Raw genomic sequence first — 109,446 nt, 5'->3', positions numbered from 1 at the left:
AAGTACTATAGAGAGCCGATGGGAGAGATCAAAACATTGGTGAGGGGCTAAACGAGAAGGGGCCATGATTATGCTGTGTAGCAAAATTATTCATTAATGCTTGATCGAAAATTGAAATGGATGTGATGCTGATTAGAAGAGAGTGTAAATTCAAACAAGAAACCACCATTATATTTGCGAGATACTCACATTGATCATTATCATCGCAACATGATACACGTCTATCTAGAGCAACCGCTATGACAATTATTATCGCCGCCCTTTCATAGGCGTTATTTTGGTATCTCATTTACTGGCGAACTTCCCTACCCCTTGTTGCACTATCAGACCTAATGCCCCCACCCCCTGTCCCATAATTGCTCATGCATTAATTTCCCTGAAATGTCATATGTTGTCTTTTTAGCATTTTCCAAGATTTTATTGACGGGTAGTTTATGTTACCCGAACAGTACTCTGCAATTAAGGGATTAACGTGCTCGCTTTCTTTTCTGTGACAATGGGTACGAGTTTGCTGGATGCCCTTCTGAAAGCATGTGGGGGGGGGGGGTAATATTGATGGCATCACTTCCGAAGCCGTAGTAGGGGGTCAGGAACTCTACCCATTCCCATCCTTTAAAAGGGGGTTTCGTTTAATAATCCGCATTATGTGTTGCTTTTTATTATCTCTCTATTCATTTTACCCATTTTTTTGTTACCTCTTGTGAATTTTTCTTCATTCCGTTTTGGCTTCCCTTCTCTTCCTCTCCCCCATTCCATACTTAGTCTCAAATTGCTAATTTACAAAGAAAACTATCTACGTGACATTTAAAATGATGACTTTCACTCCCATGCAGTATTAATAACGTGTGTCATTAAAAAAGTAATGAGTATTTATGCTGAAAATCTAATGATGTATATTATTTTTTTTCAAGGTCTTGATATATAGACCCCCATTCCATACTTTAGCTTGTTCTAAGGTCACCAGTCCTCCCCCTCTCCCTCTATCTTCCATGTCTACATCTCATATTCACGACTTTTTTTTTTCTTAACACCCTCTCTCTCATCATAAACGCCCCCCACACTACCCCTCCCCCTCTTTCTCTCTCACACACTCTCTCTTCCGTCCAGTCCCTGCCACTATATCGTCCTTTCCCCATATAAGAAATACACACTGGGTATATCATGTATGTATATACTTGGCCGTATATACATGATAGGCCCTAGCACTCGACCCCCCCCCCCCATCCCTAACCCCTCACAACACACATTCATGTACGTCACAGCCACACCTGCGAATTATAACATCAGGGCCTCGTAACACAAAGGTTAGCGATTAATCGCTATACTTGAAAGATCAATTCTGATTGGTTCACAGACAGTCTACTGAGCAAATTACACATGCAACAATATTGTCTTGATTGTCCATTTCATCTAGCGATTATTCGCTAACCTTTGTGTAACGGGGCCCAGATCTTACTCAGGGAAAAGTTTTTTTTTAAATGATAATAAATGAATTATTTGAAGAAACAAATGAGACGAAATATGGTTATTATTATTAGCTCAGTCATATTTTATTTTGCCATTTTTGCACTGCAAGCATTACACAATTCAGTCATCACTGGAAACAGGAGGAATCATAAGAAACAGAAGAATTGAGAAATATTACATCGAGCGTCAGGTTATGTTTCACATATAAAGAGAATTGCACTTCAAGTTTTCTTTTAGACCTTGTTATAAATAGCCAAACAAACGAAAAAAAATGTTATTATCATGTGATTACTTCAAGACATGCATACCACAAAATATTAATCTCGACAATACAAGAAAAAAGTGGAGGAAAAACTGAAGAAAAAAAAAACAATCTTCTTGACAATGTCACTGTTCTGACATCAGTGCAAATACTTTGACCCATTTGTCGTGACTTGACTTCTGGACAAGAGCTTCATCTCAATACTTGTTCACTGCAGCCAATTTCAATTTTTATCATGATTATAGCTTTTATTTTTAGATCATCAGTATACATCAAGTCTGATTAATGATCTTTGTTTATATTTTCATTTGTATCAATCCATGTTTGAAATTTTAAAAACACTTTTCCTGAATATATCAAGATTTAGATGATTGTATTTGTTATAAATAGTCGAGGTAATACACGAATGGACAGAATAATTGCATATCGCAAGATAAAAACTTTTTTTCACAAAAGTGGATGGAATAGTTGTGGCATAGAATATACAGTACTAAAACGCACTTCAAGGCATTGATTGCAAGGTGAGAAAACCACCCATTGAAAATCAAAGGTAACATGATGACAACTGTTTCAAATGCAAAATGTGTTTGTGAATAATTATGTCCACCTGCGGATTGCTGGGTAAAACATGGAATACAAGAACGACAGGTATATACTGTGTGGTGACACACAGCGTGAAATAGAATTTATGAATGCCTTTAAGCAAGTGAACTGTGAAATCATAGAGCGGTTTTAATCAAATTTTGATGTGGGTTGGTGGTGTGAGGGCGTCACTCGGTGATGGGGCCGGGGACGAGACGGGGGGGGGGGGGGGGGGCTGACATGGGAGAAAAGCTTTGCAGTGCAGCAAAATATATGTGAACTCGGTCTGTAATTGTGTCATTGCTGGAATACTGCAGTAATAATGAGTGTAGAGTGTCAATATCCAGAAGAAAAAAAAACACTACAACACAGCAAGCGGGAATAAGTTGGATGGAATTCACTGATAGGCGGTTTTGTAGATACAGTAGATAGTTATTACAAAAATAGTTGATGCGTGTGGTCACAGAGCCAGCCTTAGTCCATAACACGACATCCAGATTAATTGAGAAAAGCTGATCTCGCTGTACATGATTAGTTATAAACTTTATTATATAAGCTTTCTCACATCAATCTACTTATATAGTATATAGGGTGACTTCACTAGCCAGCGTGATAAAGTCTTTGATAGTTCTAACTTTCATGATTACTGTTTGACAATTGGTTAAGCTGAAAAAGTTTGTGTTCATGGAGATGGCATGGGGTTCTCTTGCCAAGGCATGGCGCCCTCTGCCAGCTGACCAAAGTCAAAGAGATCCCCGAAGGTACCGCTTTCGTCAAGGTTAATGTTCCTGGTTTCCGCCCAAGGATGGGCCTGTCTTTCGGTGAGGGATCCAGCCGGAGAGGGCGGCAGATCAAATGCAGCAAAGATATCCTCAAGCTGGACGTCAGCTGGGTGCAGATCAATCTCCTTGAGTTGCTCTTCGAACCAAACCGGACGAGGGATCCTCGTCCCGGTTATCGAAAGATCCAAGACACTGTCATTGATGTTGGTCTCGTGCTCGGACGGAGGCGGTGTGTCCATTTCAAAGGAATCAGACGTGTCCGACTCCTGGCCATCAAGAATATCCTCCGTCTTGATGCGTGTGCCTTCGATCTCAATCTCAGATTCAAAGATGGAGTTCCAGCTGAAGTCTTCCTTGAGGATGCTGCTTGGCATGCTATCATCCAGAAGTGACGGCGGTTTGTAGCTCTGCGATCGCACCACCTTCACCTTCTTCGACGACGAATGCGAGCCACCGTGTTCAGAGGCCGACCTCTTCTTTGGCATAGTCTGCTTCCGGCTGTGGTGTTTAGAGTCCTCAAATGGAGGGCACTCGTCCTCGCTCTCCGGCTCCGTCTTAATTTTGATGGGGAGCTCCCGGAAGGAGGCATGCCGTCTCTTTTTGAAGACGCCGTTCTCAAGTTCGTCGGCATGGGCGGGGTCGATGCGCCAGAAACCGCCTTTACCCGGCTCGTCCTTCTTGCGTGGTACCTTCTGGAAGCACTTGTTGAGCGAGAGATTGTGACGAATGGAATTCTGAAGAAAAGATCAAAAACAGAACGAGCACATGGTAAATATACTATTGAAAGATCACGTGCAACTGATATGACTGTGGCACATAACATGAACGATGAAGCTTCACTCATTAGCATTTTCAGAAACCTACGTCTGAAAGAACTGAACTTCTCCCATTGGAGCGCTGTGTTCTACATGTATACAACAAAATAAGTGATCCGATTCACAATGGCCACACATAATTATTGGCGGTCATTAGGGTCAAAATTGTATTTATATTTGAAAATCAATCATTCAATTCAATATCTTTGTTATGTAAATAAGACAACAATGCACATCTTTCTGATGATTTAATATCAGGTGATGATATTGATTTCATCGTGTTTTTTTTTGTGTTTTTTTTTTTCATCAAGTAATAAAACGTGGTTACCGTGCATGGTTAAATATTCATATTTTTTCAGGTTCATGTTTCACTTTATTATGAGAAGAGAGATCTCACATCAATTTATACACAAGAGCTTATCATGCATACATAATGATATGTTTGTTGACGAAAGCTACAAATATGCACGCCTCGAATCACAACGATTAAGAACGAACAACATGCTTCTTGGTCAATTCATACTCCATTATGCCCCCAGCACACGCCAATCTCCTCAGGCATATTGACATAGACCTCATAAAAGTATCGTAAAACGGGGGGCTATCAAGAACTGATATGACAAATGCCAAACAATAGTGAATGAAAAGAATCCTACGACCAAAGGAAATACATACAGGTGATAAACAGGCATTGGTTTGTTTACAGCGGTTGCTAGGGCAACCTGTGAATGACTTGATGACAGTGATGGGGCTATGTGGATCGACTACGTAGTGTGGGCACGCTTTGGTGGCGTACGTGACCCAAGCCCAAAATACGGGTCATGTGATATTGTCTGGGGAATGGGAGGGGTGTGGAGAGATGCTTGGGGTGGGGTAGCCAGTATAGGAGGTGGGACGTAATGAACGCACTCTGCATGGGGGCTGCGTCCTTTTCTCCAAAACCACCCAACTCTTGCCACAAAAGCGATATCCTGCCACAGGGGGGTAAATCTGCATTCAACCACACACATACCAGGACCCCCAAAGCCATTGTCATCCCAAGGCTGCTTCATCTCTCTTTCATCCTTGTGATGACGTTGAGTTTGATCGAAATAATGATCATAATGTAAACAAAAAAAATATGAATTGTTCAACATGTCGATATAGTGCAGAGGTCACGGTTTGAAAAATACTGATTGACCCCTTTAATATACGCAGGCCTAAGTCACACGTAACCATTACAGTCAGTGTTGGAGATTTACCCATTTTTACTAACGAAAACAGGAAATTAAACCTGACCCCGCCCCTCCTCCCCTCCCCACACGCGACCAATTATGAACACACATTATTTTGATCATCTTTGGATGAAAATAAAATTCCGCGAGCTTATTGAGGAAGCATAAGTATACTCCAATCAAGCGACCACTACCCCCTAGCCAAATAAAAAGGCCCTAGCCTGCATCTTAATGAGAACTTGTCAACACGGGACGATATGATTCTATTCAGGGTTTGTTTGCAAGGAACACAGCTGATTTTTGCCAATCATCCACCAAGTGGATGAATAAATATTAATTTAGGGAGCATGATTAAATTATGCCTCCCCAATTTAGTCAGCTGATATATATACTGTCCCCGGCATAGTTCGGGCATGGAGAGTTTTTAATGTGGTTGGATTACGAACAAGGCCACAAATTGCAACACGGGAGGGGATGCAATATTTGGAGTATTAGATGAAAGTGATATTGTCAGCATTCAATCAAACTTCATTTTACTCCAAATGCGGCGAGTGTCATGTACTATGTGACGTAGTGAAGAACAGGACAGTAACAGATCAAAGGTCCCATGTACTCCATCGTTCTTTTTCACTTGATTTGCGGATTTTTTATGATTGTAAAAATATGAAGGAATATTTCAGGATGACTGATATTTTTTGGGGGGTATGTATTCAAAAATTAATATGACACGTTTATCCTAATCCATGAAATCATGCATCTTTCATTTTCCTATACGATGCACTTTTATGCAGACGCGAAAATTGTTTCCATGACAACAATCATCTTTCAATTTAATAGAGACCATGTTTCCCTCAAATTTGTTATTTTTGCAATATATCTTTGCATTCGTACGTTACTGCTGTAGCATGTAAATAATATGTGTCATTTCTTTTCTTCAGTAGCGTACATGTATACTGTAGCTTACAGTCTCTCATAAATGTACATTAACTTTTTTTTATTAAATGCATATGTCTTCCATATTCTGCCCAACAGCACACGTAGTAACGTCGACTGATAGACAGGATGAAACCATAAGCCTACTGTCATTGGAAACGACCATTGGCAGGCAAGTCGGGGATTATGAAATAGAGTATATACTCATAAATCATCTCCGTTTAGCGACGCAGCAACATCACAAAAGAATCTCATCATCCAAGCAAAAAGAGATGCATGTGTCAGATAATGGCACAATCATTAAAATATGTACTACCACAGTAATCAAGTTAGCATTATATGGGAAAAAACGAAGGGAAGGAGGGGGGGCTAGAAAGGGAGAGGGGGAGCTAGGGAAAGAGGGGGAGGGCTAGGCAGAGAGAAGAAATATCTTAAATCGTAATAATTTTAAGAGCAAATATTCAAATCTAAATGAAAATTCCAAATAAAATGAATTGAATTAAAGGGAAGAGGGGGGGGGGCATTTTCCTGAATAATATTTTAATGAGTGAAGTATATTAAAGAACTGAATGAGAGTTCCAAGATAATTAAATAAATTGGATTACATGGAAAAGAGAAGGGTGGAACATTTTCCTACATGTACATAATCCTTTTTGAGTGAATTATTACATTAAAAATGAATAATAATGCTATATCGATTAAAAAGTAACTAGGTGAAACCCAACATCTCTCACTTCTTCTAGTGAATACATTTTCTTCTCGTTTACCAATGATGGCATTGCTGGAGAGACGAGTAAAAGTAAAACCATATGGATCCAGAAAAGTCATTACACGATCTACCTTGAAACCTCCAACCATTGTGTGAAAAGCAAATTTGTATCATATTAATTTCACACACATTACCTAAGCCATGTAAATAAGAATGCTATATATTGCATTAAAGGAATTCCATACAAGTTATTTGATTAATTGCCTCAGTTTCCAGTTATTTTTCAGAGCCCTTTTGCCTTCGTTGCAATATTCCAAATTGACAATTTGTTAAAAAATTCATCTAATTGAAGCACGTGAAGGTCATCGAGAGGCCTACAATGTATATTAAATGAGTGGTCCAAGGGCGACTGCGTGCTTAGATTGTAGTGGAATTTGGGACACTTTATTATGATAAAATGTTATCTTATTACATCGCTCAATACATATATATCATTCAGCCTTCTCCATTTCCTGCCCATTTACCCACCCCATCCCCCGCTCCGCTGGCGCACAGATTGGTGGCCTACCCGCTTGGGGCAATGGACCCCCCCCCCCAAAAAAAAAAAAAAAAAAAAAGAGGGGAGGGAAAGACAAGAGGTGAGATACGATAGTATTTTCTGAATATCATGTCAAAGCTATCACAAGATTAGATTATTTTAAAGTAAAAACTGATAGGTCCATAACCAAACTGAATAGCTTGGTCATACAATAACTAAATCTATTTAAAAAAAAATGATCATAAATAGAGCGCATGACATCCCATTTTTTGTTTTTCATTTTAGTTTTAAATTTAATTTCCATACCTTCGACCATGGACCCGGATATCATATGCCAAAAGCGATACACGCCATTTAGAGAGGCTACGCAATATGGCCTTCTGTTTGCCTTTAGGAAGCTTTTGAATAAATAATGATCGAAAATTATATTTGCTCGGGCTCGGGGCTAAATTATATCCTAAATAATATGATTGAAACAATTGGTTGCAAATGCAGGCTATGAGGGCAGACTAATCCAAGAAAGGCAAAACGAAAAGGAAAAAAAAAAGTTTGTCGTTGAGTGCACTCTATGAATAATACATAAAGTATAAGTATTAAATTGCATATCATTTTCACAGAAATATCGAGGATATAGGCTTCCACTGCCAACAATGAAAATGTATGAATGATCTTGACCCTCTGGTTGAGAAAAATCGTTTAAAAGTTTTTCTTTAGCAAACTTCAGATAAACATCTCATATGAAATGACAAATTGTCCAATTGACTTATCTTCTAGTGGCTTTACGAGTTCTTTATCACTTATAAAAATTACGTAATTATTTTGATATATTTTCCAAATCAAGCGAATGTTATATCTTTAGGACGGTAGCAGTCACAAATTTGTCAACAGCGTTTAAAAGGACTGCGTACACCTTAAGACATGTACACAGTAGCATTACAACAATCACAATATCATTGTACGGTATCAACCAATTTAACAAAAGGGCATCTTGGATCGATGGATGGAGTGGGTATTCCAATAGAGGTATGGCTCCTGATAACAATAGTCCTGGCCCTCCACGGACCATCAACCAATCAATAGGATCTACGCTAGTCCATTTAAACCCGACAAGACCAGGCCTTGGTCAAACAAAAGAGCTTTCCCATCGACGCATCTTCTGTTCATAACAATGAGCAGCCTTTATTCGACGCATCTTCATACATCGACAATCATGCAGAGTTTCTGTTTCAGCAATGTCTGCTTTTGTTATTTGCATTCGATGCAAAGCTTTTTCTTGTATTTCTGAAAGGCTCAATTGATGAAGTGAGTGTGGGGGGGGGGGTGGATGCTTCGTTATGGTTCCAATTCGTGTAAGAACATGCCCATGGTGTGTTCTTTCTATTGACCCATATTTCCAGCCATCTCAAAGGATATTTCATCATGCACCATTACTGCAATTGTAGTGTAAACACGGATTACCAAAAAGATTAAAGCCTTACAACTGTGCAAAACTCGTTATTTTCAGTAACAAGACCCTGTCTCTTTTCCTACACGCAATGACTGATGCGGGGATTGATGCACAAAAATAAATTTGATTGATTGATTTTATTTGTCAGGTAACTATGAACAAGTACAAGAAAATATGAACAGAAGTGTATACCTTGACAGGATAACCCATGAAAGCCGAGATGGCTTATTTCCAATGGGGTCCTTAAATTTATCTTTCCAAATGCACTGAAAAGGGCGAACAGTTATTTCATTCCAAGTTCTTCCATTTCATTAGAAATTGCCATCATAATATCGCATGGACTCCCCTAATCCATTAAACAATACCAATACACAACCTTTCCTTTTCAGGTATCCCTCTTTGTTGTTATTATGAGACATGTATTATATTGATAGAGCATTGGAAATAATCAAGATTCATAAATGCCGAGCATGCTCCTATTCACGGTATTTATTGCCCCTTTGTTTCCAGAATGTCAGGGACATCAATATTTCTGACACGACATACTTACGAGTCCTTTATAAATTATAATCATGCTCACTCTCTTGTGTATAATATACAAATTATTGAACATGCAATCAATAATTTTGTATTAATATAGACCCCCTTTCAGCCATTGGCAAGTCTGTTCGATTCATAATAAGAAATGAAATAGCGAATGATTCGCAATGAAAGTGGTTCGAATCGATACAGGTTCATATACAGAGCTAGTGAGCGAGATGACAAAAGATAACTGTGGCAGTCAATAATACATTGCTCATCAATTTCATCTCCGGTTACATCCTTCAGGTCAACGTCAAACGAAGCCAAGGGTTGCCTTTAACCTGATCGAAGCCCAACCATTTTTCATGCTTCATCGGTGATCGAAATTCATCGGGTAAGTGAATACATTCACTCTAATTATATTTGTAAAAAGACAATTTAAACCATATTAACAGTAATTGATATCGCACTAAATCATCAACATGCCAGCAAAAATTGCTCCAAAATAGAATATTCAAATGGCCTGCATGTGCCACGATAGAATGATTTCTTTTTCCAGGAAGGGTGATCATTTTGAATTTCTAGCGATTTGTACGCTGGAACCGATTTCAAACCCATTCTATCAAAGAAATACCAAGTCCTTGTTAATGTTAGCGCTCATATTCAACTATAAATTCCACAGATATACAACGATCTGTAATGGCCAAGCAAGTATCTAGGTCAGTCCACGTCGAAGGTCAGTTTTAACAAAAAATGACCCCGAGCGCCTTTTATGGAATATAACTTATATTTCCCTCGCCTGTTGCTTTCACCTGCCATCTCCAGTAATAGTGTTTGATAAATCATTTTAGACTCCCATTTCTGACGTCAACAGTCATATTTTATTCACTTTTATTTCAAAGCCAGCCACCCCTGTAGCTATTTGAACTGTAGATGTGTGAGTACACAATGAGAGTCGTCCATTCCAAAAGCTTTTTGCTTCCGCACGAGAGCTTGAATTATAGATATATATATTTCTGTTAAAATTCACCGTCAAAGTAGTGCATATAATCCAATATTCGTGTACATATGCAATTTCTTGTGACAACAAAAATTGTCCACTTATGAATAATTGTGATAAAATTCTCAAATTGAAACCAATATCAGATGAATATGGCCTGCATGTCCAAACTTATTCATTATTCATTAATGTAGGGCTACAAGTAAAACCTCTGATTATATATGGTCAAGTAGTTTTATAGTTTTACAATGGAAGATTCAGTTGTAGTTTTGGGAATACGCAAGGTTGACAGTAGGCCTACATCACACGACTAAACGGCACTCTCCAAGCAGAAATTCTCCCCGGTGACCTTAAAGTGACCTAAGACTGACCCACCATTGACCTTGAGCTACCAGACCTTGATGGAAGGATGGAGGTTGGTGTGGTATTACACCCTCGAGGCCCGAGACAGATAAACCCCCGATAAACCCGCCATCAAAAGTCTGCATTCCTTGGCTGTGACCCCAAGAGGTCAAACTTGCCAGGCTCACTGCAGGGGACTGACTAGCTTGGCGGTTTCAGGCTTTTTGGATTTGGCGGGTAAACATGGTAAAAACTACAAGTTTTGCCATTTCATGAATTGTAGGAAGGGGGTTGATGGGGGGGGGGCACGATGCACATTTTAGTACGTGTGTCATTAACTGCAGTGACGGAGGTTTTCACTTAAAAGAACTTTTGAAACTTCGTTCAGGATATATTGATATATTATTTCTCTCGTAGCTAATGCGCTACATCATGTTCATAACCAAAAATCTGAAATTGACCACTTTTCTTTCTAGGTACATGTACCCCATCCTTCAACTCTGCTATCTAGACACATCCTGTATGTCGCCTTGTCTATTATTCCCCTTCTTCTCCCGTATTCCTCCGTCCACAGCCCGAATTCCAAGAAGTTTTCAGGGTATTGACAGGATCAAGACGGTAATCGTGAACTCCAGGATGTGTTTTGTTAAGTGGTTGAGTGGTATTTAAAAAATGCTATTCACACATGCATCAATGCTGAATACGAGTCCCCAAAGAGGGCAGATTCTATCTAGGTATATTTACGCTTGAGATCTACGAGTTCAGATAACAAATGCGTTGTCTCAAGAGCTCAAAAGTCAAATGTTAAAGACTCATCTAAAGAAAAGACTTAATCTATTCAGTATTTGCCAAAGACTAAATATATTAAGTCCTTTATTTGACTCCTTGCAACCATATTTGAATACTATACCTCACAAATAGATCAAGCTTGTCCGGACGGGTTATGTGTATGGACAAGACGTCAATGTTTAGGAACTTTGCGATCAATATTCCATAACTCGATTGAAAGAAAATCGAATATTAATAAAAAGAGATGTTCACAATTATTCTTGCTACTGAATGTACTATGAAGTTAGAGAAAATCCAGAGCAAAAAATGATGTTTTTATCTGCCTAATTCGGGCATCGCCCTACCCATCCTATGAGAAAATAAAAGAAACACTCTTTTCCACAATATTTACCTGCCAACTGGGGTCTGCAACTTGGTAATACTTGAAGTTCTCCGTAATCCATTTGTAGATTGATGACAGAGTGATCTTATGTTTCTTGGACTCCTTCATGGCCATCCATATCATGGTGGAGTAGGAGTATGGTGGCTTAATGCTCGAGTTCGTCTTGTAGTCTGTATTTTGGTCCAATTGGAGGTGACTTTGATGGAGATGGTGGTGGTGGTGGTTGTGATGGAGGTGGTTGAGTGACGACGAAACCTTCGAGATCTTGATCTCGGAGTGCGAGTGCTTGTGAGAGTTCGAGCTCTTGACGACGCCATTGCCGCCCTTGTGGATCTGCAGGGCACTCTTGATGCTGTTCTGGATGGAGAGCGGGGTGGGGCTGCTTGGAGGGGTGGGGTGCTGGATGCGCATGATCCGGAGGTTCTGCAACCAGTTCAGACTCGTGAGACTGTCGTCGAGGTTGTCTTCTTTGGGTTCTGTCTTTGGGGGTTCGACGGGCTGGCTCTTGGTGATCCAGTTTTGTTTGAATTTCACAGCAGCCTCCTTGGAGCTGAGCAAGGGGATGGTGATGGTTGCAACTTTGGCAGCCGCCATCTTGGATTGGGGTTGTGACCTCTTGTTCAAGTGAGTCGACGTATTTTCAATTTAATTCCCACAAATTCCTGTAAAAAATGGACACCAAAGACACTTGATAACTTTATGGAAATACAAATCAAGAATAAAGCAAATGTTTTACGAGAGTAAATTAATAAAGTTAGATTTTCGAGTTATGTCTCGTCGGCCCCTGAATAGCATTAGCAACAATTAAGGCATTCGGATTTCTAAATTTTTTCAGACCCCAGCCTGTCTTACGTTAGAGTGGATAAATGTCAACATAATGAGCATTATTAATTATCATTTAATTTGGATTTGATTTAAGAATGTAAATTAAAATAAATTACCTAGATCAAAGAACGGAGTTAAGTCAGTCAGATAAGAAACCCATGCCATCATGCCCATCATTGCCAAATTACAGAATAAATTCATGCAAAACTTGATGCGCGCACGTGTAGTTTGTTTACATTTTGAGCGCGTACGATAAAGCGGAAGTTTTTGTGCGTAGATGCATTTTTTGCGCGAAGTACGCGCATGACAGGCCCCATATTAGGCCAGGCAATGACGTCACAATAAAGCCAATGGAAACGGGGGCTTCCCCTAAAAATATAAATCACGAAATCCAGCTATCTAGGAAACCTTTAACTTCTGCCATGGTTTAATGTGAAATTCAATATAAAATGTCGAACCCCATATATAAAGAAATAAAAGGGCAATATCAAATGTAGCTGAAAAACATCGATATCAATATAAAAATGGGTGGTATAATACTTAGAGAAACAATTGATTAAATAAGTAAACACATGTAAACAAAAATAAATAGAAAACATGTTAACGAATGTTAGGTGTCAATATAATAAATATTACATAAAAACACAGTCATACAAGAACTCACCGAAATGAAGTAGAGCCAAGTGAAGTAATGAAATGAAATAAAATAGCTTCCTTTTATTGCAATGATACAAAAATCCAGGCACATTGACAGATGAGGTACGATGTATATAGAAAACTGGGTATCAAAACAACAACTTGTTATGGTGGTTGCCCCGATGGTGCAACAGGTTGTGTGGAATACAGGCAAGGCTAGTCTGTTGCACGTCAAGCTATGCTGGCCAGAGAGAGAATTTACGAGAAGCGTCCTATTGCGAACGCGGACAGCTGATCGACTGAAGTCCGACGGATCAAAATACACATCAACATGTGAATGAGCATCGCGTCGCCACGTAGCAACAGAGTAAATCGTGATCAACAACCGAATGAGCGCTTCTGATTGGTCGACTCGCCGTGGTATAGCATAGAATATGGCTTCGCAGGGTGGATTGCCTAGTCTTGCATGGGCAACCTCTATTCCTGAAAACCAAGATAAACAAATCACTTTTCGCACTAATGATGGATATTGTCAAGAGAATGAGATATCTCATATTTTCAGTATGATGAAAAATTTATAATTTATTAAAATTTAAGGGGGAATTACAACTTGTGTTAAAAATCTGATCGCGGTCAACGATTTGATGGAATCAGAGGGGTCTTGAAAATAGAATATCGTTGACAGTGGTTCACCGCATCTCAACCTGTATTTTATAGCACCTGGAGAGATAATTTCACATATAAAATTACATTTTCGTCGAAAACTACATCTCATCATCATTGCATCCACCTCGCATTAAGGATATTGATATCTCATAAACGAAAAATTTATTACACAGGGGAAAAATTAAAATATTAATGCGATTTCTCGTAGGCTGTAGCCTTAAATGGTGAAAATGTTTCTCATTCTCGTATATTATCTACGACTAGAAACTTGCTGATTCCGTTTGACAGATTTCACGCGAAGAAGAAATCAAGGAAGTCTACAAATAATTAAAGATCTGTGTTTGGTATAGGGCTAATTTAATTCGTACATGTGGTGTAATAGCAGCATGTTGATTCAATTGGACCTTGCCTTTTGATGAAGAAGGCGAACAAATATAAGAAAATGCGGATCCTGAAGTTTATTTCAGTTTTAAGATCATATGGCAGATATTCAATTATTCCCTCTTGATATTAATGAGATTTATCGGCTCTTTATTTTCTGGTATTTTGTCTGCGTGGAAGTATATACCGGTTTGCCAGAATGCTGGAATGTGTAATAAAAAAATATTGCGTTGATTGCTAAGACAAATCGATCTATTTCGGAGGCCTATATTCTACACGGTAACTTGTTGAATATTATCACTATTTCAAATTCATGAACTGTGTTACTTCAATAGGCTCAACACTACCTAAATATTGCGTCTTTACAGAAACAGATCTGTGATATATTATCATTTTATTATAATGGTTGTATCATCTAGTATCATTATCATTATTATTATCATCATCATCATTATTATCATAATCATTATTATTATTAATATTATTATCATCATCATCATCATTACTATCAATACCATCATTACAAATTATCCTATGTGGTTACACCAACTGTTGTGGACCAAATTTTTCTTTGACAAAGTAAATGAAAATGTATGAGCGGATGAAATGGAAATTTGACCAATTGGGCATTAGACTAATTGAGAATTAGACCAAGTAGTATTAGACCAGATGTAGTGTAGACCAAAACGGCAATTAGAGCAAAATTGATAGTAGACCAAATGAAGGTTTTGTCATGTGGTATCTGACAAATTATACCAACTGGTAGTGTAGACCACGCGAATATAAACCAATATTAGCGGTGATACGTGTTTAATCCGTCATCTTATTCTTCACCCATATCATTTTCAGACCGAAAACTTTGACCTAATTAACAAACCAATATTACCTGTGTATACGTGTTTAATCCATCGTCTTCTTCCTCATCACCCAGGCTCCTTTTGAGACCGAATACTTTGACCTTAATTATCATCGGTTGACTGACCTCACAGTCCCGGGTCAATGCCGGGGCCATCAATGTCAATCGATGCGATTCCTCTTATCCTTTCTCATCAGTGAATTGGCATTGTTCGATACTTTCAGCCAGGAATCCATCGAGATTGATTGGGTGTCGAAAAGGCAACAAGAAGGTCAAGTTCGCGCAGGTATTAACTCGGGTGTAGAGTACCCAGATGTAATGGTGTGGCGTTGAGACTGGGCTTTCTTTCATTGATTTCAATGAAGCATTTGATTTTCAACCTTTTTTTTAAATCTGTTTTATTAAAAAAAAAATCATTCAAGGGACCACTTTCTACATCACCCCTCGGACCATCTGACTTCTCTTCGATTAGCCCTTTTTTCTTATAGATTTCTTTATCCCAAAGAGATGTGAGCCTCAAGGTAAATTCAACTCCTCCCATCGCACAATAATCACTGTATGGCGTATAGATGGGGGGGGGGGTTCTTGGGGGCATGGCCCCAAAAAAGTTTTACCCCAAGAAAATGAATAAGAAAATCAAAGAGAAGCAAACCGGTAAAAGATATAAAAATATGGTGTTATTTTCTAAATTTATTGTCTAAACCTATCAAACATTTTGCTCGTTCGCTTCGCTTGCCGTGACCTTTTAGAAATTTTGCTCCATACTCCATACACATTTTACTCATTACGCTACTGACATATTATTCGCGCACTCTGTCACCCCCCCCCCCCCCCCCCTTCCTCTCTCATTCCTTTTCACTTTCCCAATGCAGATACTCCTCCCAACATTAATGTGCAATTGATATTTAAATAAAAAAATACACTTTAGATTTCGGGAGATGAAACGTTTTATCATAGGAGGCTCTTTCTGTCCGCCTTTTCATATTCGGTGTTAGCCATGTTCACAACACTCTGACACACTGTCCTGGTAAAATAGAAATGTGGTTAGGAGTTACAGCGTTTTGCACTCTTTGAAGAAAAAAAACGGAGTCCCTTGTAAGGCGTACTCCCCGGGTGTACTCCTCGAGGACTAACGACTATACTTGAAAGACGTCAATCTTAATTGCATAGTCTTTGATCCATGCAGGTGAGAAAATAAAAGGATTAAAGAGCTTCTGGGGAAAATCAATGGCGTATTAATGAAAACTGACACCTTCTTCAAAATCAAAACATACTGTAACAATAACTGGGTCACTTAAAAGTTAAAACCTCTAAAATACAAAGGAGTCCCCAGCGTGTTAACTTTAAATCCCGCCATTATCTTCATTCTTTTTGAACGCATAAAAATTTAAGACAGGGCAGTGTCTCCATGTTTCCTTTTTAGCTCATATAAAAGGGCATTTTAATGGACACCCGTTTCTATAGGTTTGCTTCAACATAGCGGATCAAGTCAGCCTATTGATTATTGAATGATCTTGAACGTGTTGAAAATGCTTTTAAGTATGTCGTTTTAGAGGGATTGTGTTTCTCTCAATACGTTTCTCCTTACCCATCGACCTGTTGAGGTTTAAGAAGAGGGTGTTATGAAGAGGGAATTAGTGACGTCCAGATTATGTCGTTTCATTTCGATTCAGATCAGTGAATTTGAATGGAGCTCTTTATCCGTGATTCATGCATACCTCGATTTTTTTCCCACAAAGAAGAATGTTCTGAAATTCATGATAAAGTGAAATATACCAGATGGTGATGCTTGAGGCGGATCCGGATTGGGAGGGGGAACTTGCCGCGTTCCCCTTTTTTTACAGTTCCCTTTTTCTTGTTGCCTGTCGTTTCTTGGGGGCCAATCGGTTCTATTGACCTTTGAGCTCTTTTTCTTTTTTTTTCTCTCTCTCTTTTTTCTTTAGGGGGGGGGGGGGGAAGGGGCTCACCACTCGGCCTCCCCACTGGATCGATTGGCCACTTTGAGAAGCTTTGTCTTGGCCTGTTGAGATTCATCGTGTACTGACGGGATTCGGTTTGGTTTCTTTGTTTATTTGTTTCTATCTTTCTTTCTTAATTTGGAGCGTTGTCTTTACTCCATGTCAATAATAAATTGTTCAATGATCCAAATCCATGACAAACCAACTCAAAGTGCGCATCAACGTTTGGTGGACAGAAAGGTCAGACATGAGATGTCCAGATTAGACTTTGAAATGGATCTTTTAGAGGTATCAATGGACCATGGTCCACCCATGTATTAGGTCCATGGTCCATCTCACAGGGCAACAGGTCAGGTGAGCATAGGATTTATTTCTTGACCGTGCAGGTCTCAATCGAAGGTTCAAACTTGAAAATATCCAAAACGTCTAACATACTGCACGGTCTGCACTATCACCAGAACCAATTCGGACACCACATCTATTATAATTATTGTACCATCATCGCCATCAGGGGCGGCTTCACAGGTGGGGGCAGGGGGTGATCGCCCTGATTACTCGCACCCCCCCCCCTGTGATTTTCGAGTATTCAAGACATAAAGGAGGAAATTCAGAGAGCAAGATATGAACAGTGTGGGCCGTGTAACTATATTATGTATGACGTCTCACTGTGGAAGTCTAGCCCCATATTACAAACAATTCTTGCGCTGCCCCCAGGCGCGGATCAAGGGGGGCACAGGGGGAAATGTAATGTAAAAATGACATTGAAACCGAGATGTGCCCCCCTTTTGAAATTGAAGACATTTTTTTTTTTGGCTTGTCAAAATTTTCTCCGAAAAATTTGCCCCACCCTTTGGGAAATCCTGGATCCGCCCCTGGCTGCCCCCGATCACCATTATCACCTTTAACAATCCTCTTGCTCCATACACTCAAAGCTAAAGTTAAGGTCATATGCAAGGTAAACTTTCTGTGTCAAAATTGTGTTCTATTCCTTTTCCATCATCATAATTATTACCACCACCACCATCATCGTCGTCGTCGTCATCATCATCTTCTTCATCTTTATTTTCATTATAATTGTTTTTCCTCTTGATTATATATTATAGCAAGTGTTGGCTTGTTTGATTTTCTTTCTTCATACTTAGTTGATACTTTAGTAATTCGTATTAATCCATTGTGCTCATAAGACATGTAAGATGATTATATAATGAATTATGTTTCGGTTTGTCATATTTTCAACCGTTTTTTGGGGGTTGCAATGGCAATCCATAAACTGCTACTGATTTTATGTTCAGTGATTATATGCCTGATTTATTGTCAATATAAATTTATGTTATATTATATTGTTATGTCGAAGAAAAATAAGTCAAATAAAAAATCAAAATAAAAAACAAGTAGATCCACAGACTGTATACTACCAATACAAACATGTTTACGGATACTAGAACAGGTAAATTATCGATGGTTCCAAGAATACAATTATATAAAGAAAGATCGTCTGGTATCCTGTTTGTCACAGCTCTGACATCATAGATTGATAGTCGTAAAATGGTGCTAAACAATACTTTCGGAAAGTATAGGCGAAATGCATGAATAAGGATCAAGATAGCGCGGTTTGCTTAGGAGGCAATGACCTCTTAAATATTCTCGATCGGGGGGTGGGAAGGGGCGGTGGCACCCATGAAAATATGGGGGGGGGGCGAACATATCGATTTGTGACCGAAAATGGCCTAAATAACGAAAGGGCGGTCGATAATGTTGACAACTTGAAATACGTATGATATGCAATGTATTTAAGTTTTAAAAAACATTGGAAAGTATTTAAAACCATAAAACTGGCTCAGAGCTACTATATTGAACAAACAAAATTGACAATATTTCGGAGCGCAAAAATTTGTATTACGACCATGCGTTTTGTCCGACAAATCACTAATGTTCATGAAACACTCTTCTGTTATCCCGTCAATTTTTGGATACACTACGATTTTGTTAAATGTAATGAGCGATTGTTTTCGCAATTGTAACGGGGACGGATTCTACAGCATAGTAAATCTATTGAAATGCCTGTTAAATCACTATGAACAGCTGAGAGGTCTTTGTCGAAAATTGGTGAACCGGGACAGCTGATTGTCGTTAGTGACGAACAAAAAAAGCAAATATGTAGTTTGTCCAGAGTCAGGATGACACTGCTGTTTTGACTCACCGACTTTCGACAATGACTTCTTTGTCATCAGGGGCTTATGGCAATAGATTCTCTATGTTCCAGAACGCGTCTGCGTAGCATTCGCGAAAACTCCGAAAAATGGGTCGTTACGTGCGATTCCACTTCAAGCGTAAATCACAAATTAAGCGCAAGTCTTTTGATAAAATTGTAATTGGTTTGCGGTCATTTACAACTTAATTTTCTTGCAACGCTCCAGTAGTGCTCAAACGACCCAAAGGAGACCAGTGGCGGATCGAGGGGGGGGGGTTAGGGGTTAACCCCACCCCCCCCCCCCACCTCGGGCTTCCTAAGTCGCGCAAACAGAACAGTTACATAAACGGGGGGGGGGGGGTAGGACGCATTACATCACATCTCATCGATATTGGTCAAACCAACTTGTCAAATCTCCCTCTTAGCAAAAAGCTAGATCCGCCACTGGAGACATATTGCATTCCGCATGCATTGTTGTTTATATGATTTTCTGGTGATGGACCAAATGCATTGCATTTTATTCAAATGTAAATTCTTGATTTAACCTTTTCGTTGATGTCATTTAATTTAAAATTCATTCGATTAATTACGTACACAGATATGCGAGGCATATGACTTGGCTATTTGACTCCCTCTTTCTATTCATTACAGTTTCTTGTTAAATTTCACGTGAACATGAGATATAAATAATGTTTTATTGCATTGAAAATTTATAATAATTTACATTTTTCATATTCATTCTATAATATTATCTTGGATTTAAATTGAATTTTCTTTTGGCAGGGTAGGGTAAAGAAACACAACACAAGACAATTAATGAGTTCACAGGCAGGTATATATTAATACATTTTGTAGATTATTATATAGAGGTTGACCTCTCGATGAGCTAAATGGACTGTCTATTGTGACGTTTCATCTACTGCCACCCTACGTCACAATGCCCTCTGCAAACCAATCGATTTTAATCTCGATGGCCTTTTGATTAGGTAATTCCAGGCTCTTAATTACTGTCTTTCTCAGTTTCAATTTGTGTAGTAGAGCTACACGTTCTTTCCATTTATTGGCTCGAAACTACAGGCTTTCGCTTTTATTTTATTTTATTTTCAACTTCCATGATCACGTGAAGAAACAAACAGAGCCTATATATACCCATGATACATGCCTAGTCCTTTGTATGAAATTACCGCTCATTTTTCATATTGAATGGGAATTGAATAACAATGATTTCGTTAAAGTTCGGAGCGTACCAAAACCATGAAAAGTATGAATATAAAAATACAATTCCTTGATTATAAAATTTTAAAGATTCAAGGTTTATACCAATTTCAACTAGGACAAGCAGCTTATTATGTACATGTATAAGAACAGTATGGTTCCTTTTGCATTCCAACTTATGTTTTCTCAAAATAACATTTTTCATAGGTATCCTAGACAAGCCGATAACTTTTATCTACCTATATATCTATCCTAAGAACTCGTTTTGATCAAAATACTTTTATTTTCACCGGCCCAAAATTTTGGAATTCCCTCCATAAAGATATTCAACAGGCCCCCTCTATCCACTCCTTCAAGAGAAAACTAAAATACTGCTGTTACTGTCTTACCAAAGTAATTAATTAGTTTGTATATTTCTAAGAATTGTCTAAGCACGCTATTAAGTCACACTCTCCTTCATCCACGTTTGCACTCTCCTTGTTCTCACCCTCCCCCTCTCTCTCCACCCTCTCTCCATATCATGGTGTGTGTGTGTGTGTGTGTATCTCTCCCTCCCTCTCACCCTCTCTGTCTCTCTCCCTCTACTCATCTTTGCCCTCTCAGTCTCTTCCTCTGTCGCTCCCCCTTCAGTACTTTTTTCCTTCTCTCTCCCCTCTATTTTTCGTCATGTGTTTGTTTTCTTTTATGTTTTAGTATGGTCCCGTATTCCTCTGTCATCTTATTATTATTTCTCGCCTTTACTCATCATCTTATTATTATTCCCATTATTCTATTTTAATATATTATTATCTTAGGGATCCACGCTATACAAGCAATGCTTTTTAGTGGATCCCCTCATTTCAATGCAAGATTTTGTTAAACATATTTTAACAAATTGTTTTGGAATTTGTAGTTGATTTGTAATCATTGTAACCATATTTCATTTGTATTTGTTTATATATGTCTGATGTGTATTTGCTTGTAATGTTATTGATGGAAATGGAAATGAAACTAAAAATTGAACTTGAACAACTAAAGGTCAATCGTGATTTGACCGACGATAAATATATGAAAAGGAAACTCACATTTCAAATATTTATTGTAAATAGGAATTTAATCTCACTGAATGAAACTATTTTTCTTCAGATAAACAGATATGTTGAACTAAATATGGAAATAGCAAGATATATACAGATACCATCTATTTAGGCTTTTAAATATGCACTGTCATCAGAGTATTTAACCGAAGGATTCTGAAAGCATGACAAAACAAAGGAGAGGAATTTTTGGAAATACAATAAATCAATAACGAAGATTTTATCAACTGCTCCAACTTCTAATCATATTTTGATCAGTTCTCCTTTTGAAAAGGAAATATTTCAAATACATAACTGTAAAAAGGCACAATTGTGGTAATCGCACATTTTCCTGTTTGAAGACTATGGAAGACAAATAGAAAAGTATATCAACATACAACGTTGCCTCACTTGGAAACATAAACAATGATAATGAATCAAAACAAACTTTTATTCGTCTATTTTACTGATCCAACTTGACAGACAGTGGCGTAACTACGGGGGGGCATGGGGGGCACGTGCCCCCCCAATCGGCTGGCCAAAAAAAAAAAAAAAACGGGGAAGAGGATAAAAAGAGGGAGAAAGGAAGAGAAACGTAGTGGGAATGAAGAAATTATTGTTCATTATAATGTTATTTTATAATAATGTTATGTTATAATACATAAGAAACATTTTTTCATAACTTTATTTTGCTCAGGCCTAGATGTCTTCATTGTTCCCGGTACTCGCATTGTCTGTTTAACGTTTTTAAGTCAATATACACCAAATATATTTCCTCGCACTTCGACTTATTATTGTTTTATGTAGTGACATATGGTTCTTTTTCATGACTACTTAAAGTGATTGCCCCATTTTAAGGGGTTAATATAAAACATTTCCTGTCCGTGCTTACGTTCGCACTAGTAGATTGGTGAGATATGTCTGCTCTTCATGAATTCCTAAAAATCGGTCCTTAAAATGTCCCTTTTTCTGATCTGAATATCAAAAATTTTCAGCTCGCATCATTTGCTTAGTGAAATACGTATCGTATGGTCTTAGTGAATTCTTACAAACAGGCCTTAGAATGCCTCTCTTCAGGTCTGAATATCCTAAATTTTCAACTCGCGCTTCGCGCTCGCAATATTTCATGAGTGAGATGCGTATTATCATGATTACAATGACTACAAAAAGTGCTTCATGTGTTTAGATGTAGCAAAATCAGCAAGCGCTTTGCACTCGCATTAGATGACTATGGTGAGATATGTATACTCTTAATGGATTCCTAAAATATAGTCCTTAACATGTCCTTGTTTGGGGGTCAATATTAAAAAAAAAATTCAGCTCGCGCTTCGCGCTTGCATTGTTTGTTGAGCGAGACAGGTATGTATCATGATTACAAAAATTTGCATATAATGTCCTTTTTTGGTCTGCATATAAAAAATGTTCAGCTCGCGCTTCGCGCTCGCATTATTTGAGCAGTGAGATACATATCCGTTTAATGGCACTGTCCTTAAAATGTCCCTATTAGGTCAGTATACCTGGCAACTGAGCGCGCTTTGCGCGCTCACTAAGTGACTCAAAAATTTTGCTGGTGCCCCCCCCAATGCCGTGACTCACGGTACGCCACTGTTGACAGAGATACAAAATTTACACAATGCGAAAAACAATCTTTAAAAAACATTGAAAAATGTGATTTATCATGGTTTCACATTATATATTTTGGAAGAAAAGCATTTCAAATTGCGATCTGTACCCCGTCTCGGTTACGAAGAGTTTCGATTGACCAGAATATCCAAATTATGGAAAGCCAGCAACACCAACAACTTAAATGCATGTCTGTTCCAAATATTTTCTAGATATGATGTAATGTTCATACATTCAGTGATTTTGTTTTGACAATTCAGTGTTTGTTTACAAATTACATTGTGCAAATTTTATGTTGCAAAATTATGACAATGATGGATTTCCATAATAGTTGAGGTTGATCGGATCAATCATATCTCTTTGTAAGATGGGATCCCGTTCTAGGCATGGCAAGTATCACTTTGAGCAAGCTGAGACAGATCCTTTATTCATCTTGCGAAGCAATTTCGGTTCTAAAACTGCTCTGCCAGCATGACCAGTGGGCCCCAACCCCATTCTACCCCTGAAAAAAGATTGGCCCGAATAACCAACGTAACAAACGTGGTGAAAAAATGTATATTATATCCGACCGACAAAACAATCAATATCAACATTTTTTTATTATTATACCAGAATTTGATTAATATTGCCAATTTGTATCGGTCAGACGCATTTTCCCAAAATATTTGTTCCTTTTAATTAATTTTTTAATGTATACAGTATATATAAAGTGAACGGTCGTTTTATCTGAGTTTTTGGCTTGACAACATTCCATTCCTGGCACAAGAAGTCGGGCCATGTGGTCCAGTGGTTAGAGCATTTGGACTCATAATCGCAAGGTTTTGAGTTCGAATCCCCACTGCCGTTGTCTCCACTTTAATGAAAAGACCCGGGAGTAATATCTGTCCTTTCATAACGTCAGCCACTATGACTGATTAACCTAGACGTAAAATGTTTTGGTTATAGCACCAGCTTGGCGTTTACTCCTGTCGAGTTCCCACGGGAGTTACCATAAACAGAAACAAACAGAAACAGAAAGTCTAACCTCTGAGTTCTGTCCATGACAATAGCCGTGAATCTCGGAAGGGTGCTTTTCCAATGTAGAAAATGGAAAAAAATGGACACTTTGAATGTCGTTCCGCGCCCCCTGCGTACGGCGTGTATCCAAGTTTTGTATCTGATTCCCGTCTGCTTAGAACAATAGGCTAGCCTCATCATAATGTACCTAATATTCTAAATTGCCCATTCTGTTCGAAGCATATTTCAAAAGAGCGACATCTACGGTATGTCATGCCAAGTTCCAATGATTGCAAGGATTGGCATCCCCCCAAAAAAAACTTTAAAGCACGTCGGCCATGATACAATGCGAATGCAATTCAAATATACAGTATATATCGGTGTTTATAGAAGCTTGCAATAAAATACATTTAAAGTACTTTTATTTCAAGCTAAAAATCATGTGAAGAGTATGATAGCTATATAACCGCGCGCTGCGAATTTATACAGTATGTCCATTATCCAAATATATCCGGATCCGGGTGAAAATAGGAGTTGAATCCGGATGGTAGGAGAATAGATATGAGGAATGGCTGGAAATGCAAGGTTTTTTTTTTAAATAGTAAACTTGAAGACTCCTGCCCCTGCCATGACATTTCTTGAGCCTCTTTGTGAAAGCAACATAAGATAATAAGTTTTGTTCGGAGCTGACGAAATATTGCAAATTATGTTGTTTGTCCAGTCTCAAGGACCCCGTCTTACAAAGATAAATTTGAAAAATGTTCTTTGTAAACAAAAAGAAGCACAATGAATTTTCAAGAAAACCATGCATGTATGAATGTACATCATAGTTAGAAAATATTTTGAACAAACATGCATTTCAGATGTTGACGTTGCTTGCTTTCCATAGTTGTGGTTGACCGGATCAGTTGTAACTCTTTGTAAGACGGGGCCCAGGGGCCCGTATATCACAAAGCTTACCAATCACCGTCGAACATTCTTTTACGATTGATTGCATTGACTATATCAAGCGTACGATTAATCGCTAAACTTTGTGTTACGAGACGCAGAACAAAACTGCTGTTTTGATTCACCTATTTTCGATAAAGACTTCTTGGTTGTTCATTGTAACGAAGGGCATTTGACGATACATTTTCTATGTTCTTGAATCCGTCGTGGGGCGTTGGAGCAAAAGCTCCCTTATAAGATCCTTTCAAAAATCCTCTGATTGGCAACAGTTAAGAAATGAAACATTAATCTGTGGAAAAACTCTTGGATTGAAAGCTTCTTGATTGTCTTTTCATTGCTGCAGATGAATCGTACAGGGTCATCGTCTGACTGAATGCCATCATTGCTAGGGCATTTGCCCGACGTAGTTCCCCGGTACCATCGCCCGGTAGCCATTACACACACCCTCTAGCCATCCATCCTTGAAATCATGAGTCAAGTATATGACGTCACCCTCCTTGAATGTCATCTCGTCAACGTTCATCGCCTTGTAGTCAAAGAGCGCCACACCTGAATAAAAGGTAAAGACAATTTTAAAAAATCGTTAATCAGAATGTAAGATTATCTGAACACTGACTTTATTGTTCAGGAAAGGTATCCTTAATTTCCGAATTCGATCGTAGAAAAAATACAAGAAAATGTCAAACTCAACCGGATAGTTATTTTGCACATGATGCGCATGCAAAAATGCGATTGCACTCCGCCCCTCTTGGTTTTGATGACATGATTAAGACAGATATGTTTGTTCTGCGAAAAGAACCGGGTGGCAAGTCGTTGAGTCTTTTATATAAACACTTAAAAAGTAAGACAATGGAGAGAGAGGCTGGGGCAGAGGAGAAGGAGGAAAGCGGGAAGAAACGCTGACCCCCCCCCAAAAAAAAAAAATGATAATGAAAGAGGTAAAGAGGAAATATATTATTGTAGAGGAAGAAAGGAACGGAAATAAATAAGATGTTCCTAGTGTAGATTATTGGTTGAGGAAAAGTTAAGATGTCTAATAAAAAACAAAGAAATAATGAATAAATTTGAGAAAATAGACTACCACGGTAAAAGAGGGAGAAGAGTGAGTCAGACATATCAACGATACCTTTCCATAAGAACTCGGATGGCGCCCATTTCGGTGTTTCTTGGGAGATGAATTCAGTTCTGTCTGCATTCAGTACTTTACCATCTGCCGACCTGAAATCGGTAGCAGGGTTACGTTCTATAAGAGTACCATAAAAGAATAAAATATGAATTTTTTAAACAGTTGATATTTTTTCAGTACTCGTAAAGATTTTTTTTAGGAATAGGACAAGCAAAACAAAATCGAGGTCGATCACGTTGGGGGCCTCGAAGCCTTGCGGTTCTGACCTTTGTGGGCTCGAATCCTAGCCATGCTCTGGTTTCATTTAAGAGCAAGAACTTGACCCACATTGTGCTGCACTTAACCCAAGTGAGGACGGAGGTGAATATGTCCCCGGTAGAAATAATTGCTTGAATGCACTGAGTGCTGGAAGTGGCAGCTCGAGCTAAAACGACAGAGCGATAACAGGGTATTTTGAAAGGGGGATCCAAGACAACCTAAAGGTAACGTATTTTTCCAATTGAACAAGTGTAATATAAAGACACAACTCGTGTAATATAAAGTTACACAACTCAAGCCCCCGGGGGGGGGGGGGGCCACTTACATTGACGAGTGGATACCATGCGCGACCAAGAAAACACGTAAAAAGGATGTCTTTTTCAAGAGAGGGCACGTTACGTACGTAACGTGATAAGGGTGTCAAAAACACAAAAATAATGAAAAAAGGGTATCTATTTCGCTAGGAAAGCTATGTGTTTAGGGTCACATTTGCGGGGATGATAAAACAAAATTAAAATGTTGTATAAAGGATGTCCTCTTGCCCCAACACTACGTGTTTAGAGTCCCGAATTGCGCGAGGTGAGGAAGGTGGGACCTTACTAAACCAAATGGTGTGTAAATTAGGTAAAACCGACGACCGACGGACCCGTGACACAACATTAAAATATACTTGTTTAGGGGTTCATTTCAGGGAATACTTGCCAAGAGTATAGTTTTGTTTCCAATACTTGTTAAGGGTAGGGTTTCAGACGCCAATACTTGTTAAGGGGTGCATTTTCAGAACATGGAAAATACGCGTTTAGGGTGCTTTTCGAGACCCCGTGGTCGCGCATGGTATCCACTCGTCAATGGAAGTGCCCCCCCCCCCCGCCCCCCGGGCTCAAGCCTCTCATTTCTATGCTCTTTATTCTGTTTTCTTTACCCGTTCCCCATCTTTTTATAACTACAGCTGAGTAGAATTTTAAAACATATCATAGCATCGGTCACTCTTTGTAGCACCACCATGAACAAACTGAAAAAGTCAGTGCATGCTTTCTCAGACGAAAGTTTGTATTGGAGAATGGAAAAAATAAGATCGACTCTTACCAACTGCTGTCGTAGGTGGCGGTTGACTATAGACTGGACGATTGTTGTTTGGCTCATCTCGTTTCTTGCTTGTTTCAAGGGTTTGATCTCCTCCAGCCTCCTTGCCTGATTCAAGCTTCACCAACCGTTGCTTGAGTTGATCTGCAAAGTTCATGGTTGCCTGGGCTGGTGGTTTCTTTTCCGCCGACGGGATGGATTGCTGTTGGTGGTTGCTAATGGATGGTGACTTTACACCACCAATGGGTGGCGGTGGAGGAGGTGGTGGTGGCGGTCCACCAATTATTGGTGGAGACGTTGGGCCATCGCTTGGTGTAGGAGCCGGAGCAGGAGGTGGGTAACTGGCACCTGATTCCGAGAAGTAGAGAGGGTTCGATGCCTCTGATGACATGATATGACCCGACGCTGATGGTGATGCCGTTGGTGGTGCTTCCGATGGTGGCGGTGGTGGTCTACTGGTTGGTCGGGGTGATCGGCTAGCCTTCCGACTCACCGTGGCCTTCCGCGTTTTACCGGGGCTCCTCGAGGACCTTTCGTCACCAGGAATGTTCAGCATATGGCTCGAATTATTAGCAGAACCTGAACTTGGTGAACGGGGAGACGGGGATTGGGACAGCATCAGCGACGTTGGTCTCGGTGGCTGTTGTGACGCCAGCTTGATGCCTTGTTCTTCTTGATTCTTTACCGAATCTTGGCCATCGGATACTTGGTGGGGAGAGGGAGGGAAGGAAGATGGAGCCGGAGGTGGCGGTGGCGATGGCGGTGGCGATGGCGGCGGAGGTAAACGATCAGAGTTGTCAGAATGGAAGCTGTTGTCCAGATACATCTCATGGGTGAATACTGGCGGCTGCAGCGAGTTTGTGGAAGGTGTTGGCGATGGGATTGAGATTGGTGATCGTACGCTCTTTTTGGAACTCTGAAATGAAACCAAATATCAATCGTATGTATATTTAAGCATACACTCTTGATAGGAATTCCCTGCACATTCCAGTTGAAATTTCACCAATCCCCCCCCCCCCCCAAAAAAAAAAAAATGAAAAAAAATTATAATAATAATAAATAAAAATATTCTGATCAAAAAACAAAAAGGCTCAATCGAAAGAAAATTTATCAGCTCTTATCATCACCTCCCCTTTTTTTCTTCTTCAACTTCTTTTTCTTCCTTTTCCACTTTTCTTCTTCTTCTACTTCTTCTTCTACTTCTTCTTCATCTTCTTATTCATCTTGTTCTTCTATTTCCTCTGCTTCTTCTCCTCCACCTATTCTTCCCATCTCATCCGTCATGCCAGTTTTATCCGTCAAATTTGTCGTTCCTTCATTACCTTCTGTCTCAAGCTGTTCTTCCCCGATCCGATACTTGATTCACTCCTCAACGAGCCCGATCTCGACCCCCTGGGTGACGACGAAGGCTGCCCAAATTTCAAACCATGCCCGACGTCATCGAGGCTTCCGTAGTCGACGGGTGTGGACACGTACTTGATCACCTGTTTGAAAGACGGCGGGTTATCAGGTTTGGTGAGCTTCCGGGATCGGGTGTGGTCCTTTGGTGTCAACAGGGAGCTCCTGAAAGTCTGTCGGGCGATTCGGTCATTGTTTAAGTCTATGGCCTGAAAAGATGAATAGATAATTAGAAAAATAAATGTTCATGAAAATTATCAAGTAAGCAGTGTTGATTCACGTGGAGTCGTTTCATGAAGAGTTTTGTCAGCAATTTTCACGGACAGTTGTTGGTACTGGAAATCCTTTTATGACTGTGATTGGCTGAGGGCAGGTGAGTTCGTAAAAATCACTGTCGAAACTCTTCATGAAATGCGCCTGCTCCGAAGGAATCAATACTGCATACTAGGAATCATTTCATCAACTTTTTTTTCGTCTGACGACAAGTCACACTTGAAAACTTTTTTAGGTTTTGACTGACTGAAAAAGCGCAGGTGTCTGGCTGTTACTGTCGGATAAATCAGACCGACAAGTCCTTTCATAATGATGATAATCAATGATGCTCCCTGGAGTGCGTTTCGTCAGCCGCGTCTTTCGTCTGACAAGTTGTCAAATCTTTCAACTTTCCTAGGTTTTCATTGGCCGAATCTAAGAAACACGGGCTTAGGACTGTTGCCATAGTATCTGTCGGATAAAACATCAGACAAGACCTTTCAAAAGGGTTCCCGAGGAAATTGGCAATCTTTTCATCAAAATTTCTCGCCGGACAGAACTTTCAGATCCGACAAATTTCCTTGGTTATGATTGGCTGACAATCTGACTGTTATGGCAACTGTTGGATAATGACGACCGGTCAGATCTGACGGTTTTCATGAAAAGGTCCCCGGATATCCGGATCATTCCAGAGGCGTATCCGACAGTAAAATGCAGGACTCTCTAGGGTTGAATGATTGATTGATTTGATATGTCTATAGCCGTTTTGGGGTACTGTTATCTGTGTGATCATCGGTTGCCGAAATGACGACATCTTGGGCCGGTTTCATAAAACTTGCTATATAATAACATATTTGCAAGTACAGTTACAAGCTACTGAAACCCTTCATTCTAATTGGCTGAGAGTAATTTTGTTATGAAAATTGTGCATTTGTTATCGTAACAAGTCTTTATGAAACGGGGCCCTTGTCAAGTCGATGGTACTTGAAAGATTCTGTACCTACCAGATTGATTTGATTCATGTTCGAATCCATGTCGCCGAGCTTCGTTGCCGTGCAATCTAGCATCTGAAGCATACTCGTCGCAAGGGTGTTTATCTGGTAGGCCACACTGGCTAACGACTGAGTCGTAAAGTTCTTCGTCTCCTCCAGAGCCACCTTCTTGTCCTTTGCCTGAAAATTATATTTTAGAAGAAAGAGAATAACAGTGCAAAATGAGGTAGACAAGAATGATATGAATTATTTAGTGAGGTTTGTCTTCATCAAATTCTTAACGCTTGTAAAAAAAAGACAAGAGAGGCATTAGGGGTTTTGCGATTTATTCATTTTACATTTGTCGTTTGACAAGTTGTCAATAAACCCGAAAACTATATCCCTTAATTTTGTTTGGCTAAGAAGCACAGATGTCCCACTGTTACCATGGTAACTGTCGGATAATTAAAACTTGTCAATGCTGACAAATGTCTTGAAACGGTCCCCTTAGTCATGTACCATTCATGCACACAGCAAAAACTGTGGTGTTAACCGGTGTACATAGACAGTTATTTTACATCGGTGTTGAATTGGTGGTGTTAGTTTTACACCTATAGGTGTCATTACAACACCTTTGGTTGTTACATTTACACGCTTTGGTGTTATTTTTATTCTCTAGTGTGTAATTTTAACACATCATGGTGTGGTCCTCTATTAACACCAACTGGTGTCAGTTTTAACACCGCAGTTTTTACAGTGCACGAATCGTCATAAAGTCCCTGATTTGACAAGCTCAATTGCCAAACGATTTTGAAGAATGCTTTCAAAAATCTTAGTTTTTTTTTCTGCTGCTGCAGATAAATGTTGCAAATAAATGTTGATGGTGTGAGGTGTAAGGAAGTGTGTGTGATTGGGTTTTTACAGACCTACATCAATCGCATATGGTTATTTGCGTCTGTGTTCGACCTTTAACGTCACAATCGGAAAGACGTGACCAGGGCTCGAACCTCGAACCTCTTCATCAATGTTTAACTATAAGCTGGGATTGCATGCGTACTCCACAACTCCCAGGGCTGTTACACTCGGACATTTTAGCCAGCGTTCATGCACCCGAATTGCAATCACCCTTATTATATCAAACATTCCATTCTTGATCAAGAATTACACTTTTTAACAAGACAAAATGTCAAGGGTTCATATTCTTAATATGAAGAATCGTTTGTGTGATAACGGGAGAAAATTATTGAGATCGAGAAACTGGATTAAGGAAACAGTGTATAATTCATTAAGGACATTCAAATGTAAAATCTGAGCATTGGACCTTTAACGACAACGTCAAGAAAGTTCAAATCAAATATCAAAGTTCTAAATCACACCGAGTGTTAAAGTCACGACAGCAACTTATGTAAATATAGACCTATAATATTTATAGACTTAAGCAAAATTATATTTCTAATCAAACGCAAGATCACCTGACCTTATCTATCCAAAGCTCGTTCTTAGTAAACAAAAAATTGTTGATATTAGATCGCGATGAAAAGAACCGTTGTAGCAAAGGGGGACGAAGAATTGCTAATAAATATCTCCCTTATTTAACAGGTCATATGTATATACTTGTCGCAAGGAAGATTTTGATACTTCATGACCTTTCACAGTACTTTAGAAGTAGGCTTTTAGTGAAATACTATTCGATATATTCGACTTATTATTCATTATTTTGAAAAATAAATAAAAACACACCCTATTACCATGATTCTTCCTTTTTGTATTTTATTTGTTTGCTTGTTTCTTTCTTTCTGTATTTTATTTGTTTGTGTCTTTTTTTTTCATTCATGTCTTGCTATCATTATACCGGTGGAAAGCAAATTTCTTTGTGATTATGTTGCCGAGACGAATAAAATATCTTGTACCTAGAAATTTAACGAAGCCTCCGGAAAGTTTTACTTATAGAAATCAAAAGAATGTCTACCTCTCACTTACCCCCCCCCCCCAAAAAAAAAAAAATAATAATAATAATAATAATAAATAAATAATAATAATAAATAATAATAATAAAAAAAAATAATAATAAACATTTTTAAAAACAAAATAATAATAGTAAATCAAATTCAAAAAATCAATTAAAATAAAAAACAATAATAATAATGATAATAATAATGATAATAATGAAAATAAATATAGAAGACACCGAAATTCAAACTACTGCTTGAAAAGAGACAAATAAAGGCACTCATAAACCCGATGCCATGCAGGCTACTTTCCATTTGATTATACCACAGACATGACAGAGGCAACGCAAAGATATTTTGATATCTGAAAGAGACGGGGAGGGGAGGGGAGGGGGCAAGACGATTGATGACATATTTCTTCTTCAATTAAATAATAAGAGAAATATAGAGTTACGTGACCCCAGACCTTTCTTCCTTTTACTCTTCATTCTTCGTCTTGCATTTTCTTCCTTTTTTAGGCCACTCATAGCAAAATAACAACAACATCCCCCTATTATCACTCTTTTTAATCAGGAATTAGAAAGCGGTAGATATTTTCAGCAAGGCAATATAGATCTCATTGAGAAATCTGGGAATATTATACTGCATAGCCAAACATTTATTTTCGAAATTTCATCACGGTCATGAATTATTGTGTGTATACTTCCTTATTTTCTCTAATCACATTTTCCCTTACAGTTTACCCTTTAAATTATTCCCAATATGTATTTCCATCCTGCTGATCTTTATCAATAAAATCTGTAATAAAATTGAAGATAAGGAGGAAATGAAATCATTCAAGGTTCCATTTAGTATCACAAATACATTGTATATCCCTAAAAGTTCACAAAAAAATATGTTTGTTGTATATTCCTAATCTGATTCCGATTGTAGAACATACATGTAGCTAATCATTTCCTTGTCTGTGAGTTTATTACAGGGAGGGGCGAAGGAGGAGCAAAGGTCAAACGTCTCAAAATGGTCATCTCTGAAATTAAAAAGAATTCACAATAATGCACAATGACCTCTTATAAATGAGCCAGATAGATTTTGAGGGGACACAGCGCGGCGTATGGGGCACAATTTTAATCTAAAAAAGTCGGGCAAAGCGAGCGAATGTAAAGTTTGCCTTTTTAAAGCGAGAATCTAATCTTGTGACAGATTTTGACATAATATTTAAACCAATGGTATCATATTCCCTCCCCCTTCCTTTACTTTTCTCCTTCTTTTTTGTTTATTCTCGGGTCTGTGAACTTTTGGGTCCAGTGCCCCCCCCCCCCTCTCCAAGACCCACTCTCAGTTGCACGCAAGTGATCTCCAATGACAAAAAAACAAACTGAACCAATTAAAAAATTGTATCAAGAGTGTGTTCGGAGAAAGGCAATCTGTCAACCTTTGGAGTTTGGACTTATACATAAAAATGTATCACTTTAGAGATGGATTCGGCCAGTAGGGGCATATGATTCTTATCACAAGCCATCCATTCACTATACGTACATGTATATCGAATTTAATTTAATTGAATTTATTTTCAAATCTCACTGATACAATGATTTCTTATCATTGTGACAAACTAACATGATACATAGCATTTGAAAAAAAAATAGCAGCATGCTATATAGGCCCCAACATATAATTATTTTGTATTACTTCTTTATCGACAAGGCATATCTTGTCATGCGTGTAGTGCCATGTTTACCAATTCAAAATTTATTGATTTGAAAGTACAGTTGTATTATCTTCAGCAAACTGGAGAAAACCCGGCTTGTACAGTTGGCTCATGTTTGATTGGTTGCAGTAGCGTATCTGTTGGGTACAATGAGGCTTGTGCCCCTGGATCACTCTCAGGGGGCGTAAAATAGGCAAAATGTGAGCAAATTAGAAAAACAATAGAGGATGAAAATGAAATATGGAAGGCAACGTCCTTTAGCAATTTACTTTCACGAACAATCAAAGTAGCATTGGCGTATTAAAAAAAGGACCCAATAAAATAGTGGAAGGGTGTCATTTCAATGACAATTACCCCCCCCCCCCCCGACACCGGAGTGTCAAAGGGGCACAATTTCAGCACATGCCCTGGGCGCATACACTACGTACTGGTTGATGGCTATAGTTGACTTCATAATTTGTCCGCCATTTATCTCAAAGTCCTCAACATTCGTGACATTAATTTTAGGGCGGAGATCACCAACAAGCATGCTGCAGTGTTGTACAGGTTATAAAGTCTTGGTCTGATCAAAAGTCAAACATGGACCCAATTTTTCCCCCATTATTCATTAATATTGAAAGACGTTACAATAAATGATAAGAATCTAAATATCGGCATATTCGTATTCATTCCAAATTTTGAACAGCGGTTCCTGAAATATGCCTGTTTATCAAGTTTATATTAGGAAATTACAAAATGTTATACTCTGAATTCGTTCATTTTTCTTTTGCATTTTTATCTATACCCAAACACAACTGATTCCCTATATACGACACAAGGGTAAAATAACTCAAAACACACATACAGAGATGTGATTCATTGATTAATGTAAATAATTAACCCAGATTTAATAGATTGGTGTCACTCATGCGTGGTTGTTTAATTTGCTGTTTTATGTGCCAATCTAATGTAATTAAAATGTGTGAGTAAACATTAAAGGTAAATCAACTCCAGACAATTGTATGTAACTGGATAAAAATCGTATAAAATATATAGGTGTAGGCATATTAGTGATTAGAACACCGACATAAATCCAAGTCATTGGTGGTTTGTGCACCTCATTCCGCCTCTTTTCGTCAGGGTGGCCTGCCTGAAAAATGAAAAATCACATTTCGAGAAAGAAGTAATAACCTTTCATAAATATGATTGGTAGCTATTGCTATATGGGTCGTTTGGTGTGGATTTGAAAATTTCCCATTTAATCTCGATCGCCATGACGATTGAATTAGCTCAAGATCTCGCCTGCTCTTTCTGCTCCCTTGTTTTATGTTTACTTCAGTCTTCAATAGCAACATATAACACATTTCTCATGTTCACATTTCAATACTATATCTGCCGGTATATCTGATTCACCATGACATATCAAAACTGTTGTATCCAATGATGGTATTAATCAATCATTCTGAAGTTGTGCAATATTGCAAAGACATTTAAAGTATGCTTATGCTTTAACCTTAAAGGTGAAGTCCATCCCAGGAAAATGCTGACTTGAATAAATAGAGAAAAATCAAACTAGCATAGTGCTGAAAATTTGATCAAAATCGGATGTAAAATAAGAAGTTATGACATCTTATAATTTGAATTCGCTTATTTTTCACAAAACAGTTATATGCACAACTCAATGGCATGTAAATGGAAGAGTCGATGATGTCCATCACTCACTATTTCTTTTGTTTTTTATTGTTTGAACTATACAATATTTCAATTTTTACCTATTTGACATCAAGGACCAACTTAACTGAACCATAAAATGTTATAACAATGGTAATGCCACATGTTCAGGGAGGAATAAAACTTTGTTTGAGGAGAAAATTAGAATATTTAATATTTCATATAATAAAATACAAAAGAAATAGTGAGTGAGTGATGTCATCTGTCCCCTCATTTGCATACCGACCAGGATGTGCATATAAGTGTTTTGTGCAGCGGAACTTAAAAATGTCATACATCCGATTTTGATGAAATTTTCAGTGTTATGCTTGTTGGATTTTTCTCTTTTTATTCAAATCAATGTTTTTGTTGGGGTGGACCTGTCCTTTAAGAACTATCCATACTATTCAAACAACATGCCTTTTGACTTAAATCAGTGGAGCCGATTGGTGATGGGGAAATGGGGATATGGGTGACCTTTGATAACCCCTAGCCCTTTTGGATACTAGAATAACCATAAATTTTTAGGTGCTATTGCCTCCCTTTCATATCCTAAATTCGGACCACATACCAATTAGTTATAGCCATGATTTTATAGATGTTGCGAAATTGCTGTATAAATGTATAATCATTATAGCATTCCCGCCGTGGGTATTTGACGGTGGTTCATATACCAGCTAATGCACATGGTGCATTATGGTGCATATGATATGCCGATACAGGTTTAGATGTAGGCATATATCTCTGTTGCAATTATTTAATGTCATCAATTATCGGTAGACATCCGATGTATTGAATGAAGACATGGAAGAGAGAGGCCAGATGTAGATAAAGAGGGAGGGAGGGGAGGGAGAGAGTCGCGGGGGGTCACATAGGACATTACTTATCATATACTCATCATAGTGATACGACCCCAATACGACTGTCCAGGTTCTAGGATATTTAAGCAGATGCCGGTAGCTTCATGATACAGTCATACGTGCATGTAGATTAAGTAAATCATATCATAGGATAATCGTGTAATTATGTGTCTTATACATGAACGAGGCAACTATAATTATGTTAGTATATGCACAACATGATATGTACTCACCTTCACATAGTTGTCCTCGCAGTAGTTTGCTATCTGTTCCAAATTATCACAGTTCTCTAACAAAGTTTTCCTCCCGCTCTCAATCTCCTCTGCAAGTGTCACCTCCATTGTGTCTAGATCTATACTCAATCCAGTAGCAGAATTTCCGAACACTTTATACCCCCACGATGCCTTGCTGAAAATGGTGGAGATTCCAAAGTTTCCCAAAAATATATATAATGGTGTCAGGCGTCAGGCAGTGGTAGTCCCCGTAACTTGGCTCATCTGATAAATATTCAGTGTTCCAAATTTTAAATCGAATAGGAGTCCGCATACGGGGATGATTCGGTACTAGTACTTCACTCAATGCATGCAATGACCAAAGAGCACAATTCAAAAGATTTGTTACCAAAAAAAAATCAATTTCAAGAGTCTGGTGGTGGTGGTGATGACTTTCAGTTTCTAGAGTGCTCGCTCAATAAACTCTTCCTCTCTTTTTCTCTGCTTCTTTCATTTCGTATGCTCCCTTTGGTGGACCGAGGGTCGAATGAGCAATGGTGGTATTTGCTCGGGAAGAAAGGGCAATGTACACATTGGCACAAATACTTCAAATCCCATGACAAAGCACGGCAGGTGAACTGTACTCCTCGCGTTCTCACGTGTGTGATGGGCAGCACGATTAAAGTTCTCCACCTTGGAAGTTGGAGTTCGCTATAGTCTGGTTTTTTTTTTCAATGAAGTAGACAAAGAGAATTATACTGTATAGTCTTTTTGGTGGTTTGAGGGGGTTTGAGTTCCGTCCGAATGGATTGCCCGGGGGATTGCCATGGAAATCTTTTGGCAAAATTATTATACGACTTACCAATTTCTATGGGTGATAAGGTGAGACACGTACCCCTCCCCGCCCCCCCCCTCCCTGAATGTGATGTTTCGAAATATATAAGCTTACCTGCATGGGTAGAGAGATGGATTTACACCAAAACCTATTGAATCATCATCTTCATCTATCTATTGCCAGAAGTTTGACTGTAATCGTGTATTTTTTGTCTTCACCCTCTCCCTCGTACCCCACCTTCTCTACTTCTCTCCTTCGTTCTTTTTTTTTTTGCTGTCTATCAGTTAAAAACCATCAACCTTCGTCCCTCTTATCGTCTTCCTCAAATTCTATTTCGACCACTTCTTCGCTCAAACCTATCATTCTCCCAATGCACTCCCTCTCTCACTCTGCCCCCTCCCTCCCTTGCCTCGTGGGGGTTCATCTACATTTTTCGATCAACAAGGCCTGTCGGATCTAACAACTTTCCTTAAAATTTTGCAAGTTTCAGAATTTATCGATCAATGGTCATACAAAAAATTGATTTCAATAAAAAGAGAAGAATTAAACAAGCATCAGATGCTCGAGCATTCAATGAATTCCATCCTGTCGGGTACCCATTTACTATACACCTGGGTATATATATAGAGTGGGGCAAATGTAGATAAACGCCCTGCCAGAGGACGTGAGTGCTGCAGTGGGATTCGATTCCGGGACCTTCAAAGTCCAGAGGCGTACACTGCATAAGCCACAACACCTCTTCTTGAAACATAAAGGGCGACCCCCCCCCCCTCCCGTGGCGTCGTCCCTGCTTATGAGTGTTTTGTATTAAAGTTGATTTGTACTCCAAGTCTGCCTGACAGGCCGAATCATTATAGTTATTGATTATTAAACAGATGTTCAAAGCAAACATACTGGTATTTACTTTGCTGTATTTTCGACCCTGATTAGTCACCTGTCGACTTTGATATTGATCTTAATCCGCATAAAACAAAGTCCATTATTTGCTAAAAGTCGCTGGAGTGGTAATAAGCATATCAAATTGAAGACAAAATTATCCTCTTTTTTTTTTTTTTTGGGGGGGGCATTCTAGCTCCCTGTATCTAATTAAAATCACTACATCCTATAACACCGTGACATAATTATATGGGAACATTATTATTGATTATATTTTCCCTGGTAGTTTTGCGTGTTTAATTTCTGTCACTCTCCTGAACTTTTTGTTATATTATTCTCCTCAATGATTCTATATGTCGCGCCCCTGCTGCGAAATACATGACTATTCTCCAAAAGAATACATGATTACGCTGAGATTAATTACTCAGCTATTTTGCAACTACGTTCAATTATTGTGCTCTTCGTATGAATAGTCTATTGTTTGTGTAATGTAAATGTCACGTTTGTAATTTGTTCGATGATTTGTATTTCGTTTTTTAACATTATTGTGAACTTGTATTTATTATTCATCAATAAATGCAGAAACACCTACTTACAATTAAATATAAATAACAAAATAGCTCTTTCCGTTTATACATGTATATCATTTTGTGCATTGTAGAAGCATAGAGCTATTAATAGCTCCATGGTAGAAGCATTTACTGCTAACATTAATGGAAAATATATATTCTAACAGTGTGTAAATCGTTGTGTCTCCCAGTGGGCCATTTTCCATCAAGAAGTTTTAACATTGTGTTCAATGACCTTCATCACATTGTCGATTCTCTTTCATAGAAATCCTTTGTATGTAGGCATTGGGAAACCCCTCTCCCTATACCTACTTTCGTCATCCCTTCTACTTCCTTTTCTTTTCATCTCCAAATTCTCTCTTTTTTTCCCCTCCTCATTCCTCTTTCGTTCTCATTCCCTTCCTTGATCTATTTATTCTTCTTCTCCTTTTTCTTCTTCCTCTTTTCATTCCTTTTTTACACTTCTTCTCCTTCCTCTTCCCAGGCTCTCCACCCTTTTCTATTCTTCTTCTTCAAATCATTCTCTCTCACCAGGGCCCGCATCAGGGGCAGAAATCTCTCCCAAAAGGTAGGGGGGGACAAGGGGCTGGAAAATTTGACAAGCACAAAAAAAAAGAGGTTAGCATCCCAAAAGTAAGGTCATCTCGTCCTAAAATACATGTTTTGATGTTGAATGATGTATTTTTTACCATCATAAAAGACAAAAAAAGTCCCCCCTGGAATTTCCACCCATGTCTCTCACGCACACCCACCCTCTCCTATACTCCCCTTTCTCATTTGCTTCTCCTTAATTGGAAAAAGTTGTGATAGTTTTTGTCCTCTTCTCCTCCTTTCTTCTTCTTCTCTTCCTCCTTCTCCCCCTCCCCCTCCTTTCTCTTCTCCCCCTTCCTTCTTCTTCTCCCCCTTCCTTCTTCATCTTCATCAATCCTCTCTCTCACACACTCACTCCCTTTCTCCCCTCTCCACCCCCCCCCCCCCCTCTATCTCTCTCCTTATTTCACAAAAGATGTGAAAGGTTAAACAATTTAGACACTGTTCATCTTTGTGCATGATCTTAATACTACTCTTGATTAGTCAGTACTACTCAGTAGTATGACGTCATCCACAGAACATCATGCCACTTCAATTAAATTAACAAACAAGACGTGCAGACAGAAATTGTAAATAATATTTGTACTTTTATTCATATCATCATGGATGTTCATTCCTAAGCACAATACTCATTAGAAAATGCATATATCAATTATCTATGCATTTAATGCAAATTTTATCCTGCGCATTTCTGAACACTTTCATCCAAATATTTTGAAAAAAAAGTATATGTATAATATACAATGTAGTGAAAAAAATTGACATGATATATTAAAAAGACCAAGCACATTCAGTTATAATGGAAATTCAATATAGAAAGAAAGCATAGAACTAATATAACTTTGTCATTGGTATAATAAGGTCCATAGACATTTTAGTAGGTGGAGAAATAATGAGAAAGTAGTTCCCTCCACAAAATTTTTACAACTCATTGCCATGATAAGCAATTAATACAAGACAATACAGTAACTGACCCCGGTAACTGACACTTTCCGAACTGTGACAGTAGTTTGGTACACTAAATTTGCAACAGACCAAAAAGTCGTCAGCCAAACCACCCAACTCTACAAAATTTGTATACATGAATAAATGTTTTTTTTTTTAAAGAAGATAAGTCACACTGTCCAATCCAAAGCAATGATTTCAATATTTTGAACAATTTAACTTCTGGATTTGAACCTTTTTTATGTAGTTTTTAGCAGATATGATATAAACATTAACAGAACTTGAACCAGATACACTATGAAATTAGAACAATGCAATGGCGTATCCAGGGGGGCACATCTGACCCATGCAACCCCCCCCCCTCCCCTGCCCCCATTTGTATTTTTATAATTTTATTCCATTTTTATTTTTTGGCTTGTCAAATTTTTCATGACATAAATCTCCTTCAATCGGGAATGAAGACCTTTTCTTGGCTCGTCAGGATTTCTGAACAAAAAAAAAACCTTTCAGGAGATACTGGATCTGCCCCTGGAACCAGAAAATAGTGTTACACATCGATACAGTATAGATCAAACTGATAGTACTACCGGTACATGGATAGCAGGAGAACAAGCATAAATACATAAAAATTCAATGCAATAAATCAATCTCAATTTTGAGTTATCTCTTTCTCCGCGCAATGCTAGAGTCAGTCACACACAGAAAACCTGTTCCAACCCAAATGATCTGTCATTGGATAGGACATAATTAATAGATATGGCCGGCCTGGAGTAGGTTTCATCGGACTCGGTGTAACTGTCGAATAACTCTTCATCAGGAGTACTACACGGCCAAGTCGTATGTGAATTAAACTAGAAATCACTTGAAATTATGTTATTGTGGAGGTCTCATTTGTATTAATAGAAAAGGATCACGTGGCAAAAGACTGGTAGAAATAAAACCTGGTTTTATCAAATATTAAACAAATGCTGATTTTTTTTCCTCCAAACATTTCACATATAACAGGAGTTGAGACAACAGCCTCTCAGACAAAATTGCTTGAAATCTGAAACTAAAGGACTCAAATCCTACTACTATGGGGCTGCAATATCTATAGGGTGTTTGGCAATACCTTGCTATGGGCCTCATTTTACCCTGTGAAAGTCTCGGTTAAGATTTAAGACACTCAGTCACAAGACATTGGAATCACAACATATTGGGTCATAGGGTTTAGCATGAAAATATTTGCAATCAATCGCAAATTTCTGTTACAATTTTGAATGTACGATTCATAAACTTTTGGTGTAGCAAAGAGTTGCGATTGATCCAATCAACCACAACTATGGAAAGCAATCAACAACTATTGTGCATGTTTTTTTTTCAAAATATTCTCTGACTATGATGTACATTCATATATTCATTGTTTTCTTGAAAATTCAGTGTGCTTCTCTTTGTTTATAAAGGACATTGTGCAAATTTTCTGTGAGAAAAATTGTTGACAGCGATGGATTTCCATAGATTTGGGATTGATTGGATCAATTGTAACTCTTTGTAAGATGAGGCCCAGTTTACACTCTTCATTGCAAGAATCATATCAGCAATCAATTGTAAATTCATAATTGCAAGACAAGCAATTGATTTAGGGAACCCAAATACATTTGCAATGGTAAATTTGTCTACTGCCAAATCGTCCAATCGCCATATGGTCTCCTTTCATTTAATCTAATGCCATTCTGTCCATCAACATTTTGTCTAACAACCACTTGGTCCAATAATCATTTGGTCCAATCATCACTTTGTCTAATCACCATTTCATCTATGACAATTTTGTCTCATAACCAGTTGGTCTAATATCCATTTCATTTTCATTCATTTTGCACAATTAACACTTAGTCCAATTAGACCAAATGGTATATGGACTATATGGCTATTGGACCGACTGGTTATTAGACGAAAAAGTGAGTGGACGAATTGGCAATTAGACCATGTGGATAGTGGACGAACTGATGGTAGACCAAATGATAGTAGACGAGTTGGCAATTGAACGAATAGGCATTAGACGGATTGGAAATAAACACTTGAAATCGAGTAACTTGCAATGCCCACTTATATCACAAGACATGGGTGTCGCCACATATTAGAAGTTTCTTCCATATATAGCAAACAAGATAGCAGCCATAAAAAAACATGTATGGCTGCAATCCTGACAAAAGATGACAATATTGAGATTATATGAGATACATTTTATCACTGTCACTAAAAATTAGCTTTATCTATGTATAATATTACAATTATTATATATACTACAAACACACACTAGTTCAGCCTTGGGCTATGATGACGCTACAGTCTGTAATGGTTCCTGAAGATATTCTGCTAATGATGAAATCTGGAAATGGAATAATTGAGAAGGAACCGAAGAGCCATTACAGACATAAGATAATATGAAATGCACTAGACCGAAATATCATGATTAAATCTAAATTTGTTTCTGTTTCAAATGTTTGTATGTAGTATGCATCATGCATGTCTCTTGTTTGAGCACATTAACATACATTGTCCACACGGCTGTATAGATTTTGAAGTAATTTATATAGCGTTTCAAAGTATTCATTGTTAATGGCAACATATGAGATATTGTTGTAAGCTACTAAAATGGTAACGTTTAATGTGTTGAAAGAATATCTGTCATGACATTTGATATTTTGACAAGTTTATGACACAAGACTTTGAAGGTAAAAAGGTGATACTTGTCAAAAACGATATGGAATAAAAAGGAAGGAAGTGCAGGGGGGTAGAAAGTTTACTTATCTGTTGTAAGAAGAGTGCCTTTTGATTTATTCACTAAACACTCAAATGCATGATTTTTCCATTTTTTTTTTTCCATTTTGAAAATTCATTCAGAAGAAATCTATATTGTAGGCAGGAAATACCTTTTCCACCTTATATGGAAATTAATTCAACTGCTCATTACTACTCATTAACGACAATCATGAAACATATAAAGTCAAATGATAACATCATGAATTGAATAAAAATAATAAATTCCTTACCTTTTTCTTTAACATTCCAAAGCCTACCGATGATTCTGCATGGATGCATAGGAGCAAATTGGCAACCTTAGCGATGGCAACTCGTCCATTCTGAGAGAAAATATAACAGAAATAGATACATATACAATAATTTCCTCACAGATTCAATTCTGGTTATTTGTCTAAATTATATCTAATTCCAAAAAAAAAATCAAAATTGAATAAAATTCTTTTTTTTTAACTTGCTAAATTAGAAAGTGATTCCTAATAAATACCCCTAAAAAGAAGAGAGGAAGTGATAAATATATTAGATCAAACCATTCATAGGTCTTTTTCTGAAAAATGTCTCTTACTTTGAGATCATATTCATTTATAGAAAATTGGCTGAACGTTATTTTCTGGGAGAGGGGAAGGGGGCACTTTCATTATGAAACTGAAACCATACTCTCACATTAACTTTTAAAATGGTCCCGAAGCACTAAAGCAAGTGATTATCCTCGGATCTAGGAGTACCCAACATAGGAATTTTGTCATGATTTCCCCACCCTTATATACTTTCTATTCTGTATTTATGTACTGCCAGTGGAGGACAAATTTCTGTTTTTAATATGGACTAATAAATTAATCTAAATCTAATTTTTTTTTGGTTACTCAAATATTTGATTCTAATTATAGGGGGAGAAGTGTACCCATTTTCTTCTCCTGAATTCATCAATTTTTGATACCATTTTCACCTAATCCATTTAGATCAGCAGCAGAGAGAAATAATCCTTTTCATGTGCTTGTATGTACAAGCATGGTGTGGTCTACACATTGTAATGGCAGTGGAACCGGGATCGTTTCTAAATTTGACAGCTGTCTGAGGCAAGATATTAGACCTTTAACCCATTTTTAAAGAAAACAAATTACCATCTGTTCCATCATTGTTCTTTGTTGTTCTTTAACTGAGATATCTTGTATTCTTTTTCCCCCTTCTTTCTTAGTGCTTTGAAACTTTCGTATAAAGCGCTTTATAAATTTTGCATATTATTATCATTATCTGAACTATTTACAAATTATCCAGACCCTTTCGAAAGAATCAACTTACCTCACAGTCCATGAGCACTAGTTTGAGGTCATCCTCTGTAAAAGCCACCTTGCCATTCTTCTCATACGCTGCCCAAATATTGCTAGCAATGGCTGCCGTCACCCGAGCATCTTTGTCTCCGTAACCAGAATAGGCTAGAAGGGAGCCCTCATTGTTGAGCAATCTGGAGAAAAAAGAGGGAAAATTTATAATCTCATTCATCTGTAGAGATTCTTGCAGTCTTACGCGGGGGGGGGGGGGGGGGGGGAGGGGGGCAATTCCATTGACGAGTGGATACCAGGCGCAACCATGGTGTTTAAAAAAGCACCCTAAATAAGTATTTTCCATATTCTGAAAATACACCCCTTAACAAATATTGGCATGTGAACCCCAAGACCAAAAGCTTCGGTCTCTATATTTGGTTGCTCCGCTGAACTGCGTTGGCTCCACTCACCAGTACATGGGGATGATAGTAAAATGTCAGAAATTGTAATATAAATCCCCAGAAACGACGGTTATTCCTGTCTGGTGAAATCCTACCCTTAACAAGTATTGGAAAAAAAACGATACCCTTGACTAGTATTTCCTGAATTGACCCCCTAAACAAGTGCAGCAATAGTTTAATTGTTAAATAAATCCCCAGAAACGACGGTTATTCCTCATGTCTATCGGATTATTTATCAAAATACACTGTTATTGATGCAACATTCTTACAAAGAGAATTTCACGTTTTATTTTCTCAAAAAATAACTATTGTCAAAATACGGTAGCTGATCGTAGTCATTGCTTTCGTTAACTGTCCCGCTTTTCTCACATGATTCATAAGAATCATAGTCATTCACATTTTGGATGATTTCAAAATATGCAATAAGGGTTTATGATGAATCATTGGGCATTCCTTACATACACGTATGTAACAATCAATTATAACAGTTAAGTTGCAAATTTGCAATTAAATGTAGGCTAAATCATTAAATCTACTACATATGGGTCTATCTGAATACCAGCCTATCATTGATATTGGGACAAATGCAATGTTATTGTTACATGGCAAGTTCCCCCATGTCTGCGCAGTCCCCATTGTCATACGCATATCTGAGCAATTTTAGTAAAAGAAGATACGCAATGAACACAAACTATACACATGCAATACATAGAAAGATATTCATTTAAATATCTGACTCAAAATGTTGGAAAAAATAATGAATTTTGGGCATTTCATGTGACGGTCTCAAAATGCAGCCTTTCTCATCAAAGTCCCTGAATCGGGTGCAAAGTGAATGGATGCGCAGACATGGGGCATCATTTTTTTGTTCAATCTGAAAATGACTGCCCGAACTTTTTTCCAAGAAAAATCATATATTTCTTTCAATTTTTATGAGATATTTGGCACACTAACTCATAATGATGACAAGGAACATTATATCAACTGAAAGATTTTGTAAACTAAAATAAAAAGAAATTCATGTTAATTCTTTACTCAAATCGTTAGGTGCGCAGACTTGGGGACCAACATCGTACTGTTCATGCTTGATCATGAATTTCACTTCATTATAAAACATACCTCTCTTGCCTCTTCTTCACTGTCCCTGACTTAAAAAAAAAATAGACATGAGTAAATACATTTTCAAAATAAGACGAGTCGAGACCACTACAAAACAAAAGACTTGCGAAGGTGTATCATGTCAATTTCAAAGACAAATGATTTTCAGTGTAGGTATTACTACTAGTACCGTAGTTAGATTTCAATATTGACGATGCCACCACTACTATTATTGAACAAGGTTTATCAATGATGATGTGTGTGAGTGTGACTGTGATTGTGACTGATTTTGTATAAAACCAGCAAACATGATCAAATGAAAAAAATTATGAAATATATACTTACAGCGAACTCTGAACTCCTCCAGTATTTGCCTGGCTTAGGACTTGTGTGAGGGCCTTGGGTTTAAGCATTTTGAGTGACGAGATAAATTATTCTAAGGAATTAAAGACCTTTCCAATTCCAATCTTGTAAGTGCAGTTTGGGCAGTCAAAGTACTAGCAGTAGAATCAGCACACACACACCACACAACAATATACTCTATCGTAGCAGCTGAAACTGGTCATGTGATTTTACAGACTGTGCTCCTTTCTTTTAACATAGCTTCATCGTTTCAACCACAGGATTCAACGAAAGAATATATTCAAGTTAAAGCGTTGAATCTTAGCGCATTCTCATATTTTGACTGCGAAATGGAAGGGACAAATCACGTGCAAAACGTTGTAGAATACGATTTGTTTACAAACAACAACTTTGAGGGAAAGAGTTGTAAAGAAATCGAGATATGTTTGCAGGACTTTTTGGACACATGTATGGTTCACTTATCACCACTGCTAGTGGACTACATTTGGCAGCGTGGATCGTTTAAACTGACTCCTGTCAGTTCAGTTTCAGGTTAGTCCCACCCATTAACTTGCTTGTTTTATTTCAGTGTTCAACTCAAAACAAAACTTGTTTTATGATGGTGGGCCCTAAGTCTGCGCACCGAACAATTTGAGTTAAGATTTAACATGAATTTCTTCTTATTTCACAAAATCTTTTGGATAATAATGTTCCTTATATTATTGAGAGTAAGTATACCAAATTTCTCATGAAAAAATGAAAGAAAATATAGGATTTTCTTGAAAAAACCTTGGGCAGTCATTTTCAGATTGAAAAAAAAAATGGTACCCCATGTCTGCGCACTCATTCACTTTGCACACGATTCAGAGATTTTGATGAGAAAGGCTGTATTTTGAGGCCATCACATGAAATGCCCTGAATTCATTATTTTTTCACCATTTTGACTTAAATTTTATTTGAGTCTGATTTTTTTATGAATACCTGTCTATGTATTGCATGTGTAAAGTTCGTGCTCGTTGCGTATCTTCTTTTACTAGAATCGCGCAGATACGCGGGTGCGCAGACTTGGGAGACCGCGCAGACATGGGGGAACTGACCATACTTTTAGATTTCTGAATTGCTCGGTTTAGTTTTCGCAATGCTGCATGGCAATTCACTTCATAAACAGAATAGTTTAAGGATATATTAAAGTGAATAGCACTAAATTTAAGAGTATTTATGGCAATGAATTATGAATTGACGCTTTTTTTTTTGCAGTTAATTATTTAGTCATTATTCATGTTATTAGTGTTCTTTCTTCCACCTATCATCTCTATCAACTTTTACCTTTCCTTTATTGTTTTCTCAAACCCCTTACCACTCTTCCCTTTTTCATTAATGTGCCCACTTTTTTTCCTTCTTCATGTTTTACTTAAAGGGTTAACGTAGAATATTTTTTAAATTTTGTAGTTTACTTCGATTTATGAAAATGTTTTTTTTAATAAATGCAATTTTTCAGATTCTCCACCACACCTTCATGGTGCAACAGACTTTGGTGATAATATTGATGATGAGTGGTTCATTGTCTTCCTTCTATATCAGCTCACAGTTGTCATGCCGGAGCTGGTCATAAGGTGAGAGAAAAAAATGACAATCTTTCTTATGAACTGTACTAAAAATTAATATTGTCCATATTTGGAGGATCATTAGTACACAATCTTTTTTGAAATGGTATGGAAATATAGTGATGAAGATGGATGATGATGATGATGGTAATGGTGATGGTGATGATCATGAAGAAGACAATGGTGATGTAGATGGTGATGGTGGTGGTGGTGATAATGATGGAGGTAAGGATGATGATAGTGATAGTGGTAGTGATGATGATGGTGATGGTGGTAGTGGTGGTAATGATGATGATGGTGAGGGTGAAGTTTAGGATGGTGATGATAAAGGATGAATATGATGATGGTGGTGATGATTATGATGATGATGTTTATGGTGGTAGTGATGTTGATGATGATGGTGGTGAGGGTGAAGGTGAGGGTGGTGATGATAAAGGATGATGATGATGATAATTGTGATGTTGATGATGATGATGAAGTTGATGATGATAATGGTAGTCAGTATTGTCCCCAAATTTGTTTAATATCTTTATGGTTATCCTTCAGAATGCAGGTACAAGTGAGTACAAAACCATTTTAATAGAATAAAGACACATCGCTACAGATCTTGGAAAAGTTTTGTAAAGTAGCTAGTCAAATTCTATTCTTTTAGTACTATTGTTTTAAACAGTCAAAGGTCTTCATAAATCAAAGGTTTAATAGACAAATCACACAGTATATTAATTCCAGAATGCATACTTAAATTGTTCTATTTCAAGTAGCTTAGGAATTATATCTTTTAATACTTATCACGTTACTTTGGGCTTTATATCTTCTGATGATTTGACTATACTCTTGAAATCTAATTATACCTCTTTTTTATCAGTGTTCATGATAATGATGGCGAATTCTTACTGATTGAGGCTGCGTATCATTTACCAAAGTGGCTGGAACCGGAGACTAGCATCAACAGGGTAAGTATATGGTGATGTGCTTGCTTAAGTGGACCTGTTTTACTTTGGACACTTCAATTTTCAAGTTTTGCGAGGAAAGGTCACTTACACATCTGTAATAGAGAAGTGAAATGTGATGTAGAGCATATCACCTTAGTGTGTGAGATGACGATGACTGCTAAAGGTCACAGGATACTGTTCCATAAAGCTGTTTGTAAGTTACGATTTCATGTGCGACTGGTGATCCTTTCTTGGGTGCTTATTCAGTAGTTTGACTATTTTTATTCCCTTCAGCTGAAATTGAAATGTGATCTAAGTAGATTGACATTCTTGCCATTGGCAGGCATCTCAATTCCAAATTCTCAAAAAAAAAATTTGCCTGAAAACTCAGTCTGTGTTGAAAAACCAGTGAACGTTTCAAGTATTTTAGTTAGCACAAGAAAAGGTTCCCTGTAACCATCTGTGTGTCAAGTCATTTGTAACTTGAAGACAGCATTGTCAAACAAGCCTTTGGTTGAAATCAGTGTAATAATAATGTTGATTATGTAATTTGTGAAACTCACCCAGAACACACAATAAGCAGGGTGCTACATAAGCACTTGCCCGATTGCCCGGGGCAAGTAAAAGTTAGAGTTGGGCAAGTGTTTTGAAGTAAAGACCAAACTACTTGCCCGAATTGGGCAAGCAAAATTCTCACAGCAGAATATCAAAATTAGGGTCGATATAATATTGACCCTAATTGTGGTCATGGCCGGAAGATCAGTTCATGTCAAAAGAGAGAAAAAGTTTAATGGTTTATAAAACCGCAAAATTTTCTTTTTAAGAGGTAAAACTTTTTAAAGGATTTTTCGGGCAAGTGAAATAGATTTTGGGGCAAGTATATTCCAACTATTGGAATAATTTACTTGTCTGACAGGGCAAGTGCTTCTAAAAAGTTATGTAGCACCCTGCAATAAGTCACCCAAAATGAATTTCGAAATTGAATATTGAAAAAAGTAAATCTTAAGCTAATTGATAAAATAAATTGATTAAAAGTAAACTACGCAAGTACTTGATCAAATGAAGTAGAGTTTCAGTGAGAGCTTCAAGGCATAGGAGAAATCAGGGTTTGAAGTTCGGGGTTCACTCATGCATGCATTCTATGTAATCTTGTTGGATGTTCCAAGCAGTTCTGCAAAAAAATTGATGTCAAAGAAACTCTTTGTATCTCATTTTTATATACCGGTAACTTTGCAACTTCAAATTTTGACAGTAATGAAGGAAAAGAATTACTCTATCAGGTAAGATTATAAATTTTACTTTTTTCGAAGACCAATTACTATTTTGGCTTATTAAAGATAATCTTACTTGGCAACTTATTCTCAGTTTTGAGGTGGAGGATCACGTATTTAGTTTTGCAACTTTTTCTTAATATTAAATGATTTTCTTAATACTAAACTTTAAATCTTTTCAGGTCTTTATATACAGAGGGGATCTACACATCATTCCCAAGCCAAGTAACCCTGCAGAGCTAGCCTTCCTACCAGCCGGTATTCCTTCTAAATCACATGCCATAGACGTAGTCCGCAGTCATTTTCAGAAAACGCTTGCCAAGTTGACCATCAGAGAAGCAGTCAGAGCAAGAATTGATGAGTAAGCACTGCTTTTCAATATTTTACTACCCTCCCTGACCCCCCCCCCCCTTCTTGTCCCCTTTACTGAAATAGCTTTCCATTTATGAAATATAACAGCTAGTTAAAGCCTGATTTTAGCTTTGATAGACCCCCATGATGCATCTATCACTATTCTAATTTATTACTAGAAAATATGGATGTGTATGCCCTAAAACAGTTACTATGTCAAGGATCAAGCGTAATGAAATGAATTTTACATGATGATTTATTTTGATCGGGTGTCGGATGTATGCAATTTGGTGAATATACTTCTGAAAAGTACGTAATAATTTCATCATTTTCAACAACCATTCTAAAGACAGTTTGATGAAAATTTTTTAGAAATCAAGAGAGGGTGATTTCAAATACAGTGTTGAAACCTTTTATGGTATCGTACAAATGTCAACACCAGCCATAACACCGTATGTGATGTGAGGTTACCAAATTTTATGCCGGTCTTACTATCATCTTCAAGACTTCTCGCATGCTATTGAGATGATCGGCAGAGGTGTGACATCATGAGCTATCGATAATGCCATCCATATCTTTCCCTGTTCAGCAGTCTGTCACATTTTTAACACCAACACCAATCTTGAAGTCACTCAGTGTTTAACTATCAACTTTGTGTGGATTGATATTTGCAGATTCCCTTCGAAAGTGCAATCCAATTTTCATCATACCCATTGCCTGATGCCAGCCAAGCTAGCCGCTATACTGAAACAGCAGCCAAGCTTGGTCTCACCGGCAGTTGAAGCGTTCTATCACAGAGACCCACTTGATTTAAAGGTGAGAAGGAGGAGGATGGATAATGATGATGATGATGATGATGATGATGATGGTGATGATGGTGATGATGGTGATGATGGTGATGATGATGATGCTGGTGATGATGATGATGATGATGATGATGATGATGATGTTGGTGATGATGATGATGATGATGATGATGATGATGATGATGATGATGATGATGATGATGATGATGATGATGATGATGATGATGATGATGATAATGGTGATGATGATGATGCTGGTGATGATGATGATGTGATGATGATGATGATGATGATGATGATGATGATGATGATGATGATGATGATGATGAGCTCCACAACGTAGAGCGTTGTGGCCCAGTGGATTAGTCTTCGGACTTTGAAACAGAGGGTCGTGGGTTCGAATCCCAGCCATGGCGTAATTTCCTTCAGCAAGAAACTGATCCACAGTGTGCTGCACTCAACCCTGGGGCCCGTTGCATAAAACTTTTTTACCAACCTTAGAAAATTTAGGTTGGGCATACCCCAACCTAAATTTCCTAGGGTCGGTAACCTTAGTTTGTAAAATCGTTTGCATAAAAGCTCAGGTTGCCAACCTTGAAAAATTCGGGTTGAAACCAACCCGAATTTATTTTTTATGGTTGGAAGCGCGGTTTGGAATTTATTTCAATCTGTGAATATGCTGGTACGAGGATGCGCGCATTAATTGATTGAATTTTTGTGCAACAAATTTCCCGCGAGAAGTGGTGCGACTCGACCGCGACACATCATATTTCAGCATGGCTCTTCCAACAAATGAGGTAAGGAATATCATTTTCCGTTTATAATACATTTTCATATATTATTGACCGAAAGTATGATGTTATGAAAATGACTCGTATGTAATTCATTAATATTACTTCGGTAAAAATGTCCCCTTTTTCTTGATTTATTTGCGATGTCTCATTCGTAAAGATCGTGGTAGAATTTGATCTAGTCGTGGTGAGCGGAGTCTCGAGCACACTTGCCCCCTAAGATCCGGGCATCGAGGTGCATCGCGCCCCGCTACACCATGCGACGATCTGCATGTATGACGTGAACTGCACTGCGCCGTGTAAATCTGCATTATCGAACAAATTATACGAAAATCAAAGACAGTGCATAAATGTACATTGTAGGCTATATCTTTTCTTTTGACATGATCTAGATCTAGAATCAAACTCAGATGATGTTCAAAGTCTCGAAATCTAAGTTACAATGTATTCTAACGTAACTGTGCAGTGAGCTGAGACAGTGAGTGAGACTGAGGAGTGAGAGTGAGACTGAGTCTGAGAGTGAGACATTACATTACTTTAGTACCGGTGGCGGTACTTAGTCAGTACAGTGGTGAACTATTGGCTTGCCTGGTCTTTGGAATTGCATGGATGGGTCTATTTATAGTAATATCTAAGTTACTTGGCCTTCTCTGCCTAACGTTAGATCTAACTTAGGCTAGATTTATCACTGACACTGTAGTTACTGTAAGTGTTATCAGTTCATCCAATTCCAACTTCACATAGAGTGATAGACATAAGGCCCAAGCAAGTCTAACAAAGTTTCCAATTTCGTGTAGGGCCTAGGCCTACACATTCAACCAGGGCCCCGTAACACAAAAAAGCTTACTAACATTTTTCTACGATTGATTCCATGGCATAGACTAATTACAATGTACAATCAACCGTGAAAATCAAGCGTAAAAATTAATCGCTAACCGTTGTGTTACGGGACCCAGTTCGTCAAAATCCTACTTGGTTTCCAATTCGTCTAATTTCCATTTGGGCTAAATTATGCAATTGGGCTTCTCACATGGTAAATGTTATTTGTTAGATCTAACTTAAGTTAATATCCAATTTGTCTAATTCCCACTTGATCTAGTAGTAGGCCTACTTGTAGTACTAATATCCAATTCATCTCATGAGCAGTTGGGCTAAAACAATTTAGTCTAATTTCCAGTTGGTCTAACACCACTTGGTCTAATTTCCACTTCGGCAAATTTCCACTTGGTCTTATTTTCATTTCGTATAATTGTCATGGTCTAATGACCATTTGCATGTTCTAATTTACACTTGGTCTAATTTCCACTTAGTCTAGCTAATTTCCACTTGGTCTAATATCCAATTGGTCTAATGACCACTTGGTCTAATAATAGCCAAACAGTCTAATGACCACTTGGTCTAGTTGCCGATTGGTCTAATGCCCAGTTGGGCTAATTGTCACTTGGTCTAATTTTTATTTGGTCTAATGTCCATTTGTTCTAATATTACATAGCCAAGACAGATAGCCAAGACATCGAGGCTAGAGTCTAAAAGTTAGAGAAATCCAATGTTAAATCTTGCTAGTGACAACGTAAGTTGGTGTTAGCAAAACAGTTTTTCTAGTTAGATTCTGTCCTGGACCTGCATGGTTCAACAACAGAAAGATCACGACCACCACCAACAGTAGTCTGACATTGATCTAGATTGAACTTGGTCATGTTTATCTCATCCCCAATTTGCACCTGATCATGGCTCAACCTGCATTCTCGATCTGACTTGGATCCTGGACCTGGACCGGACTCTAAATTAGATCTAACAAGGTTGATTTTGATTAGAAAATGGGCATTCAATGCGTTAGACTAACATTACTTAGATTCTAGATCTACATGTATACCAGTGCAGTCAGTGTGAATATCATACACAACTGATTGATACTGCACGCTCCATAGACCTAGGCTAACTTTAAGTTTAAATTTAATGGAATAGATCTATCTGCATCACTCAAGGCTATCTAATGTAACAGATACTGATGGGGTTAAAAAAAAAATTCTTTGGACCGCCTAAAGGATTTATATTTTTCCTCGATCGTGATCATATTTTCCCTCTGCGCTGCACGCTTCGGGAAAATATAAATCCGGCAGTCCAAAGAATGTATATTACACACCCCATCAGTCAATATCTGTATAATATTACATTGATCATTCATTATTAATTATTTAATCTACATGGAGTTTTAACAAATATGGTAATGGATAAATACACCATGCATCAGTTAATAGAAATATTGCCAGGATCCGGAGGGGTAGAGCCGGGGAGCATAATTATATTTCCAACGTAGTTCCGGAAGCCAATATGAATATTAATGACTTGCATCCCTGGAATAATACGCAAGCGCATGGACTTTATCCTTACAAAATTGTGGTCGTTCGCATCGCCATGAACGAAGACTGATCATAAAGGTTGATGTTTACCTCCTGTATACAGTGTATCCCCCGAAAAAAAATTGAGCCAATAATTAACACTATTTGATAATGTAATCAGAAATATGTCATGATTATCAAATGACATGCCATTGACTCTTTCATTTGGTGCAACCATTATTACGTACTTCACACATAAATTATCAATCTTGAAAAGTGAATTGGTAGGCAACATTGTAATTATGAAAGTAATATCTCATATCTTGAAAGTTTTTTTTTAATGTTTAATGTGGTTATTGTGATATCTCCAACAAAAACTTTTTTTTAAAAAGCAAAGAAAATAACAGAGGGATAGCAGAGTTGTTATCTTTGAAGTAATGTTTGCATTTTAACTGATGGCCTACCAGAGGAAGAGCGCATTCATCAAGAGACTCTGTGTTTGGCTCATTGTCAAGTACACATAGTGTTTATTTTCTAATATAATTGGAACACAGGAAAAGTTCCTTATGTTCCCAAGTACAAATCTACTCCAGGCATGTGTATTTCATGATTTTTGATAGTGTATGCAAGTTTGTTAGATCTATAAGAACCCATCTCTGGTATTGATAAAACAAATAAGTCCCAAATAAATTGAATTACTTAAAATTAGGCAAATGTGATTCAAACATACATCTGACTGTCAATTCCATTTTTTTAACAGAATGAGAGGAAACAGAAAAGAGCACCAATGTCAGATGATCAGATCCAGTTTTTCTGCGAGTTCATCAGGGAAAACCATGTCATCTTGTTCGGGAAGGCAAAGGGGACTGAACGAGTAAGCAAGCAAGTTTATTATTTGCACATGTTTGATATTGAAGTATGAATCAATTTCCAATATTGATTATGCAGAAATGCTGTTTTATTTGATAACATTTTGACCAATGGGTTTACATGAAATGTACACAATACAAAAGTGGTCCATGAACCCTTTTATTTTGACTTCATTTGTTTTCCTGTCATAATTCTTGGCATAATAATTACTCACCAACTCTGTTTATTTCAGTGAATCACATTAGATTGATTTTCTACATGTTTATACATCTGAATAAAAGTAGATCTGTAGCTTTGAAACACCCCTCTGATGGTTGGGCTCAATAAAATGGTAATTGATAAATTATGTAATTAATAACGTTTTATAGGGTAATTTGAATTACAATTTTGGAAAGGAAAGTAATTATGATTGTAATTGAAAAACATGTAATTGATTTCAATTACTTTTAATTACTTTCAATTACTTTACAACTAACTTACTTAATTGATAATTTAATTTGCTTATTATGCTATTCCCTTTATAGCTACATTACTCTCTTGAATGAAACATTCCTTTCCCTTGACGGGGAGGAATTAAAATGGTATTTGTAAAGAAATGCACAAATTGACCTTTTGAAATATTTTAGGAATGCTAAAGGTCATAGGTTTTAGCAAGAAATAAAATTATAGATGTAATTAATCATTCATACTTGAAAAATTAATTTCCTATGATAAAATGCAGTCAGTGGGAGCTTGCCAAGTGCCAACAGCCATGATGATTTAGAACAATGTGTTTGTTGTATATATTTATGTAGAGGAATTTATTTTATTTCTTTTCAACCAAAGAACCCTGTAGAAGGGGTTAAAGTAAAATAATGAAAAATAGAAGAAAAAAAATACACCTTTTAATGTTTCTGATTAATGATTGATTACTACTAATTTTCTACCAAGGAATTGAGCATGCTGATCTACAAATCATGACCTTTTTCATGTTAACTGCTTCAGCAGAATCCGTACTCTTTAACTTCAACCTTTGTTTTGTCAGTTTCTCTGTAACTTATAATTATTTTGATTTTATATATCACTTTTATAAAAAGGAATTGAGATTGTAATTGACAAAGTAATTGGTAATTGTAATTTTAATTGAACCTTTCTTTAATTACATGATTGTAATTTAAGATACTGGTAGTCAAGCCCAACCCTGACCCATCTTCCCCTTCACAGTAATTTTGAAATATAGCAGTTTAAAATTCTTTGGAAAGTATACTTAAAATTTCATTTAAAGGGTTAAAAGGTGCAGCATTATTTCTACAGAAATGAAAAGGACATATGAAGGAAAACCTCTGAATGTGAATAAAGAGTGAACTTGTTATTTGATGGGAAGTAAGTTTACAAAGTTTGAAAAATATGTTTGGCATGGTTACTGTGAATCTTTTATTTCATTACATTTTTTGTAAAGGTGGCAGATCAGCGAAGGAAATCATGGGAGCAACTAGCTAGGGAGATGGAGAGTGTGGGGGTCAAGGATCTCACAGCCAACGAGTGTAGGAGTTATTGGAGTGATATGAAGAAGAGGGCAAAGAAATATCGTGACAACAAGAGAAAGACAGGTGAGGATATTTGAATTTATGATATTGGATTGACATCGTACTTGTATGATTTATTTCAATGTAGATACTGTCACTAGCGAAACCGCTGAGCTCTAATGTCAAAGTTTAGGGAGGTTGATCAATCTAAATAGGCCTTTAAATTTATTTCCAAAAGTTTTGTTAGAGTTTATTGTTTGACATTGATCAAACCTTGAGTGGATACATGAAGAGTTTGCAGCAATGAATATCCAATGCACTTAATCAGTTGTCAATCCAAGTTTTTTTATTCCGAGTGGACAAAATTTGAAGTAATAATCAAAGGACAAGTCCACCCCCGCAAAAAGTTGATTTGAATAAAAAGAGAAAAATCCAACAAGTATAACAGTAACACTGAAAATTTTATCAAAATCGGATGTAAAATAAGAAAGTTATGACATTTTAAAGTTTCGCTTAATTTCACAAAACAGTTATATGCACACCTACTCACTAATTCTTTTGTATTTTATTATATGAAATCTGAAATATCCTAATTTTCTCCTCATTGTCAAGTGAAACAATGATTAATTCCTCCCTGAACATGTGGAATTGGCATTATTTAATACTATATGGTTCGGTCAACTTGGTTGTCAAATCTGTAAAAAATAAAATATTGTATATTTCAAAAAATGAAAAACAAAAGAAATTGTGAGTGATGGACATCATTGACTGACACATTCGCATGACATTTAGTTGTGCATATCACTGTTTTGTGAAAAATAAGAGAAACTTTAAAATGTCATAACTTTCTCATTTTACATCCGATTTTGATGAAAATTTCAGTGTTATGCTCGTTCGATTTTTCTCTATTCATTCCAATAAACATTTTTCTGGGATGGACTTGACCTTTAAATTCAAAATAATAAGTGGGGATATGATATCATCAGGTTGCTCATTGAATATTCATGAAGACAAGCTAGAAATGTTTCAGCAAAATGATAAAGGTTTAATAGAATGTCATAACTTCGTTAAAATCTCTTGATCAATTGTAATTGAAATTTTCCGTTTTTTGTTTGTCTGATTTTATTTTATCTGTTCAAATCATATTATTTTCAGTACCCCTTTAAGTATCACTTCAAATGCCAGGTATGGTTGATTTTTAAACTTCGTAATATGAATTATTCAACTGAATATGCTTTTTTTTTTAATTCTATCCTGTTGTCATTATCCCATTAATGTGCAGGTGGAGGACCATTCCATTTGAATCCCCAGCTTGAGATGGTTTTGGAGGTACTGCCGGAGCAGGCCGTGGAGGGCGTGATGGGCCAGGAAACAGAGACGGGTGCATGCAGTCAGGTAATTCCTCCCCCTCTATACAATCTTGCTCAGTGAAAATAATCATTTCCAATCCAATTTCCATACCAATAAATAAATCCGATTTTTTTTTTAAAATAAAAGAATAAAAAATGGCCAACTCTGTAGTGATTGTACAATTTGAGGTACTAGCATTTGGCATTGTTGAAGCACTGTGAGACAAAGTCTTCAATAACTAATGTATGATGGCAGCATAGAGATGCAAATTTTGCCTGGAGCTGGAGGCAATGTAGTTCACACACCTTACAACCACCCTGTGCTGTTGAATAGTCAATGGCTTCTGCCACTTTTCCAAGGAACAGTAAAGCATACATGTACATCCATTATTGATAGGTCAATATTACACTCTCTCAGTACAGTAAACTTAAAAATTAACAGGAGAAATTGAATTGAAAATTAATTTGATTCATTTATTTATTTACATTTATCATTCGTGAACCATATGACCATCTTCCAAAGTCTGTTTCAAAACAGTGACTGTTTTACAGAGAATTAACAAAACATTGTTATGTCAGTGACTTACAATCAGGTCAAATGCAAAATAGGTGTAAATTTGAATATTTTCATAGATTAATTTAAATAAATGTAGGTATTTTAAAACGGTAACTTTTTAATTTAGAGAAATAATAATACATTGTAATGTCAGTGACTAATTTAGAGAAATAATAATACATTGTAATGTCAGTGACTTACAATTACATGTAGGTCAAATACAATTGATTATTTTCAAAGAGTAATAAAAAAGATAATGTAACTGTTTCAAAACATTGTGAATTTTTACAGAGAATTAACAATACATTGGTCAGTGACTCACAATCGGGTCAAATGCAAAAAAATTCAAAGTGCATGTCTTCAGAAGAAATGTTGCGAACATATTGCCCAAAACATTAAGGCGGTGTGGAATCTACCCCATTCCAGGCACTATAAGATTATGTAATAATATTGTAAAACTTCATGCGTATACATGTAACAAAAAAAATATTTTTTCTTTCTAATTGAACTGAACATACAACTGAATTTGCTTGCTTCTTATTACTTTTAAGTAGTGTAGTGTTAAAAGGATCTATTTACATTGTGTTCCATAAAGCTGTCTCTTATAAAAACTGTACATGAAGACACAGTGCTTCTGTACCGCAGCCACTGAAAATGAAATGACCTGACAATAACTTCTGAAAATAGAAGAAATATTTCAGCAATAGTGAGATTGTGATTTTACTGCATTTTTCTTTCTTTTTTGTTCTCAAATATATCAGTAACAGGAACCAATAATTCTGTTAACCTGCTAATCATATATGCATTTTCATGACCCTGTGCACTGAATGTGTTCGCCGAGGGCATTATTTTTAGGGTTTTCCATCCGTTTTTGCTCTCACAATAAGTGAAAAACCGTTAAATAGATCAAATTCAATCTATATGCTCTTGTACATGCATAGGAGTGACAAAGAGCTGACTAGATATTAGGGTCTCAAGGTCAAACATCAAGGTCACATAACTTGATAAAATACATAAGAATGACTTGATCCAATGAACAGATCAACTTTAAACATGACTCATGTATGCATATATGATTGACAGTGAGCTTACTAAGCATTTGGGTCTCAAGTTCATAGATCAAGGTCACAGTTCAATACAATATTTGAAAAGGTCTTTTCTTTAAATATCTTGAGAACAGTTTGTTAGATAAACTTAAGACTTGCCTCATTTTTCTGACTAGACTACATTTGGAGTCACAAGATCAATGAAAAATAGACTTGATGGAGCAAAATTAAAAGATGTGCTCTCAAACATTCCCATATGCTATACTATTGCACTAAGGATTATTAATGTTTTGTTTTGTTTCCCTTTATCGTTCTTTCTGCATAGAATACAAGAGCCACGGAGTTGTTGAGTACCATGAGTGCCGAATATGAAGTTGAGGAGGTTGGAGAGGTGGCAGAGGAAAATGAGGGATCGAGTAAAACGAATTGCACCATTGTTCCTAAGAAAAGTAAAAAGAGGAAGCTGCCGTGTTCTGTTGTGGATCAGCACACAGAATACCAAGAGAGGCTTCTTCAAATTAACCAAGCCATGCTTGAACAGCAAATACGTATAGCTAACTATTTTGAACAAATGCTGACAGTAATGAATAATATTGCAGACAAACTGCAATAGAATTCATAGATTGTTTTGGAAATTTAAAAATACCTGTATTAAATTCACTGTAGACTTAAAATCACAAATTAACCAAGCCATGCTTGAACAGCAAATACGTATAGCTAACTATTTTGAACAAATGCTGACAGTAATGAATAATATTGCAGACAAACTGCAATAGAATTCATAGATTGTTTTGGAAATTTAAAAATACCTGTATTAAATTCACTGTAGACTCAAAATCACAAATTAATCAAGCCATGCTTGAGTAGCAAATTCGAATAGCAAATACTTTTAAAAGAAATCCTTTCAGTAATAAATGTAGTTACAGACAAACTGCAATAGACTTTATATTCTTTTCGAAAACTTGTGAGTTAAGTCACTGTAGACTCAAAAGTCACAAATTAATCAAGCCGTGCTTGAGTAGCCAATTCGAATAGCAAATACTTTTGAAAGATCCTTTCATTAATGAATGTACCAGACTGCAATATACTTTATATTCTTTTGGAATTCAATAAATACCTATGAATTAAGTCACTGTAGACTAAAAAATCACATTTATTTCAAAACCAGCCTCTTTTGGTATTTTGTCAGCTGATCCACTTCATAAACAAGGACCTCCTCTTCCTTTTTTCTGTGCTAGGGGTACTGTCAAATTAATACTTTTTAGTAATGTTTGATTTTTATCATTCTTTCTGCTTAGAATACAAGAGACACGGAGTTGTTGAGTACCATGAGTGCTGAATATGAAGTTGAGGAGGTTGGAGAGGTGGCAGAGGAAAATGAGGGATCGAGTAAAACGAGTTGCACTATTGTTCCTAAGAAAAGTAAAAAGAGGAAGCTGCCGTGTTCTGTTGTGGATCAGCACACAGAATACCAAGAGAGGCTTTTCCAAATTAACCAAGCCATGCTTGAACAGCAAATACGTATAGCTAACTATTTTGAACAAATGCTGACAGTAATGAATGTTATTGCAGACAAACTGCAATAGAATTTATAGATTGTTTTGGAAATTTAAAAATACCTGTATTAAATTCACTGTAGACTCAAAATCACAAATTAATCAAGCCATGCTTGAGTAGCAAATTCGAATAGCAAATACTTTTAAAAGAAATCCTTTCAGTAATAAATGTAGTTACAGACAAACTGCAATAGACTTTATATTCTTTTCGAAAACTTGTGAGTTAAGTCACTGTAGACTCAAAAGTCACAAATTAATCAAGCCGTGCTTGAGTAGCCAATTCGAATAGCAAATACTTTTGAAAGATCCTTTCATTAATGAATGTACCAGACTGCAATATACTTTATATTCTTTTGGAATTCAATAAATACCTATGAATTAAGTCAGTGTAGACTAAAAAATCACATTTATTTCAAAACCAGCCTCTTTTGGTGTTTTGTCAGCTGATCCACTTCATAAACAAGGACCTCCTCTTCCTTTTTTCTGTGCTAGGGGTACTGTCAAATTAATACTTTTTAGTAATGTTTGATTTTCTTTAACATTTTGTAATTCAAGCTATCCGAGAGAGTAAACTTTATTAATAGTATACTTTCTAATTAACATAAAATTATGTGAAATAAGTTTGGATAATATTTTGCCTCATAGCGAGTCCAGCTGGATTGTTTGCCTCTTGAACGGCTGGCTGGTCGACCTCCTCTATGTCAATATCATGGTTATCTTCTGGCTCGTTCATCTGTTTTGAAAGGTTGTGTAGAATACAACATGCAATTATGATCCTGCCTGCTCTCTCTGGGACCATTGATATCCCCTGTCCATTCAGGCACCTGAATTTGCTTTTAATCTGTCCATTGAGTTGTTCTATTAGAACTCTGGTTTTGCAGTGTGCTCTGTTGAATTGAATGACAAGAAGACAACCATTTGAGAAATAATTTGTTGTATACTAGTACACACCATATATGTAGTTTTTAAATTCATAATGTGGTTATGAAATTGAAATTACGGTCCATATTTATTGTTTTTGTCTCGCCTGCATAGCAGAGCGAGACTATAGGCGCCGCTTTTCCGACGGCGGCGTCAACATCAAATCTTAAGCTAAGGTTAAGTTTTTGAAATGACATCATAACTTAGAAAGTATATGGACCTAGTTCATGAAACTTGGGCATAAGGTTAATCAAGTATTAGTGAACATCCTGCTTGAGTTTCAGGTCACATGATCAAGGTCAAAGGTCATTTAGGGTCAATGAACGTGGTATTATGTCATTATATGAATGGTGTTTTTGTGAATGATTATTTTATAGTAGTTTTCAAAGTTAGCACTGCTGCTATAATAGCGTAATGCAGGCGAGACTGCCAGATGCGTTCCACTTGTTACAATATATATTGGCCTTTTCATGTTGTTCCACCGACTCCTACACTCATGTTCTGTCATATTTGACATTCTCCATTTCATTAGCTTGGAGCTCTCATGTTTCTGCTATTTTACGACCCTTCAAATCAAAAGATGAGACGGGTTGCAATGCCTTACCGAACAAGGTGACATGACATCTATATGATCTATATTCCTAATGTATAAAAAATGTATTATGCTCATCTATCATTGGTGACCTATGTTTGTGTTTCCTCTCATTCTCATTTATGGAATCTGCTATAGCAAATGTGTAGAAAGATGATGGTCTATATCATTTCTGTTAAATTGGCCAGATCTGCACCTGTAAACATTTTTACTGGTGAATTATATCAGTAACATGATACACTTAACACTGTTGCACAGTACTTTAGTATATATACAGTTGGATTGTGAAGACATACATGTATATATGAGCAAGTTCTGGTATAAATAATATTCAAACATAAAATTATAAATGGTTTTTAATTGTCGAGAGAACAAATTTTGCTCGTAGGGTATGCTTAAGCATCAACTATTGTACAGTGAATCAAGGAATTCACTATAGAGGAAAGAATTAAGGCCATACTGTCTATGGCTTATAGGTCTGATCATAGGATTCCTCTGAGCATGTGCTTTAATTTTCAAACGAATTGTATTACAAAAAATTGTCAAACTATGTATATCTTGCCATATTTAATATGCACATAGATTATTCAAGAAGAAACTATTTATTCAATCTATTTATAGCTACATGTACATTCTATATGCATACATCTTGAAATATATATGTATATATATAAATATTTGTCTTACTTTGGACATTGATATAATGAATCTTAATATTATTATCAATATCTAACCTGTTGTATGCTTGATCTGCTTCATTCTGTGGCACTCTAACTGGGGTAAGGAGCCATGGTTCTAGTTTGTATCCTGAATCGCCGAGCAAGATACCCCTCAGTTCTCTTCTCTCGAATCTTTGGCTGATGGCACTTCTCTATTGGTTTTAAAAAAAGAAATAAGTGAATTATAAAATTTGACCCAACAAGCATGCCACAAAAAAGTCACGTGAAGTTAATATACAGTGCGTCCCAGAAAAAACGAAACCGAGATTAAGCGACGATTTATCATAACTTAATCACAAATACAATAGACAAATGACCTACCAATGTAAAGCTTAGAATCTCCTCTTTCATCTGATATTACTTAGATTATTTCTTATTCACGCATGATTTGTGATTAAGTTATGATAAATCATCAATAAATCTCGGTTTCGTTTTTTGTGGGACGCACTGTACATATTTTTTAAAGTACATATATTTTATTAATGTACATACAGTGTATAAGGTTTGCGTATGAATGTACTTTTGGAACTGTTCAGTGATTCTATTTGATTAGCTGAGAAACTAAACATTTGTCTCCATGTAAAGTTATCTTTTTCAGTTTCAAACTACATGTATGTGCAAACAGGATTACGTCAAAACATTGGCAAGTATAAATGTAGCTCAAACTTACCCTTAATATCCGGCTATCGTGCGTACTGCCCGGCCACCTCGAGACCACATTGGTAATCAAGAACTTAGCATTGCAGATGAGCTGCACGTTTATAGAGTGTTGACCTTTGCGGTTGACATATATATATTCTTCATCCCCAAGGGTTGCCCCATACAGGTTGACATGGGTGCAGTCGATGGCACCCACAATACTAGGCATTCCTGCAATCTCATGAAAGGATGTCATTGTTGCCCGAACTTCGTCAGGAGCCTGTGGGAACTTGATTACCTGCAGTTATAAATAAACAGTAAATGTTACAATGTTTGTTAATAATTCAATTATTTTGCCAAGAGGTTGAGATAATAATTCTGTGATATTTTATAGTTATTCATAACTGCAATACGGGTCCTGTTGCAGAAATAGTTGCACAATCACACGCAACTCAAATTCATACGCTACTTGATTTTCAACCAATAAACAGTGGTTAGTTATTTGGGACTTGTGCTATATTTTGACTTGGAATTTAAATGCAGCTCTTTCTGAATAAATTGAAATTGACAAATAATATGTGAACAATGACTCAATGAATGATGAATTTATTTAGTATTGAATGATATGTGTGTTTGTTTTTATGATGTGTAAATTATTAACAAAAAATGAAATTCCAGCCTATCAGAGAAGTGATTATTTTAAGAATTAAACGGTTCACACTTACTGTTTTGAAAAAAATAAATCATTGTAAAAAAAATACAACTCATTTTAAGAGTATGATTCACTGTAGTGTGTCAGGGATTATCTTCTTCCCTCTATTCAGAATGATTTTCTTTAGTCCCATTCGTGGTCTTATACGGGTAAATTGAATAGAAAAAAAAAAGAAATTTCCAAAGGGAATATCAATTTGATGATACAATGAATACATTTAATACATGGTATAAATATTGGTCTGGGGGGGGGGGACAGCGCTGTAAATGGTTTAAGGGGTATCGGGCTCAAATCCCCCCCCCCCCGGGCAAATTACTTGCACTACTTACACATGTACTTGCTGAGGGGTTCAAATTTTAAGACTAAAAAAAAAAAACTTTCTAGTGTACCTATTAAGAGCCAATGGACATGCCCCTACAGCAAATGGGGGGGGGGGGAGGTCTAAAATCTAAGAAAAAGTTGGGTTTCTTACTTTTTCAGTGAAATATAGAGGTTCTGCTATCGGGTACCATCGCTACCGGATCCCCTGAAATGTCGTAAAATGCCACACCCGGCTCATGCCCCCTTCCCTTTTTAGAGCCATCCCCCAAAAAAATTTAATGGAAAATGCCATGCTTTTGCTATTAAAGACTATTTTTTGCTTGTGAAAAAATTTGTTGTACATTAATAACCACCGATCGGTAGCGAAGATCCTTTTTTGATTTGTTATAATTTTCTTTTTTGGGGGGACCACAAATTTTTTTGGGGGGGATCTACCTGAATTTAGTTGGGGGGGGGGCGGAGGAAACGCAATTGACAAGAGAAAAAAAAAGTTACCTTATCAACAGCAATTCTATGGGGGAGGGGGTCCGTCCAACCCACCTCAAATTTAGGGTCGGACAAGACCCCCCCCCCCCCCGCTTCTTCCGCCTATGCCCGGGGGGGAGGCATTAAATGCCCCCCAAAATGAGTTTTTTCTCTTTGTGGAAAAAAATACATACCCTAAGTACGTTTGACCCCTTGATTGACCAGTCTTTCAAAACCACCCTTTTTCTTGAAAATTGATGTTTTTGATACCCTAAATGAGGGCACACATCCGAAACTGGAAAAAACGCCCCTTTATTTAAACATGCTTTTTTGGTCATGCATGTGTAGAGTAATATATTTCACTACCCCCCCCCCCCGCCCCGATATATCCCCCACCTTTTTTTTTCACTCATTGAAAATCACATGCCCCCAATCAAAATCCGCTACTCACACCCTTGAAAAATAACTTTTTATTTAATTTTTCACCTTTTGTGATCAGCTCTTTCATTCTAAGGACGTAGCTTTCATATACGACTAAAAATAAAAATTGATTAAAAGGGTTATAATAATTCCAGTTATAATTGGCAGTTCATTAAACTAGGATGTTTTGAAATAACAACCACTGGGCAATACTGAAAATGTATACATCGTCATGATGTGCTGCCTTTGGCAAACAAAGGCAACAAAAGATAATGCTAGATGATTTTCATCTCGTTATATTGCTGAATATTATTAGTAGTCTATTTTGTACTGATATATTTTTTCCTTTTTCAATTTACACGACGAAGACCACCATACAATTGCAAGCTGAAGTAATTTTTTTCTGAGCTAGCTGAGCCTGAGTCTGAGAATGAGGAATAGAACATGTGAACCCTCGAATAATCTTGTGCTAGAAGCCATTAAACTAACATATAATGCACTGTGATTGACAATGGTGAGAATGTGTTTTACAATTACTTTATCCTCGTTTAACTTCTTAAAAGTTGTCGTGCTAGATCCTACTTAGCTAATTACGATGCAGAGTCTATGTCAACGCCGGCCAGCCTACGTCTACGCTACCCCTCCGGGGCTTTGGCCGAGGCGGAGCGAGGGCAAGGAGTCTGCACGGTACCCAACATAACTTTGCATGTATGGGACTGATGTACCGCTGGCGGTGCACGGTGTTCGATTTTTTTTTGCGGGTAGCGATTTGAGCTTTTGTCGAGGAATAAATAATGATTTAATTAGTTTATTGCATCAGGCTCCCACTGCCATCCTCATACTAGACATGGTTATTTTGTAGTAGGCCCTGTAATAATGTATTTTGACTTTTTGTGATATATTAGTATTGGAGTATTGTTAATGTTAGCATAATAAACAACCCAACAAAAAATTCTTTCTTGACTTAAGTAGATTCTAAGGCCGTAGGCCTAGGTCATTTTCTTAATTGTTTACTTTATATAATGTGAATAAAATATATAATTACCTCATCCCTCATTTCAAACAGTGCTTGTGCCACTCTCTGGATGGTTCTTGATGCAGTTGATGTGTGTATGCCATGCACAAAACTTGTATCATCGAGCAAACTTCCACTTGCAAAATACCGTAACGCAACAAAAACTTGAAGGCTAGGTGGCAAGGCCATATTTCTTTGAGTCGGGTGCTCGATTCTCGGGGCCAGCTTGTTGATGATGGCGATACAACCGTGCCTGGTGAATCTGTATAGCTTCCGGATTTGGAGATCATCGTATGCATCTAAGGGATGCAGCCTGTCACGGAAAACTCTCTCTCTTCTGAGAGCTGCCCCAGCCTGGATTGCATGCAATATTGCAGCCATTGTGGAACCAATACTTCCAACCGGAATTTTTATGGTAGCAACCCTGACCCAGAGAGCAAGGGTTACTTGAACCGGATTTTTTCAGATTTCAACCGGAGTTTTGTCAGGCGAACCGTAAAAAAGTCCGGTTGAATGTTTATGCAATCAAAAAATTCCGGTTGGGAGCTTCCAACCGGAATTTCATGATTTCAACCGGAAAAAACTCCGGTTGGGGTTTTATGCAACGGGCCCCAGGTGAGGTAAATGGGTACCGGTAGGAAGTAATTCCTTAAAAAGCTGTGTGCGCTATGAACGCCTAGCTTAGCCGGGTAATATAGGAGCGCCTTGAGCACCTAACAAGGTGGATATGTGCGCAATATAAATACCCTATATTATTATTATATGATGATAATGATGATGTTGGTGATGATGATGATGATGATGATGATGATGATGATGATGATGATGATGATGATGATGATGGGGATGGGGATGATAACGATGGTGATTATGGTGATGATAGAAATGATGAGGATGATGGTGATGATGATGATGATCATCATCATCATGATCATGATCATGAAAAAGAAGAAGGTAATGGTGATGATAATGATGAAGAAGACAATAATATTGACGTAGTTCCATCCATCCAATCTGTCTAACCATCAAACAATAGAGAGATTAGGATTCGAGCACTCTTCATCATTAGAAGTTCCGCATCAGTTCTGCATTACTAGAGATTTTGATGTAAGATTCATTTTATTTAATGCCACTAACATATTTTGGGGATATGAAATGGAAAAATTCAGTCATGAAACATTACTTTGGATATAAATTACTTTTCCAGGCCTGCAGGATCATGAAACATTTTGGTCCAGAGGATCTAGTGACATCTCGGGTTAGTATTTACATTTGTACCTTCTTTTTTGTTTTCTTTTGACTATCTGTATGCTGTTTGAATCTGTAGGTGAACTTCTAATCTGTTCTTAAAGCAATTATAATAAAAGTAGTGATTATGTATACAGTACACCATGATTAAGGGAATTATCAGTGAGCCTACATTTTGTGAAAATACATATGCAAAGAATCATAATTAGTTATTGATATTTTATTCAAGACCCCTTGCAGGAAAATTGTAGTTCTTGAAGCATTTTAGGGTAAAAGCTGGAAACCGCTCTATTTCACATTATTCCAATGTGCTGAATATGATTAGATAGGTTCCCAAGCTGATTTCTCATGTTTTGACCACCTAATTTGCATACACAAAATGGCTGCCAAATTTTACCACTTTCAATCTTATTTCTACAATATTCTTTATGATATTCGCATTTCAGACCTGTATAATTCAAAATCTTGCACAAATAACGTAAGAAAGTAAGTTTTGCATATTTACGTACGGTACTTTGTTGCACTTCCATTTTCAGGTTAAGTTCACTCGCTGCTTGTACGCTCAGCTGGTTCAGCAGTCATTTCAACCTGATCGGAGGAGCGGCTGGAAGCTCCCATCCCCCTCAAGTTCAAAGTTCAAGTCCGCTGATCTTGGCATGAAACTGGTAAGTTTTTATTAAGAGGGGCATTCGTCCACTCATCAGTTATCGAATAGCCTTCTTGGATAGTACAGAACAAGCCGAGATGTGAACCATGGAATTTAGATATTTCTACAGTATTGATTTGTAGATTTTATTCAATCTGAAATGATAAAACAAAACAGCACATTTTGAGTCATCTCATCCTGAATTAAAACATGCACTTAAAAATAAATATCTTGTGTAATCTGGTCTTGATGCATTTACATTTGTCCATCAAAGTATTACTAAATATTCTTACCAAAACTTACTTTCATTGTTTATAGTAAAAGCATGGATTAAGACTAATATAAATCAACTGAAAGTCTGAATGTAGCAGACAATATTATTTTCTATCAAAATCACTCCTTATACAAAAGGCAGAAAAAATCATTGCCCAATTTTGGCAGGGCGCCAACAACGCATAGTTGAGTCCAACTATGCCGAAACAAATCCCTAATAGCTTTTAAAACTGCTTTTCTCTAAATTAAATGTACATGCAATTATTCATGAACCAAAACTAGTTTTGTCAGAAACTTATTTCTTCTTTTTTAAAAATACACTTCATGAGTTCACCAAACGTTCATGTATCAGACTCATGACCATGTTTTTGTATCCTTTTGTATAGATCTATATAAATTTATGCACTTTCACCTCACAATGAGCAACTTGTCTTAAGCATAGATATGCTTTGAAATATAATCTAACTTTGTAATATGAAATTAAACCCACATATTTTGTCTCTTGATTCTTACTAAAAGAAGTCTTATATTTTCATGCTCTTGCTAAGATTATGAATCCAAAATCACTAATTGCTCCCAAATAACTAAACAAAGCTTTCAACTGAAGCCTTTCATTAATTAAATATTCAGAATTTAGACATCTTGTATCTTTTACCTTATAACACAAATTTCAGTTATGTGCATTTAACCCTAATTCTCCCGGGGGGGGGGCCATTATGGCCCCCCCTCGACAATTTTCGTGATATATCTGCTGCGCAAAATTTTTTGACCTCGCCGCTCACTGACTTTTTACTTTCAAGTCTCGCGCAAATTTTGAGCCCAAATTTGTGACGCCCGGGTACACGGTTACGACATTACGCAACATTATGTAAGTGCATGTCAGACCCAAAATTGCTCATAAACGTGATTTCACGTACAAATCCAATGCAAATTGTGTATTTAGCCAAAATTCATAAATGTATCATTATTTCTACTTTTACTGATTAAACTTAATTAATTTTGCCTTGTTTATGATCAGAATTAAGTCTGGAACAATTTCCATTGAAAAAACAATAAAAAACAAAAAGTAAAAAAACAATGAAATACATAAGAAATTCATAAAACAATAAAATACATAAGAACTTGATTTCCAAACTGAAGTTTTTTTTTATGCGATTGTTAAGAATGCTACAAAGAATATTTTTACCAAAAATTAGCACTCTAGGAGCTTTATTTAGTGAATTAGAGCAAAAAGTATGATTTATGCATAAATTAGCATAATTAATTCATATAAAATAAAATCTCCTTATTTTGGAAAATTTTACCATACAGCCTTGTAGACTACATCGCACACTACCAGCGTGCAAATTTTTGTGTCGCTCGCGCGATCGGCAGCCGAGATCTTAAGGGGGGGCCATAATGGCCCCCCCCCCCCCCCCGGGAAGGACAAGAATCAAAATACCCCGGGAGAGTTAGGGTTAAGACAATTGTGATCAGATTCAACACAAGCCTTTCGAGCCAAAAATTGTCTACTAACTTCAACCTCTTTTCACGTGTACATTTATAATGAATTTTTACTTCTGTTTTTCGTCAATAACTCTCTTTGACTTTCTTGACATAATTATATAATCAACACATTATCTCCCCTATTATCTGATTAATCTACGAAACTTACTTCTATGACGGGACACAAATGAACATTGCTGAATTTTGGACATAAAAAGTGACGAACTGCAACACCTCCGTTAATTCATGAACGTGAAAAATCTGATGCTGAAGATAGCGCACTGTTGTAAATTGACGTGTTGACAAATTTGCTATGGTATCTTTGAGATAGATAATTAACACAAACGTTACAATAATTATATGGCGTTTAATCCAAAACAAATCCCCTTTTTCCAAAGTTTAATCTTCTCTCCAATTTAGCCTTTTTGAAGGATTAAATTTTCTCATATATTCAGCTTCTTACTAAAACATCTCTTAAACTTAAAAAACACCTTAAAACATTACTGTGCAATTCCTCTCAATTTCCTTCAAAATTTCTGAGAAAGTCCCTTGAGCACTTTACAGAGATAAGACCAATTATTATTATCTTCGATATGCATCAAAAGAATTTATATTTTGGTTGGTAGTGGTTGCATGCTTTGAAAAAAAAAATTGACCTCCTGCGTTTTAACTGTATGAGAAGCTATTAGTTCATTTTTGCGTCATGTTTAAGGCTTTTATTTGGCAATTTCCGTTAATATCTTAAAGTCTCTAGAAGGAATTCAGTAACATGTCTTGAACCATAAGGTTGGATGAATTTTCATAATTTCTTTATAACTGAAATACACTTTTTTTTTTAAACTTTGTTTGTTTCAACACCAAGGCCCATGGTTTTGAGATTCTTTGCTCCCATTGCCATGGCAACAAGAAAGATGCTGATCATGTTAGCACCACTCCAACAGAGCCTGAAGATCTAGCAAACGGAGCAAGATGGGAGAAATTTCTCCATAGTCTGACAGAGAAAGGCTTCTTTAGGGTAAGCGAAGAAAAAAAATGGTTTGATTATATTTTGATAAGGGCTGGGGGCAAAAAGACTTAATTCGGGTGATATTGTTTTTTTTTTCTCAATTGAATAATAACTGATATGGATGTGATAGAGATAAATGGCCCAAACCTTTCCTTCTTATAATTCTTTTTTTATATATATGTCTTTCCCCTTTACCTATTTTGAAACTTTTTTTCTCCTTGGTTTTTTCCCCCACTACTTGTAAAATTAGAGGGGGCAGTTGCCACCTCCCCTCCCTCCCCCTCCATGTGGTGCCCCCCCCCCCTTTGCTTCTGGAATACTGCTGCTGTGGGATAATAACTACAGTAGTTGATAGTTGATTCAAGAATGAACACTCTTTTATACAAATTAGTAAACAGAGCTATAAATGTTGATGTGCCTTGATGTTTTTCATATCAAATCAACTTTATATATCCTGTATGTCTTTTTTTTTTATATTGACTCATTGCTACATATCCTTTTATTCCATTTTCATCACATTTAAATTGAATGAACCATAAGCTGTTGCTGTTCTTGTAATTTACTGGTGCAATATTGATGTTGGCTTGCATTTGATTTGCAAACTTGTACAATCTCCAAGAATGAATATATAAATCGATCATATTTTTCAACTTTTTTCAGGGTGAGCTGAAAGGTTCCAAGCTGTACAAGGAATTATTAAAGTCTGCCAAACAGTTTTATGCCAGCATGGTCAATGGAAATGAACAGTGAGTGGATATTTTATTATTACTATTATTATTGTTTATTTGTTTGGCATCACCTACGCCTTGGAGGCGAAAAGCAGACTAAATCACCGTGACCCGCAGGTCTCTCTTCCGCGATATAACTGATTTGGGGAGTGCAGGTGGACCACTACACACCGGGTTTTCCCCTACTCTTATACGAATAGCGCAGTGGGTTCTTAATGTGCAAGGGTGGTGACTCTCCTCTACACAGGGCCCCCATTTAGCGTCCTATTAGAGGGACAGATTTATTGGCATACAGCCAGCAAGTTGTAATTAATTGGAATTTGTGGTATATTTGAAGATAAAAGTAGTCTAGGGCCCATTTTATAAAGAGTTACAACTATTGAAATTTTGCCATTTTGTTATCTAACATGGTAAAAGGTCTTATCAGCCAATCACAATCAAGGTTACAATAATGGCAAATTTACCATATTTATAGTCTTTATGAAGCGGATCACAGACAGGCGATGGTTAACAGTATGAGTTCCAAAGAGTTATGGTAGGTTATTGAATCTGGACTGTGGATGATAAAAATCCGGTTGAAGTGGGGGCAGAGCTGTATGTTAATGATTACAATTTTTATATGCCTCATATGATATCTTATTCATTTACTTAAATCAACAAATTTTTCATAATTGTTTAAATCCTTGTGTATAATAAAGGTCAGTTAAGTGTCAAATTGCAAAAAAAAATTACAGTGTCTTAGCTTTCATGTTCTGGGGGGGATCATCATGAAAATATTTGTTCTTCTGTCCTCTTGAAATAAAAAATTCATTGGTTAACAATACTTTCTTCATTGAGAGAGTTTCATCAACTTGTGTCTTCAGAAAGTTTTCAGAACTTTCCTTGATTTTGATAGGCTGAGGAGCACTGTTCCTATGGTAATTATTAGATAAAACTAACTTTGTTGGATAAAACATCTCTTCATGAAAATTTTCCCAGGTGCTCTTATAGATGGCGCTATATTAATGCATATTATTTTTACTTTTTATTATTTATAGTGTAGTTTCAGATGATGTCACATAAGAGGGCATGACAATAGGAAACCTGTGCCTTAGATCATGAAATCAATGATTGATCACGGTCTGATGCAACGGTTTTTATTGTTTGTCCTCCAATGCTCTTTACTTTTGATTGATTTAGAAACATGGGCCTGTATTCTTAAGTCGGGTTTAATTTAAACTCTTGTCTAAAGTTGTGGTTTAACTATGGATAGCCAATTGTTACCTAAACCTCTGACAGTAGTGGTTCAATGTATCAGCTCATTAAACTCCCAAATCATTCTTAACTGTCTCGCAAGTATAAATAAGATAAGTTGTCTTCACCATTATAGAATTAGGAAAAAAAACAGTAAACACAAGCAGCATACAATGTAAACAATTTTTTGACATGTTTGGCTTCCCATAATGTTAGAACAGAGTAGGAGTATGGTCCAAGTTAAACCTGACTTAAGAATGCTGACCATGGTATATTCACCAATTTCATTCACAGGATTGTAGTAAACTCTTTCTTACTGTTTAACCCTTTTGATTCTGAAAGGACCAGCCAGACATGGCTTGGAGAACCAGGTCATCAGGTCATGAGTCTTCTCAACAAGGTCCATTGTGACATCATGCAGCTGAAGAAGGAAGAAAAGAATCTACCTCCGCCTGATAGTATGTATTACGGGATACTTTGATATATAAGTAGTACATTATTGAACTCATTAGTAAGAATGACACACACACACACACAAGGTACGGTTCTAAGATGTTTGGGCTGTTTCATAGGTAACAAGTTTGTGTAATTTTTTTCTAATGCCCATGTAAAATGATGTGTATTATATTTTTTTACAAGATAGTGGTAAGATTTTATTAACCATTCCTATCTCAACACCATGACATTGAATAGAACTAGTCGTATGTACCAGTCATTGGCAATTTTTCCTGTTAGCTAGTATAAATGAGTGGTTATCAAAGATACTACAAGGGGAAGATTGGACATTACATAGAGCGCACAATGACACACTCTGGAAGAGCGCTCTAGCTAAAGCGTTGAGTAAGTAACCACCTTTTTTACCTTTCCATATTGCGATTTGTTTGTGTACAAAACATATGAGAGAAATGGTGGAGGGGTGAAGGAATAGACTATTTGTACATTTTAAGGTTTTTTTTCTTCAAATTTGTTTTCCAAAATTGTAAATAATATATTTTAGAGGTTTCTGGGAAAGAAAGAGCTGGAATTATCCACATACATTGCCCTTGTGCCCTCTCCAAAATCCCCTTTCTCATTTTCCCCATATGTTTTATACACAGCAGCGTGCCGATGTGTGATGGTTTACTTACTCAACGCTAGTGGGCACCCTTCCCCATGAGCATAAATTGAGCGTTTCGAAAAATTGCAGAAGTGTGCGATCTTCCCCTTGTAGTATCTTTGTGGTTATGTAATAGATTTTAGCTAGTCATTTGATTAGAAATCATATCTCACTGTTAGTTGATTTTAGTTTGAGCTATTCCCAATTCCCAAATAGCTTTGGAAAAACATTGATTTGTCAACCAACTCTGCTTTTAGCATCACATCAGCCCATATTTTTTAAAGAGGTTTCAATTGTAGCATGGTACAAAACCATGGTCTGTGCAGTTTCTTGTACATAGTCATGATTATCTGATTGCATACACTAAGAAAATTCCAAATAAATATGCGCTTATGATACAAGAACTCTGCATAAACAATGGTCTTGTCCCATGGTAGAATTCAAACCTCTTTTGACATTATGGGCCATTGAGTCAGTGAGCAAGCCATATCTTGATCTTATGTAATCTTACATAACCAAATAAGACGTTACTTCTCAGATTTTTAAAGTCAAATGTATGTTGACCAATGCCTTTGATGGCTTGATTAGTTGATTGATTGATTGATTGACTGACTGACTGACTGACTGACTGACTGACTGACTGACTGATTGATTGATTGATTGATTGATTGATTGATTGATTGATTGATTGATAAATCGATCAATTGATTCATTGATTCATTCATTTCCACACTTTAGGTGATGGTTGGATGGAACTCGGCATCGAGGAATTGGACGACATGATCGCCAAGGCTGCTGGGAAGGCTACACGATCAGCTCCAGCAGGTAGCAAGCCCAAAGCTGACAGAGGTCAAAGGTCAGAAGGTCATCCCGACGAAGTGAACTTTGACCCAGGTCAGGTGACTGAGTCTCTGAAGTCCTTCGTGGATGCGGTCTCGGGGCTGAAAGGGGTGGAGTTCCCAGCAGACGAGGGCAGGATGGGAAATATAGATTTCAACCCGGATGAGTTTGAGCAGGTCATGAGAAACATCCTAGGTGGGTTGACTTTCTAAACGCTAGTTTATATTCCTAACATCATTTAATGAAGGCATTATTATGTTTCTTATAAAATATCATTACCTGTTATTAGTTATGTTTAATATTGTTGTATATTAATGTTTTCCTCATACATGTAGGGCGATTCCATACGTGTCGTACGGGACATTTTGTCAACAATTTCTAGTCTCTTAGTTGATTACTTGAGCAATTAAAAATTATTTTTGGTCAATAATAAAGTTATAGTGGGTAGTCATGTGAAAAACTGATTACCAACAAAAAATATTTGATTATGGCTGAATTAAGGGTGAAAATGTTGTGTGTCATACGGGACTCAGAAATGTCCTTTACGACATGCAACATTATCATCTCTAATTCACCCATGGACAGCATATTTTTGTTGGTTGTCATTTTTTCATATGTCTACCCAATAGTACTCTATTATTACCACAAAACAAATTGAAGTTCTTCATTTGTTTGGACAATAGGTTGAAAAATGTTGTGAAAATAGCTGATTTTTCTAGCATGGAATCGCCCAGTAGCTATTAGATACCAGTGATTTTTTTTCTTGTTTTATCTCATTAGTTCTTTTAAAAAGGTATATGAACCACCATGCTCTATTTTGCTTTTATATATAATTTTATGATTGGATTTTATATAATGCAACCTGTCAAAAGTCTGCGGCATCTTTTAGCAGTAATCCCTCTATGAGGATTCTATGCGTATATTCCCTGCCTCTTTCCTGCGTTTCTTATTATTTTGTCTGCAGTGAATGGGATAATTTGTATTGTACAATGCCTACTTAGCTTTTTATACATGAGCAAATGGGAGGCTGAATGTCAAACATTCGTACCGTTGCACACACGACGTACCATCCAAAATGTACCGTTGCACGGCTTTAGGAGGTGACGTCACAATACGATTTTATTTCATTGCGCTCAGTAAAAATGGAGGTAAAATACGCGTATAGCCAGCTGGCTAAATGCGCAATGCTGCCCTAGGTCATGTGCGCTTGCAGGATTTTGCTTTTCGCTTCAGTATTTTTGCTCCCCTTTCATAGATTACTGCAGGGAAAAACTCTTGCTTTGTTTATATTTTCGCTAGATTCCGAGGCGTTGTACAACACAAATAGCGAATATTCTTATTCGTGCAATGGTGCGAGATTTCGATAGAGCATCTTTCTTTCACCTCATGCGAAATCTTGCATCATCGCACTCAAGCCTATTCTCTACTTGTATAATAAAAAGCTACTTGCATGATCCCTAGGGGAGGACATGGCTGTAACTTTTGACAAGGTGACTAAAAAGGTAATAAATTGTTCAATTATAAAAAAAGGGAGATCCAAAGCAATGTTGTGGTTTTGTTTTGCTTTTCATCAATAGATTTCCGAGAGCCGAACACGGCCGATGACTCCGACTCGGATTCTGATCTAATGAGAGACAGAGATTACCAATCGGGAGGTATGTAATCGTATCAAATACAGAGCTACCAACCATTGAAAACAAATCCATACTTGTCTAATGAGTTTCAGACTGCTTTACAAAGTTCCAAATGCACCTGCAATGATTACGAATGTGAGCACGAATAGGCATGCACTCGTTGAATTCACACACATGATACACATATAATACATTGGGCATTGGTGAACTCAAAACTCACCCTGATACGGTTCCATGACATTTGCTCCTGCACCAATTGCTCTGATTAGAAATGCACACATTAAGCCAAACATGAAACAGAGTTTCAAATCTTACCTTATTCCTAATCTTCACGGATTTCTTAACTAAAACTCTATCATGATCCTAACCCTTACATTTTATCTTCAGTGTGATTAGCAGAGGAGCAGTTGACATAAGAGCAATTGTCTTGCTACCCCTACATACATCCTATATCTTCTCTATCTGTTGATTTAAATTATATTATATATTATATATTTATATATTGTAAAGAAATGGATGAAGAGAACAATGGTAGGCGTAGCTTAAATCAAGGTTCCCCAGAGCTATCTACCCTTTGGAAAAATTGGTAATGCCGAAAAAATGTCTCTGCCGGGAATCGAACCCGGGCCCCCAGCTTTGAACGCCGGTGCCTTAACCACTAGACCACAGAGACGGGTTAGTGGCTAGGGCGACCCCGATCCGATTGACCGTCAGATAGACAAATTTTCGACACTACACCAATTATAATTTCCTTTGTCGGGTGAAGGTGGGTTTCGAACAATGACAAGCCGCCATGCTTCAGCTGGATCAAAGCTATTGCTTTGATACAGTACACGTAGGGGGAACGTATACAAATGTGTAAAGTTATACACATGTATAACTTTACACATTTATATATATATTTATATATATATGCCTACATCCTACGAAAGGGCGAAGTCTATGAATGGGTTTATTCCGACCATAATACACATATAGACGTAAAGACAAAGGTAGAGGGCGTTAAGGCGCATTACGAACATTGAAAGAAGACAAAAAAATTCGCCTTAAACACGGATGTAGAGAAATATATATATATATATATATATATTATATATTAATTTGTGAAGTTATACATGTACAACAGCTTTGGCAACTCTTTTATTTAAATATTTTGTGAAAGAAATGGATGAAGAGAACAATGGTACGCGTAGCTTACCCAGGTGCTAAATGGGTACCCGGTAGGATGTGAAAGTCATTGTTGCTTGTCCAGTACTGTGTGCGCCTCACCGGCGACTGACTGGAATATTCCCCAGGGAGTGGAGGATGTGCACACATTGTGTGCGGGAATGACTGATTGAATCTGATGACCGGGGTAGTAATATATCTGTAAAGCACTTAGACACTTTGTTTCGATGTATTATTATTATTATTATTGGTAAACCTGCATAAATTGTCCTTCAATAGTCAAATATTAACCTTTGTCCACGCAATTTCTTTACAAGATTAGGCAAAATGTGTTATAAACCTCTTCCCTCGTTGAATTTTTCTAAGTCAAATAGATAGTTGTGTTGAATAGATGTTTTTTTATTATAATGATAATAGAAGTTTGTGGCCATGATATATTCAACTTAGGCAAAGCTACTTTATGTGTGAATGGTGCTGCCCAATGCTTTTTTAAAGGCAATTTATAATATAGCATAAGAAATTACAAGTAGTTTGATGTATTTGTACTTCTGAAGGTTGGTAGCTGTGCAAATAAATCATCATTAAAAGTATTCTTGAATCTTCCATTTTTTTTTTGTCTCACCTGCGAAGCAGAGTGAGACTATAGGTGCCGCTTTTCCGACGGCGGCATCAACACTTAATCTTTACCGAAGGTTAAGTTTTTGAAATGACAGCATAACTTAGAAAGTATATGGACCTAGTTCATGAATAAGTATTACTGAACATCCTACCTGAGTTTCAAGTCACATGACAAAGGTCAAAGGTCATTTAGGGTCAATAAACTTTGGCCAAGTTGGGGGTATCTGTTGAATTACCATCATAACTTTGAATGTTTATGGATCTGATTCATGAAACTGGGACATAAGAGTAATCAAGTATCACTAAACAATCTGTGCGAGTTTCAGGTCACATGACTAAGGTCAAAGGTCATTTAAGGTCAATAAACTTTGGCCATGTCGGAGGTATTTGTTGAATTACCATCTAAACTCTGTAAGTGTATTGGTCTAGTTCATGAAAGAGTAATGAAGTATCACTGAACATCCTGTGCGAGTTTCAGGTCACATGACCAAGGTCCGAATGGTCATTTAAGGTCACTGAACTTTGGCCATTTTGGAGATAATTATCAGATTCCCGTCATAACTTTTAAAGTTTATAGATATAGTATATGAAATGTGGATATAGGGGTAATCAAGTATCACTGACAAGTCTCAGGTCGCATGATCAAGGTCAAATGTCATTTATTGTCAATGAACGAAGTATTGTATCATTATATGAATGGTGTTTTTTGTGAAAAATTATTTTATAGTAATTTTCAAAGTCATTACTGCTGCTATATTGAATCACACAATGCAGGTGAGACTGCCAGAGGCGCTCCACTTGTTGAAATATTTGGTATGTGGTTCACAGTAGAGTTTCCCACATAGGCATTCATTTTTGTCTCACCTGCATAGCAGAGTGAGACTATAGGCGCCGCTTTTCCGGCAGCGTCAACACCAAATCTTAACCGAATTTCAAGTTTTTTAAATGACAGCATAACTAAGAAAGTATATAGACCTAGTTCATGAAACTTGGCCATAAGGTTAATCAAGTATTATTGAACATCCTGCCCGAGTTTGAGGTCACATGACCAAGGTCAAAGGTCATTTAGGGTCAATGAACTTAGACCATGTAGAGGGAATCAACATCAAAATCTTAACCTAAGGTTAAATTTTTGAAATGTCATCATGTATATGGACCTAGTTCATGAAACTTGGACATAAGGTTAATCAAGTATTACCAAAATCCTGCCTGAGTTTCAAGTCACATGACCAAGGTCAAAGGTCATTTAGGGTCAATGAACATTGGCCAAGTTGGGGGTATCTGCTGAATTACCATCATAACTTTAATAGTTAATGGATCTGATTCATGAAACTTGGACATTTGATTAATCAAGTATCACTAAACATCCTGTGCGAAATTCAGGTCACATGACCAAGGTCAAAGGTCAATGAACTTTGGCCATGTTGGGGGTATCTGTTAAATTACCATCATAACTTTGAAAGTTTATGGATCTGATTCATGAAACTTAGACTTAAAGGTTATCAAGTATCACTGAACATCCTGTACGAGTTTCAGGTCACATGATCAAGGTCAAAGGTCATTGAAGGTCAATGAACTTTGGCCAAGTTGGGGGTATTTGTTGAATTACCTTCATAATTTGAAAGTTTATAGGTATAGTCTATAAAATGTGGATATAGGGGTAATCAAGTATCACTGACAAGTCTTAGGTCGCATGATCAAGGTCAAATGTCATTTATTGTCAATGAACGTAGTATTGTATCATGATATGAATGGTGTTTTTGTGAATATTTATTTTATAGTAGTTTTTCAAAGTCAGCACTGCTGCCATATTGAATCGCATGATGCAGGTGAGACTGCCAGAGGCGCTCCACTTGTTTATAAGTTTCATTCTGAAGTGTTTTTGCTATTTAGCAATGCTATTGCCTTCCACTTCTCAGATGTCATTGAAATTTCCATGTAACATTGTCAATTTTTGTTCATGTGGTAATAATAATAAAACTTTTTTTTTTACTTTGAAAGATGACACAGATGATGATGATGCTGCTGAGGGGGAACAATCGGATGGTTGCCATGACGATGAAGGGATACGAGAGCTCATGGAGCAGATGGATCGAGAGCTTGCTAGGACAGAGGTCGGCAAGAGCTTTGAGAGAGAAGGGGTGATGGAGGATAATACTGAGGTAAACATGATACCATCATCGATGATTAGTCCAGTAGATGATAAGGTAAATTGCCAATTCGTCTATTGCCAACTCGTCCACTCATCACATGGTCTACCTTCATTTAGTCTAATGCCATTCCGACCTTCCTTATTTCGCCCAACAGCCATTTAGTCCAATTATCATTTCGTCTAACCACCAGATCGTCTATGACCATTTCGTCTCATACCAAGTTGGTCTAATATCCATTTTAATTTCATTCATTTTGCCCAATGGACACTTAGTCCAATCAGACCAAATGATATATGGACTAAATGGCTATTGGACTTACTGGTTATTAGACGAAATGACTATTAGGCCATGTGAATAGTGGACGAACTCATGGTAGACCAATCGATAGTAGACGAGTTGGTAATTGGATGAATTGGCTTAATACTAATTGAAAATAAACCGATGATACATGTAGAGTAAGTATCTCATGAAAGGACTTATCAGATGTTTGAACCCACATAGACTATTAGTTACACCCTGCTTGTTCACGTAATATGGGAAATATCTACGTTCTGGTTCCATATTCCATGAGGCAGGCCAGAGGTCAAATGGAATATGGAACCAGATATTTCCCGTATTTTGTAAGAACAAGCAGGGTGTAACGATATTAAGTGTCTCTTTCTAAAATTGCAGAATAGGGGAAATCAATAAAATGGAACTTTTAAAAATTGCAAAACCATGTATTTTGAGAGTGAAATTTGAAAGGAAGTGATTCATGACATCACAAAAGAATGCGCCTTTTGCCATTGAAATTGATGCACAAATAGTAGTGCGCAGCGCGATGCTTGAATATGCATGTAATACGTCCTCATATTACGTGGTTGAAATCAGCACTGGGCATGCGCGTAACAATGAAAACAACATTAAAACAACAACAGCTTAACACCAGACAGGTAATACGGGCTCATGTTACCTGTTTGATCTTTGCGACCCAGTAAAATATGTAAATACAGGGTTGTCTCACAAACAAATCAACCAATCAGATTACAGATGTTTTATCTTAAAGTCACCATAGTAACAGTGCTTCTCAACCAATCAAAATCAAGCAAAGTTTCAGATCCGACATCTTGTCTGATAAAAATATCGATGAGATGCTCCACAGGAAAGCATTTCATGAAACAAATAGTGATTTTTCATTGACAACTGTTGAAATATACTGAAATCCTTGCTTTTGATTGGTTATGAACAATTTTTTTACTGAAAATCACTAACGAGGTGTAGGTGAAACACTCCCCAGCTGTCACAGTCACAATAATGACTCCTGCATTTTAATTTTCATTTGCAAATTATTGAGTAAATAACTAGACAAATGAAGGAACAGTTAAGCATTAACCTGCAATCTTTCTTCAAATCTCCGCTTTTCTCTCCTTTTCTGTGCATTTTTTCTTCACTCCTATGATGTTTATAATGTCTCCGCTTTAATACACCCCTTTCTAACCAGACTCACATAACAATGGAACAGCCCAACAATCAGAATGGCATGGCCACCCATGGACCGTCCCACTCCACGAAAGGGGGAGATGATGAAGAGCTGAGGGACGATGATGAATACAAACCAGTAGAAGTGGATGTAAATCTTTTGAAGAACATTCTAGAGTCCTATAGCTCCCAACAGGGTTTAGCTGGACCAGCATCTAACATCCTTCATTCCATGGGGGTCCATGTTCCCGTCAATGCTGATGATGATGATGGAGACAGATGACCCTAGTTCTTGGTCAGAACGCTTTGAAGAACATTCTAGAGTCCTACAGCTCCCAGCAGGGACTAGCTGGACCGGCATCTAACATCCTCCATTCCATGGGGGTCCATGTTCCCGTCAATGCTGATGATGATGACAGATGACCCTAATTCTTGATCAGAAAGCTTTGAAGAACATTCTAGAGTCCTAAAGCTCACTGCAGGGACTAGCTGGACCAGCATCTAACATCCTTCATTCCATGGGGGTCCATGTTCCCGTCAATGCTGATGATGATGGTGGAGACAGATGACCCTAGTTCTTGGTCAGAACGCTTTGAAGAACATTCTAGAGTCCTAAAGCTCACTGCAGGGACTAGCTGGACCAGCATCTAACATCCTTCATTCCATGGGGGTCCATGTGCCCGTCAATGCTGATGATGATGATGGAGACAGATGACCCTAGTTCTTGGTCAGAACGTTGTATGTTAGTATCAGGCTGCTGGAAATATCCTAGGAGGAATGAATTTCTATCCATATTTGAGGATTTTATACCTTGACAACTGTACTTCCCATTTGTTTAACCAGGGGGGTGTTTCATGAAAAGACTTGTTAGATATTTTATACAGCAAGGTCTGCAGTTTTAGCTGACAATTTCCATGGTAACAATCAGATACCTGTGCTTCTCAGCCAATCAAACTCAAGAAAAGGAGTCGGATCTGAAAGCTTTATGTCATCAAAAACCTACTTGAGCATATAGGGGACTTTGGAATTAACTCGATTTCCTGTGCAGTTGCCCTTGTCTTCAACAGGACTGCATTATGTGTACTAAATTTTCCATGGACGTTTCCAACATTGCTGGACCCTGTCTTACAAAGATTTGTTATTGATCTGATAAAAAGCCAGAAATCCTATCTAGAATGCATATTTCCATTCTAGTGTTTTCTCTATGTGATCCATATTCATGCAAGAATCAGTGTCTTTGAAAATTCATTGTGCTCCTCTCCGTTTCCAATGGGACTGTAAGAAGAATCATAAGAATTATGAGATGTTGCAATGGATCAGATTAATCACAACTCTTTGTAAAAAAAGGTTCCGGGAGGTGTTTCACAAAGATTTAAGTATGACTTAGAATTGCATTTAAATGCCTAGTTGCACGTGGCATAAAAGGCATGACCGCATTGGTCAGATCATGCGAAGAGAACGCGCATTTCTGCGTATTGATCAATAAGATTGCGCGTTGCATATCATATACGCGTCGGCATTTAAGTGCGACTCTAAGTCATACTTCAATCTTTGCGAAACACCCCCCAGGTCTACCTATCCTTGTGATACAATTGTTTCATGCTGGGCTTTGTGTCATGAGATTGATCACCATCAGTGATAAGAGTGCCACTGATACGATCTGTAGTTCTAAGCTATTTAAATCCTGATACATGATTGGCTGGGTAAGAACAAAAATTCAGCTTTGATTAACAGGCCCAAGGATGTCAAGGGACCTATATGTGGCATCCAGAGGCTATTACAGCACAAAAATATTTTTTCTCTCGTCTGAAGAGAGAATTTTCTAGTGAACCGAATGATATTAATTATGTAACAATTGTTATGTCATAACGTCTGCATAGCTTCTGAACATCTAATAAAATGAAGATAACAATTTACAGTTTCTTTATGGGTTTTTATTTGTGTTAAAAGTGAAATGAATGACATTGATTATGTAAAATTTTATCTTCAGAACATCAAATGATATGAAGATAACAACAATATATAGTTCTTAAGTGTATTTCATCATCATCTGCTGTAATCTTCAAAGGGCTCTGCAGCCTATCACGAAGTTGAACTGATTTTTTTTTTTTTTTTTGCATAATTAGCACTCTTTTGTGCTTGGACATCATCATATACCTTAAATAGGCTTGCACTTTGAAAACAAATCTAACTAATAAATATTCATTGGTGGAAACTTCCGAATTGCAAAAAAAATATAATTAAAACTCCACTTTCACATCTGTCATAATTTTGTAGAAACTTATTTCATATTCACTTTGCGACTCAAAATTAGCCTTACACATTCTATAATTGAAATCATATAATTAGATAATTGTAATCAGAATTTTGATGATGAATTATTATGTTATCTCATTGATTTCCTGAAGTATATTGTTACAAAGTACATGTAGGTCTTACAGGGAGGGGATAAATAGCCTAGAACAGCTTTGGAACCTCTGATATTTGATTTTTTTTCTCCAAAGTGTATAAGAAAACTTTGATTGTAAAGTGGAGATTTAAAGAAGTCATCCCTTTCAGTTATGAAGCTCCCTCATCACTTATCCAGCATGGCATCTGCTGTCGCGTACTGCCACGTCTCGAAACCTTCCCGTGGTATTTTATTGATGGTCAAGCTGGTCACAGTGACAAATGGCTCGGACGTGGTGACCTGCTCCTTCCTGATGATGAACTGCTTGGTACTCCTGTTGCATCCATTCCTGAACTCTTTGACAGTGTCAGCATAACCCGATGGTCGCGGGATGGCTGAGGGAACACCGGCTCGCTTCTCCGATCCGACGGAACTGAACCGCAATTTTCTGATCTTACTGTGGTTGGTGATGATGGTGAGAGGTCTTGGTTCCTGCGACCTGTGTCTCAGACACTTCTCACTTTGGATGTCTTCCTGCTCCACATGAAGTGGACAGTTATCGTTACCTTCGCCATCTGCTCTTGTCACTTTCAGTGGATGGTCGGCAAAGAACTTTCCAAGGACGTAATCTTTATCCATCTCCTGCTTCTGGAGTCTCATGAATAGAGCTTTCTGAGAAGGTCCAGTCTTCTTACGGTACTTTCCGAGTCGCCGCTCTCTTCTCATCTTGTCCAGACTCCAGTTGATGTAGAGCTTACCAGTGTTGAAAGTGGCATTTTCTTTTGGTTTGGTGGGGCTGATGGGTTCGGGTGTGACGCGTCGTACAACGTTGATGTATTCCAGGTTTGGTGAAAACGTTAATGTCCGTTTGGAGTCAGGTCGCATTGAGGTAGGACTTTCTTGATCCGGGCTATTTCTCTCTTTTTCCTTCAGCTGATGATTGGGAGTAGCCAGGCAACTATGCAATGGGGAGGAGCTCTTTCTACGTGTCTCCAGTGTGCTCTTCTCCGCATCGTTCCTTGTCGGTGATGGCGTTAGTGACGGAAGACGGGCTGACTGCGACTGCGGACAGTAAGAGGCACGTACTGCTTGCAGCGATGATTTGTAACCTTGAGTCCTGTTGGATTCCCTTGTGAAATACACATGGCTACAAGGTGAATACTGTCCATTGTCCTCCTGATGGCATTGCAAGTGCTTGCCCTCGATGGCCATCCCATCATCGCCTTTCTGCTTCAATCCCAACGTGAACCGGATGCGCAGCAGCAGAGGCAGACTGTAGTAGCTTGATGGGTACTTGACGATAGCATTCCGATGACCACCGAGCAACGATTCGTCCTTTCGCTTCTTGAGCATCATCTCCGTTGGTGAACGTGATGGTGTGGGAGAGTTTGGAGGGTTGATCGGTGTTGCATGAATTATACTGGCATTGCTCTCTTTGGGCTCCGCTGACCATGGAAAATCAAGAGAGCCATTGGGAGAAGCAGGTGGCTGTTTCTCTGGACTTTCATTCTGCTGAGCCAAGGTTTCTAGACTGACCCTTGAACCCTGATGATCATATATAATCTCACTTAGAGCCTGAAAACTTGGAGCGTAGTAGGTAAAAGTTATCTTCATTGGTGCACCGTCATTCTGAAAAGATAATGAAGCAGAAGGAATACAATTTCACCTATTGCGTTTGTCAGACTTGGGATGAGCTTCTTTATACCTAGATGATAATAGTTCTGAGCATATTTAGGCAGAAAAAAAAGGCATCCATGGAAATTAGAGCATGTAAACTTTTTATGATTAGTCCTCTACAGTAAACTAATAGTAATGTAATTTATGGGTAAAGGTTATTCCGACTTTGGAGAATAGAACAATTCTGTAAGAGAGAACATTATTTATTCAGTACAAGATGTTTCTTTATATATAGTTAAGTATATCTCTTTTTGGTATTTGTTTTATTCCATTTGTTTTTTGGTAATTTTTTTATAACAAGTGTTCATTTAATTATTGGGGGAGAGAAGAAAAGTTATTTTGTGTGGGGGGTAATCGGAGTTATAACTTTTATTTATGTTTGCTTGTCAGAATCTGCCCTTTTTCTGGACCCCCAGTTTCTAATACATCCTGTATTCGCCACTTGGGCTAAGAGTGAACTATTCATCTGAAAAAAAATGGGGGGGGGGTGGATGAGATTCCAGACAGAATAGGCCAGTACCTTCTTGTCGGCCATTCTCTGATGTACCGTTGGGTCATTCTTTTGAAAGACTTCGGTCGTGAAAGAATAGAGTTTCCCATCTTGAACCAGAGAGTAGTATGAGTACAGGAGACTGTCGAGGAGAGCTCCCTGTGTCACGCGAATGGAGCTGAACTTCTGCCACGCCACGGAATGAACGAATGTCCAAAAGTTATCTGAAGAAAGAAAGTAATGTGAACGATTGCTTAAATAAATTATATTTGAAGACATTTTATGTAATCACTATTTCATCTGTTCCTCATCATCCTTCCGCCACCCCACAGAATTAATGTAAGTCCAAAAGTAATCTAAAGAAAGAAATAAAAGATTTTCAAACTAAATTCTATTTAAAGATATTATATGTATTAAATATTTCACATGCTTCTGCCATGCCACAGAATGAACGAAAATCCAAAAGTTATCTAAAAAAAGAAATGTCCAAAAAGTTGTAATATGTCCAAAGTTATCTAATGGCCAAACTTTATCTGAATTAAGAAATGTCCAAATATCTAAATAATGAAATATCCAAAAGTTAGGTAAAGAGAGAAAAGAACAAGTGAATAATTTGATTTTCTTATCTATTGCAAGACATTTTATGAACTGGACATTCCACGTATTTCCACCTTTTAAAAATGAATTGTAGGCTAATTGCTAAGTACGTAACGTTGGTTTTATGCAGTTTTACACAATGAAAAATTTATAGACGCTCTTTCTTTTTTTATGTCAGGAACCAAGGCCTACCCCAGCACGTGCACATCGTCAGAAACTTATTTTACAAAGGCTTCGTTTGCACTTCTTTGACTCACATTCTGTTCTCAGAAATCTTATAAGCTTGCCCGATACTACAATACCAATATAGGACCAATATAGAATTATCCAAATTAATGCGTCATGTTTTTAATCGCCAATTTATTTAGTAACTTAACAGGATTTAATTCAGTTGATACGTATACGTACGTGTAGTTGGTTATTGATGGGGTACTAGCCGTACCAGCAATTAAATTTAAGATCTGATATCTTGTCGGACAAAAATGTTGATGAAACTCTGAGCTCAATGTTTAATATGGGAAATGTATTCGACACAAATAAGAGATAATGATGATTCTTTAAAATTAATTGACTGAGGACTTTTCCAACTTTCGTAACCGATTTTGATGGAAGTTCCTTTAGTCGATTTGCTTGATCTACCCTATCTTTTCTTTAAAATATTTTCCCCTGGTTCTTTTTTCTCTTCTTTAATGATTTATGTGCTTGTTGATGGTTATTGGAATGAACTCTCTGTCGCCCCTCTTTGGATTTTTTCTTCTGTTCATATGATTTCTTTATACAACAACCACAACGACAATGAGAACGCTTTATAATCATCTCAAACTTTATTCGTTTGATTTAGCTCTAGGTCACGTTTAAAGAAGCCTACATGGCTGTTCCAGTTCCAAATTCAATTCGATTATAAACCGATTTTAATTATTCTTCGGTCATAATTGATCCAAATTACCTTCATTGAGTGACTTGCTCGACTGCAGAACATCCTGATCAAACCTTTCTCCCCAAATCAACGAAGCGGGCGGAACAGCCCCCTCATAATGATCACACTTCAGCTGTTGAACGTCTTCCTCTAAATTTCCCGACTGGTAAAGTTGGTGACTGATGTTAAAAATTACTTGCTTGATTTGGGGGCGACACTTCATGAAAACGCGCGCTTTCTTGAACAATATTTTGTCAGCCTCGGCAGCGGAGCGGACCGCCGAAGCCGCGCTTTGTAATCCAGTTATCAAACGCCTTTCTCGGTCGTTTGGAATAGTTTGCGTTTGTTGCAACGATTTTTCGACTAAATATGCCATTTAAACAGGCCGAAATGTTGCCCCCGATTTCAAAGGCCTTGAGACGTTTACATTTCTAATACTTCGCACGCATCATATTAGATGGGTTTTCCATATTCTTGGCTAATTAGCTTTGAATATCTTTTTGTTGATGCGGCAGCGCTCTAGATCTAGCTAGGAACAGGTGAATTTTTGTGACGTCACAAGGCCATGCGCCTATCATTAGGCCTTATTAAAACGCGCAAAATGCACGTCATTGCGCACGTCATAATAAGTGAAGCTCGGCAATATCGAAGTAAAGTTAGTTTTAGCAAAGGTAGTAGTAGAGTTAAAAAGTTAAAGTAGAAAATATGGCTGCTTTATCAGCCTTTCTACTTTGAAAAACACGTAAATAAACGGGGTAATTAAGGGATACGTACTTCATGATTTAAATCAAAAACATTAAAACTTTATTTTCTCTTTCTTTTTCTTTTACTGGCTCCTTATCCCAGAAAAACGATTATAACCCATATTAATTGTTTACGGAGGTTGTGTCGTGTTTTTTTTTTTTACCGGAATCCTTGTTTTTAAAGACAATGGCAAAGACATGGCAAAGGGCTAATTAGTTCATGATTTTTATCAGAAATGACACATTTTGTTCCTCTATATACTTTGTATATACTATTAATGTCCCTTTATCCCAGAAAGATTACTACCCCGAGTAACTTTGTACTGAGGGGTGACTTTGTGCATTTTTTTATCATGGAATCTTTACTGTAAAAAATATGGCAAGGGATTATTTTTTAATTTTATCCAACATAAAATAAAATAATGTCTTTTTTCTCTTTAGAATATCTTCGTTCTACCGATCTCAGGTCGATCATTATTCATTTAATGGGGGTTTATATCATAGAATCGTACCTTTAAAAAGGTTATATAGGCCTATAGATTAGTTCATGATTTACTAGTAACAAATTTCGTTCATTTATATTCTTTTTCTATTAATACACCTAGTAGGGCCTAACTGTGTCGGCATCAAAATCCCCAATTCGTCACCTTTTCAAAGAAAATGGCAAGGTATGGGGTAATTGGGGTTCGGGGCACTTATAACGAAATTTCAAAAATAATATTTTTTATCAAAATGGCAAAGGGTTAGTTCACGATATTTTTTAAGAGGGATTATTTTCCCTTTTCTCATTTCTTTGGCTATGAGCCGTAAAAGAAACCTGGAATTTTATTGAAACGACATGACAGAGGCAATCACAATTAATCCACGAATGTTCCATTGTAGTATGTCACTGGGGCGAAAAGGAGGAGCGCATAATGGCGGGAAATTTGAATTTGAATAGCGGTTGGGCAGACGATCGGGAGTGAATGTATTTTGCCAAAAGGAATGCAGCCGTGAATAAAAGTACAATAGCAAAGACGTGACTGCTGAGACTAAGCGACCGCATGGATTTAAAGATGGCTGATCCTAAGACAACTTTATATCGACAGATTTTGTTTTCATGATATTACTGCGTGTGAGAGAAAATGTGAGAACTTCATGGAGAGGTTTTGAACATTAGTTTGGTGCTAACCAGGTAAGTGAAATAATTATCTTAATGTTCAAAAGTAGTTGGTGTGATGTTCGCTACTTGCAGTCTGTATATAACCATCTTGTTAATTGTCTGTGTGACAGCTAGGCACGTTGAGTCTATGCTGGGAATTGTTCCCTGTGCCAAGTGATCCATGCAAACAGCACTGACACGTCATATATCATTTAAAATGTCACTTTTGTAACAAAAATATTTGATTCTATTTATTAATTTGATCATTTTTTCTGAAAAAAAAATAATTCAAGAGCAAAAAGAAAATGGAAAGGGAAAAGACGCAAACGAAAGGAATCCCCCGCCCAAAAGGGAAAAAGATACAGAAAAGGAGTGGAAGGGAAAGGGAAATAAAACGAAAAGGGGAAGAAAACGGGCTGAAGGGGAGAAGAGAGACAGAGGGGGGTCAGTTTAATTGTTTAGGTTTAAAAAAAGTTTGAATCTAGAAGCCCAAACGTCCTTGCCTTGTTTTGCATCAAATAGATTAGGATGGGGAAAAGAGGAATCCAAGGAGCCGAAGAGGTTGCAGCCCCCTATTCAGTGGCGTTAAAAGGGGGAGGGGTGAGAAAGAGAACAAAATTGAAAATGGAGGAAGGGATAAAGAAAATAAAAAAGATAACAGAAATCAGATGAAGAAAAAAACATTTCGCGCTTCGTGTTTTGTTTTGTTCTGTTTTATTTGTTTATTTTTTTTCTGGCATATACTTATTGAAAGTTTGTCATTGGTGACAGGCTTATGAACAATGCCCTTTACCCCCATTTGCACTGTCTCTACAAGGAATTGTTTTTTTTTTGTCTCGCCTGGCGCCTGCATAGCAGAGCGAGACTATAGGCGCCGCTTTTCCGACGGCGGCGTCGTCAACATTGAAATCTTAACCAAGTTTAAGTTTTTGAAATGTCATCATAACTTAAAAAGTATATAAACCTAGTTCATGAAACTTGGACATAAGGGTAATTAACTATTACTAAACATCCTGCCCGAGTTTCAGGTCACATGACCAAGGTCAAAGGTCATTTAGGGTCAATGAACTTAGACCATGTTGGGGGGAATCAATATCGAAATCTTAACCAAGATTATTTTTTTTTAATGTTGTCATAACTTCAAAAGTATATAGACCTAGTTCATAAAACTTAGACATTTAAGGGTAATAGTGTATCACTAAATATCCTGCCTGAGTTTCACGTCACATGATTATGGTCAAAGGTCACTTAGGGTCAACAAACTTTGGCAATGTTGGGGTTATTTGAGGAATTGTCATCATAACTTTAAAAGTTTATGGATCTAGTTCATGAAACTTAAACATAAGAGCAACCATGTATCCCTGAATATCATGTGCGAGTTTCAGGTCACATGACCAAGGTCAAAGGTCACTTAGGGTCAACGAACATTGGCCATATTGGGGGGTATTTGAGGAATTGTCATCATAACTTTGAAATTTTATGGATCTAGTTTATGAAAATTGGACATAAGAGCAATCAAGTATCGTTGAACATCCTGTGCTAATTTCAGGTCGCATGACCAAGGTCAAATGTCATTTAGGGTCAACAAACTTTGGTAAGGTTGGGGGTATTTGTGGAATTGTCATCATAACTTTAAAAGTCTATGGATTTAGTTCATGAAACTTGGACATAAGAGCAGCAATGCATCCCCGAATACCCTGTGTGTGTTTCAGGAACATGGCCAAGGTCAAAGGTCATTTAAAGGTCAATGAACTCTGTCCATGTTGGGAGTCAGTGTTGAATTGGCATCATAACTTAGGAAGTTTATGGTACTTGCTTTATGAAACATTGACATAAGGGTAATCAAGTGTGAATGATAGTTTTTCACATTCCTTAGGTCACATGATCATGGTCAAAGGTAATTTTGGGTCAATGTACATAATATTTTATTATCTTATTAATATTTTCTTCTGTGAATTATTATTCAATAGCTGTTTTCATAGGAAGCACTGCTGCTATATCGAATTGCGTATTGCAGGCGAGACTACCAGAGGCGTTCCACTTCTTTAATACCTGTATCAATTTTATCAACTGTGATGTATTTGTTTAGATTACAGCATTACATTTTCAGCGGAATTGACCATCTAATATTATTGACGGATTTTTTGCATGTTGTAGTGAGTGTGATTATGTTAACAGAATAATTGTAACTTCAAAAAGTGCTATTTTAAGGCGAGAAGGCAGCTTTGAATGTTGCTAGTATGTGTTGAGAGGAGGGTACACGTAACTGAATCGAGTGTACTCGTATTTGATGTATGCCTCACTGGCATATACAGATGGGGGCTTGGAGGCCATGTTCCCAAAGGTTCCACGACCAAGAAAAAAGGGGGAAACGGAAAGAAAACTAAAGTGATATGAAAAGAGTGCTATCATCTTCTGAATATTATGTCAAAATCCATGACAAACCTAGATTTTTGCATAAAAAAGGTCATATTTTCAAAAGAAATTTTGCCCCTGACGTAATGTCTGACCCTCTCATTTTTTTGGGGGGAGGGGGTGTAATGGCGCCACTGGAATGCCTAACATTGGTTCACGCACTCATTCAATGAATAAGGTTATGATATAACCTTGTTCTCTATACTCCCTGTGTGGGAAATAAGGTTGGCTCGTTTTCTCTTGTTCTTGGGGACAAATGCTTGATTTTTTGAAACCGTCAGTTTCCATTACAACTATTCATTATCTAACTTGGCTCTTAAGTAAATTGAATTCTTTCAGGTTTTTTTTTGTAAATTGAAAATAGAAATTTTCACTTTCCACAATATAGAGCCTACACCAAAATATGCCCAAAATTCAAGTATTTGAGCGCTCTGGTGAACACAAAAGTGATACCAAGTTGCTAATGACAAAGAAATTGCTACTGGAAATAAGTATTTTTTTGTTACAAAAGTGGTATTTGAATGATTTAAAAAATGTGTGCTGTATACTGCCTAGATCTACATGTAGATTCCCCGCAGGCAGGGTGGTTGCAGTGAACAAGTGGGTTCACGATCTGTTGGATTTTGTCACTTGGTTTAGTTTTCATGATCATGATCATGGTGGTGCTATTCTAACTTGATTCAAAATGGGTTGGTATGTAAATAAATTTATATGGTTTGACCTAGAACACTATTATACTGTGATTTTTATGAACAATGACCATGAGATTCAGTGGCGTAACTACGGGGGGGGGGGGGGGGGGCACGTGCCCCCCCCCCCCCATCGGCTGGCAAAAAACCGGAGGAAAGGGAGATATATATTATATCATATTACATGAGATATATTTTTTCATAATTTTATGAAACAGAATTTGCTTAAGGCCTATGTGTGCTCGCATTGTCTGTTTAATGAGATAAATAATCCTGTTCAAGGGGATTTAATGGTACGAAAACTATCCCGTTTTTAAGTCAATAAACACCAAATATATTTCCTCGTACTTCGAGCGTTATTATTATATGTAGTGACATAATTATGCAATTATGCTTGTGATCCCCCCCCCTTTAAGGTCTGAATATAAAACATTTACAGTCCGTGCTTTGGTTTGCATTAGCGGATTGGTGATATGTCTGCTCTTCATTAATTCCTAAAGACAGTCCTTAAAATGTCCCCTTTTGTGAATATAAAAATGCTTTGCGCTCGCATCATTTGGTTAGTGAAATACATGTACATACGGTCTTAATGAATTCCTACAAACAAGCGTTATAATGTCCTTCTTCAGGTCTGAATATATATATATATATATATTTATATCCTACACACAGAGTAAATCCTGTATAGTGATTGGTTCAAGTAGCATCATGTGACCGAATATATTTCAACTATGATGTTGCGTGACGTCAGACCTCGATATATTTTTGGATATACCAATATTCTGACGTCATTATTTCACAAAACTGGATATCTAGCTAAACTCTCGGGCGCACCGGCCAGCGCGCTCTCTCTCCCGGCCAAGTCCCGTGATGCGTCGGGGCAGGCACTAATCTGCGTTCCGCTGAGCGCGGTGGCTCGGAGAAAAGTATTTAAGGACGTTCCACAGTTAAAGTGAAATCCATGCCATTTTTACCAAACTTTCAACATAGATACTTTAGAACCTTAATATTCGAAATATGCAAAAATTAACATAGGTCCATGTGCTTGATTTTTTGCTGTAGAGCTTCAAAGTTCACCCAAATTGATGTTCTTAAGAATTGCGCATTAAAAAGAATTTGGCATTTTTAGACCTCGCAAGAATAGTACAATGAGTTTAAACCTCTATTACTCAGTCAAAATACATGAAAAAGTCGTCAAATTTTGCAAGATAGTTAATAATTGTATCGTTAGAATGGAGAATCTATGTATGGTGCTATTTGTTTGCAACTTTAAGTCTAACAGCACAGTCAGTTCTTAAAAATGGCGAAAAAGATAACAAAAACCCAATCTCAAAAATGTGAAATTTCAATAACAGACTACAAAAGTACAATAAATGCTGCACTTTATTCAAAATCCATGTCATTTTCACCAAAATTTGCAAGGTTGTAGAGTAAGCTATACCTAAGAGGTACAAACATTAAAAAATAGGGGTTCATGTGCTTGTTTTCAAACTATCAGCATTTTTATAAGAGCAAATGTGATTTTTAAAACACCAAAAATGCGCCAAATGCTTTGTATCTATGTGAAGAAAAATAAAAACCACTCTACTATTTATTCAAACTTGGGGTCATATTCGTGATTCTTGGCAGTACTGCAGAGTAAAGTATTTTGAAATTGTAGAGATATTTTTTAAATGATCCATGGAATAATTCCATTTTTTTAGCTTCATAAAATAACGCATCGGATCTGCAGTTAGGGTGCAGATGATGAGAAAAATCAGCTCATATCCACAGCTAATTAATCACCTGTTCACTTATTGTGACGTCAGCGCGCAGAGTGTTAAATATGCGCAGATCATAATGCGCACAAACATAACTGTGGAACGTCTTTAATTCAACGCAAGTAACCGGACTTTGCAAGCTCAGCGCATAGATTTTGGTTAAAAATTATTAAAAGTAGGATATAAAACAAATATATCAGGCGTTTCATTCGAAAGCATAGTGGGAATTATTAATCCTCGGTTGGACTGGCGCAAAACTACTATATGTTTCCCTCGGGGCTTCGCCCCTCGGGAAAAATAGTAATTGCCAGACCAACCTCGGATAAATAATTCCACTATACTTTCTCAAAGCCTGATATATTTGTTTAATATAAATCAGCTCGCGCTTTACGCTCGCAATATTTGATTAGTGAGATACGTATCATGACTTGTTCATGGTATCAGTAGTAAAAAGTGCTTCGTGTGTTTAGATGTAATTCTTTAAAATAATTCAGCACGCGCTTGACGCTCGCATTAGATTTCTAAAGTGAGATATGTAGGGAAACTCTTCATGAATTCCTGAAAAATAGTCCGTAAATTGTCCCTGTTTGGGATCATAATATACAAAAATTTCAGCTCGCGCTCCGTGCTCGCATCGTTTGTTTAGTGAGACTTGTACTTATCATGATTACAAAAATTTGCTTATAATGTCCTTTTTTAGGTCTGAATATCAAAAATTTTCAGATCGCACTTCACGCTCGAGTTATTTGATTAGTGAGATACATATCATTAAATGGCACGGTCCTTGTCTGTATTAGGTCTACCTGGCTATGAACGCGCTCACTAAATGATTCAAAATTTTTGCTGGTGCCCATGCGATGACACACGGTACGCCACTGATGAGATTTATCAATGTATTGTAGAATTTTGGATTAATTAATCTGGATACTATACTAATCTTATGATTTTTTTTTTTACTTTTGCAATTGCCTGCTGATTTATGGCACCACCGATGGCGTAATCCGGTCCAAACTGTTGGGGGCCGGGTGCCTACAAAATTATATATATTGAGGTGAAATTCAAAAGTTTGGGGGTACCCCTATATCAAGGGCTATGCATACGGAGGTACATAAAAAGGGGGTTTAATGGTTTGTTGTGACATGCACTGCGAAATTACAGTTCGGCTGATTATGCAGCAAGCGAGTGAAGCGAGAGAGCAATTTTTCAGTAGTCGGACGAATGAATGGTCTCCAAAAAAGTATATCATTTGGTGTGTACGTGAGCTCCTTTAAATGCTTTAAATGTCCCCTTTTCATATTAAGTATAGACCAAAAATTCTGCTTGCACACCCCAGCGCTTACGTACATAACTTGTTAGTATTCGATCCTATTCGTCTTAGAATGATTCGTTTTTAGGTCACTAAAATGAATTAAAGGAGAATGAAACCCTTAAAACCAGCTGAATCCATATCAAAGAGAAAAATCAAAGAAACATATTGTTGAAAGTTTGAGGAAGCTTGCATGAATAATAAGAAAGTTATGAGCATTTGAATAATGAGATCACTAATGCCATGTAGATCCTCCTATTGGCAATGCGACCAAGATCTGTGATGTCACACACGTACAACTCCCTCATTACTTTAGTACTTATTTCACTTATATTCTCACTTTTATAGAGTCTATCACAAGGGTGATGTGTTCTCTTTATGAGAGGACAAGTACAGAGGTTTCACAGCATTATATCATTGATGAATCGTTTGTCATATGATTAGAATGAGCAAAAATAGATGTTTTGGGATATATTTTCAGTGTCCAAAAGGGGAGAGTTGTTCATCTGTGACATCATAGATCTTGGTCGCATTGCCAACGGGAGGATCTCCATAGCATTAGTGATCTCGACATTCAAATGCTCATAACGTATGAGGCGCCGAATGTACCAATATTATATAGAACAATTATTTGTTATATAATCATTATTTATTAAATAATAACTATTATCTATATATTTGTAAATTACTACTATTATATAATGAAAAACAAATATTTATAAATAATGATTATTTGTTTTTCATTATTTACAAATAATGATTATTTGTTTTTCATTATTTATAAATAATGATTATTTGTTTTTCATTATTTATAAATAATGAAAAACAAATAAATAATGAAAAACAAATAATCATTATTTATAAATAATGTAAAACAAATAATCATTATTTATAAATAATGAAAAACAAATAATCATTATTTGTAAATAATGAAAAACAAATAATCATTATTTATAAATAATGGAATGTCGAACTATTATTATTTACAAATAATGAAGTATTACTTGGAATTATATACAAATAATTAGAAATGTTATTTTATATAATAGTAGTTATTTACAAATAAAATGTAAATTATATATAGATAATAGTTATTATTTAATAAATAATGATTATATAACAAATAATTGTTCTATATAATATTGGTACATTCGGCGCCTCATACATTCGGCGCCTCATAATAACTCTTCTATTGCTAGTCCTATTTTACTCAAACTTTTGTTGATCTTATTCTTTGATTTTTCTGCTTTCACAAAAGCTAACTTGCTCCAAGAGTTTCATTCTCCTTTAAGTTATTGAGGGCGCTACCATAAACCACTATGAAGATACGTCACCTGTATTGTGACCACTCAACCTTGTCAATACGTTATCAATATTTTGTGTGGAGTGGTAAAATAATGTATAGCTAGTAAACTATTAAGCACATTAACAGTCAACCAGAAACAAATTTCGCCCATTTCTGTACAATACGAAAAATTACTCTTGTGACTTTAAAAAAAATTGTTATTTTTAGTTTTACCTTTGATTACTCCTGTATGCCTCAACAGAGCAATCTCATTTTTTGCACAGGAGTAGTTCAACAAGTGCAAAACACTACCTGCGAAATTAAAAATCTCAAAATTATTTCGCTCAAGAGTTACAACATTTTTATTAGGGGGGGGGGCTTACTTTTTGTTGAGTAAGAGGGGTAAGAAAAGCTAATGAAACAAGGAGAGGGAAATATTTGAGACAAAAAGTAACAAAAAACAACTGAATTCCTACAAACAGCCTGGGTGTTGTGACACGTAAAAGGAAGGAGGGTGCATACACGCAATACGAGGAAGACACACATCATTATAACAGCTTATTTATATTTCATTTCGAAACAGAAATTGTTTAGCTTGTAATTTTGAAGGCAAGTGAGAAAAACTGCTCTGAAACGTGCGCCGCACACGAACGTTCTTCCCATGCATTTTCCCGGCCTGATCCATCTTGCTTGAGCAGATAAAACGCGCTGAGAAAGGGAGAAAGATGCATATATATCGAATGTTGGGGAGTTATTTGGAGTTGATCATCCCCCATCCGCTACGGATGATTATGCCTCGAGCAGGAGCAGAATCTAAATTCATATAATTATGCTCCAGTTTCAGTCATTTAAATGAGGCGTAGTTTTGCTATATATAATTATCTTTTGCGCCGTCTTCCTGAAATTATTGATTGAAGTTGTCTCCGTGAGTGTCTTTTGGATGCTTTCCTTTAAGACCTGGATGCCTCGTTATTGTGAGCGTTGGGGTGTTCGTGTTCTCTCCATCTCAGACACATACCGCATCCTGTTTTCATCATCAGCTATATATTCACAAACGATATTGGACATCATCACAGGCATGACAGGAGATCAATATTTCAACGACTATTTCGTGTGAAAACAAATCATCTCATGATATTTTTTAATGGTTTATCTTTCTCTACACACCGCTTGTGACAGAAGTGTAGCTATATTGTTGTGACGATTGATATATCCCCGGGATATATCAACGAAGTGAATTTGATTTACATGAGTAATATCATATCAATGAAGCTATTGTCAACTGAATTATAAGTCTTCGAGAGAAAAAAAAACAGTGACGGAGAGCTGAGAAATAGAGACACGGATTTGTGAAGGAGGGAGCTAAAAATTTTAGAGGAGCATTTGGTAATTTTAAGCAGCTAAAGGTATCTTGAAAGGAAAATAACGAATTCTTAAAAAAAAAACCCATACAAATTAAAACATCGAGGAGAGGAAAAGCAAGATGAAATACAAGAACCTAACTTTATTGGGGCTGACGAACTGGGCGGTGGCTGGTTCCTATGTTACCCTATTCCTCGTTGGGATAGCTAATTTCACAAACCAATGGATCTTCACGAAAGAGATAATTGATCGTGATTTCAGCAATGGTACTCTCAGAGTCACCGTCAGATTGCACTCTGGATTGCTTGAGTTTTGCCGAGATAAAGGTATTCCCTCTCCGTTTTTTTTAATCTATTCATAGTAATAATAATAATAATAACGGCATATTTACACGGGGTAACCACTTCAGTTCCGAAAACTGTTCTCCCAGTGTCCTCCCTGCTATTATTATTACCCCGGCTTTAATTAGCACGGCTACCTTGATCGGGCGCTCGAGCATTCGAGGAATTTCTTCCTACCGGGTACCCATTCACCTCACCTGGGTCGAGTGCAGCATAATGTGGATAAATTTCTTGTCGAAGGAAATTACGCCATGGCTGGGATTCGGATCCACGACCCTCTGTTTCATAGTCCAGAGACTAATCCACTGGACCACAACGCTCCAGTATGAACAAATATTGTGAGAGATTTTGTAAATCACATGAGTGGAAATAATCCTGAAAAAGATTGAATTTAGAGGGTAAATAATTATGTATTTTTCACTCGCTGTGGAGTGACATCAGAATTTACCCATCATCCCCACAAAAAAAAAGAGAAAGAAAATGTCTCATAAGGTAACTCGAAAGTAATTGCAAAACACATTTTACTCAAATTAGTAAGCAATTTGTGAGCCAAAAAAACATGACGTAATACGACGCAGGATTTCTATTTAAACAATAGACGCGAACAAGCAAAGATTAAGAAAGTCTATTTTTGTGATAGCTTTTGACATAATATTCTGAATATTAAAGTCAAAGTTCACCATTTTTACTCTCTTCGTTTTTTTTTCTCTCTCTTTTTGGTAGTGGAAAGTTTTTGGGCATAGCCCAAAGTCCCCATCTATTATACGCCAAAATATAATAAAGGGAGGAAAAAGTGTGATGAATAATTATCTGAAGATTGTGTCAAAATCTATCACCAAAAGTCTGTCCTTCTCATGTTGGGTCATTAAAGGAGAATGAAACTCTTGGAGCAAGTTAGCTTTTGTGAAAGCAGAAAAATCAAAGAATAAGATCAACAAAAGTTTGAGTAAAATAGGACTAGCAATAGAAGAGTTATGAGCATTTGAATGTCGAGATCACTAATGCTGTGGAGATCCTCCCATTGGCAATGCGACCACGATCTATGATGTCACAGATGAACAACTCTCCCCTTTTGGACACTGAAAATATACCCCAAAACATCCCTTTTTGCTCATTCTATAATCATATGACAAACGATTCATCAATGATATAATGTTGTAAAACCTCTGTACTTGTCCTCTCATAAAGAGAACACCTCACCTTGTGATAGACTCTATAAAAATGAGAATATAAGTGAAATAAGTACTAAAGTAATGAGGGAGTTGTACGTGTGTGACATCACAGATCTTGGTCGCATTGCCAATGGAGGATCTACATGGCATTAGTGATCTCAATATTCAAATGCTCATAACTTTCTTATTATTCATTCAATCTTCCTCAAACTTTCAACAATATGTTTCTTTTATTTTTCTCTTTGATATAGATTCAGCTGGTTTCAAGGGTTTCATTCTCCTTTAAGCTCCCAAATCGCGCTCGAAATAGTATTCTGTAGGTTTACTTGTTATGATTATAATTATGATTCATGTTATGAAAATAAACACTGCTTGAAAAATGTTCCGTTACAGTTCTAAATCTCAAAAAAAGGGGGGAAAATGCTCGCGCTTCGCGCTCATATTATTCATTTGTCGGTATATTATCCTTTTCGTGAGTTTAGGAGTATCTTGAAATGTCCCTTTTCAGGATATATATAGTGTAAAAAAAAGTGCTCATGCTGCGCGCTCACATAGTATCTGTATTTAAAACAGGTCCATTTTTTAGTTCGCTCGCAATGTCAGATATGATGAACCATCACCGGCAAGAGATAATGGCAATTGTATTTTTTTTTTAAGAAATCGAAACCTTGCGGTTTAGTTCAATGTAATTGTATAATGTTAGTGACCTTAATTCTGACGGCTGTTATGAGATCTGGATCCTTTTTATAATATAATAATAATAATAATAATACAGGTATATTTACCCAGGGAAGCCGCTTCAGTTCCGAAAACTGTTCTCCCAGCGGGCCCTGCTATTATTATTATTTTTACGGGATATGGAGTTTATTTAGCAATATAGAACACAATGAAAATTTTCAAACAAATGAAAAACAACAGCATCATAAGTATAATAATAAATAATAATACACATGTACAGCTGTCGTTTTGCTTCTGGGTATTTCTGTAAAATGAATGAATTGTTTTTCGTGTTTGATTTTGAAAGAACAACAAAATAACATAGGCCTAGTGTTTGAGTTGTAGTTAGCGTTGTGCATTAACTTTAATTGTGTTGCAATCTTTTTCGTGATTCGAGACACACCAGGGGAAAAAGGATCAAAGTGTTACAACTTTTTTTGATTTGCGGATATTGATATTTCCATTGTAACAATGATTATGATTTGTTGCTGAGCCCTGTTATCATGGTAGTTGCCATAATCATGAATGATAGCGGATTCTAAGTCTTTTTTTTTGGGGGGGGGGTGATATAGTAATAGAGGAACGGAACATGTATGGATAGGACTGATTCACTGTTGTCTGTTCTGTTTTATTTTTCCATCAGCGCATTAGGATCAACTTGGCGTCGACCAGGATTTCTGCCCCATAAATCCGGGAAAAAATATTGAATACACCCAGAGTCACAATTGGAATTGTCCTACGCTCGAGCACACATGACCATCAACGAGGAGTTGGGTACAGGTTTTCATCAGGAGATGATGGCTGGTCAGCTGGACAAGAGAGTGTTGCTTGCTTGGAAGGCGTCAGCATATTGGTCATTCAATCGCTGTTTAAAAATGCCCCGTTTTCAGGTTGGTATATCCCATATAATTTAAAAATAACTCGCGCTTCGCGCTGGCTTCATTTTCTTCGATGATAAACTTACCCTCGTCACGAATTTAAACAAAAAGCGATTGAAATGATTTTTTTTTAGTCAGTATATAAGAAAAAAAAATCAACTCGCGCTTCGCGCTCGCATTGTTTGATTAGGAATTATACTGGCCATGAATTGCTGCTTATAACCGGTCACATTTTCAGGTCATTGATATACTTATCCCCTTCTAGAATTCAAATGTCCTTTTGTTCAGGTCAGTTTGGTTTCCCTTGAGGTTTCTTTAGGGATATTCAAATTGTTCTCCCCGGAATCTCGTACCTTAGTATTTTGTTGAATGACATCGAAGAAAAACGGAACATTAATGTATGAGATTGTTTCATTACTTTTCTGTTTTCTTTTTCCATCAGCGCAAGAACAACCTGGTGTGTCGACCAAAACTTCTACTTCTACCCCATCGATACGTCCTGATTCACAGTTGAAGTGGAGTAGCTCTACGCTCGAGAGCCCATGCATCACCATCCACGCGGACTGGTCAACCGAACGTGGATAGGAGCAGGTTTTCATCAGGAGGTGACGGGAGGTCAGGTGGACAGGAGAATGTTCCTTGGAAGGCAACCCTGTATGGCTGTCTTTTGGAGATATGAGATCTGGGCCCCGTCTTACAAAGAGTTGCCATTGATCCGATCAATCGCAAATATGGACGGCCATCAACGTCAACATATAAAATGCTTGTTTGTTCAAAAAAATTTCTAGATATGAATGTATATCCATAAATTCATTGATTTCTTGACAATTTGGTATGTTCTCTTTTGTTTACAAAGGACATTTTACAAATTTCCTGTCGAAGAAATTATGACACTGATGGATTTCCATAGAGTTATGATTGATTGGATCAATCGTAAGTCTTTGTAAGACGGGGCCCAGATCTGACGTCGATTTCCCACTTGAGATAACCCCCCCCCCCCCAAAAAAAAAAAAAAAAAATAGGATGTGGACGGTGGATTTCGGTCAACGAATGTCCCAATCCGACACGTCGACACACCATGGTTTGAAAGTTCACCCGATGCAGTCATCTCATCATATTTTGGTGAGGGGGGGGGGTGAGGAGTATTATAATTATGATCAAGAATCCCGTTGGCCCAATAGGGGTGCCACTGTCACTACAAGGTTGGAAACCATGCTTGTCCACAAAAGCAGTAAAAAGTTTGTTTTTCACGACCGGGCGATGTACCCACGGAGAGTAAAAATGGTATCAAAATGGCCAAAATCATACAAAAATTATTTACTTTTCAACCGTTAAGTGCGCATGGAAAGGGTATTAGCTTATCATGAAAATTATATATTTGAGCCATTATTTAGGGTAGGGAAAAAATGTGTAGGGTATCATAAGATGGTAGGATGATAACTTATTAAGGGGAGGCTCACCCTGACAAAAGTTTATTGAAAAAAGTCGCAGAAAAATGAATTTAAAAAGGTCTGAGGAAAATAAAAAAATTATTTGATTTTTTTTATTTGTGACGTCATATACAAGCAGCTTTCCCACATTTATCATGTGGTAAAAAAAAATCAATTGTAATTTTCTCAGAAAATTGGATATGGGTTTTAATGTTCCTTCAGTATATCAATAGACATCACTTAACACCCACTCCTGAAAGAAACAAAAATTAAGTCATCAAGAACCATTACAAGTTTGAAATTCATGCATTTATGCATTTACCAAATGGGGCAGCTGCTAGTATATGACGTTAAAAAAAAAAAATTCTAATAAATTTCTTAATCTTTGATGGATTTTCCAGAAACCTTCACAATATTTTTTTTAGTTATTTTTTTCTGCCTTTTGTACAACAAACCTCTCGTCTGAGGGTGAACTTCCACTTTAACAATCAAAAGGTAAATTTTACGTTTTTGTACACGGTTCTTGTTTTTTTTAAATGGGGAGGGGGCTGAAGCCCACCCAGCCCCCCCCCCCCTGTTTCCACTGCCCCTGCCTTGTAATGACAGCGGGCACAGGACCAGTTTGTCTCCTCCTGGCCGACGGATCCCAAGAAAATTAAGTATGATTCCTTGATCAATATAATAATCAATCATATGGCTTATCTTCCAAATTTGTGAGGCCCACTCTTCTCCATGATCTTTTTTTTTCGGTATTCAGACAAAATAATGTTACGAATGAGGTAACATGTCCTTTGTCATGTACATATCCAATGCTGGTTCTGTTTTTGCCAAAATTTATAAATGTGTTATTAATTTAACTTGTACTATGTCAAATCAATTGATTTTATGTTTATGATTCAAATAGCGTCACAGAAAATGCCATCGAAGAAACAATGAAGAGCAAAACGACGGAAATTACTTTTGATATATTTTTTTTTACAAATTAGATTTACTTAGAAAACTACAAAGAACATCTTGACCCCAAATTATGAAAATTCAACTCTTTTTTCTTTGTTTAGAGCAGAATTCTAATTTCATGCATAAACGAGCATAATCAATGGAATCATAATTAGCAGCGCAATTTTATAGCTTATGCCAATGACAATATGCGTGCCAATTTTTGACACGATTGCGCCAAAATACAGTGCGTCCCACTAAAAAGGAAACCCGTTTTTAGAGGTAGATTTCACAATTATTAAATATGTTTTTACTATAAGTGTGATACTCATGGCAAGAGTGGAATTTCCTCTCTAATTTGAAACCAAAAGCTTAGCAAATCGTTCACACATGGCAGATTACAAACAATAAATACTGAGGCATATCAGAAACGATTTGCGCTGAATCCTAAAAAAATAAAAGAATACAGAAGAAATGCTAATGAGCCAATCGTCGAAGAAGCACGTTTGTCGGATCACGAACCAATCTTGTCCAATTTTTCTGCGCAATCTGGTTTTGACATTAAAATTTCAAACTCGTTTTGCTCATTAATGCGTGAAGTTTTCGTCACATATTAGGTATCAAAATAAAGAGAAATAGTTGAATTATATGATTATGTAAATTAAATATGATTAATTTGCGTTTGAAGAAAAAAATGACATGGGAATCCCGGTTTCTTTTTTTCTGGGACGCACTGTATAGTCCGGCTTGTGGTTACGGGTTGTTTACAATCAGGGTATACTGTAAAAAAACAAATTTAAAAAAAGAAAAAGGATTTCTGTACATCATAAAATGAAATATGTGTACTGTTATCTCAAATCTTCAATAGCAAGTTACTTGGGCACTTTTAAAGCAACCTGGAATAGGAAAGAAAATACTAAATATTATGATTGCTTCTAAAATTGACCAAATCTGATATTTTAGGGCAGACATTACTGTCGCATTCCTTTTTTTTTTTTCAATTTTGAGCCAGAGTATCTATTATAAGGAATTGTTTTACCAATTAAATTGATTATTTAAATGCATTTGTTAAAAAAAAACTCCCAGAAGCTATTGATTTGATTTTTGTGACTGTAAGCCCAAAATGTGGTGCCAATTCTTTCCAAAAATGTCCTCTCAGAATTTCGAATTTTTACGCATAGTTTGCCATTACTTGATGAACAACGTTTTTGTTTATAAGATCACTTGTATTATGCAACAAACTTATAATGCTTACTTTGCCCAATATCCAATTATTTTTCACACAGTTCACATTCCAATGTTGTCAAATCTATTTTTGTCCAAAAGTTTCTTCTCCGAAAAAAAATAAAGCGATTGACCGCACATGTAATAAAAAAAATAATAAAGTGGTCCACCATAATATACCTAGAAATTTTAGAAAATTTTTATTTCACTTGTTTATAATACAAAAATAGGAAAAACGAGACAACTTTTTTGTTAGGTCAAATGAGACAGTTGAATATTCCTGATTGTAACTACCCTTATGGTTAATTTGGATACCCAAGGCGGACGAAGCAAAGAATTGTCATACATTTGAATGTTATTTAGTTCATACATGTTGTACCTGACGATGACTGTGTATGTGATTTCACTCTTTTTCGATTCTGTGTATTACTTTTGCTTGAACTTGCAATCACCTAGGCAAAATTCATTCATTCATTTATATGAATGAGTGGTAAGAATTCATTCACTCACTTATTCAATGATTCATATGAATGCATTCATTCATCCATTCATATATATTTATGAATGAATGGATTTTGCCTGATTATTAAATAAGCGTGTTACATCTCCTTTTGGCTACTTGTATTTATTATCGAACTGAATTCATATAGAACTCGTCCCATTTGCACCCCCCTTCTCCCCCCCTCTCTCTCTTTTTCTCACACCCACTGTCTCTTCCTTCAAATTTGTCGTGTTTTCATCACTAAAGTTTGTAATTCCCCTTTTTCTTCGTTGCTAAGATTTCTATTGAATTGTATTCCTATCTCTCTTGTTAATTTTCTTGGCTTTCTATTTTAATTTGCATTCATCATTTCAACACTTTCCTTGTTTGTAAATCTCCCCAACTTTCTTTCTTGACTCCCCCTCTTCTTTACATTGACGACCTTTCCTCCAAACCACCTCCTTTAATTACCAGTCATTCCCCTTTCAGTCTTGTGAATTGCGAATTCAAACCTTTTTCTTCTACCCCTCTCAAAAAAGAAAACAATATTTCATCTCCACCCTGATTCGGCTTCCGGGTTATCTGGAACACCCTCTCGCATATCTATTTTCATTCATTCTTCTTTCTCATTGCATTTTACTTCATAAATCCTTCACCTCTCCTTGATCGCCTTCATACATTTTAACTATTCTCACCATATTGATGTTCATCTTAAACTCTAGCTCAATCACATCCAACTTCACCCATGGCTGTCACCCCCCCCCCTCCTTGTCAAATGATCTCATCACTTCTACTTTCTCTATGATGACACTTTCTATTTCCCTTTCTCTTTTATTTTCTGTCTCCCTCACTCCCACTCTGTCTCCCCCGTCTTTCTTTATCTTCCTTTGTCTCTCTCCCTCTTCTACCATCCTATCTACCTTCTCCATAATGACCCTTTTCTCTTTCTCTTTTATTTTCTCTCTCACACCCACTTCTTTCTCATTTAACTCATCTATTTCTTTCAGTCACCCTTTCGTCTCCTTTTCTTCCTTTGTCACTCTCCTTCCCTCTCTCTTCCCCCCTGTCTCTCTCTATCTCTTCTAGCCCGACCCTCTCTTTGTAATTTTATTTGCGCATACGCAAAGAAGATGAGCTGCATGATCTCTGAAGGGACTTTCACACTTGGTTGTGCGACCGTTTGATGATATATTTTGCACACGATAGCAATGATCACAAACAATAGAGCGACCAATTTTGAAAGCCCCTTTATATGCATCCTCTCTGCATTGTTTTCATGCAGCCCCTGAAAACAAGAGTGAACTTCATGAAAAAAAAGCATATTCATATTTGATATACCTGATCCAACGATCATTTCAGCAAATAATTGAATGAACTGAACTTCAATCCTCAGATCGAAAACTCTTATAATATATGTAAAAAAACATTTGAAAGTGACCTTTATACATATCATTGCCTAATATGAAGTATTTCTTCTTCTGTAAAGAGTATTATCATTCAAAAATAATTTATACAGCAAACTGTTTGAAAATACTCTTTAAACAAATCTAAAGTCCGTTATCAAATTTGAAATCTAATTCATACTTTAAACATACATGAAATATTGAATATTTTCAATTTGTGAAATTCGCTCTTGTAGAATAAATTGAAGATGAAATAGCCCCTATGCTATATCTATATGTAATTATACCTGGGATGTTGCAAAATGGATTGTTATTGAGATATTCACAAATGACTTTGTTTATGACTTTTGTTTGGAGAATGGAAAGTACTTTGTGGTTGACCATGCTTTCACTAGGATGGATATTTAAATATTCAATATTTCATCTCAAAATACAAATAAAATGCAGTATTGGCTGACTTGGCATAATAAACTACAATTTTGAAAATTTGCCATCAATTCCAATCCATTTTGCAACATTTTACCAGGTCTGCAATCTGGATGGAGGTGGGGGCGGGGTAGAATGGCCGAGGGTTGCACATCTACAATGACATTTTTTTAACCATGTAAAAAATCACCAATTCAATAAAAAAAAATTACGGTATATTTACCCAAGGTAGCCACTTCAGTTCCGAATTCAGTGGATATTGTGGATAACATTTCATTCAAAAGAATAGACTAGCAATGTGATTATTGTAAATGTGCAATGCTTGTTTTTTTTTTGTTTTTTTTTTTGGGGGGGCAAATCTAAGGCCTAAAATAAAGTTATGATGCCCTCACAAGCCCTTAATTGGAAAGTAGGGTCATCGATCATTTTTTAAAATACATTTGCTAGCTGCACACAAAATAAAAATAGACGAACCTGTCAAAATGCATACTAAAATGAGTTTCTAGCCATTGAATACACATCTGAGCAAATTCTTCACTCAAAAAAATATTGCATTCATATATTTTTAGGATCGGCAACATGATTTATTTTAGGCCTCTCTTGCTGCAAGCCAAAACGTGACAAAATTCTTGAAAGTACTGTACGAGTTGAAATTCTAAATTTTTCCAATTCGCCAATTTTGCAATTTTAACTTGAACATATTTGCATGCTTAAATATTGTGCTCGTACAAGAACAAAAAGGGTCATCCGAATCATAAGGGTTGATAAATGAAACTGAAAAATAAAAAGCTTGTGGTAAAAAATTCATCTTGGTCAAAACTTAAACAAAATGGAAATTTTATACAGGAACTATGTCACTTTTGGCTTGCATTACTTGATAAGAAA

The 109,446-nt window shown here is 37.0% G+C and overlaps 8 protein-coding genes and 1 long non-coding RNA gene across 10 annotated transcripts; 4 read left to right on the top strand and 5 right to left on the bottom strand.

The window, feature by feature from the left end:
* Nucleotides 1–1,525: 1,525 nt before the first annotated feature.
* Nucleotides 1,526–13,645, bottom strand: LOC129269071 (forkhead box protein J1-B-like). Its single transcript, XM_054906523.2, has 3 exons — nucleotides 13,274–13,645; nucleotides 11,794–12,446; nucleotides 1,526–3,827 (listed from the first exon to the last, which is right to left on the bottom strand). Exons 2-3 carry the CDS (start codon nucleotides 12,376–12,378, stop codon nucleotides 2,994–2,996), a joined length of 1,419 nt encoding a protein of 472 aa, XP_054762498.2. The 5' UTR covers nucleotides 12,379–12,446; nucleotides 13,274–13,645; the 3' UTR covers nucleotides 1,526–2,993.
* Nucleotides 13,646–21,577: 7,932 nt separating this feature from the next.
* LOC129269070 (abl interactor 1-like) lies at nucleotides 21,578–37,358 on the bottom strand. Of its 2 annotated transcripts, XR_010294779.1 has the most exons (7): nucleotides 36,662–37,358; nucleotides 30,256–30,423; nucleotides 28,924–29,208; nucleotides 27,605–28,517; nucleotides 26,261–26,377; nucleotides 23,174–25,683; nucleotides 21,578–22,042 (listed from the first exon to the last, which is right to left on the bottom strand). XR_010294779.1 is itself a non-coding variant. In XM_054906522.2 (6 exons), the coding sequence occupies exons 1-6, from the start codon at nucleotides 36,767–36,769 to the stop codon at nucleotides 25,520–25,522; spliced, it is 1,755 nt and encodes a 584-aa protein (XP_054762497.2). In that variant the 5' UTR covers nucleotides 36,770–37,358; the 3' UTR covers nucleotides 21,578–25,519. The 2 variants fall into 2 exon arrangements, 1 of the variants encoding a protein (XP_054762497.2); XM_054906522.2 differs by having other exon boundaries at nucleotides 21,578–25,683.
* Nucleotides 37,359–40,078: 2,720 nt separating this feature from the next.
* Nucleotides 40,079–46,947, bottom strand: LOC129269069 (ragulator complex protein LAMTOR2-like). Its single transcript, XM_054906521.2, has 4 exons — nucleotides 46,422–46,947; nucleotides 44,555–44,717; nucleotides 43,489–43,578; nucleotides 40,079–42,824 (listed from the first exon to the last, which is right to left on the bottom strand). The coding sequence occupies exons 1-4, from the start codon at nucleotides 46,487–46,489 to the stop codon at nucleotides 42,768–42,770; spliced, it is 378 nt and encodes a 125-aa protein (XP_054762496.1). The 5' UTR covers nucleotides 46,490–46,947; the 3' UTR covers nucleotides 40,079–42,767.
* Nucleotides 46,645–56,230, top strand: LOC135155634 (protein ecdysoneless homolog). Its single transcript, XM_064105284.1, has 5 exons — nucleotides 46,645–46,970; nucleotides 47,917–48,031; nucleotides 48,888–48,975; nucleotides 50,408–50,586; nucleotides 51,251–56,230. The coding sequence occupies exons 1-5, from the start codon at nucleotides 46,769–46,771 to the stop codon at nucleotides 51,723–51,725; spliced, it is 1,059 nt and encodes a 352-aa protein (XP_063961354.1). The 5' UTR covers nucleotides 46,645–46,768; the 3' UTR covers nucleotides 51,726–56,230.
* LOC135155635 (uncharacterized) lies at nucleotides 55,426–58,848 on the top strand. Its single transcript, XM_064105286.1, has 2 exons — nucleotides 55,426–56,971; nucleotides 58,170–58,848. The coding sequence occupies exons 1-2, from the start codon at nucleotides 56,866–56,868 to the stop codon at nucleotides 58,316–58,318; spliced, it is 255 nt and encodes an 84-aa protein (XP_063961356.1). The 5' UTR covers nucleotides 55,426–56,865; the 3' UTR covers nucleotides 58,319–58,848.
* A 691-nt stretch (nucleotides 58,849–59,539) lies between these two features.
* LOC129282856 (putative nuclease HARBI1) lies at nucleotides 59,540–64,557 on the bottom strand. Its single transcript, XM_054918715.2, has 3 exons — nucleotides 64,297–64,557; nucleotides 63,642–63,778; nucleotides 59,540–62,281 (listed from the first exon to the last, which is right to left on the bottom strand). Exons 1-3 carry the CDS (start codon nucleotides 64,519–64,521, stop codon nucleotides 62,002–62,004), a joined length of 642 nt encoding a protein of 213 aa, XP_054774690.1. The 5' UTR covers nucleotides 64,522–64,557; the 3' UTR covers nucleotides 59,540–62,001.
* Nucleotides 64,558–68,404: 3,847 nt separating this feature from the next.
* Nucleotides 68,405–84,699, top strand: LOC129269067 (protein ecdysoneless homolog). The gene is made up of 9 exons (XM_064105283.1): nucleotides 68,405–68,456; nucleotides 68,983–69,111; nucleotides 71,713–71,865; nucleotides 72,517–72,602; nucleotides 74,160–74,275; nucleotides 75,652–75,948; nucleotides 77,331–77,408; nucleotides 81,174–81,379; nucleotides 82,806–84,699. The coding sequence occupies exons 1-9, from the start codon at nucleotides 68,418–68,420 to the stop codon at nucleotides 83,064–83,066; spliced, it is 1,365 nt and encodes a 454-aa protein (XP_063961353.1). The 5' UTR covers nucleotides 68,405–68,417; the 3' UTR covers nucleotides 83,067–84,699.
* A 577-nt stretch (nucleotides 84,700–85,276) lies between these two features.
* On the bottom strand, nucleotides 85,277–89,311 carry LOC129269813 (uncharacterized). The gene is made up of 3 exons (XM_054907293.2): nucleotides 88,883–89,311; nucleotides 87,370–87,563; nucleotides 85,277–86,801 (listed from the first exon to the last, which is right to left on the bottom strand). The coding sequence occupies exons 1-3, from the start codon at nucleotides 89,226–89,228 to the stop codon at nucleotides 85,359–85,361; spliced, it is 1,983 nt and encodes a 660-aa protein (XP_054763268.2). The 5' UTR covers nucleotides 89,229–89,311; the 3' UTR covers nucleotides 85,277–85,358.
* Nucleotides 89,312–102,423: 13,112 nt separating this feature from the next.
* On the top strand, nucleotides 102,424–106,858 carry LOC135155631 (uncharacterized). Its single transcript, XR_010294776.1, has 2 exons — nucleotides 102,424–102,673; nucleotides 103,104–106,858. It is a non-coding gene; the product is annotated as an uncharacterized LOC135155631 (long non-coding RNA).
* Nucleotides 106,859–109,446: the final 2,588 nt, after the last annotated feature.

Source organism: Lytechinus pictus, chromosome 10 (genome assembly GCF_037042905.1).
Source record: "Lytechinus pictus isolate F3 Inbred chromosome 10, Lp3.0, whole genome shotgun sequence".
Lineage (NCBI taxonomy): Eukaryota > Metazoa > Echinodermata > Echinoidea > Temnopleuroida > Toxopneustidae > Lytechinus > Lytechinus pictus.
This window is presented reverse-complemented; position numbering and strand designations above follow the sequence as displayed.

What these genes read in the sequence shown, in the direction of transcription:
- LOC129269071 (XM_054906523.2), bottom strand. Translation starts at nt 12,378, where the DNA reads ATGGCGGCTGCCAAAGTTGCAACCATCACCATCCCCTTGCTCAGCTCC. An exon ending in TTGCAGACCCCAGTTGGCAG is followed by an intron (nt 3,828 to 11,793) that starts GTAAATATTGTG and finishes TCTTTTCTTCAG; the next exon opens with AATTCCATTCGTCACAATCT.
- LOC135155634 (XM_064105284.1), top strand. Translation starts at nt 46,769, where the DNA reads ATGGAAGGGACAAATCACGTGCAAAACGTTGTAGAATACGATTTGTTT. An exon ending in ATGCCGGAGCTGGTCATAAG is followed by an intron (nt 48,032 to 48,887) that starts GTGAGAGAAAAA and finishes CTTTTTTATCAG; the next exon opens with TGTTCATGATAATGATGGCG. An exon ending in GTCAGAGCAAGAATTGATGA is followed by an intron (nt 50,587 to 51,250) that starts GTAAGCACTGCT and finishes TGATATTTGCAG; the next exon opens with ATTCCCTTCGAAAGTGCAAT.
- LOC129269069 (XM_054906521.2), bottom strand. Translation starts at nt 46,489, where the DNA reads ATGCTTAAACCCAAGGCCCTCACACAAGTCCTAAGCCAGGCAAATACT. An exon ending in GGAGGAGTTCAGAGTTCGCT is followed by an intron (nt 44,718 to 46,421) that starts GTAAGTATATAT and finishes TTTTTTCTCCAG; the next exon opens with ATTGCTCAACAATGAGGGCT. An exon ending in TAGTGCTCATGGACTGTGAG is followed by an intron (nt 43,579 to 44,554) that starts GTAAGTTGATTC and finishes ATTTTCTCTCAG; the next exon opens with AATGGACGAGTTGCCATCGC.
- LOC129282856 (XM_054918715.2), bottom strand. Translation starts at nt 64,521, where the DNA reads ATGACATCCTTTCATGAGATTGCAGGAATGCCTAGTATTGTGGGTGCC. An exon ending in ACGATAGCCGGATATTAAGG is followed by an intron (nt 63,779 to 64,296) that starts GTAAGTTTGAGC and finishes TAAAACCAATAG; the next exon opens with AGAAGTGCCATCAGCCAAAG. An exon ending in GCAGATCAAGCATACAACAG is followed by an intron (nt 62,282 to 63,641) that starts GTTAGATATTGA and finishes TCAATTCAACAG; the next exon opens with AGCACACTGCAAAACCAGAG.
- LOC129269813 (XM_054907293.2), bottom strand. Translation starts at nt 89,228, where the DNA reads ATGGCATATTTAGTCGAAAAATCGTTGCAACAAACGCAAACTATTCCA. An exon ending in GAGCAAGTCACTCAATGAAG is followed by an intron (nt 87,564 to 88,882) that starts GTAATTTGGATC and finishes TTCTTTCTTCAG; the next exon opens with ATAACTTTTGGACATTCGTT. An exon ending in AGAGAATGGCCGACAAGAAG is followed by an intron (nt 86,802 to 87,369) that starts GTACTGGCCTAT and finishes TTATCTTTTCAG; the next exon opens with AATGACGGTGCACCAATGAA.
- LOC129269067 (XM_064105283.1), top strand. Translation starts at nt 68,418, where the DNA reads ATGAAACATTTTGGTCCAGAGGATCTAGTGACATCTCGG. An exon ending in CAGAGATTACCAATCGGGAG is followed by an intron (nt 77,409 to 81,173) that starts GTATGTAATCGT and finishes TTACTTTGAAAG; the next exon opens with ATGACACAGATGATGATGAT. An exon ending in TTAGTCCAGTAGATGATAAG is followed by an intron (nt 81,380 to 82,805) that starts GTAAATTGCCAA and finishes CTTTCTAACCAG; the next exon opens with ACTCACATAACAATGGAACA.
- LOC129269070 (XM_054906522.2), bottom strand. Translation starts at nt 36,769, where the DNA reads ATGGAGGTGACACTTGCAGAGGAGATTGAGAGCGGGAGGAAAACTTTG. An exon ending in AGAACAGCTTGAGACAGAAG is followed by an intron (nt 28,518 to 28,923) that starts GTAATGAAGGAA and finishes GTTTCATTTCAG; the next exon opens with AGTTCCAAAAAGAGCGTACG. An exon ending in ATCCGAGTTCTTATGGAAAG is followed by an intron (nt 25,684 to 26,260) that starts GTATCGTTGATA and finishes CCTTTTATTCAG; the next exon opens with GTGTGGCGCTCTTTGACTAC.
- LOC135155635 (XM_064105286.1), top strand. Translation starts at nt 56,866, where the DNA reads ATGGAGAGTGTGGGGGTCAAGGATCTCACAGCCAACGAGTGTAGGAGT. An exon ending in TGACAACAAGAGAAAGACAG is followed by an intron (nt 56,972 to 58,169) that starts GTGAGGATATTT and finishes ATTAATGTGCAG; the next exon opens with GTGGAGGACCATTCCATTTG.